This window comes from Porites lutea, chromosome 1 (assembly GCF_958299795.1).
Source record: "Porites lutea chromosome 1, jaPorLute2.1, whole genome shotgun sequence".
Classification (NCBI taxonomy): Eukaryota; Metazoa; Cnidaria; class Anthozoa; order Scleractinia; family Poritidae; genus Porites; species Porites lutea.
The window spans coordinates 52,231,879-52,376,057 of NC_133201.1; the positions used below are offsets into that span (position 1 = coordinate 52,231,879).

Genomic DNA, 144,179 nt, shown 5'->3' on the forward strand with positions numbered 1-144,179 from the left:
TCTTTTTCACGGAGGCCATCTTGTTATGCGCAGTAAGAGATACGCAGTGCAAAACCAGGGAATCACCTTAAGTGAAACTTAATTTTATTTCTTAGTTTTATGCTAATCCGGCATTTCACAACCTTCCTCTCGCTTGACCCATCCTAGTTGTATTCTTATTGTAATTATAGTTTGTAGATATTCATTGTAAGGATATTTTATAATTGTAAAATAGTTTTTACTCTTTTAGTCTTATTCATATATATATTTTTAACGATATGTATTTTTGGTTACTTAATTTTCGTTTTATAGTTTTAGTTTGAGGGCCAATAGTTATTCAGCTAAAGTACTGTCCCGTGTTACCCTCGTTAAATAAAGATCATTATTATTATTATTATTATTATTATTATTATTATTATTATTATTAAAATAGGCTTAAAGAATTTTCTCTTTATATAACTAGAATAATCAGTAAAACATATTTTCAAATAAAATTCATTAGCTGCGTATCGAAAAGTGCCCCCCAAAACTCACCGATATCTCTCGCAAAAGTGGTGCGTGTAATGTGAGTAGCATAAAAGTCAACTTGGATGCTATAGTCTCACGATTACGTTTGAGCCAATGTTATGAGAGGGTCTGAATAGGCCGGGGGTGGGCAGGTCCACATGTCGGTTGTCGGTAAAAATTTCATTACTTTGTTGGTTGTCGGTTAAAATTTTCGATAGTTGTCAGTTGTCGGTAAATCTCGGTTAGTCATTAACAAAACAAGTTAGTTATACATATTCTTTATTTAATTCACACAGTTTAAACCCTATACAAGGAAAAAACTTGTTCATTCTTCATTGTCAATTCATCATTTGATTGCAATGGACCTCAATAAAGTCTCGTTTGTTTATAAGCTACGCGATCGTTTACTTCACCTTTGTTTGCAAAGGCCGAACTGAAAATCACCAATCTTTCCATACTGAATTTTTTTTTTCATTCCGATGATGTAGAGGAAGATGAGTTGCTGCATGACTGAGCGGGATTTACACGTTAGGCGTTTTCCCTTCTTACAATTTTCATCTGCTGGCTCAGCACCCTCGCTGATTTAATCTGTCTTGAGTCAGTGCTTCCCAGTTCAAAGACCAGCGAAGTAATCATCAGAGAATAAGTGGTCAAGTGATCGAGAATAATATGGGCCGGATTTCAGTAAAGCTATTTTTAGTGTCTGAAGTCTGTTTCCCGGGACGTCCGCGAATACTGATTTATGGCTCGTGTCATGTATATATATCTTGACTTCTGTTGTTGTTGTTTGCAATGACGGTGTACCGCCACGTTTATCGAACGTTCTTATAACGGGGATATCTTTCAACGACTCTAAAGAATTTTAAACATGGAACTTTGTGGACATTTTAACAATCGAACGTAAACACTTTTTAGGATCACGATTAATACATAAGCATCACCACTGACTATTTCATTATGTTAGTTCGTGTCTGAAAAAGATCATCAAAAAAGTAATAAATTGAACCCACCACTTCAAATTTTCTCCTTTTTTTCCTGGTCCCCCCTTAGCACCTGCCAATTAGGGCTGATACCTCACTCTGTTCCCTTGAAAACCGTGTGATCCCTCCAAAAAATCCTCCGTCCCCGCCCCCAGGCGACAAATATTGACCAGTCCCTTACTGAATGATTTTAACGAGTTTGAATAAAGTTGTATGTATGTTTATGTACGTGTCTCTCCAAGTTCCTGCACAGAAAAAAAAAAAGATATAGAATCGATCCGAAATTGACTTTATCAAATGCAAATAAATCAGTGCTCGAAACAACAAAAAATGTTTTTCGTATGTAATAAACAAAATTCATAGTTAACATTTTCACTTCATCTATCTGAGCATGGGAAGGTAACTGGCCCCCTCCTAAGCGCGGCGAAAGACTCTCAGGATAGTTCTAGATGGGAGGGTTATTGCGCTTGTTTTTGTATTTTTTTTTCTTTTTGTTATGGTTTTTGTTGTTGGTTAATATAGTATGTAAATCTTTGTAAACGCAGGCAAATTCTGCAAATGCATGCCAAATGAAACAAATGTATGCAACTTAACTTAATGTAGCGTGGAATGAATTTTTAAACATTAACTTTTATTCTTATACAGTTAAGGCTTAGCAAGTGAATTTTAAGTTAACATGGAAGTTGAAAACATATTCATTGAACTTGTCAGGGTTGTCATAGTAAACTTAGGCAAAATAAATTTGATTGTATTTTGAGGGTTTAACTTATTGTCAGCCACAATTATAAGCAATCAAAAATGGAGGCCTTTAGAACGACATATCCTCAATACTAAGTTGTGCTCGAGGGTGAACCAGCGTCATCTTGGTGGTAGCTTGCGTAACTGGTGGTTTCTTTTGGTGTCATTTTTGTTTTCAGTTCGTACTTATAATAACTTTACGAAATAAAAAGGAACTAACACCCCCCTGCCCCCCCCCCCCCCCAAAAAAAAAATACCGCCCTCGAGAGTAGCAAGCTACTTATATTTCAGCGGGGAAACGTGCGATAACAGTCTACGGGTTAGTAGGGGAACTACGTAGTGGTGGAAAAATTTCATGATTAAAAGGTTAAAAGTTTTCTCAATTTTATCGAGAGAGGGTTCCTTCAATGAAAATAACCATGCTTACTTTTCTAGTGAAAAAAATGTACAATGAAGGTCCCTATATTTGTGACGGTTATCATGAACCCATTACCAGGTCCGCGTTGTCGATTTTTTGAGAATAACCAAAGAAATCTTTGGACCAGTTATTTAAAGGGAGTGTTAAACAAAACCCCGTTTTAAGCCATTTTCAGTTCGCTGAATGCTTTTAATAAATGCAAACACCATTTAGTTTCATGAAACAGTTTCATGAAAGCATTTGGTGCAGACTAGAAAAGTATTTGTCTTTTCAAAATGACCCACCAACAAAGAGATCTGGAGGTCCAAAGATTTTCTAAACCGCGGCTTCGTTTAAATAACCGGCCCTTAAAGTTTGATCTCGCCCTCGTAGTACGTAGTCCTCTTCGGAATCTGAAGGTCTCTAAAATTTTTACTAAGGTTTCATTCTTTATATTCTTGACAATTTTAAAATCCAAAATCGCTTTTGCATGAACACGAAAGGAAATACCACAGGCAGACTAAAAATAATTGTTAGTACAACTCAAAATCGTAAAAGTGGATAAAACGGCTTCCAAATCGTTCTAGAAGTAAAATGACGGTAAACAACAAACCAAAAACACAAGGCGAGTCATTTCTATCTCTTTTTTGTCAAAATATGGAATTTAGGACTTATTTTGTTTATTTTCGTACATTCTCTGAAACACAGAGTCTGATGGACCGCCCTTGCAAATATGGGAGTCGTTTAGCAGATCACATCTCAGTATTCCCCGTTGTAACTTAGCAACAACAACAAAAAATCATTTTCAAATGGCTTTATTTAAGGGTTCGCTTTTGTTTTAGTTAAATTTGTTGCCAAGTTACATTGTTGTTTATAAGCTCTTCTATCAGCTAGTTTTCTTTTCTTTTTCAGTTCATGTAACTCATAACTTAAGGAGCGGCTGAACGGCGACGACGACGACGCTTGCCTAACAAGCAAAAAAAAAAAAATAATAAAATAAAAAATATGTTAGTTAAATTACTTTTATTAAACTTAAGCAAAATAAAAAAAAAATAGAATGGCGTTAATGAAATAAGACGGGAATGTAAGTAAGCGAGAAAAGAAAAAGCCACAGAATGAAAGAAATGAAGTATAAACATGGGCGTAAACTCCTCTTTTTAGGTGGCTGAACACGGTTTTGCGGGCGGTCAGCGGTAGCGCGTGTTTTAAATTAGACAACAAGCATGGCGGCGAAAAAAGCAATAGTACATAGAAGATGATTTCTCAAAATCTACTCATTAACATTTTGTGATATTTGGCAGAATTTTTACTTTTATCGTATTTCAAATAATGAGAACTTTAAAATGGAAGTTGAACAGGCGAATTTTGTGATACATTTAATAATTACAGTACAATTGTATTATTGTTTATCTAAAAACCCCTCTGTTAACATTTGGTCAAACAAGTCTCCAATGGTAATGATTAATTATAGTAAGCTGTGTCAGGTAACATCTTGATATATTAGCAGTATTTGGTAGATTAAAAGTGTCGTATAAAAATGGATTTGCTGTTTGTGAATCAATTCTTGCTGTATTAATTCCAAAAACAAATACATGGTGTGGTTTTGAAATAGCATTTGTAATTTTAAAATGTCCTGTTTGTTGCTGTGAATTATTTGATCTTTCAACTACTTCATTCAAATATGTCCATTTGTAAGGTTTAAGATAATTTTCCATATACAACTTTTGTCCTTCCGAATTAAACGTAAGTTTTGGTACAAACAGTTCTAGTCTTGTTATAATAACTCTACAATTATCAGCAGCTTGAAAAATTAAATTAGCATCTTTTTCAATTTGGATATTTAGCTCAATTTTTGTATTTGGAAGTAATTTATCTTCCAATGCTTCAAAGAAAGAATATCTATTAAGAGGAATTTCACAGTTTACTGTGGCTGATGCACCTAATGGTAATTTTCTTGCAGCAAAACCTTTATTAAAAGTTGCCTGAGCAGATCTTTCCTCTGCAGCTCTTGATGTATCAAGAAAATAAAATTCGTTTTTAGCAACACTCTTAGCATATGAAGGATTATACTTTTAATATTTACAATATGATTTGCATAATTACAACTATAAACTTCTCTTCCATTTGCCAGGATACTTAATTTTTCTATAAATGAGTTACTACCATTTACAATTCCGTTATGATCGTTAGCTGCAATAGGTGCTCCATCTGCCAGCTTATTTACTTTAAAATCCATTGATAGTCTGGCGTTATACCAATCAAAAGGAGTAGTTTCTCCTGTATTATCAGCAACAAATCTAAGACCTGTTTTAGTTTGGTGGACGTCATTTGCTGGGGCTGTATCTAAAGTCTGTTCCAGGTCAAAAACAACATCTTCATATCTACCTAAATATTTTGGATTTCTAAATGACTTCATTTTATTTTAATAACTATATAATTTTCTCTTACGTGTTGAACCTCCACTAAGAAGGTTATTCAATCTTTGATCTATCTCTTGTTGAGTCATTGTTTCAACATTTTTATTAAAAGTAACTTTTTTAGCAGGGTTTTTTCGGGAGGGTGCAACCTCCCATTTTGATAACATTTGCACTATCTTATCACCAGCCTTTTTACCTAAATGTTCAGCAGTTTTTGTTGCAGCTGTTGATGCCGCTTTTTTAGCACCTCTTTTAGCAGCTTTTTTCATTGTCTTTCCAAATATTTTTTTACCAACTGATTTAAACACATCCATCATTCCTTCTCCATAAATATGTTGTCTTGTATATCTACCCAATTCAGGGTCAAGTTTCATTTTAAACTCTGATTGTCTCATCATTTTATTTTAATAGTTATATTACATCGAGTGAGGTATCAAAGTCATAAACCAATCTATACCGTTAAAATTTACTGGTCTTCCAAGTGAGTCTGTCACATTGATTCTCATTTCATCAATGTGGAATGAAGAAACATCGCAATACAATGGTCTTTTAGGCTCAAACGTAAATGGAAAAGACCTTGTGAGATTATCAGTTGGTATCACAGCAATGGTATTTGTATTTATTCCGTTTACAATGCTATTAGTTATTGCACTTGTGTTGATATTTAACACATCAATCGAATTTGTGATATTTAGTAGTTTTGTTCCATACTCTGTTTTTGTAATAAGTTTCTTTTCAAATCCAATTAGGTCTCCAAATTCTGTTCCTCTCAGATCAAGTTGATAATTACCATCAAGTGATATGAGAACTCGATAGGTAGATAGTATAAAAGTTAGATTGATTGAATAAGTTTTTTTTCCACTTGAATCTGTTGAGTGCTGATTTTTTTGAGTCATATACTGATGAATGTAATCATTGATATCTGAGTAGGAATACATTCCATCTGTAAAAGTAATTGTTTGCCAGGTGGAACCATCGTGGGTGTATTTGACTGTATTGTTTTTATAATCACTTCTAATGTTGTACCAAGAGTAAGTCATGGACAACCGATCAAGAGCAAGTTGGTGTTTCTTATCAGGGTCAAGTTTCAAAGATAGTAGTAGGGCTTCAGCAAAGATAAGCCTCGTTGGTGGATTCCCTTTGGATTCCCTCGCAGAAAGTGGATTCCCTTAATTAATAGGCATATGGGTCTAGTCAATGACGTCATCTATTGTGATAACCTAGGGAAAAAAATGGGTTCCTCCATACTAATTAAGTGTCTTCCTCCATATATAATGAAGTGGATAGGTTTACTAATGAGCGACACTCTACTACAATAGGAACAATAGGCCGGCCCAAACTTGCCCGGGATCTTTTAACCCTGATTGGATAGTAAACAATCTATTATGTGTTCAACATAAAAGCGCGCTCTCCGTTCAGCATTTTATTCTTGCAATCGCTTTGTTAAGGAAAAATTCTTATTATCACCAATATTTTTTAAAAAATTACTCCAAACATGCAAGTCGAATCGATCGCTTCACCGCTTCTGACAGTAGATGAAGTGGAGAAAGTCCAACGTCAACGGGTAGCTAGCCTTATCGGTCATGTGTTCCAACTGACTTATGCGGCTACGGTTGACAAACTCATCCAAGAACAAAAGCTGAATCGCTGCCACGGTTGTGCCATTCAACAACCAAGTCAAAACCAACATTCTTGCCTGATGATGGATAATGATGACGCATGGATGTATTACCATGATGAAGTGGTGGAACAAATTGACCTCAATGTTATCTTAAAAACGGCTGAAAGTGTGTGCAGTGCTCTTGGTTTCAAACTTGGCAAAACGTGGGAAGCGTACGTGACCGAATTACCAAAGCTGCCTTGGACTAACATCTATCTCACTTCCCTTGAACTGGATAGTGTTGGTGAGATTGTTCAATCGAGAGAGCAACAAGAGCGTATTCTGTATGCTATTTACTACGGACCTTGTGGACTGAAGTGCAAAGATCCCAGTGCTGTGGAAATTGACAGCCAAGTTGAAGTGCAATGCCCTGAGAGAGTTGTGAGGAAAGATGAACAACCAATGGACCTTGACTTGATAATTAATGACATTCAAAATAAGCTTTGTTTCTAAAAGTAATAAAATTTGTTTATATCTAAATTGTGAGTCAGTGTGTGTTTGTCTCTGTCTTAGTCAAGATAAGGCTTTCTCTGTCTTTGCTTCGAGTCGACTTTTCTCTGTATCGCGCACAAGCCAAAACATTGAAAGTGTCTTCAAGTGAAATGGAAATGCTTCAACAAAAAGTTAAAGATATGCCGGGTTCGAGTCTAGAAAAGTTGAAAAAACTCCACTCTGAGGTCTTTTCAAAAGTAAACTGGGGACGATTGGTGGTATTTTTGAACTTCGCGGATCAGCTAGAATTAACCGAGGAGGAATGGGAACTATTATTTAATTTTCTCGTGCCCACTCTCACCCAGATTCGAGAGTAGCTATATAAGTAAACATCAAGAGGAAAGAAATCATTCGGGTTTGAACCTTCATAGCGATCATCAGCGATGGGTTGCTGTCCTCCTTCGTCCACTTTTGGATTTGAACACATCTTTAGCCGCATTCGTTGTGTATTTGCTTGTTGCGGTGGTAAAGTGGTTGTTCAAAACTCCGAGTTCTGTGATGGAGAAAACACTGACCAGCATTTATCTCGACCCAAGTCAACCCGCAAGTTTCGGTGGTTTAGATGCTGTTTACAGAGCAGTTAAAGAGAAAGGAAAGAACAAGATATCGCGTAAACAAGTCCGAGAATGGTTGAGTCAGCAAGATGTTTATACTCTTCACAAGCCCGCGCGAAGACGCTACAAGAGAAGCCGAGTCATCGTTCCTGGAATAGATGCCCAGTTTCAAGCGGATTTGGTCGATCTTCAAAATCTCAGTCGCTACAACAAGGGTTAGAAATACTTACTGACTTGTATAGATATCTTCAGCAAGTACTCCTTTGTGTTACCTTTGAAGACAAAACAAGGTCAAGAACTGGTCAAAGCCTTTCAAAAGATCCTTTCTACTGGTCGAAAACCTACCAAACTGCAGACGGATCAGGGAACAGAGTTCCTAAGTCGTGTGTTCCAGAAATTACTGCGTGACAACAACATTGACTTTTTTACTGTTAACTCTGGGCTCAAAGCCTCAGTGGTTGAGCGTTTTAACCGAACATTTAAGAATAAGATGTATAAATATTTCACTGCCAAAAACACTCTCACCTATATCAATGTATTACCCCAGTTAGTATCTTCTTACAATAACACCTACCACCGAAGTATTAAAATGAAACCGAGCCAGGTGACTAAAGCGAATGAAGCTCAAGTATGGGATACTTTGTATGGGGATGATGTTCAAAAGCCTGTGCGATTTAAATTTCAAGTGGGAGATCGTGTCAGGATTAGCAAAGTAAAGAGAATGTTTGAAAAATCATACTTACCTAATTTTACGGAAGAAATTTTTACTGTTTACAAGCGAATGGCTCGTCAAGTACCCGTTTATAAACTAAAAGATGATGCAGGTGAAATCTTAGATGGAACATTTTATGAGCCTGAATTGCAGAAAATTATTAAGAACGATGATGTGTACCGCGTCGAAAAGATTTTGCGGAAGAGAAAGCGTAAAGGAGTAGTAGAGTATCTTGTGAGATGGAAAGGATACGATGACCCAAAATTTGATTCCTGGGTTCAGGAAAGTGATATTTTGAAGTTGTAATTTATGCGTTTTTTATTTAGTGAATAAAAGAAAAGGAAATAATAAAATGAATGGTGTGCGGTTTCTTATAAATTAAGAATACCCAGATTAAAAAGTTCATTTCAACACAGGGTACGATGGAGGTAACACAGTTTTATTTGCATCTCCCTAGTAATAGCAGTCTTGATAAATTTCCTCATAACACATTAACAGAGTACCGAGTTAGTTTACCACAAACCCTAAACCTCACAGGCGAATGGGAAGTGGCTTTGACCGAGATCCATTATCCGCATAGTTGGAATAATATTCAACAGTTTCGATTTTACGTTCCAAATGAAAAACTCCACGGTGTTTGGGATTCCCTGGAGATGCTTCCGGGTCATTATTCTTTCATTAAAGATATCTTATCAAAGATGAAAGAGTTAGTGGACAATGAAAATCGGTATACAGATGATGTTCGGTTTTCATACGATAGTCTCAGCAGAAAGGTGACGGTTCATTTGAAAAACAACGCAGAAGTCTCGTTAAATGATATGGCCTATATGCTGGGGTTCACTCCCGAACAAACTATTTCAAAGACCACCACGGGCGACAGACAAGTGGATTTGGAATACGGTTTTCACGATCTTTTCGTTTACTGTGATCTTATTCAGTCACAATATGTTGGTGATGCACTGGTCCCTTTGCTTCGAATTGTTCCTGTAGAAGGAGAGGTCGGTCAGCGAGTCAGTAAATCGTTTGTGCGCCCTCAATATGTACCTGTCAGCAGAAAGCAATTTGAAACCATCGAAGTCAATATAAAGCGAGACACAGGGGAATCTGTGCCATTTGAGTTTGGAAGAGTGTTGTTAACACTTCATTTTCGTCAGAGTCAACCTCAGTACTTTTAAAAAATGAAAAAACTTCACGCCCCAAATCATAAGTTCTACGAACAGTACTATGTAGATCAAGCCAAGCAAAAAGGTGGGAATTTACCCGCATTTCACGGAGCTCGATTTCAGCGAGGTTATGGCTTAGGATCCATATTTAAAGGTCTGTTCCGTTGGGCGATGCCACACCTCCAACAAGGTGCTAAGGTGATTGGAAGAAAAGCTTTACAAACGGGTGTCAATGTCGCCCAAGATGTTCTTGATGGAGATAACATTAAAACAGCAGTCCACAAGCGTACGAAACAAGCCCTCGGTCTACCCTCCCAGAATTCATTGCAGCGACAATCAGGAGCTGGCAAAAAATCTATAAAAAGGAAAGCGCAAGAAACCAAAATCATTTCACCTCCAAGCAAGAAAGCAAAAACATCTCCACAGCAAAAGAAGCCCGAAGAGAAATATTCTTTCTGGAAGTAACTATGACCTTTGTGCATCACGAGTCACGCGAGTGTACGAAATCAGAGCTCGATCTTTTTACTATTCCTGCTACACAAACCTCTATTCACAAAGGGCAATGGATTGAATATCACCCTCTCAGCAACATCACGGACACTGGTCCTATTGAATTTAACGTATCTGGAACCGGAGAAGAATATTTAGATTTAGCGCGAACACAACTTTATGTGAAAGCTAAGATCACGAAAGCAAACGGAACTGCGTTTGATGCTGATACACAAGTGGGTCCCGTGAACCTGTTTTTACATTCCCTGTTTTCACAAGTAGACGTTTCCTTGAATGAGCGACTTATATCTGCATCCACAAATACTTACCCTTATCGCGCCATGCTCGAGTCTTTGCTGAACTATGGGGAAGAAGCTAAAACAACTCAACTTTCTATGGCTATGTTTTACAAAGATACTGCTGGAAAGATGAATGTAGTGAACCCCTTGGCTGCAGACGATGAAGCAAACCTTGGATTAAAGGCTCGCTATGAGTTTACCAAAGAGAGTCATACGGTGGATATGATGGGACCCATTCACAGTGATATATTCTTTCAAGATCGGTTGATGCTCAATGGAGTGAATTTAAGAATCAAACTGAACCGAGCCAAGAATGTGTTTTGTCTTGTGTCCTCAGCAGCCGCAGCTAATTTCAAAGTGGTTATCACAGAAGCCATCTTGTTTGTACGCAGAGTCAAGGTTGCCTCCTCTATCATTCTAGGCCATGTAGCTGGGCTAAAACACTCCAGCGCCAAGTACCCCATTCGCAGAATCGACTGTAAAGTACTCTCTATTCTAAGAGGATTTAGCAGTTTTAACCCTGACAACATCTTTTTGGGTCACATTCCGAAGCGCATAGTATTGGGATTAGTGGACACAGAGGCTTACAATGGGAGTTACCGTACCAACCCCTTCAACTTCAATCACCACAATTTAACTCAAGTGGGTGTGTACGTGGACGGAGAACAAATCCCCCGAAAACCTTTGTTCCTGAAGTTTGACGCCGCTGGTGGTCAAAATGTGATAGCCGGCTATCAAAGTCTTTTCTCTGGTATTGGAAAGCTTTCCCAGGATACGGGAAATCAGATAAATAGAAGTGATTACGGCTCTGGTTACACCTTATTCGCCTTTGATTTGACCCCAGATCACTGCCCGGGAGATCATTTTGAGCTTATAAAACAAGGAAACCTACGCTTGGAGCTTCATTTCTCGGAAGCACTCGCCAACACTGTTAACCTTATCGTCTACGCTGAATTTCAAAACGTGATTGAGGTCGACTCAAACCGAAACGTTCTCTACGACTACACAAACTAAAAATGGACACCATTCAACTGACCCTTATTTTGAGAAAGGACAAATTTACACGAGGTGTGTTTCAAGGCGTGTATCCCTCAGATAAGCTACCTGCAAGTGTTTCGCAATACCCGACCTTATACATTGCCAATGTGGATACGAGTGACAAGCCAGGTTCCCATTGGGTGGCGTTTTATTTCACCAAGGAGCAAGAGGGAGATTTTTTCGATTCTTACGGAGCACCTCCCAGCAAATATTCAGGAACATTTACTACCTTTTAAAACAACAATTCTAACCAGTGGATTTTTAATACCGTGACATTACAGAGCATCTATTCCAAAGTCTGCGGACATTACTGTTTGTATTTTGCTTTATATCGTAGTCGGCAAATACGTATGAGTACAATTGTGCATCGTTTTTCTAATAACACACGAAAAAATGATAGTCTTGTCAAGCGATTTATTGAAAAACATTTTCCTATAAGTCTTCCGAAATATCGCACTGATGTAAACAAGCAAAGAGCACAAGCACAGCACAAAGTTCAATAAATAAACACCTTGTAATTTCGTTTCAACATCTTTTATTGAGTGAACAAAATAAAGAGATGATTTACAATAATAATAATAATGTCTCTTGTGGTGATTTCATAACCGTAACCAGCGCACAGCCTCAGAGCGTGGACTCGCATTTCTTCGCCGCTGTTTTTTCACGGGGGATACCGTCACAGGTGGGCTAGGTAGCCAACGGGAAGGACTGTTAGGGGTTTCGTCTCTCACCCTTGCTTTAAATTCTCGAATAGCACTTTGCCTCTGTGGATTACGCACTAGATTTTCCGGGACATTCATTCGGGCCAGACCCCTCGCAAACACCGACCATCCCACTGGTTCAAATCCTTTGCGGTGCGCAATGTGTCGTTGACTAGGTCCACCAGATGAGAACCTGGAATGCGTTTGGTTTCATACAAAAGCTCTCCTTTATCATTCCAATGCAAGACATCCTGATGCTCTTTAATTTTATCCAACAATTGTCTAGCCCCGGTTTTGTAAATTTTAGGTACACTTTTCATCACTTCTTGCTCTACGGCTGATGAAATAGATTTTTCTGTGGCGGGTTCTTCCGTAGGTTGTTCATTTTCTTCTGGTTTAGGTGTTTCTATAGCTTTGGGGGTTGAAATTTTCACATGAAGAGGTTGACCTTTTCGCTGGTCGTAATAAGTCAAGTACCGCTGCAACACTTGATTGTAAAGCCTAGCTTTTTGTTCATCATCAAGTTCTTTACTGGATAAAATATCGGTCATTTCACTATCCAAGTTTCTCAGAGTTTGTGTGACGGGTGGGGTTAAAATCTGCTGGCGTTGCTGTAATCTTTCCAAGGTGTTCTCGGGAACGAAAACCATACGCTTTGTGTGATTCATTTTAGGTAAGAATCGAACTTAACACACGCAGAACGGGAGGTAGCAAAACACTTAAAAAATTTCCTCCGTGTTGTACCAACAATTTCTTTTTCTTATCGAGTGGTGTACTTTTTTCGGCTAAAGCGATCAAAGATTTCTTGTGAGGTAAAAGTTTTTTCTTGGCTGGCTTACTGACAGGCACTGTTCCTTTAAGCACGTTTAAAACACACTCACAAATGGTTCTTACTAAAGCGTCGTCTGCCACCTTCAAAATGGCTTTACGCTGAGCTGGGGTACACTTGACAAGCAGCTTCAGAAAATCGTGGTTCTTTCTCAGTCGCTGTGCCATCCTCAACTGAAGAAATGTGATGTGGTTCACGCTTTTTATACTTTTCTGACGTAAGCGTACTGAGTCTACCCGGGGAAAATATTCGTACGCAGCCGGAAGTCGGTGGGTGTTTCCGGTTTAAGATCGCAAAATAAATAACCATAGGGCCTTTTTGTTGCATCCTCAAACGCTTCTTGCATGTATTTGACATGACCGGGAAACATTTGTCTTGCTAAATGATTGACCTGACTGCTATCACGCGGGCTTTTGAACTCCACTAAGTAATGAGAATTCAAACTCATATCTCTCAGTTCTTTTCCACGATGAAAAATGTTTTGGAGAATAAAGATCACGCTGAGATTGCGATGGTGGCAGCCCTTGGTAAACAAATTAGTCATTCGCTGATCATTGCTAAGCTCGTGCATTAAGTCATCAATGACGACTAAATTCCGAATAGAGGGATTAATCAGGGTTTCCAGATCACCAGGCACTCCTTCAACAAACATAATGTTCGGAATAGTGCGTAACATGTCATCGTAGGCTGGTTGATACATGCTATAACACCAGATGATATTTTCCGGGGCACCATCAATCATGTCTTCTCCTGCTTCTAGTAAACGTTTTACAAACTGACTTTTCCCACAACATGTTGGGCCAGCCACAAGTGCAGGGAAAGGATGTTTCCATCTCGGGTCCATGATCACAACTGATTAACTGATTTGTGCGTACTCTCATTTATAGAAAAAATTGTTTTGGGTTCAGCCTCTTTGTCATACACACGAGTCGCATTGCTGTTTTGTAATTTTGCAAATTGAAGCCAATATTTTCGTTCTATGTCCGATAACTCGTGGACTTGAGTTAAATGATTTGCTAATCGAACTAAGAATTTAGAATGACATCCCGGTATGGGGCAGTGTTTACATTTTAGTTTCTTCATGCTGACAGGACGAATGTTAGATACCAACTGAGTAAAACTATTTGCGACACGAAATTTATTGTTGATTTTCAAGGGCAGATCGGGCAGAAAGGGCAGAAAGGGCATCTTTTTAGCCCTGTGTTTTTTCCCCTGGGCGCGCGTGGAGATCTCGCGTGTAAGTCGTGCGCGTCGAGTCAGGAAACAAGCCACGATTAAATTCAACCAATGATTTATTCACAAACTAATTTCCTATGTACAAACATCCGTAAAAAGCTACGCAAAAAAAATATTTACAACTAGAGGCGATCTTATATAAATATTTCGGAAAACTATTTTGAGAGTAATATATATTCAAACTTGAGAAAACGAAAATTATTTACAAAATCAATTTTTTACAAACTTGAAAACTTAAATATCGAGTGGAGTAGTGCTAACTCCATCTTCGAGAACTTTACGTTTCGGTTAAAAATACGAAAATGCATCTCTGACCTGGGTATAAGTGTACATAGTATTATTTACAACTCTGAACCCTTGATTCACCCCAGCACTATTCTGTTTTGTAAGTAAGACATTAAGGTATTTATCTTTGTTAATGTCATTGCATTTCTTATTGACACCCTTACAACTAAACTTATCTTTAGCCCCAAAACAGTAGTAGGTTTTGGAACATAAACCCACGATTCCTTGTCCCTCCCACTCAACTTTAAAAACACCTGGCTTTCTCTTATCATAGGCCTTATGCTCCGCAGTGTCGGTACGGGAAACCAGTTACATTTATCAACTTCGAACTCTGCTTTCAATTCTGGTTTGACCAAAGACTCAACACTATCCCCTGAAATGGCAATATACGCTGAATCCGTATCCATTTCACACACTTGGAAATCTGAGCGGTTTAGATATTTGTCTAAGAAATCATAATAAAACTGTAGCATGCGAAGTTTGGCATACTGGTACAAAAAAAAACCCGACTTGAATGGGTAGATTTAATTTAACGGATTTTTTGCAAGACTCCACTTCATAAGTATCTTCAGTGATGTTTTCTAGTTTCCGGAAAAGGTGGGTGTTCACTTTTCGGCTGGCCTGAGCGTCACTGCAATAATCCACGTTTCTGTGTTTCAGGTTGGTTGGTGATCGTCTTACCATAGCCTGAATTGCCCACCTGAGAGATAAACAAAGATATAAGTTTTTTCTATACGTGAAAATGTATATTGTTCCCACCCCTTTATGAATGAAAGAATGAAACAAAAAAAACTTACCAATTTCATGGTATCTGCAATGATGGCTTTACTGGGGTCCGCATCTCCGGCTCTCCTCGCGTCTGACACCGCATCCCCGAACGGTTTGAAGCAGGGTTGAGGGGTGAACTCGATCACTTGGTGCACTTTCGTGACCTCTAAACCATGTTCCAGGTACCACTTGAGGAGGGGTGTGGCCAGCAGGATCTTTTCTCCTTTCATGCTCCCAATCAAACTGCGACGGGGTTGAGCCATGATGTTGTGCTCCTCGGCGTACGCTTTCATAAATTCACCAATATCATCGCGGCTGATTTCTGTGTTCTTGAAGATCGGGCACATTTCACTAGACTTTTCCTTTAAGTGATCTGGTACACGAATATCTACTTCCACGCACCCGAACAAACGCTCATGTCGCACCTCGCTCAATATTCGCTCGGGACTCATGATCTTGACTTGATCCAGGGTTCTTCTCACTTCGGTGGCAATAAAACGCCGTAGTTCTCGGTTGGTTCTCTTCATTTCTCTCCACTGACATTCATATATTTCCACCACGTTGTACCCTTTGCTGCGGATATACTCCGTGTTGGCTCTCGTTTCTTCTCTGATCTCAGCCATAGGTTTCTTGCGTTTCTCGTTAAACTCTTTCCCTCGGTTGAGAACACAGTCATGACCGTGCCAATAACAGCCGTGAAACTGGTACGCAGTTTGCGTCTGCGCGTTGAAACCATCTACAGGCAGTTTACGACCACCGATGCGCTTTTCTGTATTGTTTAACTGATGTCGGATGTGAATTCCCTCTTTGTGCGCCACCCATTCCAACCATTCAATAGCCATGCGTACAGAACTTTTCGGTTTGAACTCATTGTCCGCCAGGCGTCTCGTATTACTTCCCGTGGGCATATCTTGCATGAGCGCCCAGAGGTACAAAGCGTTCGCGTCATACCCCACGATCTTCTCACACAGCTTAGCAGCCTCGCCTTCCTCTGCTTCTCTGATCTTTGTTTTGCCGGCTTCATGATATCGGTGGAAAATAATACTTGGGCCGCCCGTGTTGTTGTCTTTGATCAGATGGTAGAGATCACTGTTCGCTTGATCGAAGAGACTGAAGTAAGTTTGAGGTCAAAGATAAGAGAAGAGGTACTTGAGGGTTAAACCAGGGACAGAAATGCCATCTTTAAACATATCGATCTTTCTCTCCTGCCAGAACTGACTCATTTTCTCTACAGCCTCGAGGAAAGGAACGACATCCAAATTATTGTACCAGATCAAGAACTCTTGAAAGGTGGACATTTCATTTTCTTCCCATACTTGCTGGCAGTACTCATATTCTTCTTCTGTAATGTTTTGGTTCTTCAGACTTGAGTAGAAAGCTTAATGCGAGGGCAGAGATGTTTCTTCGAGCTTGTCCAGGCTGTCGATCCACTCGTAAGGGAAGAAACCTTTGGTTTGCTCGCATTCATACGCTCTTAGAAACTGGTCATAGCTGAAACCCGGCGCGACATAGTTCGAAATGTCCAGAAATTTTAAGGAGTTTGTCTTGAGACACATATGGTTGCTGTTTCTTTTGACAGTGAACTTGATGGGTTGAGACTCAATGAGGTAGGGAAATACAAATTCTTTCACAGCGTTGAGATCGTACTTGCCAGAGTTGAAGCCTAGCACGGGCAGTTCTTGTAAGTATGCGTTCAGTTTTTTCAGCTAGCTTTGTTAAGACTTTGTTGTCGCTAGTCTGCTCTTGACCAAACAACACATCTTCGTACTGGGCTAGCTCATCTCGGAAGGAAGGGTCGTTTTCTGTTACCTCATCATTGAGAAACGCGCGATCTTCCTCATTCTCCGGTTCGATTTCTTCCTCGTCGTCATCGTCATCACTTGCCATCAAATCGATATCTCTTTCGTTGTCACTTAATTCTTCATCATTATCTTCCCCTTCTTCACTTTCAGCTTGCTGACTACCCTCCTGGATATCAACAAGTATTTGCGCTAATTGGTCTTCTGTTGAGTCATCGCGGTTAGGTACTTGCTTCAGTGCTTCAAACACAGGTGCAAACTGTTCACGGAGAATAGAAGAACTTTTCAGGCTTATCTTGGTGAGGTACTGCATAAATTCTGTAATAAACACGTTTGGGTCGCCGTTAGACACAAAACATTTCGGTGCTTGGTAACCAGGCACGTTACTGCACACACTCACACTGAGGGGAACATGCGCCGATTCCCAGTTCAATTTTTCTGTGTTCTTCAGTTCTTGCGCTCTTTCCTTGTCAAAAAAGCACTCAAAATCAAACGTAGCGCGGTAAGGAAAATAGCGGGCTTCTTCGGGGACAATAATTCCTTCGTCTTCGAGCTCCTCAAAGATGGTTTTGGGTACATGGTACGCTCCGCCAGGATACTTGAGGTGGACTTTGCCGTCACAGGTTTTCTCATGTTGCCTTAAATTACTTGCGTTTTTCCAGTACTTGCCACATCTTGAACAGCAGAAGGACTTTGAGTACCGGGCGAGATCTTTAATATACGAGAAATGGTTCTCATAGAGGTTGAGGTACAGAGTACAAGCGTAATGGCGGTGAGAGCGGCGAATGAGTGAAGCAGAGATGTCAGGTCTATGTTCTTCATTTTCTTCGTGTTCTTCGCAATGTGTTTGGGTTGGCGCGAGACTGTATACTTGAATGTTCACCTCGTATACTTTCTCTAACTGGTCTAGTTCAGACAACTTCACCCTATGGAACTTTTTCTTTGAGAGGCCAGCGTCTCGGTACTGTTGGTAATAGTGTTTCGTGTCCCGCTCCAAATTCTTGGTGTGACAGCCATTATGAAGTGCTAGGCAGCGGAAAAAACACAGATTATCTTCGTAGGGTTTACCTGTTTGGATGTTACGATCAAGCGGGGTGATGCCAATGTTATCCACGATATAACCGGGAAGATATTTTCCTTGTCCGATGGGATGATCGCGGATTTTCCAGACAAACCAGGTAACATTCGTGATGAGATCCACGACCCATTTACTGTTAGGTCGCTGCTGTCGAACCCACTCCAAGTAATCGATCTCCGCTATCTGCTGATATAGGCGCTCTGAATCGTCTGGACTTGAAATCAGGAACGGCTGTTCTAGCACCAAATGGTTGTTCGCGGATGGATGATGATACTGGAGGGCCCCAGTCTCTGTATTACGGAGAATAAAACCAAAGGAAAAGTTCACTTTAAACACAGTAGGCTGATCAGCCAAGATCCTGCTCAGTTGTTCGCGGAGAGCGGTGGGACTGATCGTGGACAGGCGGAAATTGTACCAGTCTTGTAAACGGTTACGGCGACTAAATCGGGTACGGATCTGGGGCCAGTGTTGACGGTACGCGTCGGTGATATTTTCCTCCGCGGCAGGAATAAGGTTCGAAGGAATGAGAACAGGATCTTCGTGCCAGCTAGACCCGGGCGCTGAGGTTTGCGGTGTAGTTGGTGAAGTACCAGGATCAGCGGACTTCTTGTGTTTTTTAGCAGCAGGTGCGTCTGTGTTTTTAGCGGCGGATCGTTTCCTGTTAGTGGCAGCGGCGGGTTGTTGATGAGCTGTGCGAATATGAGCGTTGTAAGGGGCGCGGTTGTGAAAGGTTTCGCCACAGGTTGCGCAAGTAAACGTCCGTTCGGCAGCTTGTTTGTCGTGCGCTTTCAGGTGACGATTGAGATGCGATTTTTGGGTGAAGCTTTTGTCGCAACGGGTGCATTCGTACGGTTTCTCACCAGTATGGGTTCGCTGGTGAGTATTTAGATGATTTGGGCGAGAGAAGGTCTTGCCGCAGGTGTCACAAAGATATTCTTTACGAGGCTTTTTGGCTGGTGGAGGATGACCATCCCCGGACTGAATTTCCTATAATTAGTAAATATGACCTAGTCTTAGTGTAAAGCTCAACTAACAAGAAACCCCGATAAACTCTATTTGTCTACAATGAGCGTCTCAACAACTGGGTAGATGGTTTGTTTTTGATGTTGATTCAACAGAATAAATTTAATTTTATGTGTCGATCCACGACATAATTGACTTTCAGAGATAAGCGCGTGGGTACTATTATAACTCTGCTATATTGCTATAATCAACTGCTTAGTGGAAATAACTTAAATTGTTCTGATACCTGTTTGAGTGTATAATACGCTGTCTATTTTCTTCAACTCGGCTTGATGATTGAAGAATATTAGTACATTGAGCAAATGCTTTGTTTTTATTTTCAACAAAAGAATAGAATAGATTTCAATATGGGTGCAATCATCCGCAAAAAAACGAATTCACTTATGTGATCAGTGGAAAGGGGAATCGATCAAGAATAAACTATTTACTCCTTCAAAATCATAAATAGTAAGCCAACTTTTATATTCTTCCGACTCTTATAAACGATGGAATGAATGATATTGTCTTTTTTTTGGTGAGCCTAAACAATTTAGTTTTTAAAAGGTATACATTTCAAAAACTTTAATAGGAACGTTTTCACTTCTACATGGGGTATTCTAAACAAGTGAACATGAAAGATGACTTACGGTTTCCGACGGGTTCCAAGTCGGTAATTCACTGGTTTCGCCAGTCCACTGAAAATGAATAACAGAAATAAACACATAAGTGATTGAACAATTAATGGTGCAAACTTAATTCCGTGAAAGAAAAATAATTTTATGATCATGAATGCTTACCTCATCAAAGAAATTATCCCGTGTATCTTGCGATGATAACGGTGCCGACTCGTTGTTATTCTAGATAAGAAGAGAAGAAATCAGATTACTTTAGGTTTTAAAATCTCGCTCATTTTAAAGAAATAGGTGGGCATTGAAGGAATAAGGAGATTCGTAATGTTGTTTCATCACTAAACAATTCATGTACGTTGCGTATTAAAAAGGAAATGGAGTTACCTTGTCTAGCGCCATACGTTCCATCTCCTCGATTTCACGAAGGTCAGCATTCGTAAACTGTAAAGCAAGGAAACATATTCGATGAGTATTATATGACAACTGTCTTAAATAGATCAAATGCAAATCTAACCCAAGTCGAGTCTATTAACATAACCAACATAAATGATGCGTGAAAACTCGGTTACAGAAAATTACTCAAGGTCGTTTAACTTTAAATTACTCAAGGTCGTTTTTCAAAACTCACCGAATCGCTCAGTAACTCGTTGACTTCATCACTACCCGTGTCCTGATTGATTTCAATCTGTGGAGTAGAACGTTAAGTAAAGATCAATATAAACTCGCTTCGGTAACGTACAGATTAAACGTAAACCGTCATCAGGAAAGAACTCAGAGACGAAATAGAATACTTACCGGTATCTCTTGGGCTGTGAGTTCCGACAGCCGAGCATACGCCATTGGGATCCACTCATCGGGTATCAAAATAGATTCCAGCAATAATTCCCAATCGTGGGTCGAGGAACAACCATCCAAGAGAGCTTGAAATTCGCGAACGTTAGTAATGAAAGCCATGATGTTCCAAAAGTGAAAAAAGGTTTTCTCAAAACGAGCGAACTCGGACAAATGTTCTCCTTAACAAAGCGATTGCAAGAATATAATGCTGAACGGAGAGCGCGCTTTTATGTTGAACACATAATAGATTGTTTACTATCCAATCAGGGTTAAAAGATCCCGGGCAAGTTTGGGCCGGCCTATTGTTCCTATTGTAGTAGAGTGACGCTCATTAGTAAACCTATCCACTTCATTATATATGGAGGAAGACACTTAATTAGTATGGAGGAACCCATTTTTTCCCTAGGTTATCACAATAGATGACGTCATTGACTAGACCCATATGCCTATTAATTAAGGGAATCCACTTTCTGCGAGGGAATCCAAAGGGAATCCACCAACGAGGCTTATCTTTGCTGAAGCCCTACTACTAAAGATGGATTAAACTTGATATTAAAATCACCAGGTCTGCTTGTTCCTCTTTTTTCTCTATTTATTGAGGAAATGTGTATAGCTCGTTCTTCCATTTTATTTAATAGATATATAATTTTTTAGTAGATCATTTAATTGTTTTTTTGATATTACTTTCATTTGGTTGAGAAGATGTGCAATTTGAGAAAACTCAGGTATTACACCATTATTCCCAGCAAGAATTGAGCCACCGAGTAATTCAAGTCTGTCTAGGAGTTGATGTGGGTTGTTAAAGTAAATCATTCCTTCTCCCATTTGATACTCAAGCGAACCTAAATAAAGTTTAAGAATGTTTTTATATTTAAGTAGCATATCTTTTTGCATTTTAATCCTTTCTGTTTCTTCTATTTCTTCCTCTGTTTTATGTTTTTTTCTATTCAAACCAGCTATTTCTCCTGTAAAAACTTTTACATCATTTTTTACTTCATCATGTATTTCTCTAAGTCTTTCAGGGTTAGTATCAAAAAAATCATTTGGCCTTGGATAATCCATAATTCTTAATATTTCTAAATCAACATCGTCAAAATTTTTTTCAATGTTATAACGTGTAGGTGATTTTGGTTTAGATGTTGTTGGTTCTTCATAATCACCTTCCAAAGCTGGTAATTCTCTCATGTCAGCCAATCTTAAATAAGTTTCATTAATTTTTTCCAATCCTGTTGTTAATGCAAGTTAATATTTTTTTAAGTTGAGTTATAGTTGCGTCTTGCTGCTCATCAATACTTTTTTTAATACTATCTTGAAACTTAATAAGTGGCTTAAATGTTTCTTTAAAACCCTCTCTCATATTTTGTTTTTGCCATTTTGTTATTTTTATTACATCTCTAACCTCTCGAGTCAAAGCATCAGCTTCAATTTTATTTCTTGCAAGTTTTTTGTATTCTTCAACATCCATTTTATTTAATATATAAATTAAATAAAAAAAATGGAAATACCAAACTATGATAGTAATAACAATACAGATAAAAAATATAAACAGTTATTTCCTTACATGCCATCAGACACATTTCGGATGTTAATCTGTGGAAACAGTGGAAGTGGTAAAACTAATCTGTTGTACCACATGTTAATTAAACCACTACTGTATTATGATGAGATTTATCTTTACGCGCGTAATCTAGAACAGGATAAATATCAAAAGCTAATTCAAAAAATGAGAGAGTTAAGTCATAAACTGGGATATGAAATACTTCATGTAAGTAATGATGAAATAATCCCCGTGACAGAAATGGATTATGAAGACAACCAAAAACTTGTGATATTTGATGACTACGTTTGTGATAAAAACCAGAGACAACTGATTGATTATTTCATTCAAGGACGACATAAAAACTGTTCGGTGGTGTACCTCAGTCAATTGTTTTATAAAACTCCAAAGGATATTCGGCTGAATTGTTCTCATTACTGTTTATACGAGTTTCCATCATCGAGGGAAGCCAACAGAATATCATCTGAGTTGGGAGTTAGTAAAGAAGATTATAAAGCAGCAACTAAAAAACCGTATTCATTTCTATACGTTGATAAACCAAAAAAACGTATTGCAAAAAACTTTACTGGTAATCTAACCATTAATTAAAATGGGTATATTTAACGAACAATCTTTAGATCATCCCTTTGCTAGGGGAATTCAAGGTGCTCCAGGAGTTGGATTTAATCTCACTTCAAGTGGGGATTATGATATGATAAATAAAAAACTAAGAAATGTTGGTGCACCTAATACTGATGCTGCTACAAAGAAATATGTTGATGATAATTCCAGTGGATCAGTTGATACTAGTTCATTTTTAAAGTTGGATGGTACAAGAAAAATGACTGGAAATCTAGATATGGACAACAATCGAATATATAATCTGCCAGCTCCAGCGAGTCCTAAACAACCAACACCATTATCTTTCACAGATTTGAAGTATCTCCACGTTGGTGGAACAAATAAAATGACTAATAATCTAAACATGGATAATAAAAAAATAATTAACTTAAGAATACCAACAAATGACACAGACGGTGCAACCAAAAAGTATGTAGATGACTCAATACCTAATACTAGTTCTTTTATAAAAAAAGATGGAAGTGTTTCAATGACTAGTAACCTAAATCTTGGAAACAAAAAAATAGTTGGTCTTGCAACTCCAGTGTCAAACACAGATGCTGCAACCAAAAAGTATGTGGATGATAACACAGCTGCCCCAGATTTGAGTGATTACTTGGAAAAAGATGGTACCGTCACTATGACTGGAAATCTTAATCTTGGTAATAATAAAATAGTTGGTCTTGCAACTCCAGTGTCAAACACAGATGCTGCAACCAAAAAGTATGTTGATGATAATGCTGGAAGTCCAAATTTAAGTAATTATTTGAAAAAAGATGGTAGCGTTTCTATGACTGGAAACTTTAATGTTGGTAATAATAAAATAGTTGGTCTCGCAACTCCAACATCAAATACAGATGCTGCAACAAAGAAATATGTGGATGATAACACAGCTGCCCCGGATTTAAGTAATTACTTGAAAAAAGATGGTAGTGTTGCTATGACTGGAGAACTTAATGCTGGTAATAATAAAATAATAAATATTGGTAATCCAACCCAAAACAATGAAGCAGTAAACAAAGATTATGTCGACAAACTAGTTCACAAAACTGCAGTTCAACCAAGTCATTATAAAAATGAGTTTAGTTATCTCATGTCAAGTGGGTCCCAATGGACTGATGAAATAGATGGAGGAGTTAGTTTTATTATAAATAAAATAGATGAATTACCACCAAACAAAGACAACTTTCACGATTATAATCACAAAGTTATTTACATGTATATACTTAAAAATAACAGTAAATATGAGTATAAGATGGGAATTAATTTTTACAGACTACCTGCAAATACTGATTACACGTTGTGTTTGGAAATACTCAACACAGATTATACTCTTTGGGATAAGTCTCAAATAAGTGTTGACAAAGGAACTTCAAAAATATTATCAATTGGAAATGTAGGTATAAGAAAACTATCACATATGTATACTGATGCAACAGGGAAAACAAAAACTATGTACTACCATAGAATAATAGTTAATTTTCGGAAGTTGTCATTTGGGAATAAGTTCTTTCTTCACATTCTTGTTGATATTTCAAACAGAGGATATAACATTGCGAAATATCCGCAAATTTTTCAGGGAGTTTACATGATTGCTTATGGTATTGTAGGTACATTTAGTAATATCGACCCAGATAAAGTTTACAACTATCACACCGCATTTGATATTAAACCAACAGAAGTGGTGTATAATGTTGATATTAACGCAAATCAAAAAGAAATTAAAAATATTAAACTTGATCGAAACAGTGATAATAGTGCTGCAACAGTTGCAATGGTAAAAGAACTATCTCCTTTTACTAAAAACAGTCTTTACAGATTATACTTTAGTGAATTTTATGACTTTACTGATGCGGATTTGTATGGATTAAGTAGAGGTGTATCTGGTGTTATTTTCAATTCTTTAAGACCTAATATTACACTTCCCAATAGAGACCTAAATGATATAACAAATTATGGCTTAAATGTGAAAGGTTATCCTGTTCATTTTGATCTTCCTAATTATATTACAAAATATAGTTTATGCATTTCTTTTCATCATTGGAGAAATAGAAGTTTTAGCCTAACTAAAAAAAATACAGATAATGATAATATACCATTAAAATTAAATTATGATAAAACAAACAATAAAGTAACTTTAACTGTCAATAAAACAACTCAAAATTTTACCATGCTAAGTAGTTTTAATGGAAAAAGGATTGTTGTATGGCTGTTAGAAAATTTTAGTGCAAATGTTACAAAAGTTAAAATAAGTAACTACAGCTCGACATTAACTATACCAACCGTTCAATACTCCCATTTTCAACAGTTTGATTTTACAACTGAAGATGGAGTGTTAAATAAATTAATGTACTCTCCAAACTTTTACAACACTGACTCTGAGCAATATCACAAAGTAATGCTTCAAGAAAAGTTAAGTGGATCTTATATAATGTAGAATTATATAGATAAAAGAATAAATGAAGGATATCTTTGAATTTAATCACATAGATAAATCTCTGTCAGAACCAGACGTCACAACTCTCAAAGACTTTTACAAACATTACCACAAGAAATATTGGTGTTACAAAAGGTGTTATAAGAGTTACAAATTTCTTGATGACGTGTTTACAATTTCTGGAATATGTCTAGTAGCAATAGGAACTATTACTGGTGGAGTAACACTAAACCCTGTTGTTCTAGGAGTTGTAAATGGTACTGGGGTTATAGTAGCGGGAATTGGAAAGAAAAAAAATTATAAAAGAAAAATTGAAATGTCAAGAATTGCATTTACTACTTATGAAAAAGTACTAGTTGAACTTCGCGCAGCTCTTCGAGGTGATGAGTGGAATAAAGAAGATTTTGTTGATCGGATGAAGCTAATAGATGAAATGATAATTGATCAGTCTCCTATAGCGGATAGATTTGCTAGTAGGTATAATGAAAAATGGTTTAAAGAATAAAATACTAATAAATATAAATATTTGAATGTATATTTTTTTCTATCTTTTTTTTAGATTTAGCTGTTTTCAATATTTAGATAAATATTGAAAACTAATCTATAAACTTAAATGTATATTTTTTTGGATCTTTTTTTGAAGTTGCTGTTTTACATTTTTTTCTACAAATTTTTGAAATATAATCAGCATTAATATCTAATACGTTAGCCGCTTTTTTGATAGATATAAATCTTCTTTTCTCTCCATTTTCAATACAGGTAGAAATTATCGGCTTATTATTACCTTTTTCAACATTTTGATTATGAGTAAGTAGTTGCAAATTCTTTATCCTATTATCAAACTTAATTTCGTTGATATGGTCAACTTCTAAACATCGTGGTATTGGCCCTCGAAAAACCTCATATTCAAATCTATGTTGAGAGTAATTTATTCGTTTTTCTAGTTTTTCATTATATATTTTAAATCTTAAATATCCTCCATCATTTTTTTCCATCTTTAAAATTCTTTCAGATTTTAAACTTAAAATATCTCCATTTTTTCTTGCAGCGTAATTAGTAAAAACTGGATGTTTGTAGTATTTTTTTCCTTTAAATATTACTCTTTGCTTTGATTTGGATTTAAACATTTTGAAATATCCGTATTTACGAATAGATGGGAGTACTTTGGAAAACACCCACTGACGAAACATTTTTGGAGCCGGTAATTTAGATCTAAAAACAAGTTCGTAGAAACCTGCTTCATTAATGTAAAAGGTGAAAGTACAACCGCGTGTTTCACGCGGGTGAACTTTTTTTATTTTATTACTTTCACTTACATGTCTCTTAATAACATCAACTGTATTTTTGTAACCAAGTATTTGAGCAACTTGTTTTGCTTGAAACCAGACATTACATTTTTCATCGATGTAAGAATTAAACTTGATACCAAGATGCCTATTAATAAAAACTTTTTCTAAAGTATTTTCCATTTTAGTTTATACTTTTATTTCTTTAAACCATAATTATTTTTTCTATTTAAATTAAATAGAAAAATGTTGTAAAGCACCCACCGTTTCGACGCGTACCACTCATATACATTTATTTTTCTCTAATTTTTGTATTTCTAATTTATGAAACTCTTTTTCTAATTCTTTAAGATAGTCTTCTTTTGTAATACCATCTGGTGGACTTGCATTTTCAAAGAAATACTCAAAAAGATATGATGTATCACTATGTTCAATAAACAATTGTTTTGCTTCATATTCAGGTGTACCAACAACTCGCTTACTCATTTTAATTAATTTATTTTTAATCTTTAAACCATTTTCTATCTAAACATTAAATAGAAAATGCTAAACACAATTGTGCATTATGTTAATTATTACTATCCTTTACAAAAACATCTTCCTTATCCTGAAAATCTTATAAAAACATCACTCATTTACAGGTATTTATACGAAGTTTATTTTAAAGAAAATATAGATATGGAAAAAATAATTTATAGAATAGAAGATAGATCTATTAAATCTAATAATCCTGTTTTAAATAATCATCTAATGTTTTACGCAGCTTTTAAATCTTTTCATAAACATTACAAAATTGGAAGAGGATGTGTATACACATTTGACTTTCCAATAAATAGTGAAGTATTAGGTTACCTAACTGAAATAATTTACTGGTGTTTTCATAAAGGAGTAGTATAAAAACGGTATCTGTTATTATTAGACAAAAAGATGTTAAAAGACTTGATAGAGAATTACTAAATGAAATGTTTGAATTTTTACATAATGAGTATATACTCACTGAATTTGAAGAAATGAAAGAAGTACAAAAAGAATTCTTAGAAAATCTTGCTTTAAACCATATTAATACTTTACAAAGACAGCATAAAATAACAAAAGAAGAAAGAGAAAAAATGGTTAACGAAAGTATTAAATATACTATTTTTTCAAAACTTGTAAAAGATGCTATGGAAGATGAAGGTATTGATACAGAAGGAATATATCAAACTCTTAATATATTAAAATTAGATATGGAAATAGATGAAGATCTATATTATACAACAAAAGAATTTTTAGAGTATTTTGAAAGTGGATATAGTTATTTATAAGATTAAACTTATCTCTATACAAGTATTTAATTTTATATTTTTAAAAAATATAAAATTATGGTGTGATTATATTAATTTTTATTCTTATAATATTCTCTTACTAATTTATAAAACTCTTTTTCTAATTCTTTAAGATATTCTTTTATTTCTACTCCATCTGGTGGACTTGCATCTTCAAAGAAATATTCAAAAAAATGTGATGTATCAATATAATCCTTAAACAATTCTTTTGCTTCTTGTTCAGGTGAACCAACAACTCGCTTACTCATTTTTTATAAAATAATTTACAAATCTTTAAGTTTTTTTATAGAGGAGTATTCTACTATAACATTTAATTCTTCTTCAATAGATTTTTTTAAATATATAAAATATCTACTAGAAGATATTTTTCTTTCAATATAATCAAGAATAACTAAAAACATATATACTAATTTTTTTCTTCTTCATCTAATGAACAAAAATCACAAGAAATAAAATTATAACAAAACTTATCATCTTTTAGTTTATTTATAACATTTCCTAAAATTTTATAAAATTTATAAATGCCATAACCAACTTTACTCCTACTTTTAAGATAATTTAAGTCACTTATTATAATTTCAATAGGTAAATCACCGTAGTAAGATTTATGAGGAATTATAATACTTGGTTTTTTTATAAATTTAAAACCATTACATCTAGTTTCTGAATCCATTTTATTTAAACAAATCATTTTTTTAAATTAATATAACTATCCCACCACTTTTCATAATTATCCAAAGTTTGAGGACTAATCTTTAGATAAACTAGTTTATATTTTTCACACCCCATCTCCTCCAAAATTTTTTTAATTAAATAAAAAATACTTATCATTCTCTTTCTACAGTATTTTTTGTTAAGTATTTCCATTACGTTGTTATCAATATTCATTAGTTTATTATACAATTCACACTTTTCATTATCAGTTAGTTTTATTCTTTTGGAAACTTGATCAACCTTTTTCTCATAGTGATACTTTCTCTGATAAATACTCTTCTTTCTAAAGTGAAATCTATCGTACTCTTTCAAGTCAAAATAACCAAGAACATGACCATTACTTGTTCCACAGGAATCACAAATATTATAACCTGAATCAACAACAAAACTATCGCTTTGACAATTACTACATTTAACTTTTTTAGTTTTTTTCTCTTCTGGTTTGGTTTTATAACTTCTTAATATTTCTAGATATCTTTCTATTTCTTCTTCTTTATAATTCATTTATTAATAATATTTTATTATTAATATCTTATTTATCTTAAAGCCATCGTATTCACTTTATTGAACATCACAGTGCGCTTATCATCTTCATTACTCAAAGCTATTTTATTTACCTCTTTTGAATATATATCATGATTTTCACTTCTAATAATTTTCATAGTTCTCATTTCCTTTTCACCGGTAAATAAACATTGAACATAATCATTAAAATCCATTGTTTTTTTTACAACACTCTTCTTTATTCCTTTACACTTTCTTACCTCTTTATTTTGTTCTATTTTGAAACTGTAAAGTTTGGGCCGCAATCCAACAAAATGTGTAATTTGTTTTCCTGCTACTTCATCTTTGAACATTCCTATTACTTTTTTGTTAACTCCTGTTGGTATACCAGATGGATGATTGGAAGGATAATCAGAGGTGTCAAACTTGGATAGTATGTCAGAGGATATATCTTTATAAAAATCTTCCGTATTAATATGGTAAATCAACGAGTCTGTATCTGTAAACAATAACTCAGCCTTGTCTTTATATTTCTTTTGAATATATTTGTAATGAAAATCAAACATTAATGTTTTTGACAAATCTAAAATTGCTTGTCCAACATATACTGGTTTGTTAAAATACACTTCTGTTTTTTTCATATGAATCGCAATAAGATTTTTATCAAATATTGTTGCTCTGTCAAAGTTCGGACGACTTGATAATTTTGAAGCTTTTTTACGATCATTAATAATAAATATATTCTGTCTTTTCCTTATGTTTTCTATTGTTTTTCCAAATACTGAATTATTCATTAGTTTGAAAAAATCTTTCTCAAAACTGTTGACCGCTGTTTTACGAAGTTCTGTATTTTTTCTTATATATGGTTCCATCCAAGAAGATTGGTAAAATGATATTCCTCTATGAACAGCAGTTATTATCATTCCCATCTCAAGGTATTGTCTCAAATTTCGATAATGTACAACATAGTTCTTTCTTGGTTTAAAATGACAAATAAGTTTTTCAACACCATTAACAATCATCTTTTCAGGTGCAAGTGGATAGTCGTTATGTTTTTCCCATAGTTTTTTAGGATACTCCAAATCAACTTCAAATATATATCCTTTTCTTCCAAGATTTGACATACTATGATTTGCTTTATCTAGAATATCCATTACTTTTTCTTTTGTTGAATTTTTCATCCAACTAAATCCATGTGTTGGTAGACGTTGAGACATTGCCCAACCGTAAAGATTATTTGCATCAAGGTATTGAATATAACTAGTTTCCTTATCAGAATTATAATCTTTCATATATTTATTATTCGCTTCCGCATATCTTTTTGATATGTGAGATATTCCACCACGAATTCCTCTCTCAATCATCATCAACATATCATAATTAGTTAGTAATTCTAAATTTTGACCTGTTTCTTTAAGACATGCATCCCAAGCTAATCCAGGAGATGTGTAATAATGTGCTGGATCTAAGTTGTAATGTTTGAGACAAGTTTTTCTAAAGTTTTCAAATACATCTGCCAATAGTAGAACATCAGACTTAAGATATAAATCATGATAATTTCTAATTGTTTTACATTTAAAAGTATTCCATACATTGATAGCGTGTTGGTAATCATCATCTGATATATCTTCATCATTTAGTTTTGAATAGAATTCCTCTTTTGGTGGAAGTTTTGTTTCGGATAGTTTTTCAAATGATGAAACATAGTCATAAGGATAAACTCCTTTACGAGTTAGTAGATTTAAATTTTTCTTAAATATTTTTTTTGTACTAAGGAAATCTTCTGGTTGAAGATTTGAAACAAGATTAGCAAGTGATGTTTGAAGAAACTTAAATGAATCGATGAATCGTATTTCAAAATATATTTGTTTAATATCTCCAGTTATTCTACACTTGTACTCATCAACTTTAATCTTTTTGGAAAAGGAAATATATTTTTCTTCAGTAGATGGAATACAATTTAACTCACCAGATAAACTAGCAAGTTGTTTAATAAATAAATGTGCATCATAACCTTGAAGATTATGAAATACAACTGGAAGAATCATTGGTTTTCTACGCCTAAGATTACATTCGTTATGTGCAGCTCCACGGTATTTTCCAGTAAAATGACAATGATCTCTAACTTTGCCATCTTTTAATTCTTTCTTGCAAATATGACAAATTTCAGCTTCATTAAATGATTTTGTTCTTTTGATGACAATCGAAGAGGTAATGGTTTACGATAAAAATCATTATATATGCTTTTAGTTACTTCTGTAAGTTTTTCAACAAATATCTTAACTACATCATCACTATCTTTATTTTTAGTATAAACAATAGGTAAAAAGTTTTTATCTACTATTCCTTTTATATGGAAACAAAATCCTGATGGTTCATGCTTTTGGTAATTGTAATTATAAGATTCTTTTGGATTTGGACTACATGTATTCATTGGTTTGGTAAAACATTCAAAATCTGCATAAACCACAAAAGGATGGGAAGTTGTTTTTCATAATTTTTAAATTTTAAAACATTTTTTCCTGGTGAGGCATTTTTACAACTACTGTTTCATTATTTGAGCAGTATTTGATATGCTTTTCTAATAATTCTGGCTTAGTAAAATGTGAAAAGCATCTCTTACAAATAAATATTGGACCATTCTTACTTTTAGTCATTTGAGACTTAATTAAGCGATTAAAGTTTTTGATTAATGTGTAATGTGAAACACCATCTTCTTCGTACAAAAATAAATCAATAGTATTTAAACAGTCTTTCTCTGCCATTCTTAAAGGATAAAAATCTTTACAATCAACTGAAAAAACATTGATACCTGGAAGTTCAGGATTAAGTTTTTCAAATTTGGAAATATCACTTAATTTTACTGGGAAAGTAATTCCTTTGGTGTTAAGTGAAAACTCATACTTTTTCAAATCTTTTAATCTTGAATCATTATCTTCTTTTGGATGAAGATATCTAAGTATACACCAAAGAAAACATTTATCATCTTTGTTTTGAATATTAACAATTGCTTTTTTGTTTGATATCCAATCTGGAAGAGGAATGTAAGATGACCCCTTCGCTGGATTAAACTCAACAGTATGAATTTCAAGTTGAACTACTTCACTAAAATACCATCCACTTCCATTTTCTTGATAAGCTTCTAAATCACTAAGAATTCTTTTAAAACACCGATCAACTAAATTACTTACATCTGTTGATTCTAAATTTTTTTGAATTCCTGATGTAAAGTAAGCCTTACTTTGATTCAATCCTATAACTCCTTAATCTCTACTAAGTAATTGTTGTTCCATCATACAAACCAAAAGCATATTAAATTTAATGTTTCGATGATATTTAAAAAATTCTTCTACAGTATTATAAACTCTATTTAGAAAATCAACAGGAGTTGAACCAGCTTCTCCTTTAATAACATATTTGTTTGCAAAGTTTTCAAGAGATGATTTTTCTTTTATTAAACCTTGGTCGTATTCTCTAATAGCTCTCTCAAGAGCTTTACGTAAGTAAGAAGGAGTATCTTTTGGTATCTTTCTATTTTTTATACATTCCTCAAAATACTCATCAAATGATTTTATCTTTTTCTTTACTGATGGCCCCTTCGTTTTAATGATAGCTTTCTTTTTATATTCTTTTTTAATATCAATTCCTTTTCTCACTTTTTCTCTAGCTTTTTGTAATTTTTGATATTGTTTAATAAGTTTTTTTCTTTCTCCTAATTCTTTGTAATCCTTCTTAAGTTCTTCTCTTTCTTCTTGTATTAAATGTCTTATTTCACCCAAAGACAAATTTTGAAATTGTTTATCTGTTATAAAGGGTTGAGAACCCTGAAAACCATTTACTTGGTTAGACATGATAGTCTTTTAATCTTATAATTAGATTAGAAGACTTTAAGTTATTATTTTAATCACTATCACTCTCACTCTGAGATGAAATGTAATGACCAAATTCATCACTATCATAACCATCGATATTTAAAAATCTATTGTAAATTTCAAAGTAAGTAGGATAATCAGGTTTTAATTTACTCTTAAACTTTTCAAAACTTTCGTAAAATTCATCGTATTTTATTTTATCATTTTCATTGTTATTTACAAGATGATTACGCTGTAATCTTCTAAATCTAATTTTAATTTATCTATAAATTCAACATCATTTTCTTTTAAACGTAAATGGCTAATATCTTTTAATCTTCCATTTTCTTGAGCTTTTACAAATCTATCAAAATACCTCTTTAATCTATCAGCTTTTAAACTACTAAATTTTTTTCCTTCTGAATCTATTAAATATATAAAATTTTCTAATTCCTTATTGATACCTCTTATAAAAAGATACTCTTTTTTAAAATCTCTTGCATATTCTGGTGTTTTATTTGAGCCAGAAATGCAATTTTTGGATTTGAAAAGTGAGCTAGGACAACCATTTCTATAACTACTTTTATCGTACATTCGTCGATGTCTATCCGACAAAAACGGGTGGAGTGAGAAAATTGCAAGAAAAAATGTTCTTGAAATACTACATGGACGTGAGTTGGTTTATATGAGAACAGATCAGAGACCTTTAGATTCTAAGACGAGTACGACTACGAGTACGAGATTTGTCTTAAAGTTTTTTCGCGTATTCTCAAAATATAGACTCTCTGGAAAGCTTCATTTTACCATATTTTACTGGAAAAGTTATAGCACTGTCACCTTTAGTGAAGAAGGTTACACTCTCTCCCGATCGCAAAGTGATAAATCTTCTAACATCTGATAACTTCTTTTCCCCACTTCGACATTCGCGCTAAAACTCATAGTCGGCGCTAAAACTCATAGTCGGAGTGACGACGGCTACCACGTTTTCCCGCATTTAAATGACGCTGGTTTCTGACGCGTGCTTACTACTTAGTATTGAGAAAATCTCGTACTCGTTGTCGTACTCGTCTTAGAATCTAAAGGTCTCTATTGGGAGGATGGGAGGATCATTACGCAATTGATTAGTGGATAGAAATTAGTGGTACAAATTTCTATTAATTTATTAGAATTGGATTGTAGGTAGAGCTTTTTTTAAAAAGAGACCCTTACATCTTAACCATGGAGAGTTGCCAATGGCATGAATTTTTGACTTATTTCTATAGGACATGTGTTTAACGCCGAAGACAGTATTTGCTGATGGAGACTGTGTGAAACAAACGAAAAAAATAAATGCCTTTTGCCTTTTATGTGATTAAAAAATCGCAAGAGACCTTGAGACAAGAGTTACTTATGTAATAATGCGCAGATTATCACACAAAGCGTTAGGCCTCGTAGGAATTCTTTCTCTGTTTTTCTGACCTTTATTGTCCATTTTCAGTAATCACTAATTATACGTGGTACTGGGTAATGGGATAAATTTATTGAATTGTTATCCCCTTTGAAGTTTTTGATAAGGTGTCACGTGACGTGGTAGCGTGGCTTTTTCTTGATAGTTTCATGCTTTCACGCACTTAAGGCGTTTGGAATTTCTGCCTGCCTCCTGTCCACTAAAAGTGAAAAAATAAAAGAACAATTTACCTTGGCACTGATGCTTATTATATCTTTCATAGCCAGACAGACATGGGCAAGAGTAGCTTCCTTCCGAGTTTTGGCAAGTGGTAGTTGACTTGTCGCATGCGTCTGAATTCTCGCTACATTCGTCAATGTCTGCCCATATATTAAAACGGAAACGAAAATAAATGAGAAAGACTAGAAATAGAAATGAGCAGGTATATTGCTACTAGAAATCCCCAGGAATATTATAGCCGTATTTCACGTTACGTCACCTATTGACGCCTATTGTCAACCAGGGCTTAATTAGCTCATGAGACAATTGGTTCTTTCATTTCTGTAGCTGACACATTTGAATTAAAAAAAAAAAACAATGTTTACAAACAAGACAGTTTAACTTATACGACTAATGCACATCATTTGACAGGTTAACTCCACATAAGTTGATTTGATCGAATACTGTACTCACCAGCACAAGATGTTTTATCGTTTTGTAGCCTGTACCCGCCACTACAATCACACGTAAAACTTCCGTCGTTGTCATTGCACAATTGACTGCAACCGCTGGTACCTTCTGTGCATTCGTCAATGTCTTAAAAACAAAAAAACAAAAAAAAGGCTATCAGAAAAGCATACAGTATCTGCAGACTGATCGAAATTTTCATGGGAAATTTTGATTGGAAAATCAAATGATTTGCGCATTCCGTTTAGGAAGCATCGTAAGAGGTAGACTGGGCTGTGATTTAAGGCGATGCCATTTCAATACTCCGTTTCAGCTGATTAGGATATACATTGCAGCTGTTCGTTCTCCCACCACGTCAATTTTCACAGTGTTATATAATCATGTTCAAGAATTCCACCCGGTTAGTTTGTGTAAATGGTAAGCACTCTCGGTCTCCAAAGGAGGAGGCAGCGAAAACAAAGGCAGGTCCCCTTTCCATTTTTACAGATCTTTCTCTGCCCGATTTTCTTCCATGACACCCGATTCCCTTTTTGAATGATAATACAGTCAGCATTCTCTAAGACGGCACCTTTGGAACCGGCCCCGACTGTCCTTCCTGGAAAGGTGTCAGGCTAATACAGGTCGACGTAACGTGACACCAGTAAAACCTTAAGCCGTATTGAAACAGAAAAGTGGGATCATTTTTCTATTGTGCAGTAAACGTTCATTACAAGCAAACGTATACGGACTAGTGGTCTAAAAGTGTAACAGCATACACTTTGTCAACTGGCCCGGAAAGACTGCAAAATTACTGAAAAAAAATTGCAGTTTACTGTCATGTAGGGCACCTACATTTCCGTTTTGAAGTACTTTTCACTGCATGACGCACTTCTCTAGTGTCCGTTGACAGTTTCAGAAGTGTCTGTTATCCATCTTAGTGAAGTGTCCGTCTTAAGGAGACTATAGAAATAGTAAAATGAAAAACGACAGGCACCGAAAGCAGGTATCCATCTTAGAGAGGTGTCTGTTAAGACAGAGTTGACTGTAAGTTAAATTTGAGACTTGTGGGTAGCTAACCAGGAATGGATGAAAACGGGTAAAACCCTTACAGGGAAAGCCGCCTGTGCATACGCGGGCAATGCAAGATGCGTGTTTACTGACTTCTGATTGGATAAAATTAAATTACGCCATACATGGGATTTAAGTCCCTTGTTTATTTCCGTGGGCCGGTGAGTGCAACATGTACAGATTTTGCTGTAGAAAGTAGAAATAGTCTCTAATTTTTAAAACCTGCAAAGATGGACCCGGTTGCATAAAACGCCCGTAACAACTACAGGTACGCGCGTACGTGCACTCGTAACTTAAGTCAGTTGCATTCAATTACTTAAGTGGTCCACTTAGGGAATTCACTTAAGCGGTTGCACTTACGATTTTTGTAAGTGTTTATTTAAGTGTCGTCTATGCAACAGAAATAGCGGATGTTGCAGGAAACCTTTTTTACGGGAAAGATAGCACGTAAATTTACGGGACCTCTGTAGGTCCCGTATCGTTACTCTTTTTACTTAACTCAACGAGTTCTTTTACGGAGAAGTGAAAAAAAGTATTTTTCTTCACGTTATTCGTTCTAATGCGCTTTGTTATAACCTCTGATGTACACTTTAAAGCCGACGTTGTGAAAAAAAAAAGAACTATAATTTTCGGTAGATATTGAGGAAAAATAACGTCTGAACGCAAATTTCATTTTTTTGAGAGGCTTAAAAGTGTTCGAAACGACTTAAAACTTTCTTTACACTCATTGATAGTAATGATTCACTCTTTTTTTTTTTTTTTTTAAGTTAACCATCGGTGAGTGTAAAGAAAGTTAAAAGTCGTTTCGAACACTTTTAAGTCTTTGAAAAAATGAAATTTGCATGCAAAAGTTATTTTTCTTCAGTATCTACTGAAAATGATAGTTTTTCTTCTTTTTTGACAAAGTCGGCCTTTAAATGTACATCAGAGGTTAACAAAGTGCATTAGAACGAATAACGTGAACAAAAATACTTTTTTTCACTTCTCAGTAAAAGATCTCGTTAACTTTAGTAAAAAACAGTAACGATACGGGACCTATATAGGTCCCGTGAATTTACGTGCTATTTTTCCCGTAAAAAAAGTTTTATGCAACACCCGCATATTCTGTTGCATAAACGACACTCAAGTGAACACTTACGAAAATCGTAAGTGCACCCACTTAAGTGAATTCCCTAAGTGGACCACTTAAGTGATTTCGTGCAACTGACTTAAGTTACGAGTCCACGTACGTATACCCGTAGTTGTTACGGACGTTTTATGCAACCGGGCCCTCACAAAAACCTCCACTTAAGTTGTCACTTAAATAGGTCACTTATGAATCCGTTATGGGTACACTTATGTGTGTTGCATGGAACGCACTTAGCACTCTCGTAAGTTACTGTTTTACGTAGTAACTTACTTTAAGCTTGCTCTCTTAAGGGTATACGTAACTTTTGTTATAGTAGTTTATTGATGACCCACTCTATGTAAAGAAAATTTTTAGTCCTTTCGAATACTTTTAAGCCCCTCATTGAAATAAAATTTGCATGAAATCGTTATTTTACTTCAATATCTACTAAAAATGGTAGTTCTTACTCTTTTTTCTAAAAGACGTTTTTAAAGTGTACATCAGAGGTTCACAAAGCGCATTAGAACGTATAACGTAAAGAAAAAGCTCTTTTTCACTTCTCAGGAATACATCTCCTTAACGTTAGTAAAACCAGTAAGGATACGGGATCTACATAGGTCCCGTTAGTTCATGTGCTATTTTTGCCGCATAGTAAAAATTGTTTTATGCAACACCCGCAATTTCTAATGCATAAACGACACTTAAGTGAACACTTACTAAAATCGTAAGTGCAGTCACTTAAGTGAATTCCCTAAGTGAGCCACTTAAGTGATTTGATTCAACTCACGTAAGTTCCGAGTGTACAGAAGTATAAACGTGGTTGCTTCGGGCGTTTTATGCAACCAGGTCCAGATTTCTTGCAAGACAGGTTTGATTCATAAGGTGGTAAAACGCATCAAATAGCCATTCCGTTCGTTTTGCAGTAATGTTGAAAAACAGGTTACACGATTTTGTCAGTTTCGTTGCCTTTTTTCCCGTACTTTCAGTCATATTGCACTCAGTTAAGCACGCATACCAGTTTCTACCCCTTACGAAACGAAAAAAGTAAAAATGTCTTCTTACTTTGGCAGTTTTTTCCATCAGCTTGTAGTCTGTATCCAGACATACAACTGCACGTGTAGCTTCCGATGGTGTTTATGCAATTCTGCGTGCACTGATCTGTGTTTAAGGTACACTCGTCCACATCTGCATTAATAAGTGAAAAAAAAAAAAACTATTCATTTACAAATTCTAAAAAATAGAAGTAACTTAACCTTACATAAAAGAAGAGGAAATAGATATAATTAATAATAAAAAGTTCAAAATTCTATAAAATAAAGAATTCCATTATGCAGAGATATTAAGATCATACAATCGAATTATACTAATGACGGCTAAACCAGTGTCCATAAAAAGCCCTAAGTAAAAGCATATAGACACGTATTTCAGATATCCGCACTAGCGACATTTATTTTACAGTCTAATGATTGCTCCATCTTGCTACGAAACGGCGTTCGCGAACCTCTGACGCATGCATGTACCGATCTTAAGAGTTCAAACGAGATCTGTGTCCTGAGCCAAGTGATCACAACATGATAAGGCTCGGTGTCTTTCTGAGCTATCTTGTCTGCGAGATGCTTTAAGAACCGCTGACACTCGTTTCCCATTCCGCCATTGGTTCCAAACAATAAAGGCGTAAACGAACCCATTTCTACATCTAACACCCGCTGCTGGTACTTGCGCTTCTTCTCTTCTTCTTGCTCTTTGAACACTTCCGATGCTGGCTTGCTCTGGTAACACTTGGAGTTGACGTGCGTAACTCTAACATCAAAAAATGCCGTAACTCCTCTTGCCCAGAAACCTCCGGCTTTGATGTCCAACCTTGCCCCAGAACTTATAACAGCGCTCCTCAAATGAAGTCGCTCGTTGCCCAGGGGTTGAAGGCGTGGTTCGATTTCGACATTATTGCAGATTGTCGATGAATGTCGTTAACAAGTTCCGTACACCGTCATGTCTCTGCGCTACAAACCCCCCCCCTTTTTTTACAAGAGAGGGCGTGACTAACGGTGAATTTATCCCCACATATGCAATGACTTGGTAAATCGACTAAGGACAAGTCATAACCCAAACGTAGCGAGTCTCTGAACTCTTGCTTGTTGAGGGCTAAACCTTTGTCTGCGAGAGGCATCGCATTCAGCCAAGAACTTGCGCCCTTGTCCCTCGATTGATTAACCAGACGCAGCAGGCCTGGGGAGAGGCTTGAATCAATGCTATCCATTTTCTCTTTGGCACTTGCTCTCTTAAGTGATTGTTGATGCCTCTTTAGCTCCTCCGTAGATCTTTCTCCTGGCACCATGATGGAACTCTGTGAAGTAATAGAATCTACGTGCGTGGTGGTTATTAGTCTAGAGGCAGCAAACTGCTGCGGTGCCTCGGTTTCAGATCAGGAATGCCTAGACCCCCTTGACCCGTTGCTAAGGTAGCAAGTCTGCGCACCTCGTTAGGGAGAGGCTCTGATTGACCGAACAAAGTTGGGAGTAGTAAATCTTCAATCACTTCCTGGATTGGATCGACATAAACTTCAAACTATTCAATCGTGCGCATGAAGTAGGTGAACTTCGACTTGTAGCCTTTTGTGAAAGCAATATACGCCGCATGGGGCTGGCTCTTCGCTATTTCAGAAAGACGTTCGATTTCCTCTTTCCATGCACGAACCTTCTCCTCACAATACTGATCTTTGTTTTCTTGCGACGCAATAACTGCTCCCAGATGGCGCTGACCTTCAGTCGTTATGTTGACTTCCTCTCCAAACACCCTCTTTGCTTCCTCCGCGAGTTCACTAGACTTCACAATAAGCCAGCTCTTTGTCCCATTCACAAGGTAACCAAACTTTTGACCTTCCTTACTCAATTGCCTCTACCAGTTGTATAACTGCACTATACTCCCTCCTCCAGCTGAGTCGTCTTCAAGCCACACCTGTTTAACCAATGGGCAATGATCCCTCAAATTCTGTATCATTATGGATGTAGTAAGTGCGTACCATGGCATCGCTAGCGGATCTCCTTGTGTGGTGCCTTCTCGAGAAAGTATTTCACCGCCCCCACAAATAAACAGTCTAGATGGGTTTCTGTACGTGTTAATAACATAGAGCGCCATTTCTTTGCACATGATCTGGATATTGTGTAAGGCCGCTTACCTATTCATTTGGTTAAAAGCGTTACTAGCATCAATTAGCAATATTCCATCTGTTCCTTCTTCAACAAACACTTGACTCATTGCATGGATCGCAGCCTCCGCTCCTGCATTATGACCAACGCAAACTTGTAGGGGACCCGCCGCTTCTTTTATTTCCTCCTTTAAGAAACCGCTGACCGTTTACCCCACTATTCTCCTTAGTACCTCTCCAACACCAATTGGTCTGATTCCCGGGTTCTTGTCAAGCGGGATAAGCCTGCAGGACGTAAAGGCTTCAAGTAAGGATGGGTGGTACGATTTCCTTAGCAGATTTCTTGTGAACACGGCTAGCTCTTCTCTCAAAATTTTGCCCTCGGTCTTGAAATTCTTAGAGCACAGGATTCTCTTATACAGCTCTGCGTCCATTCCAGATGGTCCGGCTGAGCCCTTGGTTTTACTTGCCGAGTTGTAGATCGATTCTTCGTCTATGAGGTCATAAACATTTGGCGGAATATAATCAATTGGGCCATGTAACAAACTCTCCTCTGCGATATCAGCTGCCTGTGGGTGCTTGTCCTGTAGCCCTTGCAGGACATCTGGCGATAGGTCGAGCAGACCGGACGAGCTCTCTTTATCTAGGAGTTTCATTGCAGCTGTCAATTTTCCTTGCAGAACCAGCTTTGAGAAGGCTTTGGATATGTCTTCAACCTTTCTAGGTTTCTTGGAATTCACAAATTTCCCTTGAAAGAACCTCACTTCTTTAAGCAGCAAATCAATGTCCCCTTGTTTCCAGAGTGCTAATCGACGCTCTATTGCTTCACTATGCTCCTTGCTTTTGGAAGTAGCGGATGGTTTTTGCAAAATCAAAGTTGGGAGCACCATGAATGCTTTAAGAGCGACCGAGTTCAAGTCAGAGTCTGAATTAAATTGCTTAATCCAGAAGGTTAATTCTTCAATGAAACTCTTCCCTGCGCGACCCTATGGAACATTGAATATATTCCTCCTGTAGTGGACGATTTCATCGTAAACATCGTTGACAGTATTACAGAAACATGCGTAACTAATACTGCCCCAATTTTTGTTCTTTGTTTCGGAGGGAAGCACATCATAATCAGGCAGATTTTGCTTGATTTGATTTTTGGTGTTTTGATCCTTGCAAGTAGCGGTCCGTCCCTGGGGAGCTCTTTGATCAGCAATGTCGGGAGAAATATGCAAATTCGAACCTTCGACCACATTCACGTTTGATAAATTTTCACCTTCGCATTGGGCGGGTTCGAGACCCTCGGTTTGTGACAACATAGAGGCACCAACCTCTTCTGTTTCGTCTAGAACAGTTGAAGAGTCGCCTCTAACACTTATTTGTGAGTTTTCATCCGTTATCGCTGCTGCGTGGTCGCGAAGATTCTGAGCGGTTAACCCCAAGTTCACGTATCCCGCGTCATCCCATAGATCTTTCAAAATGCGCATATATCCTTTCTTACGTCCGTTCTGATAACATGGCGGTTTGCTTGAGCTTTTTAAGCTTAAGGCTTTTTCCCTGCATTCTAGTAAATCTTGATTCATCTTGTCAGTCCATTTTAGCCTTCCTGGTTTTCCAGCGAGTGACCGACCTGGAGCCGCCGCCTCCGCCATTGTTCATTGTTTATTGTCACATCTGCATTAATGATTTTAATCTTATTAAAAAGTTTCGTTGACAACAACCTTTTCTGAAAAGTAGAAAACTAGCGAGGCAAAATTCAATGAAAAACGGCAGAATCTAGATTCAGACAGCAAAAATGGGAAACAAACCTACAAACAGAGGAAAAATGTCGAATAAAAGTAAATAACAAAATTCACTTTTCCCTAGGTAATGCTAATAATAGCGCAAGTTTTAAAAGAAAAATGGTTAAAAATCACCGGTTTTGCTCATTCACAAACAACAAACAAACTTGTGAATAAAGCTGCCAACGATTCCGCCCGGGTTAGCGTGCAAGATCGTAAAAAACCGCCCGCTCTCGGAACCAATCAGATTGCAGGATTTGGAGGATTCGCCCGCTCGCAACCTTAGAAAACAATAATATAGCCGTATTTCACGTTACGTCACCTATTGATGCCTATCGTCAACCAGGGCTTAATTAGCTCATGAGACAATGGGTTCCTTCTTTTCAGTAGCTGACACATTTGATTAAAAAAAAAACAATGTTTACAAACAACACAGTTTAACTTAAAAGACTAATGCACATCATTTGAGTGGTTAACTCCACATAATTTGATTTGATCGAAATACTCACCAGCACAAGATGTTTTATCGTTTTGTAGACTGTACCCTCTCCTACAATCACACGTAAAACTTCCATCGTTGTCATTGCACACTTGACTGCAGCCGCTGGTACCTTCTGTGCATTCATCAATGTCTTAAAAAAAAATAGAAGAGGCAATCAGAAAAGCGTACAGTATCCGCAGACTGATCGAAATTTTCATGGGAAAATCAAATGATTTGCGCATTCCGTTTAGGAAGCATCGTAGGAGGTAGACTGAGCTGTGACTTAAGGCAATGCTATTTCAGTACCCCGTTTCACCCCGTTCAGCTGATTAGGATATACATTGCAGCTGTTCGTTCTCCTACCACGTCAAATGTCATAGTCTTATTTATATTCATGTTTAAGATTTCCACCTGGTTAGTTAGTTTGTGTAAATGGTAAGCACCCTCGGTCTCCAAAGGAGGAGGCAGAGAAAAGAAAAGCAGGTCCCCTTTCCATTTTTACAGTTCTTTCTTTGCCCGACTTTGAATGATAATACAGTCAGCTTTCTCTAAGACGGACATCTTTGGGACCGGCCTCGACTGTCCTTCCTGGAAAGGCCCGGGGTCAGGCTAATAGAGGTCGAAGTAACGTAACACCAGTGTTGTAACAGAAAAGAGGAATCATTTTTCTTATTGTGCAATAAGCGTTCATTACAAGCAAACGTTAACGGCTAGTATCTAAAAGCGTAACAGTATACACTCTGCGAACTGGCCCGGAAAGACTGCAAAATTATAAAAAAAGTTTGCAGTTTACTGTCATGTAGGGCTCCTACATTTCCGTTTTGAGGTACTTTTCACTGCATAACGCACTTTTCTAGTGTCCGTTGACAGTTTCAGAAGTGTCCGTTGTCCATCTTAGTGAAGTGCCCGGAGAGTATGGTAATAGACTTAGGGAGGTGTCTGTCTTGAAAGAGGTGTCAGTTAAGAGAGAGTTGACTGTAAGTTAAATTTGAGACTTGTGGGTAGCTAACCAGGACGGGACGAAAACAAGTAAAACCCTTGCAGGCAAAGCCGCCTGTGCATACGCGGGCAATGCAAATTGCGTGTATAATGACTTCTGATTGGATAAAATTAGATTACGCCATACATGTGATTTAGGTCCCTCGTTTGTTTTCCGTGGGCCGGTAAGTGCAACATGCATAGATTTTGTTGTAGAAAGTAGAAATAGTCTCGACTTTTTAAAATTGAACCTGCAAAGAACCAGGGCCCGGTTGCATGAAACGCCCGTAACAACTACGGGTACGCGTACGTGCACTCGTAACTTAAGTCAGTTGCATTAAATTACTTAAGTGGTCCACTTAGGGACTCCACTTAAGTGGTTGCACTTACGATTTTTGTAAGTGTTCACTTAAGTGTCGTTTATGCAACAGAAACTGCGGGTGTTGCATAAAACCTTTCTTAAGGGAAAAATAGCACGTAAATTTACGGGACCTATGTAGGTCCCGTATCGTTACTGTTTTTACTAAACTCGAGGAGATCTTTTACTGAGAAGTGAAAAAAAGTATTTTTCTTCACGTTATTCGTTCTAATGCGCTTTTTAACCTCTGATGTACACTTTAAAGCCGACGTTGTGAAAAAAGAAGAACTATCATTTTCAGTAGATATTGAAGAAAAATAACGTCTGCATGCAAATTTCATTTTTTTGAGAGGCTTTAAAGTGTTCGAAACGACTTAAAACTTTCTTTACACTCACCGATGGCTAGCTTAAAAATCATTAATGAAGTACTATATCAAAGTTACGTGTGCCTTTAAGTGAGCCCGTAAGTTACCACGTACCACTTAAGTGTAGATTTTATGCAACCGGGCCCAGGGCCCGGTTGCACAAAAACTTGCACTTAAGTTGTCACTTAAGTAGGTCACTTACGAATCCGTTATGGGTTCACTTACGGGTGTTGCATGGAACGCAGTCTTGAACGCACTTAGTACTCGCGTAAGTTCCTGTTTTACGTAGTAACTTACTTGGTCACTTAAGAGTACACGTAACTTTGTTATAGTACTTTATTGATGACCCACTCTGTGTAAAGAAAATTTTTAGTCCTTTCGAACACCTTTAAGCCCCTCATTGAAATAAAATTTGCATGCAATCGTTATTTTACTTCAATATCTACTAAAAATGATAGTTGTTCTTCTTTTTTCTAAAAGACGGCTTTAAAGTGTACATCAGAGGTTAACAAGGCGCATTAGAACGAATAACGTAAAGAAAAAGCTTTTTTTCACTTCTCAGTAATACACCTCTTTAACGTAACTAAAAACAGTAAGGATACGGGATCTACGTAGGTCCCGTTAGTTTACGTGCTATTTTTGGCGTATAGTAAAAAAATGTTTTATGCAACACCCGCAATTTCTGTTGCATAAACGACACTTAAGTGAACACTTACTAAAATCGTAAGTGCAGTCACTTAAGTGAATTCCCTAAGTGAGCCACTTAAGTGATTTAATGCAACTCACGTAAGTTCCGAGTGCACATACATATACCCGTAGTTGCCACGGGCGTTTTATGCAACCGGGTCCAGATTTTCTGCAAGACATTTAAAAATTCCTAAGATTAAGGTATGCAACCCTTCTTCATTTAGGAAACTGGTTTTGTGACGTCATTGACGAAGCAATTCTCACGTGTTATTTGGAACCACGTTTCAGGTGTTTTTTGTTTTTTCGTTGAGCCACATTTGTAGTTCACTTTTCAGGATCACTGATGAAAGCAAACCGTTCTAAATAGCATTTAACAAAATATGCATATTTAATCAGGTAGTCATGCCTTAAGTGGCCTGAGCATTGTCCTATTAATACTGGTGATGGTAAGCAGTGGTTATTATTATTCATTTCGCCGTTTCTGATTACTTTTTTTTCCGCGGATAATTCTCCATAACCAGCTGGCGCTGACCAAATTTGGAAGATGCGAGAGGATACCATCGATGAGATGGTGCAGTGCCCCTTTATTATATGAAAGCCACCGAGAAATACGTTTTGCATATCCTTGAATATTTGTCCGTCCAGTTTTAGAGAGTAATGTGGCTATTTTGTCTCCTGATAACCTTAGACTATTACACCATTTTCTTGAGTTCTCTCGCGCCAAAGCAGCTTGAGTGCAGCCCCGTTGCCTAGAAGCCAAGTTGCAATTGTTTATTAGGGCACTGCATCATCGTATCGATGGTATACTGCTCGCATCTTCCAAATTTGGTCCACACCATCACTGCCCAAATTCTAGGGCGGCTGCTTGAAAAAGAATATACTTTACTGCCCAGTGCCCAATCGTTCACCCTTAGATAACAGAGAATAAGCATAGTCAAGCAATAGCCTTAAAATCACTGGATTTTCCCTGGAGAGAAATATCCAGTCAAGTCTCATCCCGAGACCTCAGACTTCCAGCACCTTTCTGAGGATATGTGCCGATCCGAGGAGTGCCGACTTTTGCAGAAACGAAAAGAAAAGAAATTCTAATGACTACAACTTTTCACAGTTACAGTACACGAAACGCGTAGCCCAGCTTTTCCTGTTATCATTATTATTATTTTTATAATTAATATATAGATTTAGCCAGGGCTAAAAGCGAGGCTCCCATTAATAAATTTATAATTTAAATCAAACAATAAACTTGTATTCCACAATTCAGTTAACTTAAGAGCACATTCGTGTGACTTTTCATGGAAAGGCTAAGTGATTTTACAAAAAATAATTTGCAAGCAGCCCAAGAGTGAACCAAATCTCACATCGAGTTGATAGCCTCATAAGTACACCCAAAAACTGGCAATCATCTTCGATCACATTTATTAAGAGCCATAATGGCTCATGATCGCCTTAGATTAATTAGGCCTGGAAAAAAAATTCCGGCCGAATTTTTTGCGTTCGACAAGTTTACTTTACAAAATCTTGCCAACAATTCTGGGTGCGACTGTAAACCAACCTTTTATATCATTTATACATCACATCTGAGGTGAAACAGTACTATGAGGCACTGTTTTTATCATACAGACCTCGCACAACAGAATGCAGTATTTCACAATATTGCGATACAAATTGCTATCATTCAATATTCAGGACGATCGCAGCACGCGTGGGCTTTAATAGCTAAACCGTTAAAAAAAATTTTCAAAATCATCCATACGGCCAGCCGGTTCTGACTTTTGCAGTGCTAGCAGTGGCGAGTGTTTGAATGAACATTAACAGAGTTACGCTCCAACATAATAAAGAATTTATTATGTTTATTTTTTATTTTAAAACGGTTTAACGCGCGGCATTTTGAGTACTCCGGGAAGCGTTGTTCACTGAACGACTGAAAACAATCGACACAGCGATTAAAATTACAAGAGACAGTACTAACAATTAATAAAAGAAATATAATTCGGAGAAACATATACAGAGACGACAATTTTCATTCAGGAAGACAAGTATTAAAGTGTCTCTAAAAATCCTGAGTCTTCGAGCTTAAAGCTGAATTTTGTGTTTTAAGCCGGCTTCCCGGTGTTTGCTTTTTTCAAAGACGAACTCGAGGCAAGGAAGTCGCTCAAACCTTTCTTTTACAGTCAGAATTATAACTAAATATTCCTTGAAACGTTTTCTTTCTATTTGCGGTGAGAAAATGTCTAAAGGCTTTTTAAAGATCTGTAAGCTTATAACAAACCTGATACGCGGTCAGATCATTGTCTCAAATCTTACAAACGTGCGTAAACAAAATAGCCGCATAAACTACGCTCGACTTCATTAAATTAGGAATAAAAAACAAACATCAAATACAATAATTACTTAGGCTTACCACTCGAGATGCAGCTCCTGAAAGGTATCAAGGAAGGCCAGTATCGCTTCAGACTTTGCAACCCTCTTACGCATTAAGCAAGGTGAAAACGAAAACGATGCCATCCGAAATCGGATTTCGGACTTTGACTCAACCAAAAACCCAATAAACAAACTAGCCATGAATAACAGAAGACTCCTGATAGAATCTGAATTTCATTTTGTACATCCAGTGGAAAAAGAAAGTTAAAAACATCACAAGTTGACACAAAACTCTGTCAGCTTCAGCTGTCAAAGTAAACAAGATTCAAGATGCTGCATAAATTTTGCGCATGAACTCACCTGTCAAATTTTGACCAATCAGAGCATAAAATTTGGACGTAGAGCGTGACCAACGCGTGAACATGGCGAGAAAAGTCAAAAGCAACTGTCTTCCCTGCCTGTAGCAGCTGGCTGAATTTTCGCGTCCGAGGTCAGTTTGAAATCAAAATTTTAATTGTGCGGCACATAAACACAACATATTTCATATGAATTTAAAAAAAAATTAAACTTGAGCCTGCAATCATTTGAAAACAAGTACCTTGTCAGCGGATAACTTCAAAAAAATACTCGACCTCGATGGGTCGACACCTGAGCCCGCGATTCGCTCAAGTGATACTGGTCAGCGGATGCCTTGTTTTGACAGCTGTCAATTGATCACATTTCCTGTGCTCCGATCCCAAACTAACTAAATATTAATAATAATATCCATGCTAATGGAGAGCATGCGTGGGGTCGGTGTGCGGTGGCACGTTTTGTGAGGAGCGTAGTTTCTGTCCCTTTACGCCAATTTTAGAGAACTTTATACCGCCTGGACATAATAATTCAACGTTTAATCACTTGCTGTAGTATTAAATGCAGAAATTAGGAGGAAAACACAAACGAGGAGCTCGAGGATCAGTGGAAGAAGAAGAACCATCGACACTTAAAAGAGCCAACATGGCGGAATGTCAAGAGGAAGAGGCCGCGGAGTTAGTGGAAGCGACAAATGAAGCAATAAACGCCGAAGGTGAGCCCAGTAATGCAGAACTAAGGGAGATGTTGGTAGACATTCAAATAAATACTGCAACTATCCTACGCGAAAACAAAACAATCAGAAGCGAAATGACCGATCTCAAGCGCACAATTCAACATCAAACAGACGATATAACTGCGTTGAAATCATCTCTAGAACATATAACGAAGCAGTACAACGAGGTAGAACGCGGGCTGGTGGCAGCAAGAAAGAAAATTCAAGAGCAGGAAGAAGAAATTGGTGAATTGTACGATCTTCAAGACAAACTAGAACAATACACGAGGAAAAACTCAATAGAAATACATGGTGTACCAGAAAGCGCCTACACCGAGACGGAAGACGTGGTGTTAAAATTAGCGGAGGCCCTAGATGTATCGGTGGAACCAAAGGATATCGAAATATGTCACAAGCTGAACAGGAAGGGTAACAAACCAATTATTGTAAAATTTATAAGCCACAAGGTCAAAACAAATCTATACAGGGCTAGGGCTAAGCTAAAAAATGTCAGAGTTTCTAACATCTTCCCGCAGTGCTCGTCGTCAACTCTAGTGCAAGCCGACAGAATTTTTTTAAACGAGAATCTTACCTCGTACAGGAAAAAAATAATGAATCGGGCAAACGAGATGCGGAGAAATGATGAATTGTTGAGTGTCTGGTCAATGGATGGATCAATATATGTCAAGACCTCTCCGCAGGGTAAGCCGGTCAGAATTAACGAGCTGGAAGACTTAGATTATCTTTAAATGTCCAATCGTTTGGCCAAGGAAGACAAAAACTGTAACTTACATTTGGGACAGGATCAAAAAACGCAAAGTTCGGAGAAGAAGAAGGGAAACGCTCAAAAACTACTTTAATTTACGTTTTGTATAATTTTAGTTTTGTTTGCTTCTGTATTTTTTTTTTTTTTTTTTTTTAAATTTGCATATATATTCTCTTGTTTTTTTTTTTGTTTTTTATTGTAATGCAAGAGAAAGCAAAATACGATATACTTTCTCTAAACGTAAGGGGAATAAGAGATCAAGCCAAACGGAGGAGCATTTTTCTATATCTCAAAGATCATAACTCAAAAATTTATTTCTTGCAAGAAACTTACTCTCAACCAGAAGATGAAATTATTTGGAAAAACGAATGGGGAGGTGAAATATTTTTCTCTCACGGATCCAGGCATAGTAAAGGTGTTTGCATTCTTTTACACCCTACGGTACAAAATAAGATCGATTACTCATTCAGTGACAAGGCTGGAAGAATCGTGCTAATTACTTGTGTTCTGAATTCTCTAAAATTATCACTGGTGAATATTTATGCCCCGAATAGCCAAAGTGAACAATTAGATTTCTTACAAAACTTAAACAATTGCCTTATCGACAAGTCAGAAATTTCCACGCTTATTGTAGGAGGCGACTGGAATTGCACACTATCAAAGATAGATAAAATTGGTGGCACAATTTGGAAACCAACAAATTATCGAAACCTGATTTTGACAACTATGGACGCTTTCGATCTCGTAGATATTCAAAGATTACGTCACCCGAGGCTACGTAAATACTCTTATGAATCAAAAGTGTTAAAACTGAAATCCAGAATAGACTTTTTCCTAGTTGCCAAAAATCTGACACAACATGTGAAGAAAAGCGAAATTTATCCTTCTATAGCACCGGATCACCGAGCAATTTACATTTCTTTGTCTTGGACAACTGAAAAGTCTAGAGGACCCGGACTTTGGAAATTCAACAACACGTTACTGAAAGATGAACATTATGTGTCCAAAATCCGTGAAACGTACTCCCGCACACGCGCTTTTTACTCCAATTTGGCAGACGCACGCCTTCTTTGGGAAATGTTAAAAATGGAAACCAGAGCGGCAACCATTGCTTATAGTAAAAAGAAAGCTAAAGCGACCACTAATAGAGAATTGGAAATTAGGAGACAGCTCGAAATTCTGGACCGCAATATTTGCGACAACTTTAACTCTCCCAATATCGCGCACATCCTAAATGAATATGAAGATCTCAAAATGGAACTCCAATCTATTTACGAGGAGAAAGGGAGGGCAGCTATTTTTAGATCGAAATGTCGCTGGGTCGAAAAGGGCGAACGTCCAACAAAGTACTTTTTCAATCTGGAGAAAAGAAACTACAACAGGAAAACCATCACTGAACTGCGAACAGAAAGTGAAACAGTAACAAACAACGAGTCTCAGATATTAGAAGCTATCGAAAACTATTATAGCGAATTGTACGCATCAGCAAATAATTCACAGGAAAATAATGTTGATGAATTCACCGAACATTTAAAAATTCCAAAACTATCAGATGCAGACAGAGATAGAATAGAAGGTCCATTATCTTATGAAGGATGCAAAAAAGCTTTAGACACTTTTCAAAACAACAAAGCTCCAGGAGAAGATGGTTTCACGGTTGAATTTTATATGTTCTTTTTCGATCTGCTAGGACACGATCTTGTTGCTAGTTTCAATGCGGCCTATGATGCAAATGAACTCACCATTTCACAACGAAGAGGCGTTATTACTTTAATTCCCAAAGAAGATGGCTCGCTACTAGAACTTTCAAACTGGAGACCGGTAATACTGCTAAATGTTGATTGCAAGATAGCAACTAAGGCAATAGCAAGGAGAATAGAACCATTATTACCAAATCTAGTGCACACTGATCAAACCGGTTTTATCAAAGGAAGATATATCGGGGAAAATATTAGGCTAATAATCGACATAATGGAACATACGAAGTCAGAAAGCATACCTGGCATTCTAGTATCTCTAGATTTTCGGAAAGCTTTTGATTCTCTAGAATGGTCGTTCATGATGAAAGCACTGGATATATTCAATTTCGGAACAAGTATAAAAAGATGGATCAGTACATTCTATACAAAAATTGAGAGCGCGGCGATAAACAATGGTTTCATGACCAACTGGTTTAGACCGTCAAGAGGAGTGCGACAGGGGTGTCCCCTTTCTCCGTACTTATTTGTGCTTTCCACGGAGATATTATCCAGCAAAATCAGACAAGAACCAAGTATAACAGGAATCAAAATATTCGGGCACGAAATCAAATTGAGCCAATTCGCAGACGACACAAACCTTTTTTGTGCAGATTTGATCTCCGTTGAAAATGCTTTGAAAACGGTGGGAGATTTTGGGAGGCTAGCGGGTCTCAAGTTAAACATAAAGAAATCGAAAGCAATTTGGTTGGGAAAATGGGAAAAAAACAAAAGTTATCCTTTACAACTAAAATGGTTACATAGTCCGGTTCGCCTCTTAGGAATTCATGTCTCTTATGATGAGAAGGGTAACAATGAATTGAACTTTAATCTGAAAATACGAAAACTTCAAACAAAGCTGGATATGTGGAGATCTAGAGACCTCACACTATTTGGGAAGGTACTGATAATTAAGTCCCTAGGATTGTCACAATTAATTTATTCAGCTTCAATTCTTAATGTTCCTGAAGATATCGCAAGCACAGTGAAAACAAAGCTTTTTAGTTTCTTATGGAAAAACAAAAGGGATAAAATCAAACGAACTGGGCTCTATCAGGATCTGGGAAGAGGCGGAATACGTATGGTAGACATCGACATAATGTTTAAAGCTCTAAAACTAGCCTGGATTCCAAGATTACTGACTTCAGGGAACCAGAATTGGAAAACAGTTCCTGATTATTACCTAAGAAAATTCGGAGGTTTGAACTTTTTACTGAGATGTAACTACGATGCGAAATACATAAAATCTATTCCATTGTTTTACCGAAATATTCTAGTATACTTCAGTGAATTAAAAACTCTGTACAGCTTTGATCAAGCACAAAATATAATTCTATTCAACAACAAAGAAATACTTGTTGACAGTAAAACCTTTTTTATCAGGGAATGGTTTAAAAAAGGTATCCTGTCAATACAAGATCTCTTACACAATACCGGTCAACCAATGACCTACCAGGAATTTACGAATAAGTATTCCTGTAAAACTAACTTCCTTCAATACTATCAAGTTATTAGCGCTATCCCAAAGCACCTATTAGCCAAAGCAAAATCAACGAAGCCAATTAATAAAGAGTTATATTCTGATAATAATCTTAGTCTACAATTAAATGAATCGATAACTCTATATCTGAACAAAATCAGGACTAGCGACTTCTATACGTTATTATGCACAAAAATCCACACAACAGGTCATTCTGGGCCACAGAGATGGAGCAAAGATCTTTCCTTGGATGAAGATAAATGGGAAAAAATATTCACCTCCCTAAAAACCGTCTGTAGAGAGACCAAATTAAAGGAATTTCAATATAAATTAATCCACCGAATTGTAGTCACCAAAAAGGAACTTTACCGCTATGGAATCAAGGAAGATGATGAATGTATATATTGTGGTGAAAAAGACTCTATTAATCATACTTTTAGAGACTGTCATTTCGTCAAGATTTTCATTCAACGGGTTATCAACTGGTTCAATATAGAAAACAAGATCAATTTCAACCCATCTAGCGAAGAAAGACTGTTCGGCATCCTCTCGGACTTACATGAAAAGGTACTAGTAAGGAAATTCAATTATACCATGTTGTTTATGAGATACTACATCTACGCCAACAAACTACACAACAAACCAATTCTCCTCCAAGACTTCGTTGGTAAAATGATAATTAAATACAGAATTGAAAAGCTATAAAATAGACATGAAAAATAACTCCTCTGACCTACTAACTATTTTTTTTGTGTGTGTGTTTATGTGGGTGTGTGTGTGCGTGTGATGTACTAGAATTGTAAGTAGTGTAACCATTGTAATTATTAGTAGTACGAGCATCGTATGGATGGTATTGTCAGTATAGCCAATATTGTAAATAGTGCAAGTATAGTGAATATTGTTAGTAGTATTTAGTTTCAGTAGTGTTTAGTACTGTAAACATTTAATATATGTCTGTAAGGCAAAAAATAAATAAATAAAATAAAAAAATAAAAAAATAAAAAAATAAAAAAATAAAAAAATAAAAAAAATATCCATGCTAAAAAGTATGAGATTGAATATTGTTTGCGATCTAGTAAAACGATTAACTGGTCAGCGGACAGCTTCCAAATAAATTACGTCACCTCGATGAGTTGACAAATGAGCCCGCGTTATGGTCATGGGATACTGGTCAGTGGCTATCCTGTTTTGACAGCTGTCAATTGACTATATTGTGAATGTCATATAAAAAAGATGAGGACTTGCCAACACACGCCTGAGACACCCCTCCCTTCCTTTTGATAGTCTCCCCTACCCTACCCGTACAATCTGTAGACGCGTACGTACGTACGTACGTACGTATGTATGTATGTACGTACGTACGTACGCTCGGTCAGTCACGTGACAACCAAGCGAAAAGAGGTTGACCATATTCCATGAGTATGGGGCTCTGTCCCACGCGCGCTTCGCGCGCGCGGGAGCCCCGCTATTATTATTATTATTACTTTTGTTATTATTACGTAAGTTCCGAGTGTACAGAAGTATAAACGTGGTTGCTTCGGGCGTTTTATGCAACCAGGTCCAGATTTCTTGCAAGACAGGTTTGATTCATAAGGTGGTAAAACGCATCAAATAGCCATTCCGTTCGTTTTGCAGTAATGTTGAAAAACAGGTTACACGATTTTGTCAGTTTCGTTGCCTTTTTACCCGTACTTTCAGTCATATTGCACTCAGTTAAGCACGCATACCAGTTTCTACCCCTTACGAAACGAAAAAATAAAAATGTCTTCTTACTTTGGCAGTTTTTTCCATCAGCTTGTAGTCTGTATCCAGACATACAACTGCACGTGTAGCTTCCGATGGTGTTTATGCAATTCTGCGTGCACTGATCTGTGTTTAAGGTACACTCGTCCACATCTGCATTAATAAGTGAAAAAAAAAAAAACTATTCATTTACAAATTCTAAAAAATAGAAGTAACTTAACCTTACATAAAAGAAGAGGAAATAGATATAATTAATAATAAAAAGTTCAAAATTCTATAAAATAAAGAATTCCATTATGCAGAGATATTAAGATCATACAATCGAATTATACTAATGACGGCTAAACCAGTGTCCATAAAAAGCCCTAAGTAAAAGCATATAGACACGTATTTCAGATATCCGCACTAGCGACATTTATTTTACAGTCTAATGATTGCTCCATCTTGCTACGAAACGGCGTTCGCGAACCTCTGACGCATGCATGTACCGATCTTAAGAGTTCAAACGAGATCTGTGTCCTGAGCCAAGTGATCACAACATGATAAGGCTCGGTGTCTTTCTGAGCTATCTTGTCTGCGAGATGCTTTAAGAACCGCTGACACTCGTTTCCCATTCCGCCATTGGTTCCAAACACTAAAGGCGTAAACGAACCCATTTCTATATCTAACACCCGCTGCTGGTACTTGCGCTTCTTCTCTTCTTCCTGCTCTTTGAACACTTCCGATGCTGGCTTGCTCTGGTAACACTTGGAGTTGACGTGCGTAACTCTAACATCAAAAAATGCCGTAACTCCTCTTGCCCAGAAACGTCCGGCTTTGATGTCCAACCTTGCCCCAGAACTTATAACAGCGCTCCTCAAATGAAATCGCTCGTTGCCCAGGGGTTGAAGGCGTGGTTCGATTTCGACATTATTGCAGATTGTCGATGAATGTCGTTAACAAGTTCCGTACACCGTCATGTCTCTGCGCTACAAACCCCCCCCCCCCCCCCTCCCTTTTTTTTACAAGAGACGGTGTGACTAACGGTGAATTTATCCCCACATATGCAATGACTTGGTAAATCGACTAAGGGCAAGTCATAACGCAAACGTAGCGAGTCTCTGAACTCTTGCTTGTTGAGGGCTAAACCTTTGTCTGCGAGAGGCATCGCATTCAGCCAAGAACTTGCGCCCTTGTCCCTCGATTGATTAACCAGACGCAGCAGGCCTGGGGAGAGGCTTGAATCAATGCTATCCATTTTCTCTTTGGCACTTGCTCTCTTAAGTGATTGTTGATGCCTCTTTAGCTCCTCCGTAGATCTTTCTCCTGGCACCATGATGGAACTCTGTGAAGTAATAGAATCTACGTGCGTGGTGGTTATTAGTCTCGAGGCAGCAAACTGCTGCGGTGCCTCGGTTTCAGATCAGGAATGCCTAGACCCCCTTGACCCGTTGCTAAGGTAGCAAGTCTGCGCACCTTGTTAGGGAGAGGCTCTGATTGACCGAACAAAGTTGGGAGTAGTAAATCTTCAATCACTTCCTGGATTGGATCGACATAAACTTCAAACGATTCAATCGTGCGCATGAAGTAGGTGAACTTCGACTTGTAGCCTTTTGTGAAAGCAATATACGCCGCATGGGGCTGGCTCTTCGCTATTTCAGAGAGACGTTCGATTTCCTCTTTCCATGCACGAACCTTCTCCTCACAATACTGATCTTTGTTTTCTTGCGACGCAATAACTGCTCCCAGATGGCGCTGACCTTCAGTCGTTATGTTGACTTCCTCTCCAAACACCCTCTTTGCTTCCTCCGCGAGTTCGCTAGACTTCACAATAAGCCAGCTCTTTGTCCCATTCACAAGGTAACCAAACTTTTGACCTTCCTTACTCAATTGCCTCTACCAGTTGTATAACTGCACTATACTCCCTCCTCCAGCTGAGTCGTCTTCAAGCCACACCTGTTTAACCAATGGGCAATGATCCCTCAAATTCTGTATCATTATGGATGTAGTAAGTGCGTACCATGGCATCGCTAGCGGATCTCCTTGTGTGGTGCCTTCTCGAGAAAGTATTTCACCGCCCCCACAAATAAACAGTCTAGATGGGCTTCTGTATGTGTTAATAACATAGAGCGCCATTTCTTTGCACATGATCTGGATATTGTGTAAGGCCGCTTACCTATTCATTTGGTTAAAAGCGTTACTAACATCAATTAGCAATATTCCATCTGTTCCTTCTTCAACAAACACTTGACTCATTGCATGGATCGCAGCCTCCGCTCCTGCATTATGACCAGCGCAAACTTGTAGGGGACCCGCCGCTTCTTTTATTTCCTCCTTTAAGAAACCGCTGACCGTTTACCCCACTATTCTCCTTAGTACCTCTCCAACACCAATTGGTCTGATTCCCGGGTTCTTGTCAAGCGGGATAAGCCTGCAGGACGTAAAGGCTTCAAGTAAGGATGGGTGGTACGATTTCCTTAGCAGATTTCTTGTGAACACGGCTAGCTCTTCTCTCAAAATTTTGCCCTCGGTCTTGAAATTCTTAGAGCACAGGATTCTCTTATACAGCTCTGCGTCCATTCCAGATGGTCCGGCTGAGCCCTTGGTTTTACTTGCCGAGTTGTAGATCGATTCTTCGTCTATGAGGTCATAAACATTTGGCGGAATATAATCAATTGGGCCATGTAACAAACTCTCCTCTGCGATATCAGCTGCCTGTGGGTGCTTGTCCTGTAGCCCTTGCAGGACATCTGGCGATAGGTCGAGCAGACCGGACGAGCTCTCTTTATCTAGGAGTTTCATTGCAGCTGTCAATTTTCCTTGCAGAACCAGCTTTGAGAAGGCTTTGGATATGTCTTCAACCTTTCTAGGTTTCTTGGAATTCACAAATTTCCCTTGAAAGAACCTCACTTCTTTAAGCAGCAAATCAATGTCCCCTTGTTTCCAGAGTGCTAATCGACGCTCTATTGCTTCACTATGCTCCTTGCTTTTGGAAGTAGCGGATGGTTTTTGCAAAATCAAAGTTGGGAGCACCATGAATGCTTTAAGAGCGACCGAGTTCAAGTCAGAGTCTGAATTAAATTGCTTAATCCAGAAGGTTAATTCTTCAATGAAACTCTTCCCTGCGCGACCCTATGGAACATTGAATATATTCCTCCTGTAGTGGACGATTTCATCGTAAACATCGTTGACAGTATTACAGAAACATGCGTAACTAATACTGCCCCAATTTTTGTTCTTTGTTTCGGAGGGAAGCACATCATAATCAGGCAGATTTTGCTTGATTTGATTTTTGGTGTTTTGATCCTTGCAAGTAGCGGTCCGTCCCTGGGGAGCTCTTTGATCAGCAATGTCGGGAGAAATATGCAAATTCGAACCTTCGACCACATTCACGTTTGATAAATTTTCACCTTCGCATTGGGCGGGTTCGAGACCCTCGGTTTGTGACAACATAGAGGCACCAACCTCTTCTGTTTCGTCTAGAACAGTTGAAGAGTCGCCTCTAACACTTATTTGTGAGTTTTCATCCGTTATCGCTGCTGCGTGGTCGCGAAGATTCTGAGCTGATAACCCCAAGTTCACGTATCCCGCGTCATCCCATAGATCTTTCAAAATGCGCATATATCCTTTCTTACGTCCGTTCTGATAACATGGCGGTTTGCTTGAGCTTTTTAAGCTTAAGGCTTTTTCCCTGCATTCTAGTAAATCTTGATTCATCTTGTCAGTCCATTTTAGCCTTCCTGGTTTTCCAGCGAGTGACCGACCTGCAGCCGCCGCCTCCGCCATTGTTCATTGTTTATTGTCACATCTGCATTAATGATTTTAATCTTATTAAAAAGTTTTGTTGACAACAACCTTTTCTGAAAAGTAGAAAACTAGCGAGGAAAAAATTCAATGAAAAACGGCAGAATCTAGATTCAGACAGCAAAAATGGGAAACAAACCTACAAACAGAGGAAAAATGTCGAATAAAAGTAAATAACAAAATTCACTTTTCCCTAGGTAATGCTAATAATAGCGCAAGTTTTAAAAGAAAAATGGTTAAAAATCACCGATTTTGCTCATTCACAAACAACAAACAAACTTGTGAATAAAGCTGCCAACGATTCCGCCCGGGTTAGCGTGCAAGATCGTAAAAAACCGCCCGCTCTCGGAACCAATCAGATTGCAGGATTTGAAGGATTCGCCCGCTCGCAACCTTAGAAAACGATAATATAGCCGTATTTTACGTTACGTCACCTATTGATGCCTATCGTCAACCAGGGCTTAATTAGCTCATGAGACAATGGGTTCCTTCTTTTCAGTACCTGACACATTTGATTAAAAAAAAAAAACAATGTTTACAAACAACACAGTTTAACTTAAAAGACTAATGCACATCATTTGAGTGGTTAACTCCACATAATTTGATTTGATCGAAATACTCACCAGCACAAGATGTTTTATCGTTTTGTAGACTGTACCCTCTCCTACAATCACACGTAAAACTTCCATCGTTGTCATTGCACACTTGACTGCAGCCGCTGGTAGCTTCTGTGCATTCATCAATGTCTTAAAAAAAAATAGAAGAGGCAATCAGAAAAGCGTACAGTATCCGCAGACTGATCGAAATTTTCATGGGAAAATCAAATGATTTGCGCATTCCGTTTAGGAAGCATCGTAGGAGGTAGACTGAGCTGTGACTTAAGGCAATGCTATTTCAGTACCCCGTTTCACCCCGTTCAGCTGATTAGGATATACATTGCAGCTGTTCGTTCTCCTACCACGTCAAATGTCATAGTCTTATTTATATTCATGTTTAAGATTTCCACCTGGTTAGTTAGTTTGTGTAAATGGTAAGCACCCTCGGTCTCCAAAGGAGGAGGCAGAGAAAAGAAAAGCAGGTCCCCTTTCCATTTTTACAGTTCTTTCTTTGCCCGACTTTGAATGATAATACAGTCAGCTTTCTCTAAGACGGACATCTTTGGGACCGGCCTCGACTGTCCTTCCTGGAAAGGCCCGGGGTCAGGCTAATGGAGGTCGAAGTAACGTAACACCAGTGTTGTAACAGAAAAGTGGAATCATTTTTCTTATTGTGCAATAAGCGTTCATTACAAGCAAACGTTAACGGCTAGTGTCTAAAAGCGTAACAGTATACACTCTGCGAACTGGCCCGGAAAGACTGCAAAATTATAAAAAAAGTTTGCAGTTTACTGTCATGTAGGGCTCCTACATTTCCGTTTTGAGGTACTTTTCACTGCATAACGCACTTTTCTAGTGTCCGTTGACAGTTTCAGAAGTGTCCGTTGTCCATCTTAGTGAAGTGCCCGGAGAGTATGGCAATAGACTTAGGGAGGTGTCTGTCTTGAAAGAGGTGTCAGTTAAGAGAGAGTTGACTGTAAGTTAAATTTGAGACTTGTGGGTAGCTAACCAGGACGGGACGAAAACAAGTAAAACCCTTGCAGGCAAAGCCGCCTGTGCATACGCGGGCAATGCAAATTGCGTGTATAATGACTTCTGATTGGATAAAATTAGATTACGCCATACATGTGATTTAGGTCCCTCGTTTTTTTTCCGTGGGCCGGTAAGTGCAACATGCATAGATTTTGTTGTAGAAAGTAGAAATAGTCTCGACTTTTTAAAATTGAACCTGCAAAGAACCAGGGCCCGGTTGCATGAAACGCCCGTAACAACTACGGGTACGCGTACGTGCACTCGTAACTTAAGTCAGTTGCATTAAATTACTTAAGTGGTCCACTTAGGGACTCCACTTAAGTGGTTGCACTTACGATTTTTGTAAGTGTTCACTTAAGTGTCGTTTATGCAACAGAAATTGCGGGTGTTGCATAAAACCTTTCTTAAGGGAAAAATAGCACGTAAATTTACGGGACCTATGTAGGTCCCGTATCGTTACTGTTTTTACTAAACTCGAGGAGATCTTTTACTGAGAAGTGAAAAAAAGTATTTTTCTTCACGTTATTCGCTCTAATGCGCTTTGTAACCTCTGATGTACACTTTAAAGCCGACGTTGTGAAAAAAGAAGAACTATCATTTTCAGTAGATATTGAAGAAAAATAACGTCTGCATGCAAATTTCATTTTTTTGAGAGGCTTTAAAGTGTTCGAAACGACTTAAAACTTTCTTTACACTCACCGATGGCTAGCTTAAAAATCATTAATGAAGTACTATATCAAAGTTACGTGTGCCTTTAAGTGAGCCCGTAAGTTACCACGTACCACTTAAGTGTAGATTTTATGCAACCGGGCCCAGGGCCCGGTTGCACAAAAACTTGCACTTAAGTTGTCACTTAAGTAGGTCACTTACGAATCCGTTATGGGTTCACTTACGGGTGTTGCATGGAACGCAGTCTTGAACGCACTTAGTACTCGCGTAAGTTCCTGTTTTACGTAGTAACTTACTTGGTCACTTAAGAGTACACGTAACTTTGTTATAGTACTTTATTGATGACCCACTCTGTGTGAAGAAAATTTTTAGTCCTTTCGAACACCTTTAAGCCCCTCATTGAAATAAAATTTGCATGCAATCGTTATTTTACTTCAATATCTACTAAAAATGATAGTTGTTCTTCTTTTTTCTAAAAGACGGCTTTAAAGTGTACATCAGAGGTTAACAAGGCGCATTAGAACGAATAACGTAAAGAAAAAGCTTTTTTTCACTTCTCAGTAATACACCTCTTTAACGTAACTAAAAACAGTAAGGATACGGGATCTACGTAGGTCCCGTTAGTTTACGTGCTATTTTTGGCGTATAGTAAAAAAATGTTTTATGCAACACCCGCAATTTTTGTTGCATAAACGACACTTAAGTGAACACTTACTAAAATCGTAAGTGCAGTCACTTAAGTGAATTCCCTAAGTGAGCCACTTAAGTGATTTAATGCAACTCACGTAAGTTCCGAGTGCACATACATATACCCGTAGTTGCCACGGGCGTTTTATGCAACCGGGTCCAGATTTTCTGCAAGACATTTAAAAATTCCTAAGATTAAGGTATGCAACCCTTCTTCATTTAGGAAACTGGTTTTGTGACGTCATTGACGAAGCAATTCTCACGTGTTATTTGGAACCACGTTTCAGGTGTTTTTTGTTTTTTCGTTGAGCCACATTTGTAGTTCACTTTTCAGGATCACTGATGAAAGCAAACCGTTCTAAATAGCATTTAACAAAATATGCATATTTAATCAGGTAGTCATGCCTTCAGTGACCTGAGCATTGTCCTATTAATACTGGCGATGGTAAGCAGTGGTTATTATTATTCATTTCGCCGTTTCTGATTACTTTTTTTTCCGCGGATAATTCTCCATAACCAGCTGGCGCTGACCAAATTTGGAAGATGCGAGAGGATACCATCGATGAGATGGTGCAGTGCCCCTTTATTATATGAAAGCCACCGAGAAATACGTTTTGCATATCCTTGAATATTTGTCCGTCCAGTTTTAGAGAGTAATGTGGCTATTTTGTCTCCTGATAACCTTAGACTATTACACCATTTTCTTGAGTTCTCTCGCGCCAAAGCAGCTTGAGTGCAGCCCCGTTGCCTAGAAGCCAAGTTGCAATTGTTTATTAGGGCACTGCATCATCGTATCGATGGTATACTGCTCGCATCTTCCAAATTTGGTCCACACCATCACTGCCCAAATTCTAGGGCGGCTGCTTGAAAAAGAATATACTTTACTGCCCAGTGCCCAATCGTTCACCCTTAGATAACAGAGAATAAGCATAGTCAAGCAATAGCCTTAAAATCACTGGATTTTCCCTGGAGAGAAATATCCAGTCAAGTCTCATCCCGAGACCTCAGACTTCCAGCACCTTTCTGAGGATATGTGCCGATCCGAGGAGTGCCGACTTTTGCAGAAACGAAAAGAAAAGAAATTCTAATGACTACAACTTTTCACAGTTACAGTACACGAAACGCGTAGCCCAGCTTTTCCTGTTATCATTATTATTATTTTTATAATTATTATTATTATTATTACTTTTGTTATTATTACGTAAGTTCCGAGTGTACAGAAGTATAAACGTGGTTGCTTCGGGCGTTTTATGCAACCAGGTCCAGATTTCTTGCAAGACAGGTTTGATTCATAAGGTGGTAAAACGCATCAAATAGCCATTCCGTTCGTTTTGCAGTAATGTTGAAAAACAGGTTACACGATTTTGTCAGTTTCGTTGCCCTTTTTCCCGTACTTTCAGTCATATTGCACTCAGTTAAGCACGCATACCAGTTTCTACCCCTTACGAAACGAGAAAAGTAAAAATGTCTTCTTACTTTGGCAGTTTTTTCCATCAGCTTGTAGTCTGTATCCAGACATACAACTGCACGTGTAGCTTCCGATGGTGTTTATGCAATTCTGCGTGCACTGATCTGTGTTTAAGGTACACTCGTCCACATCTGCATTAATGATTTTAATCTTATTAAAAAGTTTCGTCTATAGCAACTTTAGGACTAAGGCCTATTATAAATTTAGTAAAATGAGATATTAAATAAACATAGTTCATTATCACACTTTTCGGGGTAAATAATGCCATTTATTTGACCGCAAGAGTCACTCAGGCCGCTTAAGGTATGACTATCTAATTAAATATGCATATTTCCTCCCAATACCGACCGACCTAGGCCGGTGAATAACGTTTTTATTTTTTTCCTACTGAGATTTAAACTTTTAGGAAAATTTTACCTTAGTCTCCAACCTATGTGTGTTAAAGAAGGGCGCGTTCGTGTTGATGTTATTCAAAGCGCGCGTTGGATTGCAAACCAAAACAAAACATTTAGAATAAAGAAAGGTTTGTGTCTTGGTAGAGAATTCATAATCTGAGTCTCAAACAAGGATGAGAGAATTGACGAGCTTAAAAGTTACAGCAAAGAAAATACAGCAAAGATTTTCTTCGGCTGAATATTTACTTTAAGATTAATTCAATCGAGCGGGATAAAAACTGCACAAAGACTATCTAATTAAATATGCATATTTTGATAATTTGCTTTTCAAAACGGTTTGCTTCTATCAATGATCCTAAAAATTGAAGCTCAAATTTTCGTTACGTGCTGATAGTTGAGAATTAACGGTCAAAATGTTTTCTCCGAAACGGGGAAAAGATAATGAAAGAGCAACAAGCTCTTTTAGGTAGATTTCAGAGGCTATTAAAAAGGTTCTAAGAAGTTCGCCTTGTATGTATGTTTGTGTTGTATAGGAATCAGTAAATAAAGGGAAAAGGGTCTTATGACTTATTAACTAGTTAAATAGCTAATATGATAAATAACATTTCCAATCAAACAAGGCAGATTTACAATTTACACTGTTTATGTTATATTTTGATAGTAAAAATTCCTAAGATTAAGGTATGCAACCCTTCTTCATTTAGGAAACTGGTTTTGTGACGTCATTGACGAAGCAATTCTCACGTGTTATTTGGAACCACGTTTCAGGTGTTTTTTGTTTTTTCGTTGAGCCACATTTGTAGTTCACTTTTCAGGATCACTGATGAAAGCAAACCGTTCTAAATAGCATTTAACAAAATATGCATATTTAATCAGGTAGTCATGCCTTAAGTGGCCTGAGCATTGTCCTATTAATACTGGCGATGGTAAGCAGTGGTTATTATTATTCATTTCGCCGTTTCTGATTACTTTTTTTTCCGCGGATAATTCTCCATAACCAGCTGGCGCTGACCAAATTTGGAAGATGCGAGAGGATACCATCGATGAGATGGTGCAGTGCCCCTTTATTATATGAAAGCCACCGAGAAATACGTTTTGCATATCCTTGAATATTTGTCCGTCCAGTTTTAGAGAGTAATGTGGCTATTTTGTCTCCTGATAACCTTAGACTATTACACCATTTTCTTGAGTTCTCTCGCGCCAAAGCAGCTTGAGTGCAGCCCCGTTGCCTAGAAGCCAAGTTGCAATTGTTTATTAGGGCACTGCATCATCGTATCGATGGTATACTGCTCGCATCTTCCAAATTTGGTCCACACCATCACTGCCCAAATTCTAGGGCGGCTGCTTGAAAAAGAATATACTTTACTGCCCAGTGCCCAATCGTTCACCCTTAGATAACAGAGAATAAGCATAGTCAAGCAATAGCCTTAAAATCACTGGATTTTCCCTGGAGAGAAATATCCAGTCAAGTCTCATCCCGAGACCTCAGACTTCCAGCACCTTTCTGAGGATATGTGCCGATCCGAGGAGTGCCGACTTTTGCAGAAACGAAAAGAAAAGAAATTCTAATGACTACAACTTTTCACAGTTACAGTACACGAAACGCGTAGCCCAGCTTTTCCTGTTATCATTATTATTATTTTTATAATTATTATTATTATTATTACTTTTGTTATTATTATTATTATTATTAATATTATTATTATTATTATTATTATTATTATTCAAAAGCTCCAGAGTCAAATAAATATAGAAAGTTTAGTTTTAGAATGTAGCCCGATTCAGAGATATAAGTACCGTTTGATTAAAATAAATAATAATTATTTCATTGTCAGCCTTGAATTCCAGCGGGTTTTCTGTTTATTAAACCAAGCTTGTAAAGTCATCCACAGCACATTTACGAAAAAACTGTTTACAACCCTCTGTTTAATAACGTGTAAATTGGTCAGAACGCTAAACGTGAGGGAAGCAAAGTGCGCTTTCTAATAGCCCACCCAATTTGTGCTCAGCTTAATACTTCACATACAAATTCTACACGCTGATTTGTATACATTTTCTCTAAGTTTTTGTTGAGAAAATAAAAGATTTTCTTTTCGATGATCGTCTTATTGTAATTCTCATAAACGTTTCTCGTGATGATGTATGGATACTGTTGGTCACTTTTTGAAGGGTAAAGGTGGCTCGATCCCCTTTTTTTTCAGTGATAACACCTTCATTTTTAAAACAAAAGGAAAAATCTCTTGAAAAAGCAGGAAATCGAAACTTGCAGGGTTTCAAAAATGTATCTTTTATCGAGTTCGACTTATACATGGTAACACGGTAACGCAATAACCATTATAAATACGTTTCCTAAATTTTTGAGAAATTTAGACGTTCGTTTTCGAAACTGCTTATATGATGTGCCTGTTTGGTGTTGTACCAATTCTACGCAATTTTTATGAGAGCGTTTTCAAGCAATTTCTATTTCAAATTTTCTGGCTGCTACAACGAGTTGCGAAACGAATCATACGTAAACAACGCTTTTCCGGTCCACGAAAAAAGACATTTTCCCTATCGGTAGGGAGTAAACTTTGGTGAAAATTGTTTTTAGAATTAGGAAAGAAAGAAAGAAGTCGCCTCACCCGATTTCCCATAATATACAGCTTTTCCGAGAAAGGTTGTTGGACTGTGGCTTCTAGTGCCTTTCTTTCAAATTTCTTTAAAGAACAGTGGGCACAATTTGAGCCATTTACAATAGAGAGGAGAAGTCGTTACGTCACGTTGCCATGGTAGCAAAATTTGTGGATGACAACAAACCAAAACGTCACTTAAAAAGTGGATTCGCACTGTTTCAAACTTCATCGATCTTAATCAATTTCATTTAATTTGTCAAATGTTGGCGAAATTTTCTGGGTTAAATTTTAAATTAGGAAGTTTCATGTCGCGGTCGTGCAACAACGGCTAAGAAATGTACAAACAAGCGTGATGCACGTGCGAAGATTTTTGTTTTGCCAATCTAAACGTATTGCTTTTTTGCTGTTCACCGTCGCCATTGCAAAAACTCCCTATTGTTGTCATCCAGAAATTTTGCTACCATGGTAACGTGAAGTCACACTTCTCCTTTCTATACCTTTAGGGATTGTCGCGTGCACTTTTTCCGACAACCTTTCAGCATGTTGCACACCTAAACGTCTTTCAAATTACTCGAAAATTAGGGTTAATGTACGTTAAAACATAAGAAAATGGCCGGCGGTATTCCACGTAAACCCAACAGAGGATAGTTTTGTTGAGTACTATATAATATATAGATTTAGCCAGGGCTAAAAGCGAAGCTCCTGTATATTAACTCTAATTTATAATTTAAATCAAACAATAAACTTGTTTTCCTAAATTCAGTTAACTTTGCAAACAGTACAAGCTAAGAGTGAACTTAATCTTACATCGAGGTGATAGCCTTATATGTACACCCAAAAAATAGCAATCATCTTCGATCACATTTAAGAGCGCGGGCTCTTGATCACAGTAGATTAGGCCTGGAAAACAAATTCTTGGAAAACGAATCAGACCAATAATCAGGCCGAATTTTTTGCGCTCGACAAGTTTACTTCAAAAAATTTGCCAACATGCCTGGGGGCGTGTAACCCAACCTTTTATACTTTTTATACATCACATCTGAGGTGAAACAGTACCATGAGGAGCTGTTTTTATCATACAGACCTCGGACAGAATGCAGTATTTCACAATTTTGCAATACAAATTGCACTCACTCAATATTCAGGACGATCGAAGCACGTGTGGGCTTTTAGCGGAACCGTTAAAAAATTTCCAGAATCACCTATACGGCTAGCCGGTTCTCACTTTTGACAAGCGCCAAAGTCCACTGTTTAAATTATGATTAATAGAGTTATACGCTTCAACATAATAAAGAATTTATTATGTTTATTTTTTATTTAATGGTTTTATAACGATGTGTAATCGTCAAAGGCGTTTGATACGCGTGGCATTTTGACTACTCCTGCATGCAGGCGATGTTCATGAGCGACTGAAAACAAACGGCACGGCGATAAAAATTGCAAAAGGGACCACTAACAATCAATAAAAGGAAAATAATTCGGTGAAACATATACAGAGACAACAATTTTCATTCACGAAGACAAGTATTAAAGTGTCTCTGAAAATCCTTGTTTATGTTTTTCATTTTGTAAGCCGGCTTCCCGGTGTTTGCTTTTTCAAAGATGAACTCGAAGCAAGAAAATTGCTCAAAGCTTTCTTTTACAGCCAGAATTATAACTAAATATTCTTTGGAAGGTTTTCTTTCTTTCTATTTGCGGTGAGAAAATGTCTAAAGGCTTTTTAAAGTTCTATATGCTTATAATCAAACCCGATACTCGGTCAGATCATTGTCTCAAATCTTACATTTAAAAAACGTGCATAAATTAAATAGCCGCATAAACTACGCTCGACTTCATTAAATTAGATATAAAAGACAAACGTGAAATGCAATAATTACTCAGGCTTACCGTTCGAGATGCGCTGGAAACTATCAAGTAAGGCCAGAATCGCTTCAGACTTTTCAACCCTCTTACGCATCAAGCAAGGTGGAAAACGAAAACGATGCCATCCGAAATCGGATTTCCGACTTTGACAAGCGAAGTATTTCTCAACCAAAAACCTAGTAAACAAACTAGCCATGAATAACAGAAGACTATTGATAGCAGCTGAATTTCATTTTGTACATTCAGTGGAAAAAGACAGTTAAAAACATCACAAGTTGACACAAAACTCTGTCTTCAGCAAAGTAAACAAGTTTCAAGATGCTGCATAAATTTTACGCATGAACTCACCTGTCAAATTTTGACCAATCAGAGCATAAAAATTGGACGTAGAGCGTGACCAACGCGTGACCTTGGTGAGAAAAGTCAAAAGCAACTAGCCTGTCTTCCCTGCCTGTAAAAACTGGCTGAATTTTAGCTTCCGAGGTCAGTTTGAAATCAACATTTTAATTGTGCGGCACATATAAAACACAACATATTTCATATGAATTTAAAAAAATAAACTTGAGCCTGCGATCATTTGAAAGCTAGTAACTTGTCAGCGGATAACTTCAAAAAGATATTCGACCTCGATGGGTCGACACCTGAGCCCGCGATACGGTCAGGTGATACTGGTCAGCGGATACCCTGTTTTGACAGCTGTCAATTGGTCACAACATTGATGTGCAATATATGTGTGCAATATCAGTCTTCCTATGCTCCCAAACTGGCTAGAAAGTGTGAGGATTAAACACTGGTTTCCCTGTGGTGCGGACGGACGGGCGGGCGGACGGACGGGCGGGCGGGCGGTGTACGGTCACGTGATTACCAAATTTTCTTGGATGGGTAGATATACTTACCCATGGTGCTCCGCAGGCGCGCTTCGCGCGCCAGAGCTCCGCTATTACCTTGAAAGTAAGCAGAAAGATAATTTATGACTATGATATATGTAACTTTCGATTGCGTCCACATTATTTAAATTCCCGCTAAGAGATTTGTTTCAATTTTTTTCTTTTTCCGAGGGATAACTGAAAACTCTATGATTGATATTTCCTTCTTCAACGCTGAAAGCGTTGTTTTTGATTCGTTTCTTTGTAGCTTCCAAAAATTTTAAATAGCGTTTTTCTCAAAATGCTTACTTAAAAAAAATTGCTTAGAATTGGTGCAACTCAAGACAGTTATATGAATTTCAAATCCCATAAACAGCTTCATAAGCAAATGTCTAAATTTCGCACAATCGAGGATATTTAAAAATTGTCAATGGCGTCACCCTGTTGCCATTGATGCGCCGATCTCAAATAACTTTTTGAAAACTCTAGCCTATACCTTACAAGTGGCTACAATTCGTTTTTCAGCTTAGTGTCATTTCACGGTGGAACCGATGGTAACGTCGCGAAATTTCGTCTGGGCATCTTTGCATGTCGTCTTCAAATAGAGTTCGTGTTCTCCCTGAAACCCTTGTCGATTCGCATCTAATTTGCATCGTTTGACTATTCGAATACACACTTATGTGGTTTCTAAGTAGAACTAACTAAGAGCTAACCTGCACATTCTTTCAGCTCCACACGCATACAAATGTTTGCGTAGAATTCTAAGGGGTAGATTCGGATGTACTGCGCGACTAAAGGACCTCCTCCAGGACCTCGAAGAGCGTTCCAAACAACAGTGTTCTTATCACTATTTCCGGGAAATTTCTGCAATAAGGAAACGAAAAACAGCCTTCACACACTAGCTATATAGCAGCGAGGGTTAAAGAAACAGCGTTACAATTTGGTGAGCTTAAACTGACACGTCAACGATTCGGGCGTCGCTGTACGTATTGCAGTTGTTTTCGTCATGATTGAAGCAGAGTCTACTCAAATTTTCAGTTGAAGTTAATATCTTGCCGAGATTTTATCGCATTTTATTTCATTCTATTTTTTCATTAATGACTATTTGTCTAAGAAATTTATGTAGTTCTTTTAGATTATTTTATGAGGAAAAATGGGTGATATTTAGAATGAGGGGAAAAAAGATAAGAATTTGGGGTGATATGATCGTAACGTCGACAGCATATAAAGTACTTGTGCGGTCAATGGGAATAAATCGGGTAGTTCTTTAATGACATCAAATATAGGAATCGTATTCGATTACAGTAGAGGCCTTGGAAAAGAATTCTTGCCAAAAGTGTGGTTCCAGAAAATATTCATACCCCCCGTCACCACAAAGGGAATTTCACTTAGGACCCAACCTTCCCGGAGTTTCCTTATTTTTAAGGAACTCATGACCCCAAACCTAATTTAAAAGCTTATTTTCAAGAAAAAAAAAAAAGATTATCAAAGCAACGCACGCGACCAACGGTTTCCATTTATAAAATGATATCACGTAATTGGTGTTCGTTTAAAGGAATACTCTACCTTTCCCTGTAAAGTAGAAAATATGCGGCCACTGGAACTGTAACGCACTGAATAGCTGCTCACAAACTGGTTATTAGTTGTATTCCGACCCTGAGTACCAATCATGCTTAGTTGACGAGGGCTTCCCAAATCAATCTATGTTGAGAAAATAAAACGTAAATCATCATGTTTCCTGGAATCTGGCCCATTTCTAAATAGTTGAAATTCGTAATAGAAGGATAATATATATGATGTCATGTAACACTCAGCATCAACCAATACCTGTTCAGTTGAATATATGAATGCCAATGATAAATTAATCGATAATAATTGAATTTACTATATTGCTGGCTCCTGTTTCCTGATACATGTACCTAAGGGGCCAACTTACACTCGCCCACACGTATCCGCAGACATTTTTGGAAACGGGGTTGTTTCTCCGCGGTTTTCCAAAAAGTATGCATCCATTTGAAACGTATTCAAATCTTTTTTGCCCCCAAAAGTGCTGAAACGATGCAAGAAAAGCTGCGTCCTTTACTGAGTGTGCGCTGTATGATGAATGACATCATTCTATTTAAAAACTACAGCGCCGTTTTCGGCATTGTTTTCCTCTACCCACACGAAAACGACAATTCGGCGTTTCCAAAACCTTCATACGTTTTTTGTTTCCCGAAAACGCCATTTCGTCCCGTCCATACGTGTTCTTGCTATTTGCGGGAGAAATCTACGCATACAGAGCACGTAAGGACGGGGTCATGAATTTACTGTTATAAAGTTGTATTGAAATTGTTATGAAGTTGTAAGGATCGAAGAAACTGGAAATCAAGTCAACTGTTTTTTGCAATCTACAGAATCGATGGCATTCTTCACCTTCCTATTTTTTTATTTTATTTTACTTTATTTTTCGTCAACTGGCGTTTATAACTACTTAGTTACCTCCAAGTAACGAGTGACGTTTCCTGTTTTTTTGGCACACCAGGCCCCGACTCCGTCGGTGAGGCCTTTCCCTTTGTAATTATTCAGTCTTCCCTCTGAAGCCCCATGATGTCTGAAACGAGGAAGGATAAATAGCAGCTAAAGATCTATTGCTGGTTTTCAGTGTCACGCCATTCAAAATAGATCAAAATAAAAATCAAAACCGTTCAATAGATAAAGTCCAGAATCTGGAAAATGAAAGGAGGTACATATACAAAGATCCTCGCCAAGATTCAGGTCAGAGGAATATTTTGTATACGAGATATCCGAGGAAACGTTTTACCCAAATTTATAGATACCGAATTTTGCTATAAAAGCGTGAATTTATTCTTCGAGAAACTCATAAACATTAAAGTAATACTTTTTCTAATACATGAACTGTTTAGATAGCAAAAATTCCTGAAATAGGTCATTTTTTTTAACCTACATGACAGCTCTCTTGGGCGTCATGTAAACTGATGCCGCGCCACGCAAAAGCTAAGAAATTCAAGCGTACTCTATCACAAACCCAAGAACCATTTTGGAGCGAAAATTTGTATGAAATTTAGTTTTCAGCTGCTCTAATGCATCGTGAAAGTAAAATCTCGGTAGGATCGATAGTTTTTTAGCGGGGCTCCCACGCGCGCGAAGCGCGCGTGGAACAGAGCCCCGTACTCATAGATTATGGTCAACCTCTTTTCGTTTGGTTGTCACGTTATTGACCGAGCGTACCCACGCGTCTACGGATTGTACGGGTGGGGTAGGGGAGACTATCAAAAGGAAGGGAGGGGTGTCTCAGGCGTGTCTTGCCAAGTCCACATCTTTTACATTGGACATTCACAATATGGTCAATTGAAAGCTGTCAAAACAGGATAGCCACTGACCAGTATCCCATGACCATATCGCGGGCTCATGTGTCAGCTCATTGAGGTGACGTGATTTATTTGGAAGCTGTCCGCTGACGAGTTAATTATTTTACTAGATCGCGATCAATGTTCAGTCTCATACTTTCTAGCTAGTTTGGGATCGGAGCAGAGGAAAAATGATACACATATTGGACATCAATTAATGTTGTGATCAATTGACAGCTGTCAAAACAAGGTATCCGCTGACCAGTATCACTCGACTGCATCGCGGGCTCAGGTGTCGACCCATCGAGGTCAAGTATTTTTTGAAGTTATCCGCTGACAAGGTACTGGTTTTCAAATGATCGCAGGCTCAAGTTTAATTGTTTTTAAAATTCATATGAAATATGTTGTGTTCATGTGCCGCACAATTAAAATTTTGATTTCAAACTGACCTCGTACGCGAAAATTCAGCCAGCTGCTACAGGCAGGGAAGACAGTTGCTTTTGACTTTGCTCACCATGGTCACGGGTTGGTCACGCTCTACGTCCAATTTTTATGCTCTGATTGGTCAAAATTTGACAGGTGAGCTCATGCGGAAAATTTATGCAGCATCTTGAATCTTGTTTACTTTGAGGCTGACAGAGTTTTGTGTCAACTTGTGATGTTTTTAACTTTCTTTTTCCACTGGATGTACAAAATGAAATTCAGCTGCTATCTGGAGTCTTCTGTTATTCATGGCTAGTTTGTTTAGTGGGTTTTTGGTTGAGTCAAAGTCGGAAATCCGATTTCGGATGGCATCGTTTTCGTTTTCACCTTGCTTAATGAAGAGGGTTGCAAAGTCTGAAGCGGTACTGGCCTTACTTGATACCTTTCAGGAGCTGCATCTCGAGTGGTAAGCCTAAGTAATTATTATATTTGATGTTTGTTTTTTATTCTAAATTTAATGAAGTCGAGCGTAGTTTATGCGGCTATTTTGTTTACGCACGTTTGTAAGATTTGAGACAATGATCTGACCGAGTATCAGGTTTGCTATAAGCTTACAGATCTTTAAAAAGCCTTTAGACATTTTCTCACCGCAGATAGAAAGAAAGCGTTTCAAAGAATATTTAGTTATAATTCTGGAAAGAAAGGTTTGAGCGATTTTCTTGCCTCGAGTTCGTCTTTGAAAAAAGCAAACACCTGGAAGCCGGCTTAAAACATAAACTTCAGCTTTAAGCTCGAAGATTCAGGATTTTTAGAGACACTTTAATACTTGTCTTCCTGAATGAAAATTGTCGTCTCTATATATGTTTCACCGAGTTATATTTCTTTTATTGATTGTTAGTACTCTCTCTTGTAATTTTAATCGCTGTGCCGAATGTTTTCAGTCGTTCAGTGAACAACGCTTCCCGGAGTGCTCAAAATGCCGCGCGTTAAACCGTTTTAAAATAAACATAATAAATTCTTTATTATGTTGGAGCGTAACTCTGTTAATGTTCGTTGAAACACACGCCACTGCTATCACTGCAAAAGTCAGAACCGGCTGGCCGTATAGATGACAATTTTTTTTTAACGGTTTACCGCTAAAGTCTACGCGTGCTTCGATCGTCCTGAATATTGAATGATAGCAATTTTTATCGCAATATTGTGAAATACTGCATTCTGTTGTCCGAGGTCTGTATGATAAACACAGTGTCTCGTAGTACTGTTTCACCTCAGATGTGATGTATAAATCATATAAAAGGTTGGTTTACACGCACCCAGATTTGTTGGCAAGATTTTGTATAGACTTTCTCAAAGTCGTTCGCATGGTTATCTGGACTAGTGTGGTAGGACCCGGCTCGCGCTTCGCGCTCAAAAGCTCGACTTGTGAGCAAGTCTAGATTTTGTAAAGTAAACTTGTCGAACGCAAAAAATTCGGCCAGAATTTTTTTTCCAGGCCTAATTAATCTACGGTGATCAAGAGCCATTATGGCTCTTAATAAATGTAATCGAAGATGAATGCCAGTTTGTGGGTGTACTTATGAGGCTATCAACTTGATGTGAGATTTGGTTCACTCTTGGGCTGTTTGCAAATTATTTTTTGCAAAATCACTTAGCCTTTCCCTGAAAAGTCACACGAATGTGCTCTAAAGTTAACTGAATTGTGGAATAGAAGTTTATTGTTTGATTTAAATTATAAATTTATTAAGGGGAACCTCGCTTTTAGCCCTGGCTAAATCTATATATTAGTTTGAATTTTAGTGACGTCATGTGAAAACCAACAATTATTTTTAAATTAAAAAATAAGGAAAACCTTTCTCAAAGTAGATTTTTCGCGAGGATACTGCTATTTTATGTTAATTCCGTACATTATTGCGATTTTTGCAGGCAAAGCATTAAAATTTGAAAAAAGTTGCTCTCGCCTTAGTTTTAAGAGGTGATTTGTCACCTGACTCTTCAAATTAATTAATTTCCATGAGACATAATCGGGGTAGGTGACCGCAACTCGGTTGATTCCATCGAAATAGCCAAATGTGCTATTTTTAGCTCAGATTGTGCCGTTTCGTGTGACACACGCGCGGACTTTTTGCGAGGGCACGGCGCAAAGGATAAACAAAGAAAATGGCGTAGGAAATTACCTCCCTAGGTGTCATCATTGCCTCTTCTCATTTTGAGGCAAGACCTTGGGGAGAACCTCTTTGATAACAACTCTTACAGCGAAATTCGTTGTATCGCGCTGCGCGTATCTGCAAAGACGGGGTTAATGCAAATCACAATGTAACGTGTTCGCTGACTCTAGACTACTCAAGAATAGCGGAAGGAAATCGCGATGGTGAGTATATATTTTTTCGAATGAATCAGGCAGACGTTGCTTTATTCTTGCAAGTGACAAGAATAATTGTTCTTGAAAGAAAAAAAAGACCAGAAAAATCTGCAAAGCAAATTGATAATAACTAGTCGATTATTGCCCGAAACAGGACGATCACAAAAGCAACGAACCTTGAAACATGAAACGAACAAAACTGATCGAAATCCACCAATTACGAATCACAAACAATGATCTTTTGAACTCGTGCAAGTAAACATGTGTTTCAGCTAAGATGATTGACGGAACAGAAAGAGCCGAAGTTCCTTCGAAGTTGGCAAAACGCACAGCGCGATACAACGAATTTCGCTGTAATAATAAGAGGACTGCAAATGTGATTCTCTTACGTTAACACAGTGGGGCCAAACCACCCCTTAAATATTGCATGCGCGCTAAATTTACGTCTTTCTCTCGATTTTTGTTATTTGTTAAGCAAACTTGCTCGATGGGCTACGATAAATGACCGAAAACTTTTTTGGATTTTTTTTAGTTTAAAGTACAAATTGTGACTTGACCAAAATGGGGAAAATTGTATTCTTTCCTTTTTGAGTCAAACTTACATCATCTGAAAGAGCATCGGAAGACGAGCAAAATACCGAAATCCGCTTTTCGATGTGACACGTTTGAGCCGAGTAAGTGCGCCCCCGGATCCATAGTTTTTCTTAAAAAAAAGCGATTGCTCTGATATTTTTTTAAACAGTTTTGTACAAAATAAGCTGATGTTTTGGTACCACAAACCTCTCATTGTGGACTAAAATCGTATGCTTTTAGATTTTCATCTTTTGACTTAATAACGCTAATTTAAGCAGTACAAAAAATTATTGTGACATTTTCTGACATCACAAATTCGTTTCCCAGGATTCTACGCAATTGAAAATTTCTCTTTTTAAACGTTTTTTTTTTCTTTTAACCTTCGACAGTAAAGATGTCTCAGTTCCGGTTTCAGATTTTGTTCTACAAATTTATCCAAATTCAAACTGCGACATCTCAGCTCACATATGAGATATATATTGCAAAAAAAAAAATTCTGCTTTCATCTCCATCTTATCAGATCTTTCAGGAAAAAAAAAGCGAGATTCAAAAATTTAAAAAATTTACCTAAGAATGACTTCAGCAAACATGACAAAAAAAGCAAACAAACATCCAACAAACAGCTCACTATTTTTGAATTGCCCAAAAAACGAAAAAGGATACAATCACTAAATAGTATTGTTTGCAGTTGATCCGGAAACTTACAAATGTCTCTCGTTTGACTGGTAATTTACGAAATTTATTTATTTAAAACCTTTCTATTCGTTAACTCGAAAAGGGAGTTGATATCACCCTTATAATTGATGAACGTAACATACCTGTTGTATTCACTTGATGCGCTCATTTTGTCATTGGGAACTGGGCCAGTATTTCCAAGCTCGATACCAACTGCCCTTTCAACGTCGCAAGCTGAAGAACAAGTAAATAATCGTGTTAACTATGAAGCTTTTCAAAACATGAAATGAATATTTGGAGTAAGCTCGAGGGGGGTTAATCAAAATAAATGCTCACTAAACCGTTTGCGGGGCTGCAGTGCATTAGAAGTATTTCAGGGAATAATCATTTTTGATACTTAGTAAAACATAAAGCCCAATAAATGCTTTTTTATATTCGTCTTTTGATCCAACTCTGAAGATTGTGGACTCAAAAGAACAGTGTGGGTTGGCCCCAAGAAAACTATTATCATAGCTTTTACAGTATTATGTATTTTTCTCTGTAATTATACACGACGGTCAATTAAGGCTCTGTCCACGTGTATCCAGACATTTTTGAAAAACGGAAGTAGTAATACGGGCTACACTAGGTACTAACCAATCAGAGCGCAGCAAAATTTTGGCGAACCAATCAGAATCAAGCATATAGGTCATGTGACCAAATTGACGTCATGATGCCCATATATGGTCATAGAAATTCACGTGACCCATGGGGTAAAGAACAGACACACACAAATTCTGACCTTGCAAAAAATTCATTTTTTTTTTAATCAACATCTCGAGGGGAACCTGGTAACAAGCGGGACGTGTGTGACATCCGAATGACGTCACGCCCTTTTTTTACAAATCTAATAGGAGATCGAGTTCATCCCCAATCCTCTCGTAACCATAGGGATAGCTCGACCGGGTGGTCACATCGATGACGCGCTTGTCAAACACCAACCCATACTGCTTCACACGCGGAACCACTTGAATTTGTTTCTTTTCTAGATCCCTTTGAAAATGATAGGGGGTGACTATATTCAAATTTCGGCGAGAGTCCTGAGGCGAGTCTAATTCCGAGAGAATATTGTCTTTCATCGTGTGGAAATTGAGAATAGCAGAACCGCGGACGTTCAGGGTGAAACCGCGTACCTTGCACACCACTTTGCCCTGTGGTGTCGTGTACCCATAATTCTTGGCGCCCCCAGAAACAAACTCAGTGATGACGTCTCCGTCCAATTCATCCGTCATGTCCCCCAGAAAATCGCCCGTGGTGATGGAGGGTTGATCGGGACGCCATCGGTAGATCACACTGTCCGTATCGTAGTAAAGGACTTGCTGTTGAAGGGTGTCCAGGGACTCGTAGAGCTTGAGGCGAGCATGGCACGTGGTGAAAGCCGCCACAAAGATGTTGGTTTTGGTGCCTTTGACGGCATTGTCTTGGACACTGGTGTAAACGGCCTCCAAGATGTCGTCGGTACAGAGGCGGAGAGTGCTGAGATCGAGAGCAGCATCGGAGATCAAACGGAACAAATGGGCGGGGTCTTTGACAGTGACGGTGGTGGGTTTGTTGATACGCTCACCAAACTTGCCCCAGAAACTGTTCAACATCAGTTTGGCCGTGGCCTTGCGACCGGGATTTTTGGCAATGCTGGCGATGTCCAGTCGGATGCCCTCTCGTTCCTGGTAACGAAGAATGTACTCTCGTTTTTGCTCGAGGGTCTGACACCAGCCGGGCCACCCCGCTGATTCTTGTTTCAACTTCAACCAGGTGTTGACGTAATTGGCGAAAAGACCTGTTTGGCGTTGCTCGGGGGGAAAATGCCAGACTTCGTGGATCTTGATAAGGGTGTACCCTTTTTCGACGGCTTTGACCAGCTCGGGGGTGCACCAGGTTCCGCGTAGCGTGCGATCGGCGTCAGAATGAGAGCAATAGTGGGTTCTGGTCAACATGGGTTGGGCTTGTTCCTCCTGGACACAGGCACGGCAGAGAGGAAAGGTGAGCTTTTGGCCACAGCGTACAGGCAAGACGGGGTGGAATAGGCCAACAGGGGGAAGAATGTCCACGGTCGCCAGACCAAAATAGGAATCCAGGGACTGGTCTGCAGGTTGGGTGATGATCCGTGGATGGCCGATAGGGTAAGGACAGTTCTTGTTCACCCACGGGTACAGGGAGGTGACATCCACATAGCGTATCTCCTCGCCCTCCCCAGCCACGGCATGCAGGGCTACGGCGCCGGTTCGACCCCCAAAGAAGGCCTCGCGAGGTTCCAGGGGTGGGGGGAGATCGAACGACTTCAGGAAACGTTGGACTGCTTCATCGGTGTCCACCAGTTTGTCCCATTCACACTCCCACATTTTGATCACCGTGTAGCCTGCTCGGAGCAGGGCCATACGTTTGGAGAGCGTGGCCTGATACAGTTCTTCGACGCTTCGGTCCGGCACCGCATAATGCTTGACGGAACGGTTGGGATAGCAGCGGGGACAACCATGGTAGAGACAGCCATGAAACTCGTAGACAGTGCGAGTCAGGGGATCGTATCCATCGACGAAATAGCTGTTCACGATGGTCTGGACAGACTGTTCGCCCCCGTTACGGACGTGTCAAATGCGGTCGGCACAGCCCCCCTGCTTGGGAAGGAGGTGTTCTTGGTAGTACAGCCATTGCAGGGCCTTGAGGGATTGGTTGACTTGGGCCCCTCGCCAGCCCCCCCAGAGGTTCGACGGCAATGGTGTTGGGGGTCAAATGGTGCTTGCGCCAATACAGATTACAGGCACTGGCGATGGTGATGCACTTGGCCATGGGATTGAAACCGGCCCGCCGTTCAAATTCTTGTTGAAAGGCTTCACACCCCGCTTTCAAGAGAGCCACATCCGATTTGCAATACTCGATCATTTCTTGACGGAAATCAAAGGGCACATTGCGACGCACTTGATCCGCGTGCCAACGGGTCAGTTCCTCTTTCTTTTTGGCCATCATGCCCTCGGGATCGTAAAATTCCAAATCGGGGATCCGACCCACGTACTGTTGGTGGTCGGGGGTGTTGAACAAATGAGGAAAGAAACCCTTCTTTAATTCGGTCAAATTGAAGGTGCTGGGAAAAGAGGCGAGCGGCATGGGCAAGAAACACAACGAGTCAATGAATTTGAGGGGTCCGCTCTTGAAAGACAAGACTTTGGCGCCCACGGTCAGTTGATCCACCACGTCGCGTTGTTGCTGGTACAGTTCATGGAGAAGAAACATGCCGTCGAAGCCTTTCAAATTGTGAAACACCACGAGAATCTCCCGTTCACCCTCTGTGTCCGGGAGGTCCGTGAGATCATCCAAATCGCGCAAAAATTGTAGGGCACAGTCCTCCCCGTCCAACACATGAATGGTCGTTTCTTCGCTGGACGAATAGCACAACAAATTGGCCACAAACACTCCTTCCGCATTTTGCATGGCTTCAAAATCCGCGTAAACAAACAGGGGAGGGGGTGGCGCCACCATGCCACCTCCCCCCTCCTCGGTTGGTTCTGGCTCCTCGTCCTCCACCACGGGTTGAATGTAACACCGGTGATCCTGGATGAGCACCCATGCCTGACACACGGGACACTTGGCGTGCCCGCACTGGTGACGTCTGTTAGGGACGACCGTGTACTGGGCCTGGCACTTGAGACAGGTTTTGATGGATTGACATTGCTTGGTGACTTCATGATGACGTTTACAATACCCACCATAAAACTTGCGGTGACACAGACTGCAATACTCCGTGGGGCGGGTACCGCGCACATAATCTTGACAATCAAATCGACCGCACGCTTTGCAGCGTCTCCCTTGACAGGTATGATTGGTTCGGTCGTTGGTGTTGAACCCCCGTTCACAGTCCAGGCAATAATAGGAGCGGTTCACAAAAGCAGGAAAGGACGTGCAGCCATCAAAATGATCATTGGATTTCAGTAAACGAATCTGATGAGGGGCGTCGGGTCCTTTGAAGATCAGAAAGAACGGTTTCATCCGGGTCATCACTAGCAATTGATATTGAGACCCCAACGCCTGTTGAAATTGGCGAAGCTCGGGTAAACCACAGGGACCCTCAGCTACTCCCGCTTGCTGATGGAGTGCCTGGGCTTGACGTTGCTGCACAGAAAGCCCACGTTTGAGATTGTCCCAGTCGCGAAACCCGTCCACGCCTTGATCTTTATGACAGTGGGCTCGGATGGTGACGATGGCGCGGGTACAGCATAGGGCATCTCTGTTTCGGATGGTGATGATGCATTTTTTTTTCTTGTTGTCTCGGTCCAGGCATAGACGTCCCACATTGCGTTGTTTATGTCGACCAGACCCTGGGCCGGGCATGGATACAAACACCACATCCACTTGGAAACCGCGATCGGGGTTGAAGGCTTTATTGCTATTCAACTTGCCGGCCAAGGTGGCTAACATCTCATCCTAGCGAGCAGTGCGTTGTAAAAACTCCCCCACCGTAAAATTAGCTGTTTGATAAGCGTGGGTGAAACCATGGGCCGTATTGGCAAAATTGACAAAATGATGAGCGGGTTCGCTGCTCACGGTCGAGTTCCGTTTCAATGGCTTGGTGTAACGCTTCGGTCAAGGCTATGCCAATGTTATCCCCAGGGACAGGATCCCTCAATTGCCGTAATTGCGCATTGAATTGCGCCCGCTCCACCACCTCGCGCCAGCGGCGTCGTCGGCCAATGGGTTGCATGGTGAATTGAAAGAGAGGGCCGCGGGCGGCAGCCCCTCCCAACTGTTCCCACCGGTCATAGGCGCGGTCCAACAGAGCATCCCCCTCCTCGTCATCACTAAAGAGATACTCCTCCGCCATGACGGCGGAAACCCATTTGAAATTCCCGCGCTGGACGTTGACTTTTATAGACCGAACCATGTGATCCCTCACGCACGGGGATTGGTGGACAAGGCTCAGGTGAGAGTCAGGTGAGGGGTTTGATCGACAGGAGGAAGATCAGGGGTGGTCCCCCCCATGGGTACAGACTCCTTCAGTCTCCTCTGGGCCTGGACCGAGATTGGTGATTGGCGGAGGGAACCCTAGATAAAATCCAACGTTCAGGACCGTCGTCAGTTGTGTTCGAGATGCCCAACAAAAATCCCGAGAAGGCGAAACGGCTAAAACACGAGTGGTATATGAAAAACAGAGAGAGACTGTTGCAACAGAAGCGTGAACGGCGGGCGGCCAAAAAGAAGCTCAAACCACCACGTCCACCCAAACCAGCCCCCACCCCCGAACAGAAAGCCAAAGCCCGAGAAGCAAACGGACTGGCCTGCCACCGTTACCGAGCGACCCACGCGGCCCAAGTACGCAGCCTGAATCGGGACTATTACCACAGGAACCGCGATCGCATCGTACAGCAGCAGCGGGACCGTCGTGCCAGGGTGCATCAGAACCACCCGTTCCGAAAGTTACGGGCGTTGGCGGACGTGTGTGCCGCCCGATTACTGGAATTGGAGCATGGATACGCCAGGATCGAGCCAGCCCCAAAAAACAAAGAGGGACCCCGAGAAAAATAAGATCAACCAAAAACTGTATCGGCAGCGACAATATGCGTCCTTCAACGGGATCGAGGAGGTGAAGGCCCTCAACCGTCGTCGTTACAACGAACGCATGGCGCGTATGAAAGCCAACGGGGAGTACGAAGCCTTCAAGGCCAAAAAGGTCCAGGAGGGCATGCGACGCTACCATGCCATGTCAGAGGAGAAGCGCAATGAGGTGAAACGCAGGAACGCGCAATGTCAAAAGAACTGGATGCAGAAAATGAAGGAGGAGGGGACCTACGAGGCCTACAAACACCGGTTGAATGTGCGGCGGCGGGCGTTGCAAGCGGAGAAAAAGCGAGTCTTGGGCGAGGACACGAGGAGCCGCAAGGGGTGATATTTTTGCACGGTATCTGGCGGCACATCAAAGAATTTGGAATTGAAGGGCAAATTCCTAGAATATCTTCGCCTGTTAAGCTAGAGAAAAGGTGTTAAAAAACCTCAGGATCCAAAACAACACGTCAATCAAAATATCAGTTGGACCTTTTCGCTAATGAAGAGCTATCACGCGGCTAAGCTTGAATTAGACATATATTGAAATAGGAACTCGTGTCAATAAAGTATCAGAAGTGAGTGGGAATCGCTCCTGGTTAAAAAACTGGTTCACAGGGATATGCATCTCTTCTAGTTAAGAGAAGGGAATCAGAACTGCTTTTCTGCTTTTCATGCAGGAACAGGTTTTCGTCGGGCTAACTACAAAACTTCAGCTTATTTCACTCTTGACATTGTCAAAGCGCATTTTGTAAAGATAACTTTTTCCGCTTTATCAGCTTTTTTTATATTCTATTCCATTAATATTTAACCTCCCTCAAAAAACCAAATAATATAAATGCTGCTTTTAAAAAAAGCGTTTAACCTGTTTTCGTGAATTCGCTACCCAAAGATCACTATGCTCAAAGGACAGGGCAAAATTTCTAGGAGAGAGGCATTAATTTTTTTTCCCACGAGGTTACAAAGAGAAAATGAAATGATTATTATTAATGTAACCATCAGGTATACTCTACCCACGAGTTTACGGACAGCAAATGCAGTGATTATTATTAATGTAACCATCAGGTATGTTCTACCCACGAGGTTACAGAGAGCAAATGCAGTGATTATTATTAAATGTAACCGTCAGGTATATTCTACCCACGAGGTTACGGAGTGCAATGATTATTATTAACGTAACCTTCAGGTATGTTCTACCCACGAGGTTACACAGAGAAAATGCAATGATTATTATTAACGTAACCTTCAGGTATGTTCTACCCACGAGGTTATATTACAGAGAGCAAATGCGGTGATTATTATTAAATGTAACCGTCAGGTATATTCTACCCACGAGGTTACGGAGAGCAAATGCAATGATTATTATTAACGTAACCTTCAGGTATGTTCTACCCACGAGGTTACCGAGAGCAAATGCAGTGATTATTATTAATGTAACCATCAGGTATGTTTTACCCACGAGGTTACAAAGAGAAAATGCAATGATTAGTTTTAACGTAACCTTCAGGTATGTTCTACCCACGAGGTTACAGAGAGCAAATGCAGTGATTATTATTAATGTAACAATCAGGTATGTTCTACCCACGAGGTTACAAAGAGAAAATGCAATGATTATTATTAACGTAACCTTCAGGTATGTTCTACCCACGAGGTTACAGAGAGCAAATGCAGTGATTATTATCAATGTAACAGTCAGGTATGTTCTACCCACGAGGTTACAAAGAGAAAATGCAATGATTATTATTAACGTAACCTTCAGGTATGTTCTACCCACGAGGTTACAGAGAGCAAATGCAGTGATTAATATTAATGTAACAATCAGGTATGTTCTACCCACGAGGTTACAAAGAGAAAATGCAATGATTATTAACGTAACCTTCAGGTATGTTCTACCCACGAGGTTACAGAGAGCAAATGCAGTGATTATTATCAATGTAACAGTCAGGTATGTTCTACCCACGAGGTTACAAAGAGAAAATGCAATGATTATTATTAACGTAACCTTCAGGTATGTTCTACCCACGAGGTTACAGAGAGCAAATGCAGTGATTAATATTAGTGTAACAATCAGGTATGTTCTACCCACGAGGTTACAAAGAGAAAATGCAATGATTATTATTAACGTAACCTTCAGGTATGTTCTACCCACGAGGTTACAGAGAGCAAATGCAGTGATTATTATCAATGTAACAGTCAGGTATGTTCTACCCACGAGGTTACAAAGAGAAAATGCAATGATTATTATTAACGTAACCTTCAGGTATGTTCTACCCACGAGGTTACAGAGAGCAAATGCAGTGATTATTATTAATGTAACCATCGGGTATGTTCTACCCACGAGGTTACAGAGAGCATGCAAATGCAGTAACAATTATTAGATTTTAGTGCAACTATCAGGTTGAGTTCCTCCATTAAAAGAGGTTTTTGCTAGGATTAAACAAGTTTGGCTTTCATGAGTTTCAAGGTGCAAGAAATTATCAGTATAATTATATCACACAAACATTGCCATCTAATTTTTCGCACGTAGCCGGAATAAGTCAAGAAATGAAGCATATATAACGAAAAATCGTCCTCAGATGATCTCCATATTAAGTAAATTATACTAAACGTTGCGAAAGAAATTATTGTTTGTATCCGTCTTATCCATCGTAAAAGCGAGGGGTCATCGCATGACATCCGGTATATTAAACAGAGGTAATACTCACGGGCTTCACGAGTTGTATGCACTATTTTTCGCCGAGAAACAAATTTAAACTTCAATTCTTACCTTACAGTAGTCCGTTCTTTTACCTTGCATTCGACAACAAATCTGTTAAAGGCGAACAAAGCGATTCCGGCACTCTTCTTTATGATGAGTAGCAAGCCGCAGGAACTGAAGCCGCTTGACTGAAGTAAAATCCACCGATATGCACGGCATTCTCACTACAAATAAACGTCGCGGGGAAAAAAAGACGAGGAGGAAAAGATGCCAGATCTTCGCCTCGGCAATGTATTCCAGCTACCATGCCGGCGTATCTCCAGAAGGTGGACTCGAAGTGGGACAAACCTTGTGATTTTTTTAGAAGCCCGCCTTTGCCGCGCGAACTAATTTATTCTGGCGCGAAATGAAGATTAACAATATGTATACTGAAATCTAATCCACGACAAGAAGATTTTCGCACTGTAGCGCGACATATTAACTGCCTATTTTTACAAGTACGCGGAGAAAGTGGTCCACTAGTTTAACTTTTTTAAGATTAATTTACTCCACAGAAGCAAAATGAAATGTTTTATCTCTATGTTGTTTACGTGCCTGATTAGAAGGCAGAGGTAAATTCATCATACAGACCCCATCAAAATGAAAGTACACGAATGAAACGGAATAAGTCTGGGACGGTTTAGTTTCTACTCAGCAGCTTCTTTGCTTCTATAGCAAAAATTTAATGTTGCAGTCTGTTTTAAACGTTGGCATATCAACGCGCACAGTCACTGAATGAAAACAACAGTCACGATCACGTTCTTCGAAACCGACCAGACGCGTGCGACCTACCACTGTTATGGTAAGCAATTATCCTGAAGGTGTTACTGTTCCCCTGACAGTCTTCGCACTGAAGGTATAAATGGTAAACCGAACGGTCGCTTTGATCATCAGAAAGACCTGTCAACTTTGATGATTTAACTGATTAAATTACGGGACAGAAATTTTACTGCATGCGGCTCCTCGTAGGGTGAAAAGCCTTACAGAAACAAAAGTACGAGAAGCGGGTGGAATCGATTCGACGTCAACGCTGGCAATGGTTGGACGAGCAATTGGACCGTCCCTTTCCCCTCCCGTGGTTGCCGTTAGATTGGGCCGAGTCCGAGCCTGAGGAGGACACTGTAAAAACCCTTCGGGTGAACGCGTTACAACAAATGGACCACTACTTGTAAGAACAAAATGAGTTTATTAAAACATGTGTTGTTGCAATTTAACAATATTGTCTTTTATGACTGTGTTCAATGTAAGTGTTCACATGCCCAATCGAAGTTTGGTTTTCATAATGCGTCTGACAATGCGCTCCGTCAGGGTTTTGCGGCCAGGGAGTTGATCAATCTTGGCAATCATCTTGCGATCCGCCACCCATTTATCTTTCAACGTCTTGGCTTTATCATAGTCCATGTCATGCACTTTAGCAATCCTGTCTAACCGGTTGATGCCGGGATCCCCACGGGCCAATCTTTTTTTCAAATGGGTCCCAGGTCCCATGTACTGATAGCCGGGCCAATGAAATTCGATGCCCGTCTTGTTGAGGAGGTTTTGCACATCAAATAACTTGCTCCCGCGTTGCGATCGTCGTCGCCTCGGTCGGGCACGGGGTGCAGCAGCACGGCGTCTCCGAGTCCGTCCCATCACGGGGTTTTCCACGATTTCCAATCCAACGCTTTCTTGGCCAGACTGGTGGCTTTCTTTTTGGCGACCCCGCCGGCTTTTTTGCGAATCCCGCGCTTGAGCGATTTGTTGATGGAGTCCACACGTTCACTGGGGGTATCCCAGGGTTCTGTTCCAGGCTCCTCTGAAAAGGGCAACTCGTGTGCCAACTCCGCGCTGCTCGGTTGGGGCGTAAACTTGAGTTTCTTTTTGGCACTGGGGGTGATGTTCGGTTTGGGGGGGACAGGTGGTTTTCTGGGCCCACCAGGCGTGGACCCTTGTTTTATACCCTGGGTCGCCTTGACCAATTGCGTAAACCACGCTTGCATAGGGCCCGCCTCAAAATCATCGTCGCCAGGGGTCGTGGCCCCTGTCGCGCTCACACCACCGGTCGGGGCCCCAAACGGTTGGCCAACTTTTTTGGTCCAATGGCGTAATTGACGGCTCACGGCTTTGAGTTGAGGCCGTTTCCAAGCATCGGGGGCATCACTGGTCAGGAGCACATGTTGTTTGGCAGCCAAATCGGCGGCTTTGGTCAAGCGGGTATCTTCCACCAATTCTTGTTTGTACTTGTCTCTTAATTGTAAAAAAGCAGGGGCGTTGTCCACCATGGTGCTCACTATCTCGGGTTCTATGGTGCAACTGAGGTGTCTGGTCTAGCGCATGCAACGTTTATAACATCGGTAGAGTTCAGGCCAGAGGGCACCGCCTTTTTGAGCCATCATGATGGCGCGTCGTCGTTTCACGGAATGCGCGGGTTTGGCCATGGCGCGTAAACTCTGGGCGTGGGGTTGGAGCAACGTGATGGAGTGTCGGGAGCGGGGGACGGTGCCACGGAGGGTGTTCATCACCAATTCACTGATGGCATTGATCTGATCCGCATTCGCTATCCGCAACAATTCTTGTCGTTTGTGTTGATTGGCTTCTTGCAAGACGCTTTTCAAGAACGGGGCTTGACGTTCCATGCGCCACTCCATGATGAATCTTGAGTTCAGGCAAGGACCAAGGTCTATTTATGGTAAAAATGGCCCCACACCTGCCACACAATTCGCCATGATAATGCGTTTGCATGTGATCTCGACACCGTGAACACAGGACCGCGTCATACTGTTCATCCCAGTCCAAAGTAAACGTGACGGCTTTTCTTTTCTTGGGAGTGGTCACTTTAACGTCGGCGCACCCGCCGTGGGCGTTTCTTCTTGAACGCCCAAGGCGAGAGAGCCATCGCCAACATGGGTAGCACGCCTCCACGTTGCAATCCACGTCGCCGGCGTCGTACTCGGGGGACATAAAGATGTCGGCGTCCATTGGGTCCACGGACCATCCTCAATTGGAGTCTTCTTCCCAACCACGCGTTTCTTTTATACCATCCCTAGAGACCGCAACGGAGGCAAACCCGTTCCACTTAACATCCGCTGGACCCGTCGTTCATTGGCCGCCCATTGCGCTGCACTGATCTTGCCCACTTTTTTCTTGCGCGTCGCTGCTTGAATGGCCTTTTTGGCGCCATAGCCCGCGGCTCCACTGATGGCTCCGGCCGCTGCCGCCTTGGCTGCAGCAATGGCAGCGGGAATGAGGAACACCGGGAGGATACCCCCTCGTTGCTTTCGGCGTCGTTTTCGTCGTTGACCACAGTACATGATGATCTCTTATCTGTCCGACGGAGGACACGCCTCTTGCCTTTTATACTATTTTTTTTTTCACATTATAGAACAATTGAACGATTCCCCCGCATAGCGTTTCCGTTTGCCTGATGCCACTTCCCGTCGGCGTTTTTCGCCAATTTTGATGGCACGTTTGGTTTGATGATCCCCTATGGCTTTGGTGATCCCATAGCCGGCTTTGAGAATCCCTACAGGCAGGCCGACCCCGACACCCCCCACTTGACTGTAGGTCACACGCCGTGGTCGTTAGGCGGGTGGTTGTCGCCAGGTCGTGGCGCGTTTGCGTTTGCGCCTAGGGGCCATACCGCTTCGACATCGGCCACACATGGTTTTGGGACGGTAGAAGGAAGGACCCTGTTTTTATATCTTTTTTTCACATTAACGGTCGTCGACCCCGTCCACGTGCTCGGCCACGGCCACGTCCTCGGCGTGGTGGCGGTGGTGGACTTGGACTGGAGGTTCGTGTAGAGGTGCGGCGCACGGAAGGACGGCCTCCTCCATCTTCGTACACCGTGGTGATGGTATTGGTATGCGTGATATTGCGAATGCGTCTCCCTCGAGCACGTTGTTGAGCATCTTCATTGAGCAAATCCAACCGTCGCCTTAATCCCCGCCGTCGATCGTCCTCGTTCTCATCGCCATCGTCGTCCTCCGACGGAGGAGGGGAAGAATCCGGGGATGGGGGAGAAGGCACTCGGGGACGTCGTCGCGGTTGTTTGGCCGCGATGGTGGGACGTCCTGTAGGGGTCGTCACCGTGGAAGTGGTGGTCCTGGTCCCTGCCCCGGCGCTGCGGCGGGCGGTGGAGGGGCGTGAGGGAGCGGTGGTGGTCGTGGCGGTGGTGACAGGACGTGGTCTGGGTCGTCTGGAGCTGGTGGTCGTGGTGGTGGTGGGGCGTGTTCGGGTGGACGTGGTGGGACGGGTTTGAGTCGCCGTGGTGGCGGGGGCGGTGGTGGCCGGGGCGGTGCCTGTGCCTGCCACGGGCGGTAGAGTAAACGCATTCAAGGCCTCGTCCACATTGACCGGGTAGGTCAGGTTAAAATCCTCAATCTCTTGATCCAATTGGGCTCGATCGACCGGTCGGGTCAATTCGGTCACCATGTCCGTCATGCTGCTGAGGTCCTGGAGGGAAGGAGGTGCGGTGGGGGAGCCCACCCCGGCGGGCGAGAGGGTCGGGGTCTCCATGCGGACCGATAAGTCAAGTTGTTGTCCGCCTTCTCTTCGCCGCCGTTGACGTTCGCGTTCTCGTTGCAGCGCGTTTTCGAACGGCAGGGACATCCACGGGGAGGGTATGGACTTGCGCCTTGCCTTCTCGGGGCGTTAAATGACTCCACGATCGGTAACGATCATCCGACGCCGGATGCACATCCAACATCAAATAGCCAAAGGGACGGGACGTGATGCGTTTAAATAGGTGCAAGACTTGACGCCATCGGTCGGGAAAGGCTTGCAGTAAAATGGTCCGTATGCCCGTTTGATCCCGGGGATTTTTGAAGGCCACGATGTAATGCGCGTTGCGATTGATGGTCTTGGAGAATTTGCCAGGCGGGAATAAATCTTGCGTCAAATACAAGACGGTGATGTTGCGATGATGGGAATCTTTGGTGAACAAATCCAACACGCGTTTGTCCTGTCCCCCTTCTTCCATCAGATCGTCCAAGACCAACACCCCTCCGCGCGTCCGACCAAACCATTGGGTCAAATGACTGGGGTCTGGTAACCCGCGATGAAACTGAATCCCATCCTTCTTTTGCATACGGTCAAACCGGGGTTGCCATCGGTCGTACGCATAAACGATCTTGTTGGGTTTGACTTGAAACACGTTGAGGTACCGTAACCATTGTTCCACTAACTCGCTCTTGCCGCTGCCCGACGGGCCAGCCAAAATCACACTACTGGGGTGTCGGATCATCCTTCCCACGGTCGAGGCAGACGACGGTAATGACCCGTGGCCCCTTTGGCTCCCATTCGTTTATACCGTTTGCTACGTCCCAATTTATAACCGATTTTGGCCGCTTTGGCCAACACACTCATGATCCCCAGCCCGTTTTGACGAAAGCGGGGTCGTCGGGAGGAAGCGCGTCGTCGTCGTCTTTGTCTGCGACTGGGCATGCCGTCCAATACTCGCGGTATAATCGTGGCGACTCGAACTGAATGAGATGTTCCATGGTCTCTCTTAAATGCGTTTCACTCATGGTGTCCATGTAGTGTTTGAGAGAGACCCAGTCCTGGTCTTGGGCCAGTTGTCGGGCCAACAACCAATGATACCCATCCCATGCATCGACGCCTTGGACCGTGTTCACTCGTTCGATGGGGTGTAACCACCAATACAAGGTTTCTTCTAAAATGAACGCATCCACCACGCGCTGTACATCGCCTCGAGTAATCATGAAGATACAAATGACTTCTCCATCACAGCACGCCTCGTTTTTATGGGTTTTTTATTTGACATAATGGTCACAGTGATTACAAAGCATAAAGGCCTGGCGGCTCACATTCTTTTGCCCGTCCGGTCGGGCATCGACTTCATCTTGTAATTCTTGTTTAATCACACGTTTCAACTGTTCGGCCACTTTATGATCATTCAACACTAAATTCTCGCAACTCCATTGACCCAAAAATTCTTGATACGCCCGTCCTTGGGCTCGGGCTTTCAGGAAAAATAAAGCATAATGGCCACAGGTCTGACTATCCATGGCTTGCAGGGTCATGTCACTGCGGATCAGGTGCTTCCATTGACCCCACCATTGGTGCAGGTCCGGGTTGGTGTACACGTGCAGGGGTAGACCATAACTGTCAAAGACCTCGCACTTGTTCTGTTCCGTCCACAGTCCCAACCAATGCTGTCCCGGTTCTCCCGCAGGATCGGTGTTGACAATGTACGCTTGACGGACACTCCTTTATTGACTTCCGGTTTCACCGTCATGTCACTTCCGGTGACGTCATCCCTCCTCCCTTCCCATGCGAGGGATCTGGGAACACTTTGGGGGGAGCTGCCTCCGTTCGAGGTTCTATTCAACACCCTGTTTTTTTCGAATCGATGGCCACCCATGCGAGGGGACTGGGGCGCAGTTTGAGGTTCACGCACGCACAAACTAACTTCATGCACGTATGTGCCTTCCTATGAATGCGTCTGTTCTTTACCCCATGGGTCACGTGAATTTCTATGACCATACATGGGCATCGTGACGTCAATTTGGTCACATGACCTATATGCTTGATTCTGATTGGTTCCTCAAAATTTTGCTGCGCTCTGATTGGTTAGTACCTAGTGTAGCCTGTATTACTACTAACGGACATGGACATTTCTCGCGGCCATGCAAAGGAATGAATTGCTTTCGCCCATACACAGGAAAAGGCTAAAATGATAAAAATACGATAGCATACAGGTTACAGAGCATGCGTGATACTAGCAGTATACGATGTATGACATCTTCTCATTCGAAAACCTCCGTTTCGTCTATCCACAAGTAAACACGAAGCTGATGGTTTCAAAATGTCTTTCTTCCCTGGGAACGGTTTCTAAAACATGCCCTTTTTGTGCCCGGAAACGCCGATTTCGTGTTAGCGGAAGGCCCTAAAACGGAGAGAAAAAAATCTCCGTTTTCAAAAATATCCGGATACGCGTTAGGTGCTTGGTGTTTTTTGTTTTTGTTGTTGTTGTTGTTTTGTTTCGTTTTTTGTTTTTTTGTCCAACTGGTCCGTATCTTACTTTCTGAGACTAAAATACAACGCCTGATGAATCACTGCTGAACTGTGATTGGTACATTTAAAAAATTAAAAGGAATTTTCCTACACCAATAAAATAAAGCTTAATGTGAATAAACGGCGAAATTTCAAGATAATACAGAAATAGGTAGGGCCGGGAGAGAAGCATAATTTTTGGTGACGGAAATAAAGGAAGAAAGGGCATGATCCAGGTCTGCTTTTAAGCCATGTAGCGTATTTTAGATAAAAAAAAAGGCTGTAAACAACTCCCTGCTCGAGTGATCTCTTATGGCGAAAAAGCACGGCATAATCAGTAAAGGGCAAAAACTCGCAACTCGTCGTATGAAAAAACCTATTGTAACTATAAGAATAAAGAATAACTTAATATCCATGGAAATATTTAAGAAATATTACTGAGCATAGATGTTCGCAATTATACTGTCACGAATGACAATTTTTTGTCTTTATTGTAACATTATGTTATATTTAACCATGTTAAAAATACAATCAAATTGTATCAATCAGTGGAAGCCATGAAAAATGCCTATTTCTCTTTAATCAGTGATATGATATTTGGATTGGCAGGGCCAGGTTAACAGGCTCGGTAAGTTACTATAGATTATTTTAATCTGCCGGATGAATTTATCCTATTGAGGCCCCTGAGTTTTTTCAAGCTGGTCTAGTTAAGATATTAAAAATATCCGCATTTTTTAAGGTTAAAATGTGGTATTGAAAATCGGCTATGATTGATTTTTCCTCTAGGTAGTTGTGCTTCTATCTTTTTTCTCGATTTTTTTTTATAACAAAAGGTATTTCTTTAAGGTAGAACATTACCCTCGGAAATTAAAAAAAATAAATATATATATATATATATATATATATATATATATATATATATATATATATATATATATATATTTTTTTTTTTTCGGTTTTTCCGTCAATTCGCATTGGTGTCATGGGTTTATATTTTAAGGCATATATTTTAAGCTATGTCTTAGACTAGAACTATTGCTTTAGTATAGATAAGTGTCATTTGCAGTACCAGAGGTAGATAATTAGTAAAGGCGGTTAAAATAACAACAGAGTGAACGTTAAGAAAGTTCAGGTAAGATTGTATCATCGCATCCCTCACTTACCTGATTGACTCCAGGCCGTGGCAGCCGAGAGCAATAATACGAAAGGAACTAGCATCATAAAATAGTATTCTTTATCCTTAAAGCTAAAGAGCGTCCAAAATAAAGGGTATTTTGAGTTCGAATCTGTCTTCGTGCTGTCAAGATGAAAACGTGTGCGCAGTTCCTTTTTCGCATTGGTTTAAGGCAGAAATCGCCGAAGGCAAGCTCATTAAAATTCATTGTATGAATCAGCACTTTAATAAAGGACTGATGATATAGGTATTGCTTGTTTGAAGCACAGGTGGGCAAACAAAATTACAAACGCCGCCCAAAAGTCTTCTGATTATTTATATAGCTGGCACAACTAAATAAACGTTGCTGAATGTTCGGATTTCATGATTGGCAAAATAGTAGCGCATTGTATTTTAATAATTAGGTGGATTTCAACTCTACTAGGGAAGATAATTGCTATTTGTACAATGGAGCGAGTGTAACGTTAAAACTAATTTTTTATTGTGGAGTCCCTTGAAGTTGCTCCATAATTTTGTCCAGCATAGAGTTTCACACGAAACCCTTGATGACTTGTCGTTCCTAAACTTGCTAAGAACCGTTCGATAGGAATCATATGAAAATATGGCGTGATATGTTACATGACCTGAAAAATAAATTCATTTTAATGTTATTCTTCTTTAAGTTTTTTTTTGTCCGCTAAATAAAATCGTAGTAGCTGCATATTCAGTGTTCATCGACTTACCGGATAACTCCACATTTAACATTTACTTCCAACTTTTGTTTTCAGACATTTGGTTTTTTATAAATAAATTACCCAGTCGCCAATATCACTTTTTCCCACGACAGTTTTGAGCATGATACGTTTCTGACTCTATAGTCTATAATCAAGTATTAATTGAGATACGTTCATTTCAGTACGTGCCCTAAAAGAAACATGGTTTCATTTTAACTGCTTTCTTGTTTGTTTTTCTTTTCATAACTCTCTACAGAAAATTTTTGACATCTCTGTCAGAAATAATATTTAACTATAAAATCTGAGATACTCGCTTTTAAACTTCATGAACGAAACACAAATTGAAGTCAACACGTTCGTAAATCAGCTCTTTAATTATAACGGACTATGAGCGAGGAAAATGTGATGATTTTCACTACTATTTTACGAAAGGGGCGCACCATTCGACGGTTAATAAGTTTAAATAACTGTTTCTCAGGTTTCAAATAACACACTGTAAAAACAGATCAGTTATGGTAACTATATTAAAAGGTTATAACCAGTTGCAAAAGGTAATTTTAACCTAAAATAAACTAGTTAAAATCGTAACCTTTATGTTATTGGTTAGATTAACCAATGATCAGCAGTTGTTGTGACGGTTATAATTCCGTTAGAATATCGACTGGTCAAAATAACTTTTCATGGCAGTCAAAATAACGAAACCAAATGGTTAAGCAAATGGTAAAAATGTGCATCTAACCTGAAATCAATTGGTTAAAATCTTTTATTAACTATTTGTTGGTCATGACTAACCAATAACGATCCGTTATTTAGAGCTATGGAGTAGGTTAAACACTGAATGGTCAAAACTGACTTTTCCGAGGGGTTAAACTGAAGGGAAAACCACAGAAGGAAATGGCTACACAAACGGCGGCTATGAGTTTACAACAACAGATCATAAAAGCCTTCAGTACCCAACCTTCAACGCAGACTTTTCCCTTACGCTAAAGAAAGAACAAATAATCAGCATTTATTATGGGATTTAGGATAGGTTAAGATTGAATAGCCAAATCAACTTTCGCCAACAGTTAAAATATTTGATTATTCATTCAAAATACTTCCCCGATTCTGATTGGTTAAAAGCACACGTTTAATTCACCATAACCAGTTACTGATGATCAAATTTGGAGGAATTTTGACTTTAACGAGGAAATGACGTCAAAAATGCAGCGTTTTCGCAGGTTAAGGCACCGTTAACCGAGAAGACCTGGGCACGAGGTTGAGTTGTTTTGGTTGTGAACTTGAAAAAATGGCGGACATTTCACTCGTTTCAAGAGTAAGAACCAGGCGAAAAAATAGCTAAAAACATGGCAAGAACAGCAAGAAGACAACTCGAGGGGCGACATCTGCTATTTGGAGAATATTTGCGGAGTTGGACAAACCTAGACGTACACTATCGAAGATGAACTGAACATCGATGGATCGATGGAGGTAAGCATGTTTTAGCTATGTTTTTAAACTAGGAATTATTTTGAATGAATAATAAAACAGTTATTGAATTCGGCTTTCGTATCATATGAAGAATTATGGAGATCTTGGAGGGTGTTATCCGCCTCGGCCTACGGCCTCGTCGAATAACACCCTCCTCGATCTCCATAATTCTTCATAAGATACTCAGCCTCATTCATTAACTGTTAATTAAATGACTTGCATCCAACTCGCGTCTTGCTTCAATGACTGGGCTGGTACGCGCGCTCGAGAGGCGAAGTCGCGTGACGCGAGGACTATTTTCTTCTCGGACGTTTCCCTCGACGGACTAGCCGAGAGAACTAATCGTCATCTAGGTGAAATGATTCTTCAAGATGTCCTGTACAGGTTATTCCATTCAAATCAATGCTGAGCACCTCGAAAAGCCAACAGCTATCCTCGCGTGTTTTCAAAAAATACTTTCGTGTTTTTCACCGGTCACAAAATTCCAGCAGGTTTCCGGTATTTGTCTGAAGTGACCTAAAGTAACTCTATTTCATCACGTCGCGAACCCTAAATGGCGTTAAATGTTCTCAGTAAATTAAAAATCTTACTCAGTAACCTTTTTATAAGCTTAAACTATTTCATGGTTGGAAACATGTTAGGCGAGTTTACTCGAAAAACAACTAAGGGTTTTCAGAAAATGTTGCATTGTTTCCTGTCAACTGTAGTATGTTACTTAAAACCTTGACGTTAATCTAGGTAGCTAGCCAATGAGAGACTTGGAATTTCAAAATCAATGCCAAATTCGGCTCTCATAGTTCAGTTTTTTAGTTTAACCGTTTTGCGCCAAGCTGAATTCAGTGCTCTTGGTTCATTGCTGCGAAAAGAAACATTTTATATTTCGCCTTGATAAAGCCCCTCAGTTAAAAGTCAATGGGAGGTCGTTTCCTAGCCACGGACAGCAATGGAGATGTGGCAAGTAAAAAGGTAATGTGATTTCAAATTTATGCAATTCCGAAGATACCCTGCGAGCAGAGCCTCGTTCGATCTTCCCAGATAAGTCGACTTATCTAGGAAGATCGAAGGAGACTCTGCTCACAGGGTAGTCCGAAGACAACGTCTTCAGAATAGATCTCTCACTTGAATTTCAGTCTTTACTGCTTCTATAAAATTCTTAGCTAACGAATACCTTGCAAATCTTTTATTCAAAGGAGGATGATAAGAAGATCATGACAGAATTTACTTCATTTGACCGCCTGAAATAGATAAGCAAAATATCTGCCCCGTCGACTAAAGACAAATGAACACAGGCAAAATCTCGAAGACTTGTTTCACCGACCTTCACTGAAACAGCATGACCGGTATGTATTGTTTATTTTTAAACAGAACTCTAAATTGTTTTTAAAATTATCTTTTTGCAAAAAAATAGACGCGTTTTGAGATAACCCCACGCACTTGCGTGGCCCTTTAAAGTTTTCTTAATGTTCAGTACAGTTGCATAGATTTTCCAGTCTTCGGATGACCATCTTAATTGCAATATTGTACTGCTGTTACAGAGCTATCATACGCTATTACAAAGCTTTTTTTTTCATTGTAGCTTTGTGTCGCGCGTTGCTCACGATGACCACGCACACGCGTGCGTGCGTGTTCCCCACAGGCGTATCGCTGAAAAACTGTAATTTTTTGTGCGTTAACCAGTGACCTTAAAAACGAAATATTTTCGTTTATTTCAGAAATATCACCAAATTTGAACGACTGAGGGAATAAACAACTTTGAATGAAGCTCGGCGAGTACCCATATTTTCATTACAACGAGACAAGTCCTGATCCGGCGGATGAGTTACCCTCAACGAGCCACTGCTTGGAATAGGATCTTTTTTTGCTTTCTAGTAGAAAAACATGGCTTGTAGAACAATGAAGGGCACTGGTAGTTTTTAGATCATATGCTTCGCTTCATGCAATCATTAGCAAAAGAAAGAAAGTTACATGTACAGTGGGTGAGGAGTTAACTCTTCACTGGCAAGATCTTACAATTATTATATCATGGAATCTCACGAAATTCTTAATTCCCTTTGTATTTGACAAAGTATTTTTGGCAGGAAAGGCACTTATACCTTAAGGGTTTAATTCAATCAAAGTACTGTATCACTATTGACCCTGGAGTTACTTGAATTTTTTCTGCTTAAGGATGTTTCTGTTTTACAATCATATGCCAGTGTACAAAGTCTTGTTTTGCAGTCTTGTGAGAGACATGCAGTATTCCAATTTAAATTTGCTATAGTTTAGGAAGCAGGGCTGATTGTTTAATCATTCCTTGTTCTTCTTTAAATACTTGTATTAAGAAACATAAGCATTTTTTACTTGCAATGTTGTATGATTATCTTTTTTATGAAGTTATTGGTCAACTATGTTGTTGTTGTTGTTTGTAGAGAACGGTTAACATAACCATTAAAAATGTTGGTGAAGACCATTATTGTGAGGTTAATGCAATTCATTATTATCAGTTAAAACAACCGTTTTCTTCTAACCCATATGGAATGGTTAAAGCTACCACCTCTTGACTATTTTAAATGGGTTACCACAGATTCATCACTAGTACCCAAAAAACTGGTTTACCATGACCACAAAAAATAGTTATTATAACTTATCTGTATGGGTTGAAACATATTTTTCTTTTTATTTCGGTTATAACAACTAAAAATTTAAAGTTATTTGAACCAAAAAGTAGAGGTTATGACAAACAAGTCATAAGAAGTGGCGTGGGCTGTGCTAGAAACAACCATTTCTAAGGGTTAATGTAACCCATAAAGAAAAGTTATTTCAACGGGAATAAAAAATGGTTAACCTGAACTATATTTTTTTGGTTACTGTAACCTAATAAAATACGGTTACCTGGGATTCAAACCTTAACCATTTTTTTGAGGTCAACATAATTGGTCAGTTTTTACAGTGCAGTTAACGTTAAGTTTCCTTTAAAATTTCCACAAGTTGTCAGTGATTTCAAGGAGTAGGAGAGAACCCTGGGTACAAGGTTTTTATGTACGATTGCACAAAATCATGGCTGATTAAACTGTCATGAGATTCGCTCCATTGACCGTAATACTCAGTTATTATAAGCTAAACTAATAACAATTCTACATTTATCCCCGGTCTACATGTATTCAGGTGTTTCTGAATAAAGACGGAGGTTTTTTCCCTGTCTGAACGTTCCGTCAACACATGAACGGCGTTTTCCGGGCACCAAAAAACGCAGGTTTTACAAAGTGGTCTGCAGAGTTGAGATTTTTGAAAACGCCGGCTTCTCGTTTACTTGTGGACGAACGAAAATGGAGTTTTTCGAACACGATGTTTTCATACATTATACAGCGGCGCACACCCTGTGCGTATTGAATGGTCGCTATCTTATTTGCATCATTTTAGAGTTTCTGTGTGGATGGACAAACACGATTTGAATTTGCTAGGTGTGGAGGCGTGCCTTTAAAAAAAAAAAAACGTTGAGAAAACGCTCAGATAAACCAGTTTTGATCGTCGTTATCCAGCTCCACAGGCTTCGTGTCAAAATTTGCCAACATAGTAGCACAGAGTACACATAACCTTCACATGAAAAAAAACCTCTCACGTTTGACGATGGAAATGCCAAAAGGCGATCGTGCCGGTTAATGCCTGAAACCTACTGTCTTTAATCATTGATATTGCCAATCCCTAGCAACACTCGCTCAAAATCTGGTGAAATTTACCCCGATGTGCCGGAGATTTGTTACTTTCCCTTACCAACTTATAATTAAACAAATGAATGACTTTAAAAATAGATATACATGTTATTTTGAAAACCGGGCTACTAAAACATATCAGTCTCTCGCACTGATTGGTATTTTTTTGCCCCTTCTTACTGGAAAAGTAAAATCTCAACTCAAAGGAAATTCTTGAATACATGAGCTTCCATGTGATAAAAACGTCTGTCGTGAAGCTAGGTAACAAAAGTGAAGCTTTCCTCGTTAGTCTGGAAAATAAGACTGACAATCCGCGCAAGTCATCAAGGAATGGGACGAGGTAACGAGCGAAGTTCTGGTGATCATATGCAAGTGTCCATCGTATGACTTCCTCCACGCAAGAACGTTACAACTCCCAGCTACCTGTTCGCGTAGTGTAGTTAAGGTTCAACATCAGTTCACAGAGTTCCAGATAAGACAGCCAGAATCTCGCTAGGTCTGTGCCCCTTTCCTTGACGTCCAGTACCTACTCATTAAATTGGCCCTCTCACTTGGGAAATTCATTGCTATGCAGATCTCTGTCAAATTCGTTTGGTCCGATATCTAACTTGATGTTTCTCTTTGTTGAGCATACAGGCGTTTGACTCATCTGTGAGAGAGGATTCTAGCTCCTGTATAAGAAATCTCATCAACGCTTCATACACAATTTTATGACGGCGCACAGCCCTGTTATAATGCTTGCCGCTGATCACCTTCTCCATTGAGCCTTCAGCCACTACATCACTCTGAACAGCCAGTTCTCTCATGCCAGCTTCACCAAATCTGCTACCAATGAATCCCAACAGCATCATCAGTAAATAGAAACCACCCATCATGATGACTAATCCACCAAACAGTGTCTTGTGCTTCCAGTAAACCTTCATAGCTTTGGCATAAAATGCTTGGTCAAAGACACAAGCAACTGTTTTAACTGCGATCTCCCTCTGATCTCACATCCTCTTGACAGTACTTGGTACGCTGTCTTTAAATCTGTAGCAAGAGAATCCAGAGTGTCTACGTAGCCGATTGTGTTCTCTACAACTGCAACGTTTCCTCACACCTTAATGTCAAGTCCTATCTAACCTGGGACCCACCATAATGAGTTTTTAGCTTCCTTACATACAGTAAAACAAGATAATATATTCTCAGTAACTTAGCTTTGTCGTCATAAGAAGAGCGTATGCCAACACACCTTCCTCCATAGCACTCGGGAATCTCTCTTGTTACATTTTAAGCAAAGCTCAGTCTCTATCCATTCTAAAAGGTCATAACTTAAGCCATGTCCTTACTTATCGATAATCTTGACAGCCTCGGTGTTATTGGAGAGCGCTTTCACAACAGAAGGGAACAAAACACTTTTAGCCGTTTTAACATCTCCGTTCGTAACGGAAAAAACAATGTCCTGCGTGAAAGAAGCCTTGATTTTTTTTCTGTTTTACTCATGGTGCCGGTTTACGACGAGTGGCCTGATATAAGTACGGTAAAAAATATGTCCAACAAATGTGGGATTTATGAACTTATCTTGTCTGCCTTTAGATATTTTGTGGGTGGCCATGACATCTGAGGTTGCTGATCCTTTATTGTACCTCTAAACAGCTTTGCTACTTGAAAAACACTGTCTTCGTTATCCGATTTTGAACTTGTCAATTTCAATACAAAATTCAGTTCAAAGTTCTCGATAATGACATTTTGCATTTCCAACGAGATGGTGTATACCAGAACTTTGTTGCGTTGGTATTGGTAATTGTAGCTCTTCGAACATATTATTTTGACATTTTTCGCATGAGGTTTTTGCTATGCGAGTCTGGAACACTGATGCCCAATTTGTCTACCACGTCAAAAATTAGTTTCTTGATTTCTTTGAACTCAATTACCGTTGATTTGCAATCAAATCTATAAACTGCATCATACGCAGGTTGCATGTCATGTCGTAATCATTCGAACTTTCATCCTCTCTAGTTTTACCAGTAGTGTACTGAATACGTACAAACGCCTTATAGCAAGAAGCGTGGTACTTTGTTTCACTACATCAGATTAAATCTTTGGCACATAGACGATCACCTTCTGAGCTACAGCACTCATAGCCGTGCATTGTTAGCTATTGTTGTATGTGTAAGCAGGCACATTTTCTTACCGTCTCATAAGCACGGAATTCTTGCACGCCATGAAGCGTCTCCCGTGTTTTTGAGTTGGGCTTATACTTAGTCCTGTTACAGAAAATGCAGCAGTCTGGTAGCTAGCACTGCTGAACTCGCTTGGGTAACGTCTCTTGAGCTTCTCCTTGGCACCGGATCACTGGCAGCAGTCTCAGTATTCTTGATCTGGAGATCTCGTCTGTGAGTGAACTCAGATCTGCAAGCTCGATGATACTTTACAGGCCTTCTAGGGAAGTCGCTTTCGCCTACAGATAGCTCGAGTATAGCTCTGTGGTCTAGAATCACTGCTACACGATACAAGTTTTCCTATGAATTCATTTCGCTAAATAAGAACCACTTCCATTATAAATGATGCCTACCTCATCCATTTGTGAACTAGAGGGCAATGAACGCGAACTAATACGAACGATAAATCGATCGTCAGGGCCGCCATTTTGAAAAGTGTTAACTAAGAGGACTGTATCCTAGCGTAGGAAAGAGGCTGTTTGAGAAATAGTTAACTGAGCAAAACATTTCATTCGTTCAATTATCGATCGTTAGAGAAGGGTTAATTGTCGTCATTATTCATTCAAAATATTTCCCCAATTCTGATTGGCTAAAAGCACACGCATAATTCACCATAACCAGCTACTGATGACCAAATTTGGAAGAATTTTGCGTTTAATGAACCGATGACGTCGAAAGTGCAGCCTTCGTGCAGGTTAATGCACCGTTAACCGAGAAGACCTGGGGACGAGGTTGAGTTGTTTTGGTTCCGAAAACAAAAAATGGCGGACATTCACTTGTTTCAAGTGTAAGAACTAGGCGAAATAATAGCTAAATGCAAGGCAAGAACAGCAGGAAGACATCTCGAAGGGCGACATCTGCTATTTGGAGAATATTTGCGGAGCTGAACAACCCTAAACGTGCACTATCGAAGGCTGAACTTAACATCGATGGGGTGAAGTAAGCATTTTCTAGCTATGTTTTTAAACAAGGAATTATTTTGAATGAATAATGAAACGATTATTGAGTTCTGCTTTTGTATCATATGAAGAATTATGGAGTTCTTGGAGGGTGTTATCCGCCTCGGCGGCCTCGACGGTAAAACCTTCCTCGATCTCCATAATTCTTCATAGATACTCAGCCCCTTTCATTAATTGTTAATTAATTCGAATTTGATACGGCCGTTATGATCGACCACTTTGGTCCACATCCTATGACGATAGCGATTTTGGGAGCTCATGTAAAAATTGGCGGCGTCACTTTAGGTCATTAGAGGCAAGCAATCTCCACCATTTTTGGCATCGACCTTCGCAAACTATCTGGCTTTGATTTTCCGGAGGCTGGGTGGAGAGGGACACGTGGAAGTGGAAGAATATGGGAGAATTTGTAACGACCTTGCCGTTTTATTATGTATTAGTCGGGGGTGTCGCAGAACACGACACTAAAACATATGGTAAGTTATCTTTATTAATTTGTATTACATTATATCAACATTTGGGATCAAAAGGTGCAAAATTCTTTACTTCAAGAAGCATTTCTACCGATCACTTATATCAAGCCAAGAGAGAATGATCTTAAGAGAGCGGATCTCCCATGCATGACCCTATTTCCATGAAAATTATTTTCAATCTATTCTTGGTTCTGTGTCATACTGCGTGGTTATTTTAAGGACGCCACCTTACTGGTCGGTTAGAGTAACGTCATGTAATTTTAAACTTGGCGGGTAATTCATTTCACTGACGATCACGTACAGAAAGCGATATGACGTGCAAACTTGGTATTACTTTTGCCGACGAGTCAAAAGATTTCTACGTGGAAAAATCTGGTCGGAGCGGTTGCCGAAGAGCAAAACGTTCCTGGCTTGTGGAAGTTCGCCGGAGAAAGCGGTTCCGAAAATTGCTAATTGAGGTCTTCGGTACATCAGTACATGAAAACATTCTACAAAAACGACAGCTGTCTCTTCCGGCGACATCCACGCACACCCGCGAGCTGTGATACCGTCGTTTGGATCCAACTGTGGACACGTATTACGGGAAAATAGGTTCAAAGTGGGTTCAAACATGAATGGTTGGCTGCCAAACATTTGAATTTTGAGAGGGCGCTAGACAAATGTGGGCACACCGCTCACTATAAAGAATTGACCGAAACCGGAAACCGCGCATAAAAAGTTTCTGGCATCCAGGTTAGCGATTGCCTAACAGCTTGAAGCATCTGACCTGATTTGTGTTCGCAGGGCGAAATATTCATCGCAAGTATTAGACGTCAAGAAGAAGTAATGCAGTTTGAAACTCTCAAGAATAATTTTTCAAAGCAAATGTACCGTTTCTGAACAAAAAACATTTCTGGAAAAAGAGAAAAAATATCTTGCACATTTGCATAAACAATTGAAGCCATCCACCAATTAAAGGTTTCATGTTTCGCGCGTGATAACCTTTGCCTTTGGCTTTGACGGTGTTTCAGAATTCAACATTCGTTACTTTAAATGGCTACCGGCCGTTAGAAAATCTCAATCTTTAATCTCAAAGTGAAATTTTGACTCCAAATTCCCAAATTATGAGCGGAACGCGCTGATCAAAAACATGTCAACAACAGGAGTCGATTGGTATCGGTTCGTGGCGCTAATTACAAAAAACGGCTGTCAAACTTCAAATGTTTGGCGGCGAAACATGTCACGTTCACGTGAAAGTAGACCACGCGGGTTACGGAAAAAAAAAACAAAAACAAAAATTACCAACGCAGCACGCGCGCAAACTTTAAATAGACTTAAAAAAATTATCATGGGGCACAGGGATTTGCTCTCTTAGCTCATTCTCTCTTGATCAAGCCGAGTGCGGGCGTTACGAAATACAGTAAATGTATGACATCACATGTCCGCGTGACGTCACAATCCCTTGAACAGTTCGGATGGTCCATCTGTGCTCTCAGCTGATGGACTATTAGTTAGGAACAACGCCACCGAACCAGAAGTGAACGTTTTGAACAAGCTGGATGATATTTCACAGTAAAACATGATAAAAATTATAAGCCCTTCTGGTGATTAATGGTCTTGGAACTGAGTCGTAGGACATACATTTTATTTTATAACTATTCAAAACAGTAACATAGCTTGCAAAAAATGGAGCACAAAAACGATATTAAAAGGGAAAGAGAATCAATATTTGGGAGGAAAATCTAAATAAACGAAACTGAACCTGACGTAAATCTCTAACTTGAGTGAAGTAGGATCTCCTAATCATCAGCCACACAGCTATTGTAATAACTATTTTTGCTCAATGTACCTGGCGACTTTTAGAGAGATTTCTCTCATCTCAATCGTATTTCCAGACCACTCTCTCTTGAGCTGTTTGCTTTGTTTTCTAAACAATAATTCATTGGCATTTAATGTGGACCAATGTTGACACAGAATGATTAAATTGACATAATAAAGGGGGAAAGTACCTTATTACATGAAGTTTTCGCGACACTTTAATTTCGCGAATTTCGCGATTTTTTTTTTTAATCGCGAAATTAAAGTAACGCGAACAATGAGTGTCGCGAACATAACATGACGCGATAATTAAGTGAATGACAATATATTAATAATAGCTCATAATGAAGAAAGGACGAATTTACACAAACGACCATGGAGATCATAGTCAGTTGGCTAAAATTGACGAACAGGCGTAAAATTCTTGTGGAAATTGTTAGAACTTTGTTGCTAACGTTCTCATGTAGACCCTTGACAGCAGCTCTTGTTATGAATTGTGACGTTATTATAAATGAAGTTGTTGTTGTTCTTTTTGCTTCAAAGATAATACTTAATATCGCCAAATTAAAGTGATTCAAAGGACAACAATTTCGCAAAATCGCGAAATTTAAGTGTCGCAAAATACGTTCATCGTAAAATCCGGAAATTAACGTGTCACGAAAATTTCACGTAATAAGGTAAATTCGATATAATCATATTTTCTTTTCTAAATTTGCGACGAAACGAATTAGTCTGATTGGGGGCGGTGGGTTGAAAAACGCATTCTACCTCGTTAATTTTAAAATCAAAGAAAACCAAGAAAACATTATGATATTGTCACTTTTATACATAAGAATATGATTTTCGATATAGGCAGTCCTAAGTTGCCGCTTACGTAAAACACGATTTTTTTTTTTTTTGCAATAAGTTGCCAGAGGCCAACATACGTTTAAAGGCCTTGTCTACAAATTTAAGCTAGGAAACCGTCGGACGTCTTCTGACGTCTTCATTTTGGTAACAAAAAGCTGTTCCACACTCGTACTCTGGCATACTCAGTTCATTATAAACATTCTTTAAGGCTATTTTCCAAAGTTAAGGCATACAACTACGTGATTATGGAAACCTGGCTTGCGGGTATAGTAGGAGGTGGCACTTTCTAACAGTCATTGTTATTACTGAGATTAAAATCGTGTTACAAACGTTTCTGTTGTTTCATTGAAATTACACTGAGGACTCTGTGGCCTTGGTACATATACCTCGTGGGAGTTTCGGACTCGTAACATCCGGGTAAATGCCAATCTGATTCTGCTACTTAAGGATATATACAGCCACGGGTTGATAGCGCTGTTTGCATGGGCCAACCAAAGTCCCAGATACATGGCAATTAATGGAGGCTGGAAATAAAATGTCTTTATTGCCCAGATTAGGTGTATTACTTGCGCGGGAAGCCAGGAAAGAGCAAATACCACAACGATGATTATAAGCATTCGGATTAGTTTCCTTTTACTGTCTTCTCTCTTGCGGCGCTGATGCTCTACAATCGACGAATTGCCAGGTACATAGTTGGACCATATTTTACGGGCAATTTTGATGTACAGTGGTGAAATAACTCCCAGTGGAATTAGATAGGTGACAACAAAAATGTACAGGAAAACGATACGAAAAGTTTGGGTCTGGTTTCCTAAAACGTTTGGGTGAAACTCGCAGAAAGAGAATTCATAATTTAACTTGTAGATGAAAGGCATAATAGCCATGGAAGCAGTAGAAGAGATCCAAATCATAGGTGAAACAATTTTGGCCTTTCTAAACCAGACATCACGAGCCATCAGGGGATAGAAAACTGCGTAGAATCTATCGATCGCCATGAATACTAGACAGAGGATAGAAGCCATTGAAGTGGTGTAAGAAATCAGTATGAAGCTCCTGCAAGTTAAGTCAGCAGGCAATCCAGATATCTTCCACTGACTGTTTGTGTGAAGATGAACAATGGAAAAAGGCATCATGAAAAACGCCACCAATAAATCAGCTACGGCCATGTTGACGAACATGGAGCTAGTTAGTGATCGTACTTCGGGTTTTCTCCACACGATGTAGATCAGGAGACAGTTTCCTACTACAGCAAAAAGCATCGCCACGCCGTACATTGCAGTTATTGTGGTCACTGCCGTCTCACCCGTTTCCATCTTGTGTAGTGTCTGTCGAAAAAAAGGTGTGTTTTTTTTATTGGTTGATATAATTGGTCGATGAACTGGTGAGTGCAGCTGATGGGTTGATAGATTAATAAATGAACAAGCACAGAGTTAAGGTGGTTAAACACAGTTTGATTGGTTGCAGTGGGTTAGCGTTCATTTGGGGTGTTATATTTAAGTCTCGCTGCAAATCTCACATTTACCACGGACAAAATACATTTATAAGCCACGACATTTGTTAAAAGCAAGATTTCGATTATTGGCATGGCAAGATGAATCATTTGAAAACAAGCCTATAATTTTAAATGTATAATAGGCTTACACAAAGTTCGTTTGTTAGATTTCCTTATCAATTTGCACACCGCTACAATTATTAACCCTCATTAAAAACAAACCTAACCGAACTGTAACAAACAGTTTTTGTTTTTGATTTTGATTTTGTTTGTTTCTTTTTTTTTTTTTCGTAAGAAAACTGCTTTCGTGAGAAATTTGACGCGCGGTGTCCCAAAATTAATTTTGAGGCTTTCATTGACAGAAGCGCGATATGAAGAGAATTTCTACTAAATCTTAATATAAAGTAGATTTTAGGTTATCGTCGTCGTTGGTTCACATTGTCTATGAACGTCAAACAAACAAGGGCACTCACATTGCCCCTCTTGTACGCTTAGCCTGCGAGCAACCTCTCCGGACGCTCTGGAGGCGGGGCGGGAAAAGGAAGGAGAGTTTGCAACTTATCAAATAGAACGGCTATTACCGAAAATAAAACACAAAAATAAAGAAACGATTTGGCAAACTTTTAAATGTTTTCTAATGTATTCATAATTTATGAATTGAGTTCGGCAGAAGCTTGCCGTGCTACACGGCGGTAGCACGACTTAGTTTTAAACGTCGCGCTAAAGTCGAATTTAATTAGATCAATATAGTTCGGCACGGCAGTAATAAATGAAGAAACTTTTTGTTTTAAAGCTTTTTTTCTTTTAAGCTTCTGCCGAATTGAGTTCGGCAGAAGCTTACCGTGCTACACGGCGGTAGCACGACTTAGTTTTAAACGTCGCGCTAAAGTCGAATTTAATTACATCAATATAGTTCGGCACGGCAGTAACACGACGTTTGAAACGGGCCTTACCGCTCTTATTTATCTTCACTACTTTAGTGTGTCAGATATATTTTAGGGAATTTTTCTGTAGTCTACATCTAAGTTTAAAAATAGAATTGGCAAATCGTCAAGTCTTGTCTTCACGTCCCTAACGTGAATTTAAGCAGTTTCACGTCGCGGGGCGAGCAACGTTCGCAAAGAAATGTGCAAAAAAGTGTGATATTCCTTCAAAAGTCTGTTATCTCAACCTAATACATTTTTGTCTCTCTTTTGACTCTAGTTGACTCTCTCGTTGCTTTCGTCATCGTTGCAGCTTAAAGTTCCCCCGCTTCCGAACACTACCTCAGTCTCTATGGCATACGGCCAAAAAAAATTTTCTGAAAAAAAGGAAACAATAACTTCAGGTATTGAAAAACTAACATTATCGGTTTACCAAAAGCGTAGTCCGTGTCCCTTCGCTATTAGAGTATGTAGAATGTCCAGCAACATTTGTCGGAATAATATGAATTGCACCTTAACAACTGGTCGTTAAATAATTCCTCTGAAAGGAAGTTATAAACTCTGTTGTTTATTCTTACTTGAACAGGAAGCCGGTCTCAGTAATCATCCTGTACGGCAGAATATGTAATCTGTAAAATTTACAACTACGGTAAATTAGCTTTTTTAATTGAAATCCATAATTGTAAAAGTTGCATTTTTTTCTCCTAGATATTTATTCATTAACAAACGGAAACTGATTTCCCTCTATGAGTGATATATCACGCTGAAGGTAGATATGACTGCAATCAATTTCTGAGCTCAACGTTGTGCTCAACTCAGCTGGGTAAATTGCTTTATCAACGATTTTGGCGAGCCAAATGACTCTTGATTACGTTCTAGGCGACTCTGGGGATATTGTCGTCTCAAATCCCGGTCCCTGAAGCGATAAGTGGAGTATTTCCCTCGGTAATTTATCATTAATTGTCTAGAAAAACCAGAATCTATGATTGTTCACAGGGAGAGCAGAAGAGTTTACTGAAATGTTAATTTTAGGCGGCAATCAACTACGTCTTGATCAAAGAAACAATTATTCTGTCCAAAATTGACAAATTTAAACAATAAGGGTAAAAGCCATTTATGTTCGTTTGGTTTTTGATGTACAAGCTGAGCGCCAATCAGGCAATCACGATAAGAATAAGATAGAAAAGTTCTCAGCCTAAAACTCGAGCAAGTTTACCTTATTACAGCTGCGAGATCGAAGTTTCGCTACAGTCTTAAAATGAAATAATTTGACCCCAAAAGAAACAGAACTTCAAAACAGTCATTACTCTACGCAAAGATGACAAGACTTTGATTTTTCAAGCCATTTTGAAAACCCCTTCGGGGACCGCTTTAAAGGCGGCAAACTGTTGTAGCTAATTTTAATCATAATAAAAATGCCCCTGGTACCCCATTTTTTAACTATTTAACATCCTAGTGCTAAAATATAGATCTTAAAGATTTAGCATGTGAAGTTTCAAGGTCTAACTCACAACTCTTCCTTTGATACACGTCGGATAGCTTGGTAATGTTAGCGAGCAAGATAACGCACGATTGTCAAATTAACAATTTAATAGATATCAGTTGTCGATAGAATTCCTAAATTAATTCTAATGTGAATGATTTTTTATTGAAATGAAAAAAAAGTCTAATAATTTACCAGGGAAAGGTATTCAGTACTTTTGAAACCTACTGAAAGTGAGAATTGTCGAATTTGTAAAGTCAGAATTAGCAGCTACAAACCTGCTGGCATGATAAAAAAGCATCAGCGCCCTAGTTGTCATATACGGGTTTTTTGCGAAGTCTTTCTTTCAAAAAGCCCGCAACTCGATCAAAAGAAGTTTTCCATACGCTCTGTCTTTTAGAATTCAAAGGAAGTTTTGAAATTGCTGAAAAGCAACAATTGCATCGGTTTCGGATGTAAATAGTTTCAAAATGATCAAACAATGCCATCCGGAATGCGAACAATTAAAGACAAGGCGATGTTTGCATGTGCTAATTACCACTCACAGCAACAAGCAACAAATACCTGAAATACGCAACTCAAAGGTTATGTTCACCTTATATCATCTCAATGTTATTTTCCACCATTGCCAACTGATCCCAAATTTCTGTCAAATACGGGTTTTTTGCGAAGTCTTTCTTTCAAAAAGCCCGTAACTCGATCAAAAGAAGTTTTTCTATACACTCTGTCTTTTAGAATTCACTGGACGTTTTAAGTTTGCTGAAAAGCAACAATTACATCGTTTTCGAATGTAAATAGTTTCAAAATGATCCAACAATTTGCAGGGGCGTCGCGACCATACACCTATTTCAATTAAGGTTGCTTCGGCGAAGAATGATTCATGATGCATGATCCATGTTTCATAGCCCGCAGTGCATTGTGGTAGATCTCTTTGTAGGCGGGAAGTTTAACTTCGAGTATTCCTGTGCGCAGTAACCCGCGAAATGGAGACAATAAACATCTGTCTCAAAATCCTAACGGAAAATAAGAAAGCGGTGAAAGAAAGTTTCCAGTTAAAACAAATTCCAAAATTTGCAGGTGCCGTTGAGCTAAAGAATTATATTTTAAGCCAGAAATTCAAAGCTGCCAACGTCGAAAGCATGGAAATAGGCTACTACGGCCCTCAGAGAGGTACTCGCTTTGCCATTATTGATGAAACTACCTTGGCTGAGGCGTATTCCACCGAAAAGCAAGAGTGGGTAGTGATATGGGTATGAACCCCACCAGATGGAGTGGCCAACAAACGTCAAAGTCAAAGTTCAACGGCAGTGGCCAGCAGCAATGCTAAAAGATTGCGCCTATCAAGTAGGTGTTAAGAACCTATTTTCCTTTAAACTCCGTTTGCATTGCTAGTTTTTGTTCGTTGGTTTTCCGTTTATCTGGATACCTTTTAAATTTTAAGGTGAACAGCACGATGGGGAGGACGACTTTTCAGACATCTACAAGAGATTGGTGGAAAAACATGGCCCGGAATTGCCCGATTTTAAGCTCCGAGTGTGGGCCAGGATGCTGGTAAGTCCAATGAAACAAACCAATTACCTTCTGATGTCAACCTTTCAGCTCTAAAAATACTAAATAAACTCGTAATGTAAAGTTGTTTATTATTGTACGACTTGTACACAAGCCTAATAAATGCAGATGGAAGGAAGGGCGGCGACAAGGGCTGCCAAAATGTTGCATAAAAAGTGGATTCGCGCTCTGACTATTAATCTTCATCGCGATTATTCCAATTCTCTTACTTCGGTAAAAGTAGGCGAACTGTTCTTAGGGTTAAACTCCTAAGAACCTTATTCAAGTTAAGAAAGAGAAAGAACATTTTGCCGTCGCTTGCTTACGTACTCTACAAAACGTTAAATTTAGCATTTTGACCTCGTAGTCGTGCAGTGAAGGCAAAGAAATGTACAAAAAAACGTGATGCACGTGCAGAGTTGTTATTTTGTTAATCACTGAACCTATTGTTTTGTTTTACATTCTTGTTGCAGCGTTGTTATTTTGCTAATCACTGCACCTATTGTTTTGTTTTATCTTCTTGTTACCTGATGTGCGAGAAAAAGAAGACTTGTTGAAAATTTGCTTAATTTGCTTATTTACACAGGGCAAAACCTGGAATTAAATCTGGCAGTAAAAATGGCTTTAGCAATGGCTTCAGCATTAGTAGTTTGAAATTTCTGCAGGACCAATTAGCGGTTTCTGATGGAAAATTTTTTGTGCTTTACAAGATGCTTGTCATTTGTACATTCCGTTCTTTTGGCAGGCAAATAAAGTGTGGAGCAGCGAAGAAGAATGTCTCCAGCATTCGTTTTTTTATGGGCAAAAAGCCGAAACAACAGCGGGGGGCCTGCGGCACACACCGCAAACCAGAACAAGGTGAAGTATTACCCAAGAGTCACGGCCTTAGGAATTTTTAATAGTTAATAACCTTTTTTTTGGGGGGGGGGGGAAGTGGGGGGGGGGGGGGGAAATAAGATCCACAAATATTGAAAAAGCTGTCGTGAATTAAATAGGTTAGGAATACGATTATGATAAAATCCCCCCTCCCCCATAAACTGAGAAACCTTTAAACGAATGTATTGCTTTTGCCTATTTCAAGAATTATAAATTAGGAATTTACGTCTTCTTTTTCAGGTGCAGCTTCGTGGAGAAATCCTAAGACAGTTACGGGAACTGAAAGATATAAAGGATGCTGATGTCTTGGACTCCACACAATTTGAGAATCAGAAGCGCATCCTGTTAACGGAGCTGAATGGGCTCCAGTAAACAGGCATAATCCTGCGCTTCATTACATTGTTTTGTTATACTGTGAAATCAATAATTCTGACAACGATTGCTAATATGAAACCAAATTTATGTCGGGAAAGTTAAAAGCACAGCAGAGAACACACTTTTGTTTTTGTGAGTGAAATAATCATGAATAATAAAAATCGTGAAATTACGTGAAAAAATCGGTTTTTATTAATGTCAATCGTTCACAGCCTGGCCTAAAGCTTGCCACTTTGATCAGGGAGGGCTAATATGCATAGTGGGTTGTCGTCGCCGTTGGGCCACTGAGGCAAGAGGACGGGACCCGCTTAAGTACAAATTAAGCCTAAAACATAGGTACTAGTGGGCTAACAAGTCAGTTTAAGGGCTGGTTGACTAATTACGTCCCTGTAGAGTGCATGTTGGTTTACAGATATTCTGAGTGTCGAATGTAGTTTCGCACTTGCTCGTCGAAAACGCTTAAAAATCCTTCCATGACCATGTTTTCGGGTTGATCACACATTCGCCATTCTTGATCATTTTCTCTGATCCACGACTTCACTTGCGAAATTATTCCCTCACTCGGCATGAAGTCGGGGCTGTGTGGAGGGAGGTAGACGAGTAGATCACCAGTGGCGTTTATTGCCCTCACAACGTCGGCGGTATAGTGAATCGCAGCATTATCTGTTTTCAAAATAAAAACAGAAAGGATAAGGTTAATAACTCAACGCTTGTTTTCAATGCATCTGCGCCTGGCCGATTTCCTTCTACCAAAATTACAGCTAACGCCTGTTTAACGTTCATTCTCCAACGGTTATTGAACAGGGTCTTGAGCTTGATATCTCTGTAATGATTCTTAAGTAGACTGGCTGCTTTTGTGAGATAATAATCACTATGTAAAAGTAACATATAGATTTAGCCAGGGCTAAAAGCGAAGCTCCAGTTAATAAATTTATAATTTAAATCAAAAAATAAACTTTTAATCTACAAATCATTTAACTTAAGGGCACATTCATGTGACGTTTGAGGGAAAGGCTAAATTATTTTAGAGTGAAACATCTTACATCGAATTGATAACCTTATATGTACACCCAAAAAATAGCAAACATCTTCGATCACATTCAAGATCACGGTAGATTAGACCTGGAAAACAAATTCTTGGAAAACAAATCACGCCGAATTTTTTTGCGTTCGACAGGTTTACTTTACAAATTCTTGCCAACAAATCTGGGGCTGTCTAAACCAACCTTTTATAATTTTTATACATCACCTTTGAGGTGAAACAGTACTATTTATCATACAGACCTCGGACAGAATGCAGTATTTCACAATTTTTCAAGACAAATTGCACTCAGTAAATATTCAGGACGATCAATCGTAAAGCGAAACCGTTCAAAAATTTCCAAAATCACCCATATGGGCAGCCGGTTCTCGTTTCTATAGTGCGAGCTGTCAGTGTGGTCGAGTGTTTGAATGAACTTTAATAGAGTTAAGCTTCAACATAATAGCGAATTTATTTTTTTTTTTTTGTTATTTAATGGTTTCAGTTATAACGATGTGTAATCTCATAAAGCGTTTGGTACGCGCGACATTTTTGAGTACTCCTGCAAGCGATGTTTATGAACGATGAAAACAAACAGCACAGACAAGCGATTAAAATTGCAAGAGAGACTACTAACAATCAAAAAAAGAAATATAATTCGGTGAAACATTTACAGAGATAACAATTTTCATTCATGAAGACAAGTATTAAAGTGTCTCTAAAAATCCTGAGTCTCGGCGTGAAGCTTTATAAGCCGGCTTAACGGCGCGGGTGTTTACTGTTTTCCAAGGTGAACTCCTCGAAGCAAGAAAATCGCTCAAAGTTTTCTTTCTACAGCCAAATTTATAACTAAATATTCTTCGGAACGTTTTCTTTCTATCTGTGGTGAGCAAATATATCTGAAGGCTTTTTAAAGTTCTGTAAGCTTATATCAAACCGTTCAAACCTGATACTAGGTCAGATCATTGACTCAAACTACGGCTACAAACGTGCATAAACTTGCCGCATAATCTGTCAGCGTGAATGGGCAAGACTTCATGAAATTAGATATAACAAAAACAAACATCAAATACAATAGTTTTTGTTTTCTCAATGCAGACCTCGAGCTGTTCTCAAGAGAATTTGCATTTTGTCGTCTCATAAATTATGCTTTCATGTGTTGAACACACGCAGATAGGATGATACAAGGTTAATGTAGCCCGCCGCTCCAATGAGCGAAGTATAAAACCACAACAACAATGAAAACAACAACAGGATTTCAGTTAAGCCCAGTGACTTGTATTGGAGAACGGAAAAAGCAAGTGAAACAAAAACTCACTGCACTTTGCACATTAAGCTAAATAATTTACGAATTTTCTGAGTAAAGAGAAAGTGGTTCAAAGAGATTTGACAAAAGAATTTAATAACATTCCATGTTTGCTGAGGCAGGTTTTGAGGCAACAATTTCTTTGGCGTCAAATTGGCCAATTTCGGGACAAAAGTCAGCTATATCATCAAAATAGTTTATTCTAAGTATTTTTGGGATTTCCTTGGCTGGTGGTCAACACTTCCAAAAAGAAAAATAAATTTTAACGCGATATGACTGTACATGTAAATAAGTCGCGTGCCAACTTACAAATCCACTCTCGTCCAAAAACACCAGCATATCAGCGTCAAACAAACAAATATTTGCCCAGTACACTTGTCGAAGTTCTTCATTTCTCTGCGACGCAATCTGTCGAACCTATAAATTGGACAAATCGTTAGGCTTATATAAGACAATTTAAACCACGCAAGCGGAAGGCAAATATTAAGATTACCTTTTTGCGTGTTATTCCATTGCGTTGGAAGTAATAATGAAGAGAGGAAAGGGCGAATTCGGAGCCCGTGCTTCTGTAAATTTAATCAAAAATCTCATTTAAGGACACTGTTGCATTTTCCAGTACTGCCTCCATAATTATAAGCTCTTCTGGCGGCTGGAAATGCAAGCTTCCCAGAGGTCTTCCGATCTTCTTTGCTTTCACATCACCAGAAACAAAATAACCATGTAAGTAGAGCCTAAGAGTCCATTTGGATATGCCAAGATGGAAACAGGTTTCTTCCTCTGAATACCCACAAAAATGCCTGATCCAAATCGCCCTCCAACGGAGGTCTTCAGAGTATGGCGCGGTCATGTTACAAACTGCGCTTGCTCCCGTAATGCACCGCGCGCTATGAAACATGGATCATGCATCATGAAACATTCTTCGCCGAAGCAACCTAAATTGAAATAGGTGTATACGCACGCACCTACGCAGGTGCGTACCTCAAAAATCTAAAAATTATAATATATATATATATTATTTTATTTATTTCGTTATTCGACTTATAGTATTTTATTATTTATAGGTATTTTGGCGAAAAGCGACCTTTACACATGCAAGAGTTTTCTCTTGTATTGCTACTATTTTACGAAAAGAAAACTTTGTGGATATTGCACTATTCTTTTCAATATGAATTCAAAACCCTGTCATCACAACCACAGTGACACAATGAAAAAGCAAAAATAAAATGGATCGAAATCCACGAATCGCAATACAAAGACTCGATCTTTTGCAATCGGATGCTTGGAAACCCATGATGTACTTTGACGTCACTACCCTAGATGACGTCAAGGCGGACACCAACCAAACTCGATAGATTTATAGCAAAGAGAAAATCACGCTGGCCTTGCGATGCTCTTGGAAAACCCGCACGCTTCTCGCACGACGAGATTATAAACCTCGCTTCGCGAGGAACAAAACAACAGTTTTACGGGCCCGTTAATTATCGGAACTTTGGAGAAGCAGGCCCCAAAACTTATGAGTTCATGAGGTGTTCAAGGTGCTCTAGCTGTTCAGTTGACATGTGAGTGGTAAATGGCCCAGAGATCAATAAGCGACTTCTTTAGCCGGAGTGTGATTAACAACGTCAATGAAACGGAACCAACAGAAATTAAAAGTTCCTTTTTGAAAATTTAATCAAATGATTTTAAAAAGGTTTTTTAGCCTCAGCTTCTAGAATTTTCGATTTACGAGAAGAAGATCTGATTTTTGGTTGTTATTTTCTGAAAAGTAAAATGAAGAAATAAACACAACTCTGGTCGGTCTTCATCACAGAAGCCCCCAGTTCTAGCCAGGGATATATGTCGCTCGTTTTGCCAACCTATCCTGAGTCACTGACAACCTTAAAATGAAAATTGACAGCAATGAAGCTATATGCAGTAGTTTTCTTGACCTATCTAAAGCCTTTGATACTGTAAACCATCAGATCCTACTACAGAAATTATACAGATACTGGATCCGTGGTGTTCCTCTGCAGTGGTTTAAAAGCTATCTTGAAAGCAGAACACAGTATGTTAAAGGTGTTTGATATGCACTCACACAATATCAGATATGCCTCAAATTTTAACTTTCATGTACCACGTGTAAGGTCAAATTACGGCAAACACATATTTAAGTTTGCCGTAAGCAAAACTTGGGAAGAGATTCCTACTAGGATAAAAACACTTGGCTACCATAAGTTCAAAAAAGAATATGAGCGAATTCTTGTTAACTCTGAAAGGTAACAAGTGTAATATGACTGTCTCACATAACCTGACTGCTGGCATAATCGTCCATAGTTGCCATGGCACCAAGCGCTCGTTTATTATGTATTTCCAATCATAATATAGCGGTGGTTAGCTCGAAAGCTAAGCTCCTCTAACCACCGTACACTTCTACCCAAGCCATCAATTTTCTTTTTTTTCTTCTTCTTCTCCTTTATTAGTGTATTCCTACCTTACTATATATAATGTAAATATTTTAGAAAGTGTGAATGATAAAATTGAATTGAATTGAATTGAGTCAACCTACCCTGCCGAACGCAGTTGTTAGCAGCGGCATGAAGAGACTGAAACGCCCTCTTCGAAGCACTATGAGTGAGTAGGCTTAGCCACAAGTAGCCGATATATAGACCTTTTTGGCTTGTATGTTTTGTTTTAACATTTTAGACCACGTGATGATACCCCACAAAACTGTTTCTTTCAAATGTTGTGTTATGCACGTGCATCCACGTTCCTATGTATGCACAATTGATGAAAAGACAAAAGGCAAATTCCCTGGGGAACATCACGTGGTCTGAATTGGGAAAACAGAACATAAAAGCTAAAAAGGTCTATTCCCAAAAAGTTGCCGATAAAAGTGTCTAAAAGTTGCTAAAAAGTTGCTATTTTATTTTTAAAGTTGCCGAAAAGTTGCTATTTTTTTTACTTGTTTGCACTTTAAGTTGGTTTTATACGGCCGGATTCTTCTGGAGTTTTCTTTCTCAAGCTACTTCGGGGGAAGCGAGATTTGCCCCCGGCCTTTTAGCTTCCTCAATAGGATTAATCGGGCCTTCATCTGCACTTTCTTCGCCGCTGGAATTTTAATCACTGACAGTGATGTCCGCCATCTTAAAAACGTGTCACGTGATACCGCTGACCTCTTGGGCGGGCGTGCAACAATAAGCTCGCATTGGCAATTGGACCAACCCTGGAGTTCACACACTCACACAGTAGCCGATAAACCAGATTAATTTAAAAGTGGCCGAAAATTTGCCGAGCGCCTTGTGGCTAAGCCTATTGAGGAGAGGCTGTCCTCTTTGACAATACTCTGGATACACAAGCACACGAATGTGGATATTGACAAAGTAGTATCCGAATTTTCGCGTCATTTCCGAGGCCCCCAAAATAAAACTTTCCTGGGGGAGTACGCCCCAGACCACCCTAGAGGCTTGCGCCTTCGGCGCCTGTTTCACTACGCCTTCCTGTGCGTACCTAAACGGAAAAACCACGCTACGCCCCTGACAATGCAATCCGAATACGAACAAACAAAGACAACCCGATGTTTGCATGTGCTAATTACCACTCACAGCAACAAATATGAAACTCCAAAGGTTATGTTCAGGGCGTAAGGAGCTAGGGCGTTGAAACGAGCGGGGTCGAGCGACCTAGCTGTGATGCAAGGGTATGGGTACTACCAAAGAGGCAAAACAAGATGGCGGGCATCCTACTGGACCGTCAGAGAGATTATCCAGCGAACGTTAGCCATTTTACCGTGGAATTCATTTGCTGCAAGCAATAACGAAGGAACAAATTATTTTTCACACGTTCGTTTTCTGTTTTGTTTAATTAACTTCCCCCGCGAAAAAATATCTGTATTGAATATATTTTCCACCTCCCGTGACTTGTAAATTTCTTGACATGGTAAGAAAATGGTATCACAACCCAGATGATAGCACTGACATTCTTTTTAGACTAATATTATCGGTTCTCCCCTTCAGTTGTGTAATTTATCATCAGCTATGGCAATTGTTTTTTGGTGCTCAGTTACAAGGCCAGATGATCTGTTTTCACTATTAAAGTCTGGATTTGTTGGTGTACATTGGTATTCTTCCCTTCTCAACACCTTTTTTTTATTGAGCTATCCCTGATATTAAGCATTACAGTTGGAAAGTTTGTGAAAACTAAATTCCGGGTAAATTCCAAATATAATGAAGTTATCATTATTTTTTTTGCTAACACACTAATACTACTGTGCAATGAAGAATAAGTATGTGAAAAATTAAAATAAAACTCACTGCCCTTGAAAAACTAAACAAAGAGGTTGCAAGAACACAAATAACCAGTCCAGCAAATATTTTTGCTTGATAATAACAGCTTTTTGTGATGAAATGGTCACTGAAAACTACCCATTCAAAACGGACTAAGGAACTTAAAGGAAACTATTTAAAACATTGACTAGTCTGGCATTGAAACCAGACATTGCTAGGAGATAAAACTAACATATTTAACATAAAACAATTTACAACATAAAAATTCAAAAGTATATTGAAATAGAAATGACCTGTAGCAGCTGTAGCTGTAGAAGCTAGTAAACACCATTGAAAACAAACTTGTTAGAGTGACCAGTAACTCTAGTACACTTGTATAATTCATGTCCAGTCATGATTCAGTTTTATTCTTGGTTAAATTCATTAACTACAGCCAGGATTAATGAAACTTGAATCAAAAAATACTTTCCTAGCTGTTTCCTTGTAACTACTTTATATAATATTAAGAGAGAGGAAATATCGCTAGAAATATTGTAACCATAAGTGATATAAATGTATACAGCAGTACAATCAAAAGATAAAGCACCTCTAGGAAATCGAGTTGGTCCCTAAGGTCTTCACTGCAGTAATTTTCTTTTACTCTCTATAAGAGTTACACCTGTCCATCAATACACACATTTTGTGCCAGTCCCAGTGGTGTCCAGGTGAGGGAATTGACTGTAGTTTGTGCAACACTACGTTCACTTGAGCCTCTGAAGACAAAAATATACTTCATCGTACGTGTAATCAAATTAAGACCTCTTCATGTTCTTCTTCATATTATGCACTCGTTTATCTTTCAATGTGTATTCTATACTCTAGTAATCTTCTAAATACCAGCCAAGACACAGACAGGATTGGGACTATGACCGCCTTTATTACAACATGTAAATAGGCAATCACTCAATATAGGTACAATATTAAAATGAAATGGGTAATAAAACTAGTTACACTCAAATGGAACAAACTAAGGTATACACAATAATTATTTGTAAAAACAGAACTGAGACTGTCAGCCTCTTGATTTTCAGCGGTATAACCATTTCAAGTATTAGAAGGTATGTTTATGCGTACGTATGGTAGTTCTCGAGTGAAAACAAAGATATTTTATAGAAACAGTGAACTTCAGATGTTTTTGTTGATTTCCGGTAGCCATACTGGTGCACCAATTCGGTACACCAATATGGCGTCTCCATACAAAGCTCTACAAATGTGCGTGAAACGTTTCGGCAAATAACTCAGAAACTGTGGACCACAAAGACCTGAGACTTGGACAAATTGTTTATATATTAGTCTTTTATAGCGGAGCTCTACCCACGCGCGAAGCGCGCGCGTGGGCGGAGCCCCACAGCCAAGGAAATGTGGTAATCTACCCATCCCAGAAAATTTGGTAATCACGTGACCGTGCACCGAGCGAGCGATCGAACCAGCGACCGTCCGTCCGCACCACGGGCATACCAAATAAATTAACTCAATCAACAGGTATGGGAACCCAAATGCAACTCAAGGTTTTATTTGGAAGAAAATCACATGGCCGCCCGGACTTTTAGAAAGAAAAAAGTCGTGTCTTTTTCGGCGTTATTTTTTATGTGTACACTAACGCAGATAACAGAGAAAGAGCTAGAGCGAGTTATTGAAAATTCGTTGGAAGAAAAACATGGAAATTTAAAGCGGCGGTGAGAAAATGAGAAATGCTAGCGGCCTGCAAGGTGAAAATGAGCGGCAGTGAAAAATAAAAGCGAACATGAACTCTGGAAACAAAATATTGGGTAAGTACATACGACAATTTCTCCATAAAAATAGTGTGTAACTAGGAAGTTTGACGTTTTAGTCGTACAAAACAGTGTTGTAGTCGTGCAAAACAACGGCAAGGGAAAGACAAAAAAGCGTGCTGCACGTGCAAATTTGCTTTTTGCTAATTAGAAGAAAAAGTGTGCTGCACGTGCAATTTGTTTTTTTGCTAATTAGATCTATTAGTCTTGAAGCCATTTTCATTGTCGTCCCCTGTTTAGCGTTACATTTTTTGTTTGCACGTATTATTAACCAGAGCTTCGCTTTTAGCCCTGGCTAAATCTATATATTAACATTTCATTTTCTTGGCTTCTTCCTTTGGACGGTTTCCAATTTATTTTTTTGGTCGCGTGACAGTGAAAACGATCTATACTTGGCGGCCAACTTTGGCTTCTTTGAATTACGAACATTTCCATGGTCACAAAGTAAAGTTGAAGTAGGTACATTTTACCCCTTCAAACTCAAAGTAGGTTCCAAGTACACTTACATTCTACTTGAAGCTCTAGTGGTGTGATGCCAACAATTGTTTGCTTGTCTGTGCTTCTTTTGTTGTACGTAATCTGTGCCTCGGTACCTACAGAAGGAATCCCTTTTTTGATTACCTTTACCTGATTTTTCTGGTATTGTGTACAATTCGTGTGAAGTCATTTGTAACGGTGTACTGCTAAATATAAATTCAGAAAATAATCCACGAATGGTAATGTCCATGACTCACCGTGGATAAAAGCGCTAAACAACTTGATCCTCTCGATCGTACTTTTCGCACCAAACAGCCCGAGGACTCTTACATTGGTACAAGATTGGCTCACCGTTCGAGTGCCACTGTTATTTTGAAACAAAACGACCGCTAAATCATTAAAGCGCTCGCGGGCTCTTTTACTTAGCGTTGATCATGGCCAGTTCATGAGTAGAGTGCTAACTGCCGTAAGAATTAACTTTGACAAAAGCACTACAGAAGCATACCCTACGAGCAGAGGTTTCTTTCCTGCATGGCTTTTTGTATTTATGAGGTCGCGTCGCTTGTCAGTCTCGTAGTTGGTTACAGCTATCTCGAGAAAGGTTGTCGGAAAAGATGTGCAGGCGACAATCCCGAAAGGTAATATAGGATATGATCAATATACTGTTCCTAACACTGTAGCGGTCGAACCTACTTTTGTTGCTTTCCTTTAGCACTCACAAACATACCGTCCATGGCCTCTCGTGCCATTCTTTCAAATTCTTTTGAGGAACAGCAAACTCAAAACCACCCACAATACCTTTCGGGATTCTCGCGTGCTTTATTTCCGACACCCTTTCTCAAAATAGCTGTATACACAAAAGAAAACGGTGCATTTCGGACAAAGGAAGCTGGAATTTTGCCATTGTTTCGCTACTGTAGGCTTAAAAGCAAGCCTAAGGCAAGAAAGGATGGTTTTAGCCGAGTGTTCCCGGAAAATAACTGGAAACGTTCGATAACTTCAGACGACACATCCATACATCAACATATTCTTACTTTTCGAAGGAATGAAAACGCACTAACTAGGTAAGCTGACAGTCCTCTAACAGCGTCCACTCATAGTGAGGAGGCTTGTTCATTGTAATTCATCTAAAGCAGTCGTAAGGTATGTTCATTTACTTTCATTCTTCATATTTTGCCCAGATGAGCTACTGCTAATCTCTTCAATGAATTATCAATTAGGTTGGGCAGGATTAGCTCAGTCGGTAGAGCGCTAGAATGGCGGAGTGGGAGGTGGCGGGATCGTTTCACGGGGCCACGCGTACCAATTATCAGGGTCTTAAAATAACTGAGAAATAAGGTACTCCCTCTACACTGCAAGCGACTAGACCTTCGCGTGGCTTGGATGACCACGCAAAATGGTGGTCCCGTCTCTAGTCGGAGACGTAAAAATAGTGTACCCAATTAACTCGTTCGTGCTAAATACATTTACACTCAAGTAAAATAAAGGCTGTGAACAGAGGAGCTTTCCTATGAACCTGGTCCTTTCTTTAGGAACAAAACCCATGTCATGTTCGATCCTAGCGTAATAAGACCCTGTCTGTGGGTATTCATTGCAGAATCATTAAAAGTTCATGGCGTCCCAGCGCCTATATATGACAATCAAGAATTTGTAACCTTGAGGGAGAAGCGCTCAAGCTTCTAGTGTAGTATTCTGCTTGTTATGTAGATTGGCGGGCATGATTTTCGCGCAGTGCCGACCAAGGCCATAGACTCCAGAAACGAAGAAATATTGCCATATTTAAACTTCGCTTGGATAGAAATGCTGTTTTAACATTTTTTTCTTAATAATGGGAAGAAAGCTAGATTAGACTGAGGTGCAACAGAAGACAACAGTTTGTTTCAGTGTACACGAGAAAATGACTGTAAACGATGCACTTCAAGTTAGTGAGAAAAGAAAGCGATTTTTATCTTGCAAGCAATATCTCCGCACAGGAGCCTGGGATCCCATCCACGTGACATTCCATTTTTAGGCTACCTTACTTTGCACAATCAATAAAAACAGGCAAAGAGCAAATTTTGGGGGAGGAGAGGATAATATTTTCAAGGCCAGGCTTTTTAATGCTACTACTGAATGCTACAGAGGCATACAATAGTGCTTAGGGAGCTTAATCAACAACGACGGTACCCTGCTGAGAGCAGATGCCCTTCGATCCTCCCAACAAGATCGAAGGGCATCTGCTTGCAGGGTACAACGACGGCGACGGCTATACAAAAACGTCACCTAAAAAGTGAGTTCGCGCTGCTTCAAACTTAATCGCGTTTATTCCATCTCGTTCAATTCGACAAATTTTGGCGAATTTTTTTAAAGGACTGTATCGAAGTTTAGGAAAGGAAAATCTTTGTCTTGGGCGCTTTCTATTTATCAAGAAATTCCGGAAATTCCGGTAGGGATATGGTGATGAAACACACGTTTTCGGGGCGTTCCACCAGAAAGTTCCTGGGAACAAGTGCAATTTTGGAAAGGTAGCCCTCTTTTCCTTTTGGAAATTTCCGGTGGAAGTGCATGTTCCATTTACGAATAATAGGCTATTTAAGACGATATCTGTGCCACCATCTTGAATTTTGGGGAGGTGACGAAAGCATAAACGAATCGAAGTTGAGTCAAATGGAACACGTTATTCATTCTATCGACCTTTTCATGGAAATTTCCGAAAGGTTTTGGTAAATATTGAAATCGCGCCTTCCACAAACGTCCTCCACAAACCGTGCAATTAGAAAATTTCACGTCGTAGTCGTCGTGCAACGACGACAAAGTCATGCACAAAAAAGCACGTGCTAAATCTATTGCTTTTTTGTCGTTCTTGTTGCCATGCCGTCGCCTTGGACGTTGCTTAAGCTCCCTAATAACAGGCGTAAGGCCCAGTGAGGCCGCGTGGCAAGCATTGACTGAAGAAAAAAACTCTAAAGAAACAACAAGTATAGTTAGTATTAAAATGTTTTTCTTTCTTTTCAAGAGCTTCAGTTCTTGACATGATTGTAGCTTCGCTGTTCTACAAGCTTTCCGTATGGATACATTTTATGACAAATCTTAATACTGAAGTCGAACTTCCAAGTGCGACCACATCTCATAAGGGACCCAGTAACCGCTATTAATTTATTAAGCACTTTATCCACAACACCAAAATTTTCCCAGTCCACGTCTTTGATATAGAACCTCTCGTAAACGACCACCTCCTATAAGCGATTTCGACCACTTTTTGGCTGACGATTTCATAGATTTCCATTGTTTTTAACCTCTTTCAAACGACCTTTAGACGCACGGTCTCGTCTCTGTATGTACTATGTTACTTATAAGAGTATATGAAGAACGTTTAGTGACAACATGGATCTAAACATATCGCAACTCAGAAATTGCATTCAATAAATTATTTTCCATAAAGTTCAGACATTTTCTCGCGGGAAGAGCCCCCTGAGGTCCAATTCTTGTGAACGACCACCTCCCGTAAACGCGACCACTTAGTGTTCGCATTTTAGATGGTCGCTTACGGGAGGTTCGACTGTATTTCTAAAAGTTCCACTGTATTTCTAAAAATTTATTTAGCGGCTTGAAGTCCTTGAAGTATCAAACCAGTGAAGTACAAAATTAATTCTTTTGTGTAGCCGTTGGAAGAAATAACAGGTACATATGTTAAAAGACGTACGGTAGAAGAATTCACTGGGGAAAAAGTCTCTCATAAGTAATCAAGGAGCAAAAAAAGTCAAATTGAGGTCCCTCCCTTATAGGAACTGAACACAGGCGGGCCGTTTTGCTCCAACGGCGTATTTTCTGACCACCTTAATTACTGTTTTCTGCCTTGAATCAGCTAATTTTTTATGCCATGACTGAGTTATGTCTACCAGCAGCTTGATGTTAATCGGTTTTCCATCTAGATATCGGTTTACCAATGTTAACAAAAGTTTTCTGCCCAACATTTATTTTAATTCCGTTACGGCATAATTCATCTTCCGTGATGAAATATTTCTGCCTTGATATCGGCTTAGCAACTAAACAAAATACTTCTGCCTTCAGCTTTTAATGATGGCATGGGTGAACAACGTCAGTCTTGAGATAAACATTTACCACGTTAATATATACATGTACCTTTATGACCATGACAATGAATTTCTGCTCTGAATGAGTCTATTTTTATGCCGTGGCTGATGAATTCTGCCTTTACGTTAACGTTTCCTACATTAATATTTTGGTTTACTTCCCTAACAAAAGATTCATGTTGCTCAGAGGACTACACCACCTCACAGTGGTGAATTCCCTTTTTCCTTAAAGGTTCACTGTTCATTTTCAGATAATGAATCTGTAAACTGAGACAAGAGGGGAGATGTAAATTATAGACTGTATGCATCATTCAACGTAAATCGGTGGCACACAAGACATAACGTGCACGGCGTGACTAGTTTTCAACGCAAAAATAAAATGGGTGAAGTTTCATTTATTAAGCTGAAAATTCGCCTAGTAGAACTATAAATCCAGTGTAAAGCAACGTTCATAGCCAGATTTTTTACTTCCTTTGGAATGACTTACCTACTGAAGGTTTTCTGCCTAAAAAGCAATTAACTACACGGATGTAATATTTTCTTTCTCTATGTCATTTTGTTACGGAGATATAAGTGTATTTTTCCTGATATCAGTTTAAATTGTATGTGATATACTGATTTATACATTTAACAGCCATGATGGAATTTTCTTTACCTGGTTGCGCGGGTCAATACTGATATTATTGTTTTCCAACTTGAAAGTTATTTTCTACCATGATATAAATATCGGTATCTTAAAGATTTGGTGAGCACGTACAATTTTTGTGGAGATTTCTCAACAGCTGTCGAAACATTTTTGCTTCTAGATGTATAACAGTTAGTTTTTTAGTTAGTAAGAGAGATCTGCTTTTCTTCCAATTCTTTGAGTTGTGACTAAAATGCTGAACGATTTCCTCTAAGCAGATCATGGTTACTGACCTGATCATGAATGCAGTGTTTGCACGTTTTTCTCAAACATGATGCCAGTCTTTAATTCGTTGATACCGGGCCGTTCTGCCTCTTGAGTCCTTGATTGATCCTTTTTGTTGAGATATTTTGAGCCACATTTTTCTATAATTGAATGATTGGTTATGAGCCAGTGAATGATGCAGGGATATATTTAGTTCAACTCGCCAGAGGGACTGAGTTAATAGCCATTATGTAAGGTACAGTATATAGATAAATATTAATACACGGCCATTAAGGCGAAAAAATTTAAAACATTAGAAGAATTCCACATATTATGACGACTAAATCCCCAATACGGGTATAACTACATGGTGTTATATATTAAATTGTTTTTATACAAACTTCTACTCATAAAACTTGTAGCGGAAATCCCGATTCTGCTATTGTAGAGCAAGCACCTCCAGTGAAGCGATGAATTAGCCTACAGAGGTAACAATTTTTCTGATCGATGGTAAACACCTGTCAAGTCGTGAAAAACCTGCGGCCAGTTTTGACTAAGGGACATATGCAATAATAGGAGAAGAGTGTTTCAATAACTACATAGAGGTGGCATTCGCATCATGACATGTTGTCAGCACATTAGACAGAAATAACTCATAAATTATTTAATATCATGAAACGGTTGCAACACTCTTTCCCCGACAACGTTTCAGACGTTTCAAAAGTTCTTAAAATTTGTTTCCCTTGACTCGTTGCCAGCCTACAATCTCAGGTTATTGCTTTTGGTGGGAGAGTTTACACCTAAGCAGCACCTTTCGCGAAACTGAAAAGTAAAGGAAACCTGGAAAGTGTAGTCCCCACCTGTCTCTCCCCGACACACAACGCTAATTTCTATTAGTGTACAGAACTCCTAATTTGTTACATGCCCAATCGGTGACCTTGGTTATTCAGCTAGAATTGTCAGTTTCGAAGCGGATCGAGCTCAGCACTAATGTTAAAGAGTTCTTTGAAACTAGAAAAAGTTCAGTGATTATAGTTGACGGTTTCGATCCGTGTTACAATGCATCTTTCCAGGCTCCTATAGTTAGAAACCCACTAGAGTGATATTCATTACCTGTATCGTTAACAAATCCCGCTTGTAGAACTCGATCTCCGTATTGAATTCATTGATTAAGCGCCAATGTCTCTAACAAATGTCACTAACGAATTGAAAATCCGAAGGACAATTCAATACCTTAGTTTAGACTTCAAACCAGCCTGTAGTTTGCGAAGGGCAAGAACGCACGAGCGGTCAAACGAAAGCCCTAGGGCTAGGGTGAAAAAACTAAAATAAGGAGTGTGAGATTGGGCACAGACGCGCGAAAAACGCGTTCCTCTTTTTTTGCTTCAAATGCCTTACTGCAGCGAGTGAGGTTCGCGCGAACTTCACAAAATCTTACTGCTTTCCAGACTGACCTTGGTTTCAAGGGTTTGACCTCTGTTGATATTATAAACCTCAGGGGCATTGATTATATAGGCCCTAAGCCATGAATTTGCAAGTTTAGTGGGACACTGAATAAAATGGTCTGAAACCTCCCTTGAGTTAAATTTAGTTTATTTCTTCGTATGACAATATATCTGTGTTAACAAAAAAAAAAAGCGATATTATACACGTACATTTTCATAAAAAAACTTAAGGACCCCTTCGCTTGTTTAGTTTACTGTACTTGTTACAATTAAACACCCTTTACGTGGCGCCAAAGAATCAAAGGAAAAGGAAAGGAAACTGACCCGCAGTAGAGAATGGAACAGAAATTGAAGGGGTTTTTATTTAACTTTTTTTTGGTTCAGGTGTAAATATGAACCCGCGCCTTGTTCCGTCGGCTTTCTCTCCACTATTTGTAAACTTTTGCGATTTCAAAAATTCTGAAGACTTCGAAATTATGAAAATTCGAAAAGTAAAACTATAGTTATTGTGTTATAAAACAATGCAAATTTTAGCGCTAACTAGCGGTAAGCGGGAGAGCTAGCCCACCTTTTCATATAAACACGACAAAAATTTTTATGGAATGCCGGCCAGCCGGGCCGGCTACTACCAGGCTGGTTCATCCTATTTGGCAACCTTTCGATTTCCTTTCGCTCGCACGAGCACCGCTGCAAAACTTTACTTTCCATAATTTTGTAATTAAAACCAAAACGAAGAAGATAAAAGTTACACCATAGGATTATGTTATCCGGAGTACTGAACCTGAAGTACTTATTAGCTACTTTACGTGACTTCATATCGGACTCTGTGAGTGAAATGATTACGTAATTGAGGTTTACCTTGGCGTAAAAGAAAAGAAAGCTTTCAATTTTCCGCATCATTTTGCGAGAATTGTGTAATACCGATAACCACAAATTGCCAGAGGAAATGACGTTACTACTGCAAGGAATACACTCCATTTGATTTTCAGTCATTTAATAGTTGAAAATTTTGCCAAAAGATAACCGATTTAACTCTTTTTAATGGAAATAAATAAGTAATTTAATACAGATAAAGAGTCTTCACGTGGACTATTTCAAATATATTAACAAACAGGAACTACAGTCAGGAGTGACGACCAATGTTTGAAAATGCAACAGTCCTGATTATCATAAACTTTACCAACTTTTGCTGATTTTAAATATCAAAGGGTTATTGATCATTTTTAAAATCTATATCAGTCACTGTTAATGTTTAATAACCTCCGAAGTCTATTTTGTTCGGAATTGAAACACCTCATCTTGTAAGTGCTTGATCAGTTTGATACTCTGACACTTCTCTTGCATTCTACGAAGAAATTAAATCACAGACTTTTTACAGGAGTCCGTCTTTTCTGTAAGTTGAACTCTAAAACTATCTCTTGCTAAATTGGTTTTTTCTTCCGCTGTTTCTCTGTTAGTTTCAGCTGTTTCTTTGTTAAACATGTGGCTTTCGTTCTTTGGCTTGTTCTGTGGCGACAAGACAGCCGCAGCATCGCAATACTCAAGGGGAAAAACTCTTCTCCTTCTCTGATGACGACAAAGTAATTCTTTGAAATGCTGTCTGAATCTTCCACTTTGTAAAGCGTAAATCAAAGGATTCACTGCTGAATTAAAGGTTACCATTACAACGGAGGCCATGTAGGCAAATTCTCCAAATTTAATACCAGTTTCGTAGTTGCTTAAAAGATACACAACGAGCTGTGGAAACCAACTTATTACGTAAATGACGCTGACTATTAAGGCTACTTTGGTGACTTTTTTCCTTGATCTACGAACGACTATTTGGACGAACTCGTTCGTTTTCTTAAACCATAAATTACAGACGACTCTAGAGTACAACGATGTCATGATAACGGCTGGTATAATACCAACAACCACTAGCCAGAAAGTTGAGTTGATTTTTCCTGAAGTAACCGAGGGCCACGACTCTAAACAAAACTTTTTGTCTCGGTTATAGTAAATAACAAAAAATAGTGGGAAATTGAAGGCAAGAGTGAAAATCCAACAGCAAACGATAATGACTTTTACTTTTCTTATTGAAAAATTCGACGCCTGACTGTAAGGGTTTATTACCGCATTGTAGCGCTCGAAGGAAATCGCGACCAAAGAGAACACAGAAGCTACACCTCCAATCCATGAAATGTTTCCACCAGTGACAAACTTGCAAAGAAAATCACCAGTGGTGCCTGTTGGATGTTTAAACAAGTGTATAAAGATGTACTGCGGGCCGATGAATGTCAGCGTTATAATATCAGCGACAGCCAAGTTGACGAAAAGATAGTTGATCGGTGTCTGCATAGTCCTGCGAGAAAAAACCACGACACAAACCAAGATGTTTCCAAGCAGGCCAGGGAATACCAAAATTGTGAAACAGCTGGTTAACGTGATTTCTCCAGAAGTCGACATGGCCCGTATCGTGTCTGTTTTGAATAAATAAACATAAACACAAATAAATTAGACGGAGGTTATAACACAATAGAAGCAGAACCGTGAAGCTCTCACGAAAACTAAGAAAGCGTTACTAACGGTCGAATGATATGATGCCTTCAGTTAAGACAATAGCTTAGCCAAAATATAGGGCTAATGTACTCTTATAGGTGAGCTAAAGGGTGTGAAAACGTTAACAATATTGGTTCAATTTAGTAACATTTGACAATGCAACTGTCAGAAATGATAGAATCTAGAAAGAAAAAAATAAACGATATTACAAACGAAAGGAAAATATTGAAGGAAATCTCGATTACTGAAAAATTTTTCTGGAACGTTCTAATCTTGAACGATAGACAAACGTGACCTAGTTAGCCTCCATCCTTTTTTAGCATATTTTATTCGTATTTCGATTGAAGTTTCTCGATCGTTACGTACGTAATTGAGAAGTGAAAACCTTGGGAATAAGATGTTTTTAATAACAAATTTGTTAAAAAAAAATGGAAATGTAATTTGTTTGTCCCCGAAACACTTAAGATTAATCAAGAAATTGTTTAAAAGTGATAGTGCGTTTAAGATCGAAGTGGAAGTTGGAAATGTTGTTGTTGTTTTTTTTAGGAAAGGGAAAAACCGGAGCTCCCGCAGAAAAGCCTCTGGCTTTGGAGCTTGTAAAAGAGCCAACATGACAATATGCTTTATGTAATGTCGGATTAAGCATTGCAACAAGGATCTATTTCTAACACTGACCAAATAAGCTAACAAAGTATTTTGACGTCCAGCATTTTGTCAGTACTCAAAATGCGCGTTGTTAATAAAACTGTGGATACGAAAAGATTAACATTATCCAAATTCCAACGTACCTGCAATAATATGAAGCAAATATCGAGTTTGTGTAATTTCATGGTAGTTATATATGCTAGTTTTATCATAATATAATTACTGACAACTATGCTACAAGAATTGAATCGCAATTATTTATGATGCATTTTTTGTCATAACATTTGTTTCTTTCGATAGGAGACCAATCAAACTCTCAGACCGACAGTATTCGTTTAAGTTTGCCAAGATTTCAAGTTGTCAAAATATGGATACTTTCGATAGAGCCTTTTTTCCTATCTACACCGCAAGAACTATTATTAACATAGACCCATATAGATAATAACAAACGAGTATATATAGCTTTAAAAAGATATAAATAAACAAAGTCAAAATAAATACAATTACAAGTAGATAAAAAAAGCGGGGAAGAGGAATTAAAATTTCGTTGCAGCAGGGCTGAACAATGATTTATAAAAAAATTTGGACAATGTCCATTTTTCATTCGACTAACAACAATACAATTGTGAACAAGAAGTCTTTTTTTAGAACATTTGAATTGTAACAAACCTTCATCTGGATTTAAAAGATATATCAAAAATAAGCGACAACGTCTTTTTCGATCTTTTTAAAGGTGAAAACACTGCGATCGTTAGTTCTTTTAAGAGACAGTAGCTTGTAAAATAACTCAATTTCCTACCTACCGCGGCGTGTTGCAAAATCCTACTATTATTACCGAGAAAAACGGAAAAAAAGTCAGTTGTGGGCGAAGAACAGAACTAGAATGATGGGACACTTCAGGTTAGGCTTATCATTTGAGCGATTCCGCGACGAGCAATGAATAGAGTTAAATAGCGGTCGTTAATTTTTTCTTCCAAGAAACCTCGATGTCTATTTATTTCGAGAGTGATTTGATGGAAAACTTGCCTTGATACTGTAATGTCCGGAAACTGCAGTCAATAGCCGTTAAATTTGAAAATGATGGAATAGCTATGAATTGCCAAAACTGGGATAAATTTCAAAGATAATTCGAGAATCAAGTTGGTATTAACTTTTCTTAGCTTAATGAGTTCTGCGTAAATGGACATATTAAAACCTGTTTACAAAACGGCTATTGTCAAAACAGTCAACTCTGTACAGGGAAAAACCTTCGAAGGAGAGTTTCTCAGCTTCCGGCGGCAGTCAAAGGCCCTTCTGATGAACTGTGGACAAACTTTAATGATATGCGTTGAATCGGTCCTTTCAGGAGGCGATAGCTCCTTGTGAAAATAAATGCAAAGAAACCAAGATGGCTCTATTAACGCACTGAGATATTCCGCTCACTTAAGCAGCAAATTACGCGCGTGCATTCTATTAAAACCTTCGATAAAACAAACGTCAACAAAATCAAGGAATTACACAATTCAACTTAATACACAAAAACCACCAAGAGGAAACAATCACCAATATTTTAACTTAAATCTTCAAAACGTTTTTTTGTTTTGTTTGTTTTGTTTTTTATGGGGAAACTGATTACTCCGAACCCTTGAACCGACTGATCTGTGTATTTCAAAACAGAATCTTTTATCCGGCATTGACAACCGTGAATAACAGCGGACTTTAACTTATAGCCGGAGTAAACTTTCGTATCTTTAAATCAACTGAGCGATTATGAAAGCAATTTCTAGAAAGACATGAACAAACTCTAAAATCGTGTAAAAAAAAAACCGGCGATCAAAACTAACTAGGTAATAAAATGTACCAAAAACTACCGAACTTGCTAATGAAGTTAAAGATATTCACCACTTACATAAAAGTAGCACTTGTCCTTACTGTCGAGGAACTTGATTAGGCAACGATAAAAACTAAATTTGCAGCTCAGTTTTACAACTTATCTCTTGGCCAGGTGTACCAAACTGAGCCTAAATCTTCTTTTTGGGTGGAACTATATATTTCTAATGGCACAATCAATCATGTCATGATCCACAGCTGAACATTAAGGAGTTAAATAAAATTCTAAGCAATATCCTGGAATGAGACTTGTCTGACATGTCAGCCGTTACATGACTCCGCTAAAATGGTTATAATCTTTTAGAAGTCTAAAAATTTTAACCTTTGTTTTTTTAAGAAATAATACTTAAAATTTTCATCAAACAGCAAAAGGCTCAATATTACTCATGTTTGTGGCTCCTTAATGGAGTTGAACATCAAATCTCATTGGCTATTTCTTTGCAGCACAAGCTGTCCTACACTTGCCTTCCAAGAAACGAAAAGAGCGTGAGCTATTAATCTTTGTTGTTAAGAGTATACGATCGACTATATATATATGGCTAGTTTGAGAATGCGTTCATAACCATCATGTCGTTGCTTTGATGACTGTGTCAGTCCCTCGTATGATCGATCTGCTATAGTGAGGGGTTTCCCCGAGGCATTTCCCGAGGAAACGTTTGAAAAAAAAAGTGAGGGAACGGTAACACCAGCCTCACCCCCACCGTAGGCTTGTTTCTGCGAATGTCTCTGAGATTTCGCTTCGACTGATGAGTTGTTAAGCATACGATCGACAATCGCTAATTTGAGCATGAGCACAAGTGATTTAGCGAGCGGAGGAGGCAGCTGAAATTCAGGCTCTGATGGTTGTGAGTCCCTCATGCGATCGATCTACCATAACGAGAAGGTTTTCGGGGAAACCTGTGAGAAAAATGCTATCAGCCCCAACCCCACCGTACCCTGACCTCTGCAAATTTCCTCTCTGACCTCGCTTCGAAAGAAAGTTAGTACGTCTGATTTAGTACCGTTATTTATTAACAATGCTGAGTTCATAGGTAGAACTGTATTTGAAATAGTTTCAACTAAATTTGCATAGTTTTATTGCAAGATTTTAAGTCAAAAAAGCTAAGCAACGTAGTAATTTTGCTCGATTTAAGTCCCTTGTAAGAAGAGATGACGCTGAAAAATAAAATGCTTGAATACATACAACAATACTTACTGCTATACTAGAAATACGTATCTCGCAACCCCTCGCGAAACTTGGTGTTCAATACACAAGTTAAGCCTTGCTGGTCGGGGTTGGAAAATATCTGCGAATATCGTGAGGACTCCTACGTTTTTCTCTCTTGTCTTCTTCCCGTTTTGTTTCAATGTCCTCAACTCTTTTAAAAATTCTTATTTCAAAGCATATTTAGCATTCAGGTTCTTGCTAAGATTGATTTTACCGGATAGTTATAGGCTGCTTGCCATTAATTATCATAATGCTAATATTTTCGGAAATTTCGGTCGAGAAATGGAACGCTTCGGTCCGTGTGGAAATTTTCCGGTCAAAGTTGTCCACCTCCAGAGGTGGTCCTTTTTGATTGGTCGGTCCAGACCGACAGAAACTTGCCGTTCCTTTTCCAAAATTCTCGTTTCCAGTCCTACTTTGCTAAGCAATCAGTAATCACAATTCTGGTCAAAACGCAAAAGGACCGCTTCATTTCAATTGAAAACTTTTAAAAGGACTTGCATGATCGAGACGGGGCTGAAAATAATAGCAAAAAAAAGATCAAGGCACTTTTATTTCGCACAGAAAATTCCCTGTTGACTGGTGAAAAAATAATTCCAAGAGTTTTTGTGCATGATATCTATAGATTTCTAAATTCATTATTAGGTTCATCTATACTGAAAATCAAATTTGAACGCAGTGTGTTAAACAAGTCAGAAAAGGCAGCAAAACCAAATCAAGACTAAACAAATTCAAAAATTCAATAGAAATCATCTTTCAAGTTAGTGTGTTCGACACAATTTATATAGACTGATTTCTGTTTCGTTACAGACTCAGAACGAAGCGCCAGTGGACAAAACCATTTTAACGGTCAAAGATGCCTGCTTCTTTAAATGATTTTTTATACGTTAACGGTCTTAACGGGGAACAAATCATCAGTTATAATACAAACAAGTTATCTGTCCATTTTCGACGTAAACTTGTTCAATGTGTTCCCTTTTCCCGTAGACAACTGATTAAAAATTGTATTAAATAGTTTTTCTTCGAATAAAGCTCATAACGTTTCCTCATGAAGCCAAAAAAAAAAACTGAATCAAAACTCCACGTATGGAGAATGGCTGCCCGTAATAAGGATCGCGGAGAATCGGCGGTCAGCGACCCATTTGGCGTATCCCTGATATTTTGCCCAAAGATAGCCTTAGGTAGACTATTTTCAAAAATCATATTGAAAAGTTTCAGAGATTTTATTTGTTTCTGAAATTCGCGAAAAATTAAAACTGCGGTCAAAGTGCAGTTTTTCGCTTGATCAAATGTCCAAAATAAGGGGCGAGATCGAAGTTTCGCCGCAGTCTTAAAATGAAATCATTTAACCCCAAAAGAAACAGCTAGAACTTCAAAACAATCATTCCTCTAGGCAACCAATGTTTCAAACTTTTCAAATATTACAAGACTTTGATTTTTCAGGCCTTGAAAACCCCTTCGGGGACCGGTATAATGGCTCAAAATGTAGCTAATTTTAATCACAATAAAAAATGTTCCTGGTACCCCATTTTTTAACTTTTTAACACCCTAGTGCTAAAATATAGATCTCAAAGATTTACCTTGTGAAGTTTCAAGGTCTAACTCACAACGCTTCCTTTCATACACGTCGCCGGGTTAGCTTTGCAATGTTAGCGAGCAAGATAACGCACGATTGTCAAATAGACCTTGTCACGGTTTTAGACGCCATCTTGACGAGTAGGCAAACGCGTGAGAAATTACAGTGTTTGTATGAGAATCTAATGTCGAATAATTTCCGTAGAACGGCTGTTCTGAAAAAAATATTATTTGTAAACTAAAGCTTCACTCCTAAGGATTCTCCTGAAAAAATTTGAGGGCGTTACATGTTCTAGAAGACCTAGAACTTTTTAAAATTTTCTATACATTTGTCTGTAAGAAAGTCCCGGGAAAATTACAGACAAATATATGGAAAATCTAAAGCAAGCCTCTGGAGAAATTTAAGCAGAGGTACGCCCCCCAACTTTTTTAGGACAATCCTTTGCTTTGTAGCTTTAGTTTACAAAGATTTTAGATTTTTTCAGAACAGCCGTTTTACGGAAATTATGCGACATCAGATTCTCATACAAACACTAATTTTTCACACGTTTGCCTACCCGTCAAGCGGGCGTCGAAAACCGTGACAAGGTCTATTATCAACTTAGATATTTGCAGATAGGATTCCTAAATTAATTCTATTGTGAACGATTTTTTATTGAAATGAAAAAAAAAGTCTAATAATTTGCCAGGGAAAGGTATTCACTACTTTTGGAACCTACTGAAAGTCAGAATTGCCGAATTTGTAAAGTCAGAATTAGCAGCTACAAACCTGGTGGCATGATCATAAAGATACGGGTTTTTGCGAAAGTCTTTCTTTCAAAAAGCCCGTAACTCGATCAAAAGGAATTCACAGGACGTTTTGAATTTGCTGAAAAGCAACAATTATATCGGTTTCGTATGTAAAAAGTTTCAAAATGATCAAACAATGCAATCCGAATGCGAACAAACAAACTGACAACGCAATGTTTGCATGTGCTAATTACCACTCACAGCAACAAAAACGAAACTCCAAAGGTTATGTCATATGTTCACCTTATATCATCTCAATGTTAGTTTCCACCATTGCCAACTGATCCCAAATTTCTGTCAAATACGGGTTTTTTGCGAAGTGTTTCTTTCAAAAAGCGCGTAATCGATCAAGGAAGTTTTTCTATACACTCTGTCTTTTAGAATTCACAGGACGTTTTGAATTTTCTGAAAGGCAACAATTACATCGGTTCCGGATGTAAATAGTTTCAAAATGATCAAACAGTGCAATCCGAATACGAACAAACAAAGACAACGCGATCTTTGCATGTGCTAATTACCACTCACAGCAATAAATACGAAACTCCAAAGGTTATGTCATATGTTCACCTTATATCTTCTCAATGTTAGTTTCCACCATTGCCAACTGATCCCAGCTTTCTGTAAAAACACTTCCGGGCCGGGCCCTAAGGCTTTTGAACGAATTCCTGGTCAGGAGACATGTCTAATGCATTCTCGTCCCCCGAGCCACTCGGCTTGATTTGTAACCAACCAGTGGCTCTGGACGCAACGGAAAATACGAATTTTTTAATTGGCTGAAGAGAATTGAAAGCGCAGAGCAAATTAGAAATATAATCTACTGCGCACTGACATTTTACTTCCCGCCCTCTCAAACTGCAAACAAGAAATCCGTGTCTGGTTTACGTCGATGGCGACAATCCTGTCTTGTTAGCATTTGAATGCAATGCAACTGAATAGCAATGAAGAAGAGAATTGAAGGTCATGTTTGAGAAGTTTTGAAGAGAACCACGAGCCTTGGCAAAGACCGTTAGCCTTCGTTGTGAGCTAATTTTGCCTCTGTATCGACCGTCGCATTCGGGGAAACTGAAAGGAGGAGTGCATGGCCGGTCAGCCCTTGTTCACATGGATTAAAAGTTAAAAATCGAGCAATCAACACTTGTATGGCTTTATTAAATGTACTAATCTGTCCAATTCCTCTGGATATTCGTCAGTGATACAGTAAGAGAGGAAATCAAGCTCAGGGACTACATTACAGAAATAATATGTACGTAATAGGCTTATTACAATTTATATTAATTTATTGTTTTTTTCTGCTGAAAGTAAATCTCCTTTGCTAAACTAATAGGTCAAGATGATTATCTGTGTCAAGCCTTTATTCACTAGAGCACTGAGGTGAAAGGCAGAACTGAATAGATTATGAATTTTTTGGGTTGCATGCTGAAGGCAATCTTTCCAATCTACATCTTCTTCCGCTAAATTAATGCTTTAATCATGCTAAGATAATTCTGGAGGCCCTCTGATAGTGTTTATTTAATTTTAACAGTGAGAATTAGGCTGTGAACGCAACGGCTATGTGGCCGACTTGTTACAAATGTGTAGCAAGAACATATTCTCATCCTAACAGTCCCTTCTAGGCTTCCAGTCATGTGCCGTTTAGACAAAGACATACAAGGGCCTCTAGGGTTGTTTATAATGAACAGCAAACAAAGAAGCAGCTATTGCACAATTTTAAGTGAACTAAACAATTAAACAACAATTAGGGCACACTTAATTTGGAGCCTCGCTATGTTGTGTGTCCCACACCTTCGTCCTTCGTTTTTGTGTCTTGTTCACATGTATTTTTTTTCCCTTGTCTTTTTTAGTATTGTAATCATGGTGAAAGCGATTAAATAAATAAATAAATAAATTATACAATTATAGCTGTGGACAGATATTGTACTGTAACTCTACAAAGCATCACATTCAGTTTCAATACAACTGTACTACCCCCCAAAAATCAGTTCAGGTTGGCCCTGCATGCAGTATGCTTCTTGCCTTACCAAAGTTTGACCAAACTATGTGATTTTTCCTATCTTATTTCAGGTCTGATTTAAAATTCTATCCCCAATTTCAAACCAGGCATTGCACTCCACTTTCAAAACATGACGAGAGCAGCTAGTGACCCAAGAAAATGATTTGGGGTTGTGTAATACTCAAAGCGTACTTCTTAAGGGGTTATATAGCCCCTTAGATATAAGCCCCTTTTTTTCGAAAAAAAAAAAAGAAAAAAAACCTTAAAACCCCTCACCCCTTTGAGGTGTGCTCATGTGTCCTGAACTTTTTGGTGATTGGTCACTACACAATCAACATTCCTGAAAATTTTCAGGCGTTCACGATTTTCTCACTTTGAAGGCAAAATTATTGACAACTCCGTCTTTGAGGTAATGATGATGGTATTTAGTTAGGAGATGATAACCTGAAATCTTTAGGAGGATAAACGAGCAAGGAACGACGGGCTCTGGGGACGACAATAACCGGATGTTAAATTTTGTGCTCATGCGCAGTGCGTTTTGCCGCGGTGTTCCTGACAGTAGGCCTTCGCAAGATTCTTTCTGATTAGTACTTAACTTTGTTTCGTTAACCTTTAGGGAAAAAAAGATTGTCATAATTAATCTTTGACATCAACGCTTGCAGACGTGTAAAGATGCAGCACCGCGGCAGTGTTAGCTCAGTCGGTAGAGCGTGTTGACTGCAGAGCGGGAGGTCGCGGGTTCGATTCCTGGGGCCGGACCAATACTCAGGGTCTTAAAATAACCGAGAAATGAAGGTACTCCCTTTGCACTGCAACAGGCTAGACCTTCGCGTGGCTCGGATGACCACGTAAAATGGCGGTCCCGTCTCCAGTTGGAAACGTAAAATATAGTGTCCCCAATTAGTACTTTCGTGCTAAATACATTGACACTCAAATAAAAGTGCATTTTTTTTTTTTGGCTCATAGTAATTTTTAGCTTCGTCTAGAATCTCTACGTTCGTCGACATCTTCTTCCCATTTGCGCTTTGGAGAGACTTAATAGTATCGTTACTAGTAATAGTTGACACTACAGCTGCCCCCCGCTCTGTATATTGTCGGTCAACAGTATTCTTGGTCGTTGTGTTGCTCTTTGAAATATACTGATTCATAGTGAAGATTTCCACCCATTTTCCATATAATAGGTGAAATAAAAACAAGAAACGCAAAGTTCCATGCACAGCTTCAGTTCGATTTACACAGCTTTGATCAAAACATTCTCAGTTTCGAGAATACTTTATTCTAAACTTTAAGAAATAGATTTAATTAGAACTTGAATTTTTCGCTATTTTTCTTTCGCTTTTTACATACAGTTCATTCTATTTGCTGGAAAGTAAGCCTTAGAAATTAAAAGGACGTTTGATCAATTCACCCTCGCGCATAGTAGTCTTATTTTCAACTTCATAGCGGAGGGACATCTGTGAGCAGGGAATAAGTCAGCACAGAATTTGATTGTCGGCGAATTTCTGTAATCGTCCGTCGTTCTGCTACTGATGAGCTAGCCGTTGATCCACTCGTCTTGCTTCTTTGGGGCTGAGTCTTATTCCGGTCAAAGAGAGAAAGAGTGTCTGGCAAGGTTTCCAATCAAACATTTGTGAACTCGTGTCTGGCAAACTCTCCAAGTGTTTATATATACACAGTTAAACGCACCTTATAACTTCATCCGGGCTTAACAAGTGTCTTTTGGTCCATAACTTTCAAAACAACTGCTCCACAGAATGTCACTGATAACACATAACGCAATAGAGTATCGAAGTATGACTGTACAATAAATGTCGCAAAATCTACCCTGAAATCTACCTAAGAGGTCCCTTCGGGATTTTCTGTCTTTACGTCATCCTAACCATCTCGTACTTGCGGGCGCGAACAATACAAACGTCATAATTACCTCCCGATTCCTCGCGGCAAATCGAGATTTTTTCTGGCATGCTGACTGTATCTTTCAACTGTAAGTACTTTCCTTAACATACACGCGAGTTGCTAAAGTGCCACCCCGGGATTTCGCCTTCTGGGCGAAATCTCTGCGGGGGCAATTAAAGTGCCGCTTCTCCAGATTATGGAAATATTTTGTGTTCTTTGCTCCTTCATCATACCATTTCACTTTTGATCTAAGAATAGACCCCTGGGTTTATAGGCGATTATTTCTTCTATTTGCTTTTTTTTTTTTTTTTATTCTCAGGTCAGTCCGTATATTTTCCTTCACTTTATCTGGTACATTACGTTCGTCAAGCTTATTCGGAATGCTAAAACTTCTTCTTCTAACAGATTTTCTCTATTTTTCAGACGTCGTTTAATTATTTCCTTGCTGCGGCATATTTTACTGAAGAGGCTTCTCTAATTTTCATTTTGATAACGTGCCAGTTTAGAATCTCTTCAACGTTATTCTGGCCTTCATATTCCTTCATCAGCGATAGTTTTTCGTATCAACTCAACCTATTGCGTTTCAGTTAAGAGGTGTATGTTTAATTTGCAATACCCTGATCCTCTGCGGTTTCGGGCTGTGCTTTAGCGGCGGAATGTAATCATTGAGTCATCTGTTCGGTACCCAGGCACTATTGCGGCTTCGGTAGCCTCTGGGCAAAGAGAAAAACTAATGAGGAAGAAATCTAAGCGGCAATGGATCTTAAGGTTTCCCTTCTCCACGTAAAACGCGTGGCCTCAGGGTTCAGCCAGTTCGAAATCTTTAACAATTTTTCCTCGAGCCCGAAAGGGCTCTCAGTCAATAGCCCATGAGGCCGAAAGCCGAATGGGCTATTGACTCAGAGGCCATGAGGGCGAGAGGAATAATTGTTTAAGTAAAATCCAACTAATTGGTCAAAAATATCGAGAATAAAAAAATTTAAGCTAGTTAAAGCTAGACTTTAATCCTTTTTTTGCCGCCAAAAAGCCCGCACTTTTCGCTACTAGTGGGCTATAACATATAGCCTAGTAGTAGCTCAACCAATCAGAACGCAGCATTGATAATAGACCACTAGTTGGATTTTACTAATCTCTGATAGCCTCTACTTCATATTTAGATTGCAAGTGTCTTGTGGGAACACCCTCTTTTTTGTCGCTAGAAACATCACAAACTATGTTGAAGTCGCCACCAAAGACTACAAAATCGCACTCAGAGCTGACAGCTTGTCACGCACGTTTCTTAAAAAGGTTGGATTGTCCTCTTTAGGCGCATAGGTATTTACTAGAGTAAGTGTCATAATTTTGTCCCCAGTATCTATGTCTGCAATAATAAACCTTCCTTCGGGGTCGGCAGAATGTTTCAAAATTTGAAATTTGAAATCCTGACACTTCAGTTTAAGATTGCAATAACTTCCCTTTGTTATTCGCAAGAGCTCTTAAATTTGGCCCAGAGAAAATCTATTTAGTCCTTAATATGACGAAAGACAGTTTAACTTTTTTGTCTTTGTTTCCATCGCGAAATTAATATTTTCGCAGAGCTCCTATGTTGCCCAGTATCCGGACACAACAATAACAACGTAATTGTACATAAATTTCGACAGGCAAGCGACTTATAAGCTTCTCTTGCACTTGCAAAGTGGTCTGGCAATCGATTCCAAAAATATAACCTAGCATTGTGGAATAAACCATAACAAATGACTGGGGTAAGGTGCGCATGGGGAACGCGAGCGGCTGTTTTAAAAATGGTATAATTCTCACTTCCTTGTCTAGGAACTTTTTCACTGATTTAAGGAAGGCATCCGTGGACATACCGAAGCTGCAGTTTTCAAGCTCAATCAGCTAATCTGCAAACGACTTTTTTCCTTCATTTTTTATTTTAAAAAAAAGCTTGGGGAAGGGACCTCAATCCGATGGTCAAAGGTCACTCTCCTATTCAGTAGTTTGACCTGCAGTGTTGATTTCTTCGTGCTCAGTTCCCACAATAAGCCTGCTTTTCTGGCACTAATTCCTCCTTCTTTCACATCTCTCAATCCCTTCATGACCTTTTTCTGACCGTTGCAACCCCATTCTAGCAGTCACAACTAGGGAAAGTATGAGAATTCCGGGTTCAACTCAGACACTTTATATATATATATGATTGCTTCTCATGAAGCATGAAACTCTGAGTAACAAGTAAATGTTTTTGACCTAGTTCAAGTCTACGTATCTATATATATATAACATATATTTAACAATTATTCGCCGAAGGCGAAGTTAATATTGTTGAATAATCCCCGAGACGAAGTCGAGGGGATTATTCAACAATATTAACTTCGCCTGAGGTGAATAATTGTTTTAGTATATTCACACGAAGTGATCTCAACAGAATCAGAAAGGAAACCATTAAAAAACCATTAGTTTGATTGACGGGTGAAAATTCATGCGTGAACACGAAGCCGTAAACAGTGGATGCGCTAAAGTTAGATCTTTACAGTATCTTCAAACATGGCAAATGATAGTTTTAATCCTTTTGTATCGAGTTTTGTAAGCTTTAGCATCAACGGTTTAAAAGAAAACGCCGAAAATTTAAATTACTACCCAATTCTGAGAAGAAAAGTATCTAGAGCTTTATTTGTTTCTGTCAACTCACCGTGAATGAGAAAGTTTTCTTCGTCGCTTCTTGCAAAGAGGGTCGTACAGGGGGGGTCTCTCGCCCGGTTCACGAACAGAAAAAACAGCGAATCACGGATCACGGCTATCAAAATTTCATTTTCCCGAATCACGAAAATAAACAAGTAAGGTACTCGTTTTAATAACCTTCTCTTACGGTAGAAAGAGTGTTTGAAGAAAGAAAAATCGTTAAAGGCTAAGTAAAGGCTGCTTATCGGAAATCACATACCTAAATCACTCTCGATGGACGACTCTGACCATTCGTCCACTTCGCGTTGTAACTGCCCGAAGAAACAACAAATCGTCGAAAGAATCTACCTCGTAATTGTCAGCAATAGGATATTCAGCGTCTGAGTCAGTGTCATACTCTTCCTCCTCTTCTACCTCGGCTTCCTCTACTACTTGAACATCTTCAATGGCCTCGTGCGATGTAGAAGGCGTAACAGTCGTAACGGTCGTAGCAGAAGTAACAGTCTCCTCTTCGACAGTGTTAGGGCTGAATGAGACTTTATCTTTAGGATAGTCTGATGTTCTGTACATGTTTAACGGCAATGTTCCGGCCTTGAACATGGTGGTCTCTTGTCTCACACTTCTCTGTCGTGCAGCCCTCCCATTATTTGTCGCCCACTCAATCATGAGGTCTTTTTCCTGCCTATTTAACTCCCTTCTTGCCTTAAGATGCTCCAGCTTCGGAATGGCATTTAGTGGAGTGCTCTGGCGCAACACGGGATAATATGATTTATCATGTGTGAAGTAGTAGGCACTCCAGGGTACTACACGCTTAATGCTTTCGTATACGGTATTTGCCAGATTCCGTGCGTACTGCAAAAGGGTAGGAAACTGGTCCTTGAAATGACCAACTGCGTGTAGGTTTTCAACCTGAACTGTTAAACAAAAGTACAGATCAATGGCGAAGCTTCGGTTATGTTCTTTAACTAACGCCTCCAGATCTTTCAGTCCATTTAATATCATGTTAACCGAACGCTTTGTCTGATTAGAAATAGTTCCTTGAAAACCCCTTGGTTTACCTGTGCTGGCATCGTTTACATCGTTGCTATGCGACAACGCTTTTTCCGTTGTTGTTTCCAAGTAACTGTCAAGTCCTTCCAGAAGCTCGATTGCTTATGGTAGGGAACGTTTTGGTACAGTCTGAAGTTTCATATGAACAGAAAAGGCTTTATACAGGAGACCAAGATGGCCTAAATACTTTACAATGCCTTTTATTGAGGTAATTAAAGTCGCCGGGAAAATTGAAACGTTTCACGAAAAGTTTCAAGTGACTTGAAAACCATCCTTACAACCGACATAGCGAACTTGCGGTTTCTTGAGCTTTGAAGAAAGCGGAGCATGTCAATCAAGCTTAATTAATTGCGTGAAGTTAAACTTGAAGTAAAATAGCATCGCGCGTGTTTGAAGCTGTATTTTACCTGAAGTATTTAAACTTTACTTGTCTTGAAATATTTCTAAGTTAACTTTGTGCTACCATCGTCATCCTGACATAGTCGCCGTATTCTCTTGTTCTTCTTTTAACCTTGATTACTTATTAACCTATAGAAAAGTCGGCCCGTATCTTTCAGAACGGTCCTTGATGTCGTTTAATAAGAAGTAAATAAATTCCTACCTTGTAATGAAGATGTATTTCCTGATAGTAGCGGCCTCTCCTTGTCCCATTGCTCTTGTGTATTTATCGCAAAGGCCTTACTGCCATCTTTTCCCTTTTCGAGACGACAAAATTTAAGTTCAACACAGGAGCCGAGGCCACGTTTCTCAGCCTCTGCCTTTAATCCGGCAAATTCCGCGAACTTTTTAGTAAACACTGCCAAAGATGAATGTTCATCTGTAATTGGAAAGCGAACTCGTTCCTTTCCAAGAAAATTAAGCGAGCCGACAGACTTTGGGTCAACGTAAAATTCAATACATTCGACCCTCATCGTACTATACGTACTCGTCCCCTCCATGTCTCGGATGTTTCGATGTTTTGGATCACTGTCCTTTGATCTCCAGTGGCATAGGAGACCATAGGCATAGGAATAGACATCTGATCCATGATAGGCATGTAAAGCACGTGAATTTGCACAATGGATTACTTTAATTAAAGCGAAGTCTCTTACTTGTCACATTTGATGTTTTCAGTCTTAAAATAAGTCTTCCAGAGCACTCGCATCTCAAAATCACGCCAAATAGAGTGGTGAAATCACGAATATCGGTTAATAATTCCAGTTCTTCACGGGTCACGCAAAACCTTCAGATCACGGATCACGAAGAATAATTTATTAAATTCACGTTTCACGGAAAATAAAATCAGCCAATCACGCATCACGGGAATACCCCTGTACGACCCTCTGCAAATGCTGTCAACAGCGGCTGCGATCAAGGTCAGCGTTGTTTATCTCCAAAGTTCTTTGCCTTGTTAACTTGCTGGCACGTACAATTTTCGAAAATATTTGCCTTCCTCTCTTCTCCATAAATTAACCTCTATTTATAGGCAAAATTGGTCTTGCGAGAAAATCCCGAAATCACAAAACAGTGACAAAGCGACCTCGTTTTCCTCTGTAGTGGTAAACATAGCTTCGAGCGTACAAAAAGTCAGCTAAAGTAAACCACTTCACAATAAATCACGCTGTTTAAACACCATGAAGTCTTTTCTTGCCTTCAAAGTCATCAGCACTTGGATATTCGTGTATTTTCAAACAGGTTTTACTTTGAAACTTTGGCAAAACACCCAGTTCACGACAGCGATTTTGCTCGGCTTTATATTCACCGCCTAGCGCGGTGAATATAACGTCATAGTCCGAGATAGCTAACCAATCAGATTGCTTGAATTACCAAGATCACTGAGTGTGTATATACTAAATATATATAATTTGCACGGGCTCTCTTGCCAAGAGAAGGTGTCTAGGTTCAGCATGCTTCTCATTCCCCGTTACGGAACCTCCCTTGCGGTTTCGCACTGGAAATTAAGGATG

General features: G+C 39.1%; 6 protein-coding genes, 2 long non-coding RNA genes and 1 pseudogene across 8 annotated transcripts; 2 read left to right on the plus strand and 7 right to left on the minus strand.

The window, feature by feature from the left end:
- Positions 1 to 3,409: 3,409 nt before the first annotated feature.
- Positions 3,410 to 62,426, minus strand: LOC140939895 (uncharacterized). Its single transcript, XM_073388871.1, has 8 exons — positions 62,308 to 62,426; positions 58,471 to 58,593; positions 54,095 to 54,217; positions 42,553 to 42,675; positions 38,192 to 38,314; positions 34,981 to 35,103; positions 34,539 to 34,667; positions 3,410 to 3,568 (listed from the first exon to the last, which is right to left on the minus strand). Exons 1-8 carry the CDS (start codon positions 62,348 to 62,350, stop codon positions 3,531 to 3,533), a joined length of 825 nt encoding a protein of 274 aa, XP_073244972.1. The 5' UTR covers positions 62,351 to 62,426; the 3' UTR covers positions 3,410 to 3,530.
- On the plus strand, positions 10,067 to 11,401 carry LOC140940697 (uncharacterized protein F54H12.2-like). The gene has a single exon (XM_073389976.1). The coding sequence runs from the start codon at positions 10,067 to 10,069 to the stop codon at positions 11,399 to 11,401; it is 1,335 nt and encodes a 444-aa protein (XP_073246077.1).
- LOC140939879 (uncharacterized) lies at positions 15,038 to 17,010 on the minus strand. The gene is made up of 2 exons (XM_073388870.1): positions 15,274 to 17,010; positions 15,038 to 15,176 (listed from the first exon to the last, which is right to left on the minus strand). Exons 1-2 carry the CDS (start codon positions 16,159 to 16,161, stop codon positions 15,105 to 15,107), a joined length of 960 nt encoding a protein of 319 aa, XP_073244971.1. The 5' UTR covers positions 16,162 to 17,010; the 3' UTR covers positions 15,038 to 15,104.
- Positions 19,738 to 20,168, minus strand: LOC140940942 (uncharacterized). Its single transcript, XR_012166387.1, has 3 exons — positions 20,137 to 20,168; positions 19,921 to 19,980; positions 19,738 to 19,818 (listed from the first exon to the last, which is right to left on the minus strand). It is a non-coding gene; the product is annotated as an uncharacterized lncRNA (long non-coding RNA).
- Positions 55,020 to 57,185, minus strand: LOC140941671 (uncharacterized; annotated as a pseudogene).
- A 6,317-nt stretch (positions 62,427 to 68,743) lies between the features above and the next one.
- On the minus strand, positions 68,744 to 92,058 carry LOC140932030 (retinoschisin-like). The gene is made up of 5 exons (XM_073381697.1): positions 91,877 to 92,058; positions 75,559 to 75,649; positions 70,517 to 70,628; positions 69,602 to 69,736; positions 68,744 to 68,899 (listed from the first exon to the last, which is right to left on the minus strand). The coding sequence occupies exons 1-5, from the start codon at positions 91,932 to 91,934 to the stop codon at positions 68,744 to 68,746; spliced, it is 552 nt and encodes a 183-aa protein (XP_073237798.1). The 5' UTR covers positions 91,935 to 92,058.
- Positions 92,059 to 94,931: 2,873 nt separating this feature from the next.
- On the plus strand, positions 94,932 to 96,509 carry LOC140939911 (uncharacterized). The gene is made up of 3 exons (XR_012166231.1): positions 94,932 to 95,036; positions 95,261 to 95,410; positions 95,783 to 96,509. It is a non-coding gene; the product is annotated as an uncharacterized lncRNA (long non-coding RNA).
- A 7,431-nt stretch (positions 96,510 to 103,940) lies between these two features.
- LOC140939922 (orexin/Hypocretin receptor type 1-like) lies at positions 103,941 to 105,346 on the minus strand. Its single transcript, XM_073388872.1, has one exon. It carries the CDS (start codon positions 105,307 to 105,309, stop codon positions 104,347 to 104,349), a length of 963 nt encoding a protein of 320 aa, XP_073244973.1. The 5' UTR covers positions 105,310 to 105,346; the 3' UTR covers positions 103,941 to 104,346.
- A 21,798-nt stretch (positions 105,347 to 127,144) lies between these two features.
- On the minus strand, positions 127,145 to 128,491 carry LOC140939938 (QRFP-like peptide receptor). Its single transcript, XM_073388873.1, has one exon. It carries the CDS (start codon positions 128,459 to 128,461, stop codon positions 127,373 to 127,375), a length of 1,089 nt encoding a protein of 362 aa, XP_073244974.1. The 5' UTR covers positions 128,462 to 128,491; the 3' UTR covers positions 127,145 to 127,372.
- Positions 128,492 to 144,179: the final 15,688 nt, after the last annotated feature.

Excerpts from the sequence above, each read along its gene's own strand:
- LOC140939895 (XM_073388871.1), bottom strand. The coding sequence starts at position 62,350 with ATGTCTGGATACAGACTACAAGCTGATGGAAAAAACTGCCAAA. Across the intron at positions 58,594-62,307 it reads TGATGGAAAAAACTGCCAAA|ACATTGATGAATGCACAGAA; the intron begins GTAAGAAGACAT and ends TTTTTTTTTAAG. Across the intron at positions 54,218-58,470 it reads CGATAAAACATCTTGTGCTG|ATGTGGACGAGTGTACCTTA; the intron begins GTGAGTATTTCG and ends TTATTAATGCAG.
- LOC140940697 (XM_073389976.1), top strand. The coding sequence starts at position 10,067 with ATGACCTTTGTGCATCACGAGTCACGCGAGTGTACGAAATCAGAGCTC.
- LOC140939938 (XM_073388873.1), bottom strand. The coding sequence starts at position 128,461 with ATGTCGACTTCTGGAGAAATCACGTTAACCAGCTGTTTCACAATTTTG.
- LOC140939879 (XM_073388870.1), bottom strand. The coding sequence starts at position 16,161 with ATGCAAGATATGCCCACGGGAAGTAATACGAGACGCCTGGCGGACAAT. Across the intron at positions 15,177-15,273 it reads TTGCAGATACCATGAAATTG|GTGGGCAATTCAGGCTATGG; the intron begins GTAAGTTTTTTT and ends TTTATCTCTCAG.
- LOC140932030 (XM_073381697.1), bottom strand. The coding sequence starts at position 91,934 with ATGATGCTAGTTCCTTTCGTATTATTGCTCTCGGCTGCCACGGCCTGG. Across the intron at positions 75,650-91,876 it reads CACGGCCTGGAGTCAATCAG|CTTGCGACGTTGAAAGGGCA; the intron begins GTAAGTGAGGGA and ends CTTGTTCTTCAG. Across the intron at positions 68,900-69,601 it reads TTTCTACTTTACAGGGAAAG|AAATTTCCCGGAAATAGTGA; the intron begins GTAGAGTATTCC and ends TCCTTATTGCAG.
- LOC140939922 (XM_073388872.1), bottom strand. The coding sequence starts at position 105,309 with ATGTACGGCGTGGCGATGCTTTTTGCTGTAGTAGGAAACTGTCTCCTG.